The sequence below is a fragment of the Pteronotus mesoamericanus genome, unplaced genomic scaffold, assembly GCF_021234165.1.
Source record: "Pteronotus mesoamericanus isolate MK-2021 breed Mesoamerican mustached bat unplaced genomic scaffold, CSHL_Meso_final contig_657, whole genome shotgun sequence".
NCBI lineage: Eukaryota > Metazoa > Chordata > Mammalia > Chiroptera > Mormoopidae > Pteronotus > Pteronotus mesoamericanus.
Genome location: NW_026555229.1, coordinates 18,525,295 through 18,652,527, shown reverse-complemented (window position 1 = coordinate 18,652,527; position 127,233 = coordinate 18,525,295). Strand labels below are relative to the sequence as shown.

Genomic DNA, 127,233 nt, shown 5'->3' with positions numbered 1-127,233 from the left:
TTTTATTCCAATACTAACTATTGAAATAGGGAAAAGGGAACATTGTGAACTGAACTTCCCCAAAACAAACGGCTGGAGATTTTTTAAAGACTGTTAAAGCATATTGGTCCATGGACTAGGCCACTGAATTTGTGAATTGGCACTTAACTGGGGGAGCAACTAAGTTCTTTTACCTTTATGACAGGCAGTGATACAAGTTAGAGCAAGGTACACACCTAGCTGGGAGGAGACAACTCTCCAGTCCTTAAGATAGTTGCGGATGACAGAATATTTGTATCTCAAAGGGGAGGAGAAAGGATTCATAACTGCAAGCTTTCTTAAGTAACTGCTTTAAGAAAGGGTTCAGGGGACTATATGTCTATCGCCAGGTTTTGGCTGGAACAAGCAGTAAATTCTTTTTGCAGTGTTGACCTTTCCCAGGCAGGCATTTTAAAGAGGACAGGGGTCATTCTAGGCACATGGCCTTAAGCTGCTGGGAGCTATGCTAGAGATTGTCCAAGGAGAGAGTCCTTGTCACTACCATGCACGGATAAGGCAGTATACTGAACAGTGGGGGTACACTGTGTTTACACAGCATGTAAACACGGGACCCTTCCTTCTTGGTTATTGTCTGTCAGAAAGACAGGCACTTAAACCCACAATAACAATAAATTAAAATGTGATTAAAGTTATAGTGTAGAATCTCGCTTCAAGAGAGGGAGGTACAATCCTTCTATGGGGAGAAATAACAAATACTTCAATCAGACTGTCAACAAAGGGCCTACCTAGTCTACAGTGACATAAAAGGCTTCTCTGAAGAAGCAAAATCAAAGTTGATACCTAAAAGACAATTAGTAGAAATTACCTGGAAATGGTTGGGGAGGAAGGCTTGGCGGAAGTGGTAATAGACAGTACTTAGAGATACTCTGAGATGCGAATTTGGGTGTTGAGAGAAACAGAGGTTAGAGAATGACTGGAGCCCAGTGAGCCAGTGGGAGAAAGCTGGGAGCTGAGATGCAAAGAGGCTCTCTCATGGGCGGTCAGACAGGCATGAGCAGAGCAGGAGCACTAGGCCAGATACAGAAGGTCACCAGTGCGAAGAGCCCTGCGTGCCTAACAACAGACAAGTATAGAGTGGGACCTTGCCCCCAGGGTGACCTTTGCTCCCCTAGCATATCGCTGGTGATGCCGTTTGGACCCTCCTCTGACTGTTCCTCCCTTGGCATGTTGCTAGTCATGTGGTAGACCCCTTACAGGAGGAACAAAGGGGCCAGAGAATAGCCTCACAGACTCCCCATACAAGCCCTTGCACAACCACTCCCTTCAACTTTAAACCCTCAAGACAATAAGGTTCTGACCCACAAATAATCTTAGAAACAAAGTCTCCGGTCTGTTGACCACAGAGACAGAGTTTTTGTTTTGTTTACTTTTTTAAATTATATTTTATTGATTATGTTATTACAGTTGTCCTGATTTTTCTCCCTTTGTCCCCCTCGAGCCAGCACCCCACAGTCCATCAGGCAATGCCCCCCATTGTTCATGTCCACAGTTGTGCATTTAAGTTCTTTGGCTACTCCCTTTCCTATACTGTACTTTACATCTCCCTTTCCCATTCTGTACTTTACAGAAAAAAGGTAGTTTATTCTGTAACTACCTGTTTGTACTTCTTAATCCCCTCACCTCTTCATCCATTCTCCAACACCCCTCTCCCATCTCCTTATCTTTAACCCTTGGCTTTTTAATTATGAAGTATCTTGGGATAGGTCTCTTTGCATCCATAATTGGGACACTCTGTGCTTCCTGGACTTTCATGTCTATTTCCTTCACCAAATTAGGGAAATTTTCTTTATTTTTTCAAATAGATTTCCAATTTCTTGCTGTTCTCCTTCTGGCACCTCTATGATGCAAATGTTGGATTGCCTAAAGTTGTCCCCCAAGCTGCTCACACTGTCCTTGTTTTTTTGGACCCTCTTTTCTTCTTGTTGTTCTGGTTGTTTTTGCTTCCTTATGTTTCAAATCATTGATTTGATTCTCGGCTTCATCCACTGTATTGTTGTTCCCCTGTAAATTGTTCTTTATTTCAATTAGTGTATCCTTCATTTCTCACTGGATCTTTTTTATGCTGTTAAGGTCTTCATTAAGTTCCTTGACCATCCTTATAAGCAGTGTTTTGAACGCTGCATCTGATAGATTGCTTATCTCCATTTTGTTTGGTTCTTTTTCTGGAGTTTTGATCTGTTCTTGCATTTGGGCCATGTTTGTCTCCTTGTTTTGGCAGCCTCCGTGTGTTTGTTTCTGTATATTAGATAGAGTTTCTTTGACTCCATGTCTCAGTACTGTAGCCTAATATAGTAGGTGTCTTGTACGGTCCAGTGCACAGCCTCCCTATCACCCAAGCTGGGTACTTGAGGTACGCCCTTTGTGGGTGCTGAGTACACCCTCGTCTTGTAGTTGAGCCTTGGTTGCTACTGGCAGATCAATGGGAGGGATTTACCCAGGCCAGTCAGCTGCAAGGACTGGCTATGACCAATTACCACCAACCTCCACCCTCTGTGGAGAATCAGCTGTCCAGGGGCAGGGTGGTGGTGCTCCAACATGGTCTGTAGTTGTCCACTGGGTGTGCTGGCCCCTGGAATAGCTGGTGGTACATGCCAAGATCAGCCCCCACCTGCGTTTTGCCAGGGGCCACCCTGCCTGAATTATAAAGAAATCTGAGGTGGCTGCTATTTGTGCTGGGCTTGAAGATTTCCAGGGGAAGCCAAGCTGTGAATCTAGGCTGCCAGTTCCTGGCCAGGACCTGGGCCCCACTAAAGCCAGCTGCTGCTTGTTTAAGAGGATTTAGGACGTGTTGAAGCCTAAGCTAAGACCAGCCATTCATATGGAAAAGCAGCTTGGGTGGGCCCATAAGTTGGGTGGGACAGAGTCTCTGGGGATCTCCAAGGCAGGTCAGCGTTAACCAGGTTGATGGAGTCTCAGATAGGGTACCAGCTACTGGCTCTGTAGGAGGAGGGCCCAGAAAAGGGACAATAACCTCTGTTTGTCTTGATGCCAAACACCTCAGCCTCCCCCTGCACGCCACTGGTGCCCCTCAAGCCACCACCCCAGCACCAGAGCTGAGAGGGAGTGAGTCTGAGTAGGTGAATCAATGTGTGGGTTCTTTAAGAGGAACTGCTTGGGGATCCAGCAGTTTCTTCCACCAACTCAATCCCCTCTGGCTTTTGCAGCCAGAGATAGTGAGAACTTACCTTCCTGGCCCTGGAACACTGGGCTGTGGGGCCTGGTGTGAGGCTAGGACTCCTTGCCCCTGAGATGTTCCTCCTGAATTTTTATCCACCACACGCATGTAAAAGCCAATTCCACATCTGCACCCTTCCTACCAGTCTGGATGGATGTGGTTTCTTTAACTCCATAGTTGTCAGGCTTCCATTCAACTTGATTTCTATCGGTTCTGAGCAATGGTTGTTCTAATTTTAGTTGTAATTTTGTTGTAGTTTTATGAAGAGGTGAGCCATGTCTGCCTATGCTGCCATCTTGACCAGAAGTCCACAGCAGATTTTGGTCAAACTAGAGTTAACATCTACACCTCAGCTGTGTTTCAGCTCCAGGTCCAGGAAAGCAGTAAGGCCAGGCAAGGTGATGCCATGGCTGACATCAGGGCCAGGGATGATGATTAACGACCCACTGCCCTGCAGCCAACCAATCCGTAGAGACCATGACCCTGAAAGGACACACCTGGAAACTTGATGAATGTTCCATTGAGATTTTCCTCTAGGACCTCCCCTAAGATCCCCAACTTTAGAGAGTATAAAAACCCTCAGGACTGAGGATCCAGCATGTGTGCATGCTCTCTTCTTCCTTTCTCATTCCTTCCCTCTCTCCCTCTCTTTCCCTGCTTCTGTTTCTCACACCCAAGCATTTCCTCCTCTTCTTCCCCCAGGCACCTATATCCTTGCTTTCTTTCTCCTAAGTTCCAAGGGCCCCTTCCTTTGCTTCTATAACTCATTTCCTGAGCCCACACAGTACAGCTGGTTCACTTTTTGTACCTCTGTGACTTTCTAAATAAACTTTTGCTTGTATTTGAGTCTTGATTATGAACTCTTTCTTAGCCAGAACTCAAGTACCAAGGCTGTTGAAGCAAGGTCCAATCACCAGTAACTTTCTGGTGCCATTTCACTGTTAACAGATGAAGGCTAGGTGATGCAGGGCCTTATAGTTAAAAGGAAAAGGGGATCAAAAAAGGTGTAAAGGAGGGTAGATAAATAATATTTGTTTTACAGAAAGTCCACTCTGACTTCAGTGTAATAAAATAGACAATAAAAGAACAAGCCTGGGAGTAGGACGAACAGTTGGCAGGCTGCTGCAGTGGACCAGCTGAGCATTCATGGTGGCTCAAATTAGAGTGACTGCAGTAGGAATGAGCAGAAGTAGGAGTAATTCTCAGGGAAAGATATTAGATTGAACAGATGTATCTTTATTTCTCTTCCTCCTGAAACTGTTGAAAACACAAATGGGTTTGTTTGGTTTTTTAAGCCTAAGTCCATAAGGATGAGGAGAACGGGAGAGGACGCTACAGCAACAACATTTTGGAAGGCATCAAAAAAATGGACAAGTACTAGGTGGTTTAGAAAACCAGTACTAGGGAAAGCTCAAAGGCAAATTTATTGGCACCATTGAATCACCAAAAGATTTGGGACCTGATAAGCTCAAGCACCTCTGGAAGTGGCAGTGAAGGAGAAGAGTGAGGTCCTATTATTAGGAAGATTGCTTAAAACTGTTTAAGAAGCAGTTAGGTCCCCTCTGCAACTTGAGTAACTAGAATGCGAACCATCCCCCTTCTTGGAAGAAGACTGTAAATTTTCCCTTCCAGAGAGGGCAAAACAAAAGGAAGATTAAGCAAATATGTACATACTGAATAACAAAACAATTTCTCCCACAACCTCAGCCCAATTTCTCTACTCAAAAAAAAAAAAACGTTAAGTTGCCAGGTCTTCAACCTCTAGGCAGGAGGATACTAGAAGAATTTTCTTTGGGTCAAGGGAACTAAAGATACTGAAATCAGGGTTTCCCAATAACACGGCTCAGCCAGATCAACCCATAATTAAGCTCACAACATGCCCCAGAACACACCTTCCACTGGACCAAGTACTTTTTTACCACTTGCTTTGGACCTCTGATCTCGCCTCAGCTCGAAATGAACCCCAAATATTCCTGCTGGGTGGCTTCTGCACTTTTATTTGCACTGCTCCTAAAAAAGCAAACAGTACAAATGCACTTCCTGCAAAAGAGAGCTGCTGCTGCTGCCGCCGCCGCCTCATGTGTTGTACCAACTGCACCAGGGCTGTGTCTGCCAAGGGACTTCAAACAAGTGCAGCTACTGAGCCTGATCCTGGAAAAGCTGTTCCCACATGTAAACAGAGCAACATGTACCACCTATATTTTATGCTATTTTCTAAAATTTTTATATATTGATTTGAGAGAGAGACAAAGAGAGAGAGATTGAGTCATTGCTCTACTCATCTATGCATCCATTGGTTGTCTCCTGTATGTTCCCTGACTGGAAATCAAACCCCCAACCCTAGCATATCATGACAATGCTCCAACCAATTAAGCTATCCAGCCAGGGCCAAACCTACATTTTAAAATTGTTTTCCATTACTCTCACTTTGCTTGACACATTCCTATTTCTATGACATATATGTATGACAATAAACATATAAACAACAGCAAAACCCCACCAAGGCCTATTTATATGCCCTGAGCTCCCAATCACCTTTTTAGTCCCCACACTTTAAGTATGATCGCCACATAGCTGAGATCTTTTAACATGGAGATCAAAACAACACACTCAAAGGCACAGAAAATGGCCCCTTAGAAGAAACAGCATACACAAGAAGGCTAAACATTAAATTATCTATGGATAATAACTTCAGAGGAATAAGAGAATCAGCAACCATGAATAGCATCAGGATACAAGTGAAAAAGAGAAGAGCCCTGGCCAATGTGGTTCAGATGGTTGGAGCACTGTCCTGTAAACCAAAACTTCACAGGTTCGATTCCCAGTCAGGGCATAAGCCTAGGTTTCGGGTTCAGTCTCCAGTAGGGGTGTTTCTCACATTGGTGTTTCTCTCTCTCTCTCTCTCTCTCTCTACCCTCTTATCCTCTCTCTAAAATCAAGGAGCACATCCTCAGGTGAGGATAAAAAAAATTTTTAAAGAGAATAAGTTCAGGAAACAAACAAAAAGTCAATAGCTTTGTTATGATGAGACACCACAGCCAGGGGCCGCCCCACCCCCAACCCACCCCAGCCTGTTCCTGGGTTCTTGCCTCACTCACAAGAGATGAATTCAAGTGAGAGAACACATACAGTGGAAATGAGATAGCTAATTTATTTATGAAATACATACAAACACGAAGTTGCAAGCACTGTGCTAGTCTGAATGCTCCATATAGAGGAAATACAGTTGTTTATAAGTTTGTTAGTAAGTTTGTTAGTAAGTTTGTTTTATACACTTGCGCCAAGTCTACAAGGGGCCACTCAGCTGATCTGTGTGCTGTTGGAGTTCAGTGGTTATATCTTTTGTCAGCTTCTAGGTACCCCTCCTTCTTCCCCTTCTCAACCTTGGGAATAATGTACAGATACAAAGGCTTTCTTTCTCAGTTAGTAAAGGCTCTTTGTCTTAGTGAAATTGTCACAGTGGCTCCCTTTCCCAGCAGAGTCTCAAGGACTCCCCTCCTCCTGCTCTATCCCTGCTTGTGTTCGGAACACCAGGCTCAGTCAATGTGCTGAGTCAATGGGTAAGACAGTCGCCCTCCTCCTCCCTGCCTTAGTTTACTACCTATCCTACCTAACACTTCCTGGATTGAAGAGAGGCCTCACTTTTGAGTGTTGTGCGTCAGTAAGTATTGTATCTCAGCGGTCACGTTGATTAGTTGGAAGTGAATAAAGAGAACGAGATTTATTAAAAACTAAAATAAAATAAAGTCAATAGAAAATAAATGTAAGAAATTTCCCAAAGAGTAAAGCAAAAGACCCACAGGAAAACTTAGGAGACAAACGTAAGAAAATTAGAGTGCTAGACGAGGAAATCCCACATCTGAATATGTTAGAGTTCTGTTAAGAATAGAGACTGAGAAAATGCAGGGGAGGGAACCATCAAAAGGAAAAAAAATTATTCCCAGAAATGAAGGATACAAGTTGAGCCCTGGCCAAGTGGTTCAGTTGGTTGTAGCACAGTCTTGGACACAAAAATGGTTTTGGATTTGATCCCCACAGTCAGGGCACATACCTAGGTTTCAGGTTCAATCTCTGGTCGGGTGTGCATGGGAGGCAACCCATTTGAGATTTTTCTCTCTCTCCGTCTCCCTTCCACTGCCCCCACCCCGCCCCCGCCTTCCTTTCTCTTTAAAATCAATAAACATTTCCTCAGGTGAGGATTAAAAAAAAGAAAAAAGAAAAAAGAATACCCAGCACAGTAGGTGAAGATCCCTAAAGGTTCCAAAAGGATACAAAGAGGTCAAATGGAAAGGAATTCAGCTCCCAAACTATTTACCTCCTAAGAAAGTGTGTGGAGGATAAGTCTTCCTCTGCGGGATACAGAAAACATGTTTTTGTTAAAGAAAAAGAAATGGGCCCATGGTGGAGTCACTTGTCCCCAGAATAGCAAACCAGGACTAGTTGCAGTTTCAGCTCCTTCCAGGAATGAGACCTTAAACCAATCGGTCTGGAATTTCCTGATCAACACCAGTGAAGGGATCTGCCTGCGAACACCCTGCAGCCCTTTTCCAAAAGGTAGGTGACCTTGCCTGAAACAATCCTTTTTCTTTTGCTAATAATTTCCTTGTCCCATCTTCCTGCCTATAGAAACCTTCCATTTTGTACAGCTCCTCAGAGAACCTCTCAATTTACTAAACAGAACACTGCTCAGTGCATGAATTTTCCAATAAAGCCAATTACATCTTCAAATTTACGCAGTTCAATTTTTGTTCTTTAACAGATTTGGTGGCAGCAGTGACATTTGAAGCGAATTTTTGAAGGCATTCGGGGACAACTAGATGGAGCTGTTCATCCCTCTAACAGAACTTCATTTTTTCTTGCCTGGCACCTATCATAGTTGTAAATGAACAATGTTATCTTTAGTGGACCAAAGCATATCCAAGGCTTTGTTCGTCAGGCTACTTGACGTGGAATCTCATTGTCCTGAGGGCTTCATGTTTATGGAGTTGGTCGTGCAAGGGCTTGGATGGAAGTCATAGAAGGCCCTTCCCCAGCCCCTTTGTTCCTCCTCTAAGGGGGGTCTAGCCCCCTCACTCACAGGAGAGAGGAGGAAAGTTCAGGGGAGAGTCCCAACGGCATGACCTGAATATGGTCAGGGGGTCGACACCACGTGACCAGCAATAGGCTCGGGAAGGAAAGCTAGGGCGAGCTCCCAGCCTAGTTCTGCCCTTGCTGGGTACCCGAGGCTTTCCGCCGTGGTGCCCTCGTTTACCTGACCTTTCTTTCCTGCTTCGCTCACGTCTTGCTACCTGCCTACTACACCAGTTCCATCCACAGTTGTTTGAATCCAAGTATGCAAAACCCTGGGATACAGAGGGCTAACTGTATATTTATGGGGGGAGGGGGGGAATCCAAGTAAAAGCGAGCCAAGCAGTTCAAACCCACATTGTTCAAAGGTCAACTGTCATTTGCATATTACTGGCCAGAAAGGTAAAATAGGGGGTTCTGCGTTTAATACCAGGGACTTGGCATGCCTCTCTGCTAAACAAATGAGTGAGAAAGCGGTGGTAAGGCCCTACATTTGCAACTGTTTTCTCAACTCACCCAAACTGCGAAGAGCCAAACGTATTGTATAACCCACGATGCCAATTAATTAGTTCACAGTGAGAAGTACAAATAGAAAGGACAATAGCAGCCCCATTTGCTATTGCGCAACATTTGCTAGCAGGCCTCTGACCTTGTTAAACACGACTGCCATTTTACTCTTCTGAGGTTGTCCCCCGGACGGGAAATGACTGGAAGCAAGAACAGAACCAGCCGCTCCCACAGCCACAGGCAGAGCAAGCGCATCGGAACAAACTGCAGCCTCCGGAGACAATCCCCACAGCCCAGGGGCCTCGCCACAGCGGCCCTCCACCCTTTTTTAACCCAATTATAATTCAATAAAAGCTCAAAGCCGCCACCCCTCAAGGCTGGTGTCCGTCTCCCCGCCATGCCCCTCTCCTTGCCTGGAGAATGAATAAAAACTTTATTCTCGACACTTTCTTTTCTTTGTGAGTTCTTTCGCAGTCCGTGTCACCGACCACCTTAACACAAACTACCCAGCCTTTGCCCTAAGGTGGGCTAGAAACCCGAAGCCAGTTGTTTTTCCTCTCCCCACTTTCTAGGCTCCATTCAGATCATCCTCCCGTTCACATGCCCTGTGTTCAGCTGATGAGACTGGAGTTTTCTCACGCACATTCTAGGCCTCGCAATAACAGGCTGAACTTGGGTGTTTTCCAAATACCTTCATTCTGAGGGCACCCTGACACTCACATTCTGCAGGAACCTCGCCAAAGCTCCTGTTTCCAGCTTCTAGGCAGACGCAGACCAGGGTGTAGTCCCGGTTAGGAGCTTGCCTCTCAGTGGGGGACTAGCGCCTCTACCACACCGCCTGCGGCAGCAAAAGAAACAGGGGCCTTTCAAAGTCCTTCTCTCCTAAATGAAGACCGCTCCCGGCCGGGTAAGACTTCCTCCGGCTGAGGGAAAGTCACTACATAGGGTGTTGGACACGGTGCCAAAGAAAAAAGTTGCTCCTACGAAATAAAGAAAGAGGAGGTGGGCGAGCTCCAAAGGTTGCTGCACCCATTAATTCTGCCCAGAGATGACTCTGAGGTCTCTCTGGGGTTGTGATTTTGGGCTGTCGTGGCCTTCACCTGAGCAGGGCCTCGCTCCAGTAATTAATAAATCGGACTTCGGGAGTGTCCTTCTCCACTGCTGCCCAGTGTCAAAAGTGAAACGCCAACCCCAGCCTCAGACGCCCGGCTCCTCGCGCTACAGCCTCCTCGAGGCCGGCATGCCGGTCCTTTTGCCCGTTTCCAAGATGGCGGCGCGCCACCGCGGCGGCGCGGCCCCGCCCCGCCCCGCCCCCGGGCTAGCCGGCCCGCCCCGCCTCCTCCCCGCAGGGCCGCGCGGCGCGCTCCCGCGCCCCTCCCGCGCGAGCTCCACCCAGGTCGCAAGCAGCGCGGTCGGTGGCGCCTATTTCCCGCCATTGTGCGAAGTGGAGGCTGGGGACCCGTACGCGTAGCCTTCCCGTCGCCTGCAGCTCCTGGGCCGCTGCCGACGCCGCCGCTGCCGTTCCCTGAGGCCGGGCGGCCGGCGCCACGAGTCTCGCCCTGCGTGGGAGGGCGCGGGCGAGGCGCGGCCGAGCCCCCAAGGAGGAGCCGTGGTGCGGGACGGCGGTCGGCGAGATGCCGTGTGGGGAGGATTGGCTCAGCCACCCGCTCGGTATCGTGCAGGGCTTCTTCGGTGAGTGGCGGCGCCGGGGGCGGGTCGGGCGGGCCGCCGAGTTTGCCGAGCCGGGGGCCGGGCCCCACGCGGGCGCTATCCTGGGGGCTCCCGCGGCCCTGACGGCCAGCTGGGCCTGCGCCGCCGGCGCGGAGACAGCCCCCTTCCCGGGTCGGGCCGCAGGTGCCTCCCACCTGCCGGATTCGCGATCCGCAGGCGGCCAAGGTTACGCCGCGAGGAGCGGGCGGCCGGCCGTGATTGACGGCTGCGCGCCCCTGCCTGGCTCCGCCGGGGCCGGAGCGCCGCGTGCCGCAGAACTCGGAGAGGTCCTTGAACCTGCGAGAGGGCCCGCAGCGAAGGGGCGAAGGCGAAGCACTTTGCCTAGGGCAGCCTGCAGGATATTTCAAAACTTCCGGTGCGTCGGGGGAGTGCTGGCTCGCTGGCCGCAGAAGTTGGCTCTTAACTACTATTGCACACATCCTCCGTTTTCGAGATAAGATTTCGTGTAACAGCCTAATTTTTCTGTTAGGGCGGCTTTAAAACCTGCCTGGGTACACACCTCCTGTGCCAGAGCTAGCCAGAAATGTTGAACTACTCACATGAATTCCTACCTAGAAAGCGCTTGCGATGCTGCAGACAAGCTTAGTAAATTTTAGTTGCAGTTGTTAACCGTTAAGGCTACTTCTCTGCTAAGGGTACGGGAAGGAAAATCTAGATTTGTTTACGGTTAACTGGGCATTTTGACACCTCCCCTGCAGTTAGGAGTGGAGGCAACCGCATTCAACGAGAAATCACTGTGTTTGATCCGTAGCACCCGACCTGTCTGCAAGTAACTTAAAACTGTAGAGTGGCCCTAGCTCGTTTAAAGCATTGTGGGATATTAGTGAGAATGCCCAGTAAGAGGCTAAGCAGTCCCCAGAAGCCAAAACTGATGGCGTAAAATGTATGTACTATTTCTTGGAGGGGAGGATTTAGGAACTCTGTCATTTTCCCTATAATTTGAACTAGTTTAGTTACCGGGTTTCCCAGGCTGAAACGAAAGGCAGCAAATTAGAAATTCTGGGTAGGCTTCCCGGTGGTAGCCAGTGAACACTGACAGCCTGATAAAGAAGTGGAAAACTTTGTGTGTGTGTTTAAATTTATTTTATTTTTATGTATTGATTTGAGAGAGACAGGCATTGATTTCTTGTTCCACTTACTGGTTGTTTCTGTGTGTCCTGACTGGGGACTGAACCCACAACCTTAGCTTATTGGAAAGATGCTCTAACCAACTGAGCTACCTGGCTGGGGCATGTGTGTGTATTTTTTTTTTTTTTTTTAACTAGCCAAAAGAAAAAGTCATCATATATTTATCAAAATTGCTTTGAGGAAGAGGCAAATATCCCTCCACTAAATTGATGCGCATAATGAATAGTGGAACCCGTAATTGATGTCCAAAATAATGGCCCTGTGATGTGGAATGAAGGTTAAGTTGCACAGTTGGTTTACCAGGGTGCAGATGCATAGATACTTCATAGGAAAAATCCTTCAAAATTATCAACTTTTGTGCTTAAAGGGTGAAGTTCCAGTTACTGATCTTGAGAAAATTTTATTTATGAGATATACCCCATACCCTAGTCGTGCTGAGTAAATGAGGAGACTTTATATTTGATAGAAATTTGAATGTATTTGTGTAGGGTTTTTTCTTCTAAGTGTATGATCCTAAGAGGCACATCTCATATGGTACAGAAAGGTTATAATTTGGATATAAAATGCTGGCTTTACAATGGGTTGAAATTTTGTGATTTACCCTGGCTGGTGTGGCTCAGTGGATCGAGGGCTGGCCTGTGAACTGAAAGGTCGCTGCGTGGATTTCTGGTCAGGGCACATGCCTGGGTTATGGGCCAGGTTCCGGCCTGGGGGCGTGTGTGAGGCAGCCTATTGATGCTTCTCTCCTACATAGATGTTTCTCTCCCTCTTTTTCTCCCTCCCTTCTCCTCTCTCTAAAAACAAATAAATAAAACCTTTCAAAAAGGAAAATTCTGTGAATTGTTGCGGGGACCTGGACCTTGGTGGTGGTGTTCACCCCCTCCCCAGGGATGTCTTGTTCCCATATAGGTGTGTCTTACAGAGAGGAAACTAGTCATGTCTTGTAGACATGATTTTTAATAGGAGCTGTTCTGAAATGTGGTATATATATTTTTTGTGGTTTTTCCTGTCACTGTGAATATATTGAATACCTTTTTAATAACAGCACTATGGGCATGTTCATGTGAGAAGTATGTTAGGTGTTAAACTTCTAGACTCTTTGGTTTAGTAGGAAATTGTTTTAAATCCGCTTTCCCCCCACCAAATAGAGAAGTAATGCAAGTCTGTTGTGGGTTGTGAGGCCTTTCTTGATTCCACCCCTACCTGGCTCTCAGGCCCCACCTTTACATTATCCCTCCTGTTGAACCTTCTTTCGTGTCTGTGACTTTGAGTCCTGCCTCCAGGCCTTCTGCATCGGCTGTTTCCTTTGCCTGGTCCCCCCTTCCCATCCCACTTCACATTCCTGGCTCAATTTTACTCTTCCTTTGGGAACCTAAGTTAAGTGCCCCTGCTCCATGTTACTCCAGGATCCTATGTGTCCCGGAAATTAGCATGTAAAACACATTATTATTGAAATTATTTGTTTCTTGGGTTCCTTTGCTGAAAATTCTTGGCCTGTATCTGCTTTATTCACAGGTGTATCCTCATTGCCTATAATACTCTTTATGCTTTGAAAGTGCTTGGTAACGTGTGTTGAACAGAGGCATTGGGAAAAACTGGTTAACCAGTCAGAAATGGTATAAATTGGGATGGTTTCTGTGACCGCAAATCTCACACTTAGGACAGTCCTGGGAGACCTTATTATTGATTCAGAATTTGTGATTGTACCTCAAATGAGTTATTTTCACTTAAAATCCTAATTCTTCTTGGCTCAGATAAGAAACTGGGATATTCTATGAGTGGCCACTCCTAACTATATGAGTCATAATTCATCTTTGTTTACCAACCTGTACTTTGAATTTCTATCTGCCGTATTACAGTTCATGTATTGGGTTGGCCAAAAATTTTTTTTAGTTTTTTCCCTAGGATGGCTGTAGTGTTACTTAGTTGTCTTGAACTTCATTTGAAACAATGTTGTTAGATTGTATTATGAGAGCTGTCATATCAGCATGGGTTTAAAAAAAAAAAACCCATCAAAATCAGTGATATTTTTGTGTAGCCATTTTAATATTGAAGACAGAAGATACACAACATTTTTTGTTTTTCATGCTTCATTATTTCAAGAAAGATAAAAGCACAACTGAAATGCTAAGTGAGATTTGTGCAGTGTATGGAGAAGGTGCTGTGACTGATTGAATGTGTCAAAAGTGGTTTGCAAAGTTTCTTGGTATATTGACATTTCAGCCAAATAACTTGTTGCTGTGGGGCTGTCCTATGCGTTGGAAGATGTTTAGCAGCACCCCTGGCCTCTGCCACCCACTGCAAGCCAATGGTGGGAGAGAGCCGACATACTCAAAATATCCAAATCAAGGGGGAGGTTAAGAATAGTATAGGAAGTGGAGAAACCAAGGAACTTACATGTACAACCCACAGACATGAACTAAGCGGGGGGGGGGGGGGTTGCTGGGGGAAAACATATCTATAAACCAATAACGTTACTGGTGAAAATGGAAAATGTGTCTTTTACAGAAAAAACTAAACAAGCATTTTGGCCAACCCAATATAAATTTTTTTTGTAAGCTTGCATAAAATGCCTTTAATGTTTAATGTATACAAAAGATTTTATATACAGGACATTGAGTCCAAGGCTTGAATTAAGATTCAGGAGCCCTTTAGTTCAGCAGATCTCTGTTGGGCCCTGTTATGGGCACAGTGCTAACGAGTCAGGTCCCCGTGGCTGCTCGTTTAGTGACCCACATTAAACGGCTTCTCTTAAGCAAAGGCAAGAATCTTAAATTTTTGGAAAAATAAAACTTCTTTTTCTGTTAATTTTATTTAAAATAAATTTTCTTAATGTGAATTGATTAAAAACTTGAATTAATAACCGCTGTTGATTTCAGGAGTGGAAATGCTTATCAACTCTGATTCTTTTACTATTTTCGGTTTAGATTGTTGGTTGGGTCAAGATCATTATTTTTGGTTACATTTAAGGTGCTTAGGTGTATCTAACAACTAGAGCTAGAGTTTCTCATGCAAAAAAGCAGTGGCGTGTGGAGAAGGGCAGGAAGGCGTGTTTCTTAGTATTTTAAAGAATTTAAAACGGTAAGAAAATAGACCAAAAGTCTGTATGCTTTTTTACCCTAAACCGACAGCTCTGGATGGAATACTATTTTCAGTAATAAAAAGAAATCCAGCGCTGCTGATAAACGCTGCACCATAGACAAACGCGGGAAATGTGCCAAGTGCAAGGAGCCAGATGCAAAAGATTTACACCCATGTTCTTTCTAAGAGTTTTATAGTTTTAGCTCTTACATTTAGGTCTTTGGTCCATTTGGAATTAATTTTTGTACCTGGTATGAGGTAGGGATCCAAACTCATTCTTTTGCACGTTGGTATCCTGTTGTCCCACGGCCATTTGTCTGTTGACTTATTTTTTACATTTACTAGTTTGTTAGAAGAGTATAATGGATATAAACAGCCAAATGAAGAAGCACATAGGGTGAGGTCTGGAAGGGTCCCTCCTTCAGGAGCTTTTGTCCCCTGAGGGAACTGAGGTGTGCTACCCTCCCAGCACGTGGATGCTTTACCAGCTCAGAAGTTCCCCAGAGCACCGTAAGTCTCTTATCCCACTGAATGGCATTGACAGGTTTGTCCCCTGTCCCCCTCTCTCCAAAAGAATAGATCTTTTAAAAATTATTATTTCTATACTCTCAATTCCATTCCACTGGTCTGTATGTTTAACCTTATGCCGGTACCATGTTGTCTTGATTACTGTAGCTTTGTATTAAATTTTGACATCAGGAAGTATGAGTCCACCTTTGTTCCTCTTCAAGATAGTTTTAGTTCTTCAGAGTCCCTTGCATTTCCATATGAACTTAGAATCAGAGTGTCCATTTCAGCAGAAAAGACAGCATGTTGATAGAGATGACGTTGAACCTGTAGTGATTTACAAAGTTCTTTTTATAATCAAGAATAGTTAAGGGTACAGACTGCAGCTTACCCTCCTTCCTACCCTGGGTCGTTGGCTCCCTGGGGAGATCATTTTTAACACTCCCTTCTTTTTACTACAGGGTTATTTTCCGCAATAGTTGTGGATGGAAGCTGTTCACAGTTACATATTTCAAAGTCCATGCATACATCGTTTTCATCACCGCCTCCCACCCCATTTCAGAATCTCGCTGCTGTTTGAGTCCCGCCGCGCCAGGCGCTCCGGTGTCGGTGTGGGGGTCGCGCTCCAGCTTCCGGTCATGTTGTTTTAATTGTAGTTAATTCTTTGAATTGAGAATAACTTCCCAAGTTCTTAAAGGACAAAAATGCTCAATTCTTTACTCAGAAATATTTATAGCTACTTAATAGTTTGAATTTCGGTTTTTGGTTATGGTTTGATAAAATAGCATGTTATGTAAAGAATTATCTAATAAGAGAATTCTAATAAAATGTAAACCTCTGCAAAAGACAAGTGAGGCAATTACCAGATCGGATCAGTGATGCTATTGGCACATTTTCTTGATTCATTCTTTAGTTTTAAAGCAAATAACAGTTTAAAAAGAATACATTTCAGTATTAAAACTAGTATTCGAACTCAGTAAACTCATGTATGAGCTAAAGTTTCTCTCACTTGCACTGTTTTAAACATTAAACACAAAAACTCCCAAGTTGTCTCATAGAAGATAGAACTGAAGTAATGCAGGTTGTTTCTACATCTTTATAATCACTGTGTTGTTTACTTCGAATGTATTGTAGACAGGTAGAACTCCGGATTACCACGGGGGACAGTATCTGTGCCCTAAGCAAGTTTCGACTGTTCTGGGCCACTTAGAGCTTTGCTGTCCAAACAACTGCACGGAGCTGAGTCTGTGTTGGGAGTCAACTGTGTAACTGAGGATGATTCTCTGAAATAATTTATGTGCAGGATGCAATGCTTATTAAAGGATAAGTAGTGAAAATGTGCTAATTGGACATTTCCATATACATTAAAACTCAGAAGTGACAACAATTGTTTAGGATTGAGACCACAAAAGATTTTCCAAGGAAGACTGTTTTATCACTAATATTGTTTAAAATTGCAAGTGCGTGGTGGTGTCGATTAAAGCAGACTGACTTTTAGTTGGCTTTATTATTTTGAAGTCCTCTGCAGGAAATGCATCTCCTTACCTGGAACACCGAGGCACACCGCTCCTTCCGCCTCTGTAAGGAAGCCACTGCTTGGTCCCTTTTTCCGACTTTTGAGTATAAACGTCAAATTAATTAACTTTTTAAATTAAAATTGTGTTATCTGTAAAATGGGTATAAGATTCCATAGGCCAGTCATAAGGATTAAATGACATGCTACATATGAAGTATTTAGCATAGTGCCTGGTATATGTAGCCTTGAGAATTCATAAACATTACGTATATTACTTTGTTATAACTTACAACCATTGGTCTAAAAAAATGTATGTGTGTAACTTCCATTTGAGTCTCTGTTACTTTTCCCTTATCCAGGTTTTGAAGATTTTTTTTTTTGAGCTGTTTTAGATTGACAGCAAAAATGAGTGGAAGATACAAAGACTTCCCATATACCTCCCATCCCTACATATGCATAGCCTCCTCCATTATCAACATCTCCCACCAGAGCAGCGAACCTACATTGACACATTATTATCACCTGAAGTTCGTAGTTTGCATCAGGGTTCATTCTTGGCGTTGTATATCCTGTGACTTTGGACAAATGTATAAAACATGTATCCATCATTGTAAGGGAAGACATAAAATGTAAATACACCTGACAACTGAGCTTCAAAATACGTGAAGTAAAAACCAACAGAACTGAAAGGAAAAATAAACAAATCTGCAATTATATTTAGAGATGTCACTACTCCTCTCTTAGTACTCTACATACTCTAGCGGGTAGAAAATCAGCAAGGATATAGGAGAACTGCACAACGCCAGCAGCCGGGTGGGTCTCTTTGACGCACATGGAGCACTGCACCCAATAACAGCAGGGTACGCCTTCTTTTCAAGCATACAGGGAACACTCAGCAAGATAAACCGCACCCTGGGTCATAAAGCAAATAGTAACAAACCTAAAAGAATTGAAATCCTAAAGTTTGTTCTCTGACCATTATAAAATTAGATTAGAAATGGTAATCGAAAGGTGACAAGAACATAGGGGTGCATATATTCTTTCTGATTGGTGTTTTGGGATTCTTAGGACATATTCCCAGAAGTAAGATCGAGCCAAACAGCAGTTCCGTTTTTAGTTTCTTAAGGAAACTCCATACTGTTTTCCACAGTGGCTGCACCAGTCTGCATTCCCACCAATAGTGCATGAGAGCAGTTCCCTTTTCTTCACATCCTCTCCAGTAACTTACTGTTTGTTGATTTATTGATGGTAGCCATTCAGGCAGGTGTGAGGTGATACCTCATTATAGTTTTAATTTGCATCAGTCTGATGATTAGTGACGATGCCCACTTTTTTCATGTCTGTTGGCCATTTGTATGTTCTCTTTGGAGAAGTGGCTGTTCAAATCCTTGCCCATTAAAAATATATATATATTTATTTATTTAATTTATAGGCAGAGGAGAAAGAGAGGGACAGAAACATCAATGTGTGGTTGCCTCATGAGCCCCCTGCTGAGGACCTGGCCTGCAACTCAGACATGTGCCTTGACTGGGAATCCAACCAACGACCCTTTGGTTCTCAGGCGGGCACTCAGTCCTCTGAGCGGCACCAGCCAGGCCCATTGTTAAGGTTTGTTACAGCAGCACAATGAGGATACATAGCTGGGAAAAGACACGGATGGATCTGGAAGAATCCATGTGCAGGCTTCCTTACGCTCTCTCTCCCATGGGAGGGTTCATAGATTGAAGACTCAGTGTTTGTTAAGATGTCAGTTCTCCTCAAATTAATCCGTAGATTCATCACAACCCTAATGAGAATTTCAGCAGACTTTACATAGAACTTACCAAGTTGGTTCTCAAAATATATGTAGAAATGTTGAGGATTAGAATAAAACAACTTGAAGAACTTAACCACCTGATATTGACTTACTATCAAGCTATAGTGATTAAGACAGTATGCTATTGTTATAAAGATAGACCAGTAGATCAGTGTAATATAGTAAATACAGTGAGTTCATTTTTGACAAAAATGTGAAAGCTATTTAGTGCTAGAAAGTTTTTAAATTAATGCAGGAACAAGTGTAATCTTTTTGGAAAAAGAGATACAGATTACAGACCTAAATATGAAAATGAAAAAACATTGAAGAGTATCTTCATGTCCTTGGGATTGGTAACCATTAAAGAAAAAAACTGATAAATTGGACTTAATCAAAATGAAAAACTCATCAAAAGACACCATTAAAAATATGAAGAGAGCTACAGAATAGGAGAAACCATTTGGCCTACATATGTCTGACAAAAGACTTACATCTAGTCTACACAGAAAATGAGCACCTCGGTTCCCCTAACCCTTAAACTAGAGTGACATTGAGTGCAGGGGTCCTCAAACACGGGTAACCAAGCGTTCACAGGAAGTAGGATAGAGTGGTCTGTGTATATGCTAAGCAGGACTCTTGGTTGCAAATGACCCAGCTTGGTCCTACTTAAACCAGGAAAGACAAATACATGTCTCAGCAACATAATTCATGAGTGGGCTGGTGTGTCAGGCTCAGTGACAGCCAAGTAGTTAAACTGTGCCTGCAGGAATCTGCCTCCTACTCTGTTTTCCTCTGGAAGGGCTTAACTTTCAGACGGATCTTGGTCACCAAGGCCACATGCAGCTTCCTGGTATTTTGTGCTCCAAGAACTTGAATTTCTCTGGTAGTACTTATCTTGTCCTTGCTGTACATCTAGAGCAGTGATTTTCAACCTTTTTCATCTCATGGCACACACAAACTACTAAAATTCTGCAGCACACCAAGAAATACATTTTTTGCCAACCTGAACCACACACACACACACAAAAACATGGTGCAATTTGATTCATTCACACCAGCTATTACTGTGTTGGCTAGAGTCATTTTATTTGACAGTCTAAAGGAAGAAAGGTCAGTGCTCCTGACTAAATAGTGAAGTATTGCATGTATTTAAAAATCTCATAGTCCTCACCCATGTGGCTCAGTTGGTTGGACCCATAGACCAAGAGGTCACCGGTTTGATTCCCAGTCAGGGCACATGCCTGGGTTGTAGATTCGGTCCCCAGTCGGGGCATATACAGGAAAGCAACCAGTCAGTGTTTCTCACATTGATGTTTCTCTCCCTCTCTTTCTCCGTCCCTTCCCCTCTCTCTAAAAAGAAGTAAATAAAATCTTTAGAAAATAAAAATTCTTGCAGCACGCTGGTTGAAAATTGCTGACCTCTAGAGTAAGCCAGCCCTGTGCGCATCAGCATGTTCCAGTTCTGCTGCTTCTGCAGGGCCCCGCTCAACACCGCCTCCACCGGGAGCCCTGTCAGAGACTCTTGGCCTGCGTTAGTGTTTCTTCTTTGCTTTTGGCTGTTACTTTGTCCCCCTAGCTTACCTTCACTTTAAGTTCCTTCAGCTCTCAGTGGCCTTGTAGAACCTGGTAGAGTGCTGGGCACACAGAGGCTTAATAAATAATGGACAGTGTTGTATATTTGATTTTCCTTTTTTTTTTTTTTTTTTTAAGAATTGTCTAAGGCAGTCCTTTATGTCCAGCAGTACCAGATATTTGTAAGCTGGCTCTTACTAAGAATATCATATTCATGCCCTGGCTGGTGTGACTCAGTGGATTGAGCACCGGCCTGCAAACCAAAGGGCTGCTGGTTCAATTCCCAGTCAGGGTATGTGCCTGGGTACAGGCCAGGTCCCCAGTCGGGGGCGAGCTAGAGGCAACCACATATTGATGTTTCTCTCCCTTTCTCCCTCCCTTCCCCTCTATAAATAAATAAAATCTTTTAAAAAAAGAATACCATATTTGTATCCACTGAGTTACTTAAAAGTCACTTAGCGCTTCCCAATCACTCTCTGATGAAGCTTCCTCACCTGTTACGTGGCACATTCACGCCTAGTAGTGTTCCCATGGCATTCATGGCTGCATGCATGTATATCTTTTCTTTAAATATCCATTTTGACTAGAAGAAAAATACCCATTCTTTCTTTAAAAAATCCAGTTCAGTGACCATGTATTGGCGCTCATCCAGTATAGCAGTGGTTCTCTGGAGTTTCTGATTCAGTAGGTGTGGGATGAGCTGACAATTTTTCATTTTTAATTACTCAGGGGATGCTAATGTCGGCAGTCAGGGACTCACATATTAAGGACCGATTTGCTAGTAGATTTAACCTCATTGCGCATCAGAATCACCTAAAGAGTCTCCCCACCACTCCTTTTTTAGAACCAGCCTTTGCTAAATGAAGTAAAAGCATTTGGAATCCCTGCTCAAGCTTGGTATTAGCAGCGTTTTAAATATAAATGGGGGTAGAATTGGCCAGCTATGTGGTGTGGTGGTTCTAGTTCCCAAAAATAGGTATTCCTAAATCTGGTGATAATTCACTCTTTGTCCTTAGCCAGTTCTCCTCATTTTTCAAGCCTTGGTGTCCTCATCTTTAACATGACATTAATTAAAAACACCTTTCTCATCATTTCACAATCTCCAGTGCAAGGATCATCAATGGATGGTAAATCTCTATGTAGGGGGCGAGTTTCACGAAAGTTAATTTCCCACAGATAACATGTGAGTTGTAACTATACAATGAAGAAACAAAACCACTCTGCCTGGGTTCTCACATTCAGCAACATGCATGAGGGGAAGATGGACATCTTGTCTCTGGATGATACCACGACAAGGACAGGGCAGCACTTCCGAGAGCAGTCCGACTGAGAACACGTAACTGAGGTTCATCATAGGGAAACGGCAGACAAACCCAACACAAAGAGCATTCTCTTTTTTTAAGGACCTGTATTCTTACATATGAATGTCATAAAAGATAAACGTGGAGGAACTGGTCCAGATTAAACATACGTGATAGCGGAAAACAGTATGTGATGCTAGGCGGGGTCCTGTACTGAAGGGAGGAGAGTGCAGTAAGGAGAGTATTGGGTCAGGTGACAAATTAGAATATGGATGGTACAACAGATTAAATAAAGAGTATTGTATGAATTTTTAATTTCCTGAGGTCGATAACAGTACTGTGGTCATGTGAGGTTACCTGTTAGGGAACACATTGAAATGCTTAGAGTTAAAAGTATATGATGCGTGTAACTGAATCTCGGATGGATTAGGAAAGCACATATGACAGAGTAAAGAATAAAGCAAACGGAGGAAAGACACAGGTGTTCTTTGTACTAATCAAGCAACTTTTTGGAAAATTTATTCCAAAATAAAAACTTTCAAAGAACCACTTATGCTCCTTATTTCAGAAGAGTTGTAAAGAGAAAAGCGTCTGTGGAGAAATGTTTTCAGAGAGCAGCGTGCTGTGCAGACGAGGGCGGGCTGCCGGGTGGCGCCCTGCCATTCTGCGGGTGTCCTCCACAGGTCGCTGGCTCCTGAGGGCCTGCAGGCGGCGGGCAGTGCCAGCCTCCCTGCCAGGGGACGGCTTCTCGCCTGTGTGTGCAGGGCCCCATGAACTTGTCACTCGCCCGACGATAGTCGATTGTATATTCTAGCTTAACCTCTGAAAAATATATTTGTCTTTCAGCCCAAAATGGAGTTAATCCTGACTGGGAGAAGAAAGTAGTTGAATATTTCAAGGGCAAGCTGAAGGAAAATAATGCTCCTAAATGGGTAAGTCTGTTAGCGCTCTTTGTTGGGGGAGAGGGTTAGGCTGCCCTCCAGTTTCTCTTAGTAGAGTAGTAATCCACATGGAATTTTAAAACATAGGCCTGCATGCATACTGCCTTCTGCCGTCAGTGCCGCAAGTGATATGTATTGGTCTCTTTTGCAACTTAAGGCTTAAATTCAAGCAATGAAATGTTTCTGTATTGATGCCTCTAGGGGGCAGTAACTGACTGACTTTCTAAGAACAAAATCGGTAGTTGTGAAAGCTTTGATTAGTACTCATTTAAAAAGAATTGGCCTGTACAAGTCCTAAAATAAGAGCTCAGCAGAGCCACTGGCTCTCTGCTGCTCAAAAAGTGTTCAGAAGGAAAGGCATTTTGTTTACATGATAGTCAAATAACATTATACAGACTTGGAAAAGCTCACAAGCACTCTTGTCTAGCAGTTAAGTTACGTTGACTGTTGACAGCATTGGCTTCCTAATGGAGCAGGTTTTTGTGCCTGTGCGTTGCCGTTTGGGTCAGGATATAAAGTCTGTATGTGTGCGTGAACTTGATATTACACAGACAGAGTGCCTTATTGATTTGTTCATTTTCCTTTAAGGTACCATCACTGAATGAGGTTCCCCTTCATTATTTGAAACCTAACAGTTTTGTGAAGTTTCGCTGCATGATTCAGGATATGTTCGACCCAGAGTTTTACATGGGAGTTTATGAAACGGTTAACCGAAACACAAAAGCACGTGTAGGTATCACTTTTTACAATGGAACTTTTTGTTTATAATTAATGGTATTAACTTTGTTCTTGTGTAATGCTTGTTTTGAATTAAATGTATTGCTATAATACTGTTATTCTTTGTTTGGGTCGTAGGTTCTTCATTTTGGAAAATACAGAGATATAGCAGAATGTGGGGTATGTATCCTTAAGATCAATAAAATATTTTTAATAAGAGTTTTTTCCTAAGCAGAGAATTTATTACTTTCTTTTGATCTCAGATTCGTCTTGTGTATAAATAAATTCTAAGAAGCCCTGTGAAATGTTTTTGCCTTTATTTTTTTTCTGTTTTATATTTTTGGCTTCTAAAAATCTCTTAGAAGGTAGAATATTATAAATGACAAAATTAATTTATTTCTTTTCCCGAGATCTATGTACTTGGTTAAAAAAAATTACCAGTTACAATAAATTCTGTTTTTTTTAAAGATTTTATTTATTATTTTTAGAGAGGGGGCAAGAGAGGGAGAGAAACATCCATGTGTGGTGGCCTCTCACACAGCCCCCCACCAAGGACCGGGTCTACAACCCAGGCCTGTGCCCTGACTGGGAACCAAACCGGTGACCCTTTGCTTCACAGGCCGGCGTGCAATCCACTGAGCCACCCCAGCCAGGGCGCAATAAATTTTTTAAAAATCAAAGTGGAAGATTAACTGAGGGCCTAACACCTGCTTAATTAAATCTGATCGAGATCTGCCTTTTTTTTCCAGGGAGGGAAAAAAGTTTTAATAAACTTAAGCTTTTTTGATAAAAGGAAGCAGGAGATGCTCTTATGTATCAGTATGGGAGAGGGAAGGAGACAGAATACTGGATATAATTATAGTTGTGAAAGGAATAGTTGTGTGATAGAAACTTACTAGAAAAGCAGTAGAGTAGAACACAGTAGATCTCCATGTTAAAAAACTGCTTTTCTGATCATGAAGAGCATGCATAATTTAATTTCATTCAGAACCTGGTTGACATACCTGGCACAAGTTAAAATTTATTTCTAGTTTAATAGTAAGAAAAGATGATCAGCATGTCGAAATAAATATATTAACCAAAAATGTCTCCCATATTGTGCTCTTGGTGTTTTCATGCAGTCCTGTTGAAACACAGGCGGTTGTTGTCAGTTTGGGGAAGAACTGGATTGAACAGGCAGAGGCTTAGGCGGGGCCTTCACGGAGTCAGCTCCTTTCTGGGTCTAATTCTCTGCTTTGCAGATCCATACTTTGAGTCTAATCAAGTTTTCTGAAGGTTTTTTTAATTCTGAAAGTTTGGACTCCTGCTTACTCAGACCTCAAGAAATTGGTTTGTAAAGCCTAATCTCAGCCCATTCATTCATTCGCAGGGTTCTTTCTCGTTGAATAAAGTGTTCTAGTTCAGTGGCCCCGTCTAGACAGAACAACCCTCATTTGGAAAGATGCCGAAAAGATTTTATTAAACAAAAATATGACTTCCTACAATTATTTAGAGTAATGGGCTCATGAGAGATGAAATTGTTTAAGCTTACACATGATGGCCTTCAGGTCTCCCAGTGTATTTGTACATTCAGAGTGTTTCCATAAGGTAAAATGTTTTCCCAGGTTTGACAAATCACCTTTTAAATGCTTACTGAACCCCTTGTTTAAGGAGCTCTAAGTCTCCCATTAGGCTAATATATGAAGACACTTTCCTAGTACACAGTGCAGTATTGCTGTAGCTCAGTAATCGCAGCATCTGGAAGTAGGAAAGTAAAATAGATATGGCCGTCCATCTGTGACACTGCTAAAGGCAGACACAGTTTGTACTGTGTGGCTAAAGAGTCGGGAGTAAAAGCACCACCCCAGGACAGGGTGGCTTTGGGCCTGGAAGGAAAGAAACAGAAAAGCCCAGCTTATAAACATTATCTCAGGCTCAGACTTGATGTCTCTTGGGTCCTTTTTTTTCCCTACAAAATGGAATGTACATCTTATTTATTTTTAATAGGGTTTTCTGTACTATAAAATTATATGTATTTTATTAAAGCAATTTTTAAATGTTACACCTTGGGTCCTTTTACCTCTTAGTACTTTTTAAGTATATATGAAATAGAGAATATGCTTTTCCTAAGGAATAATAGCTGAGTCTTGGATGTCATCTCAAAGCTACCTCATAATGAGTATTTCATTAAATTTCTTTTTTATAGGCTGATTCTCATACGTTTCCTATGAAAGAGGCAATGGGATTACTGTGTGCATTGTCTTTGAAAAAAATTAGGCATCCTGTTTATTAAAATGGTTTATTTTTGTAACATAGGTGCTATATATTATTGATTTCAGGGACGGTAGTAAATTGATTACTCCATGCGCAATGATTTTATGTCAGTATTCTTTTAAAAAATGATAGTTTGAGTAGCTGCTGGTTAATTCATTTAACTCGATGTGAAACGTTTACTATGGTTTTATATATAACATGAAAATGTGGTTGTTAATTTTTTTAAAATTTTTGTTTTTCTTTACAAGATTTTAAAAAATACTTTTTGTGTACATCACAGCCTCAACAAGAAGTTGATTTAAACTCTCCACGAACCACCACTTTGGAGAGACAGACTTTCTATTGTGTTCCAGTGCCTGGGGAGTCTGTGTGGGTAAAAGAAATATCCTTTATCTGAACTTTTTAATGTATTAAATGGGTCCTGATTGTTTTCTTAATTGAAAAGACCATCATTTAGATTTTAAGTTTGTAAAAACTTAGTCTTTTTATTCCAGTGAACTAGCTGGCGTGGGGGTGGGAGGAACCCTATAAAACAATAAATATTCATCACTGAGAAATGATAAAATCATGGTACATTCCTGTAGTGAAATACTGTTAAAAAGATTAAGGTAGGTTTAAAAATACTGAAAAAGAGTACCATGATAATTACGTAAAAAAAGTTTTAAATTACAAATAATTCTAATTTTCCTAAGGGAAAAACAGTATGTTGGTTCCCTTGAGAGAAGATTGTGGAAACATCTTTGTCTCCTTTTTATTTTCTTATTTAATTTTTTTAGTAATTTTTTTCTTATTTTTATTTTATTATTATGTTTTAGATTTTACTTATTTATTTTTAGAGACAGGGGAAGGGAGAAAGAAAGAGAGGGAGAGAATCATCAGTGTGTGAGAGAGATATCAATCAGTTGTCTCTTGCATGTCCCCAGCTGGAGACCGGGCCCACAACCCAGGCATGTGCCCTGACTGGGAATCAAACCAGCGACCTTTCGGTGTGCAGGCCGGCACTCAACCACTGACCCACACCAGCCAGGACTTAGTAATATTTTTTTAGGCATAGTTTATATACACTGAAATGCATAAATTTTAAGGGTACACCTCAGTGACTTACTCCCCAGAGTGAAGAACTTGTGCCATAATGTTTCCTTCTGCATTTTTCTAGGCACCACTCCCTTCTCTTGCAACCACTGTGCTGATTTTTCACCATAGCTTCGTTTTACTTCCTCTTGAGTGTCATACAAATGGAATAATATAGTATGGAGTCTTGTGTCTGACGTCTTTTGTTCAGCATCATCCCTTTTATTGCTGATGGTATTTATTTTTATTGATTGTCTCCACTTGATGAGCATTTGGGTTGTTTCCAGTTCAGGGCCTGGCATTTTCTTTGTAATAGTTTTGATTCAATTTTTAAAAGTTTTCTGTGCCACCTCTGATAAATTATATCTTTCTAAGAATTATTTAAAATCATTCAACTTCAGTTGAATTTATGTGAAGAACATAAAGCTTTTCATAATATTTTTTTTTAATGTCCAGAGGTTATCTAGCAGTGATCTCTTTTATTTCCAATAATATTAACTAATTTTTCTCTTTTCTTTTTTTTCCTTACCCTCGCCCGAGGATATGCTTATGGATTATAGAGAGAGGGGCAAGGGGAGGGGAGACAGAGAGAGAGGGAGGAAAGCAAATATCCATGTGAAAAGAAAAATTGATTGGTTGCCTGCCGTACAAGGCCCAGCTGGGGACTGAAGCAGCAACCCAGGCATATGCCTTGACCAGGAATCAAACCACAGCCTTTTGGTTTATGAGACAACGTTTCAACCAACTGAGTGACACTGGCCCGGGCTCTTTTGTTCTTGATCAGTGTTACTAGTGGTTTGTCAAAAGAGTCGACTTTTTATTTTAATTTTTTGTTCTCTGTGTCACTTATTTCTGCTCTTGCTAGTTTGGTTTTAATTCTTCAGTTTCTCAAAGTGACTTCTCAGGTCATTAAATTCAAATCTTACTCCTTTTCTAACATTAGCATTTAGGGCTATAAATTTCTCCCCAATCACTGCTTTAGTTGCAGTCCACAAGTTTTATTTGTTTTCACTATCACTCATTTCGATATATTTTCTGATTCCCCTTGTGATCTCTTTGATCCGTGGTCTCTATGGCATTGTACTTCCATCCACACATGTCCCCACCTCCCACCCCGGCGTTCTTTGTGCTGTTCTTGTCATATAGTCACTTGTACTTATTAGAGCGCCCACAGTGTATTTTTACTTTTGCTTTGAACAGTAAGTTGTTTTTCACATAAATTAAGAAATTAGAAAAATACATATATTTGTGAACTATTTACTAATTCCAGCTTTCTTTGTCTCTTATTTTTATCTGGAATAGTTTTACTCAATTTTTTTTAAGTACAGATCTGCTGGTGATGAATTGTCTTAGCTTTGGTTTAACTACAAAATCTCTTTAGTTTACCTTTACTTTTGAAGGATATTTTCATTGGATATAGAATTCTTGATTGGTAGGTATTTTCCCTCTCCAACACTTTAATGGTATTATTCCATTGTCTTCTGGAATATATTCCATTGTCTCTTGATGAAAGGTTAACCATCATATTACCGTTGTTCCTGTGTATGTAACGTCTTTGATTTTCCTCTTGCTGCTTCTCTGTGGTTTTCAGCAGTTTGACTATGATGTTCCTAGGTATGGGTTCTTTGTGTTTATCTTCCTTGGGTGTTTTTGACCTTTTGATCTGTTTGTTGACATTTTCTCAGATTTCAGCCCTTAATTCTTAAGCTATTTTTTTGTCACAGTCTCTTAGCATTGTCTTGTTTTCTGGGACTCCAGTCACATGATTGTTACACTATTTGTTATTTTCCTCCCAGTGACTAAGACTCTGTTCTTATTTTTTTTCATTTCAGATATTTTATTTTTCAGTTGTAGATTTTTCATTTGGTTCTCTTTCATTCCTCTGCTAAGATTCTTTATCTTTGACTCATATCTATCTTTTTTTTTATTGTAAATTTTATCACTTCTTTTTAATGTCTTTGCTAATTCCAATATCTGGATCATATCTGGGTTTGTTTTCTGTTGACAATTTTAGTCCTGGTCATAGGTCATCTTTTCTTGCTTATTCCTATATAATTAATAATATGTTATTGTATGCTGATATAATATTTTAAGTATTGTGTGCTGATACATATTATAAGTATTACAGCAAACATTGTAAGTTTGGTTTTGTCTTCATTTCAAGAATGTTGCATTTTGTTTTACTGGGCAGGTGAGTCAAATGGATCACTTTAACCATATCAGGGCTTAGTTTTGTGATTTGTTGAGGTGGGTTTGGAGAAGCCTCTGCTCTCTGGGACATAGTTCTTACTCAGGCAACGTGCTATTTCTGGTTCTCACCTAAGTGCCCGGGATGTTCAGCAAGGCCTAGTTCTCAGTGTCGTTCAACTTCCAGGACCTCATTTAGCTCCTCCCAACCAGCAGCTGTTATCTGCTAGGTCTCAAGGAATTTTGCCTTGTGTATCCACAGCTTTGTGTTCAGCCAAAGACCCACGTGGAACCTGCACAGGTTTCTGGGTCGTCTTCTGTCTTCTACAGGGAGTACCTCCCCTTCTAGTACCGGTCCACAAATTCCAGTTGCTTCGATAATCCTGATCTGTGCATGGTGTTTTCTCTACGCAGCTGGAGTTGGGCCTTCATTTCTCTCTTGTCGCAGTTTAGAAAATGCTCCCAAGAGAGAGTTGGGGATAAAGTGGAGTTCACCCGGAGAATTACTCCTGATTCAAGGATCATAACCTTGTGCTCCCTGTTGTCCAGGGATTGAAAGGAGCTGCTTCCCATGTCTTCTGTCCACTTCCACCGTTTTTTACAGCAGGGGTAGTGGCATAGGATAAGCTATTAAGTTCTCGTGACCAGAACTGAAGTCCAGCCTTCTTTTAAAAATACATGTTAATTTTAAGCAAATTGCCAATTTAGCAGTCTTTTATTAGTCATATAATTAACATAACTTAGGATATTCCTCAAGTACACGATGGTCTTTTCTTAACCTTTCGTTTAACGCCTACGTTAACGCCAACCAAGCTCGAGTCAGCCCTTCCACATCGTACACTCCCAGCCGTCACAAGAGGAGTTACGAAGACGATGAGGACATGGACCTGCAGCCTCACAAACAGAAAGACCAACATGCAGGTGCCAGGCAGACAGGTGGGTTTCTTTAGGCTTCTGCTCACTCTCTCATGAGACTTGTTTTCAGAGTGCATCGTTGCATAATACAGCTCTAGACTCCGGAGCTGGCAGCGGTCTGACAACCTTGCTTTCACGGTTATTGGAGTCAGACCGTGGGCAGAGTTCTTGCAGCACTGTGGGCAGACCGCACAGGGAGGCCGCCTGTGGTGAGAAGTGGCTGCTCTGCTCTCAGTTTTTAAGGGTCTCCCGTGGTTCACTGAAAAGGGTCTTTTCTCTTTAGGTTCGTTTTTTTTAAAAAAGTTTATTGACTGATCGTAGAACGAGAGGAAGTGGGGGTGAGAGAGAAACATCGATTTGTTGTTCCACTTACTGATGCTCTCCTTGGTTGTTTCTTGCATGTGCCCTGACCGGGGATCAAACCCACATTGTTGGCCTGTGGGAACAATGCTTTAACCAACTGAGCTAACTGGCTAGGGCTTTTTATGTTTATTTTTGTCTCAGCCCTTAAGTAATGTGGAAACATAGTGGTTTTATCCTAAAAAATGATTTATTTATATCTGAAAACATCCTTATTTGCTTTCTTTTGGAATGGTGGCACTTTAATTTTAGTGAGACTGAAAGTATCAGGAAAAACAGGAAATTGTTGTACATTACATTGCCTATTCCTAAACTTTAAAGGAGATAACTGTTAGAAAAGTCACAGTTCTCTTCTGTTTGCATAGGTTTGTAGCGGCTTCTTAAAACACAACTAATTCTGATTAAAACAAGGAGACCAAAAGTTGAAATTTTTTAAGAGCATGAGAGAATTTGAATATATATATCATCATTGATATCTCCAATTGCAGTTTTTATGCACAGTGACTTTTCTTTTTTAGGGCAGGTAGATAAGTTTGTCTTTGTTTCTCCTTTTATGTTCACTCACTCACTTCTCTTTAATACCTTTAATTAGATGTCAGGTTAAAGGGAGAGGATGTAAAACAAATTAGTTAATTGGTTTCTGTAAGACTGGGTTGAGAGGGCACATATAAACCAGTAGTAAGCAAAGAATTACTAATGAATTTCATTTAACCATAAGTCTGATTTATAAGTTCATATGACTGTGTTTCCTTAATGTTAAGACATACTTTAATGTCTTTAAAATTGGAATGTTTTGCATTAAATATATACAAATGTAGTGTTCTTTTTCTCTACCTACCCCAAATGTTTATTGAAATTAATGGTGTATCATAACAATAAATGATTGAGTCCAGGTCTTTGGTAACTCTTTCTTAAGGGGTTGGTGCTCCTTTCTTTTTTTGCCCCTGTTGTTTGAGTGTTATACTGCCAGACTTTTAATTTTTTATTTGAGTACATTATTTATGTAAAGTTTAACTTGTTGGTTTCTGGGCAATCTTTCAGGCTATAAATATTTTTCAACTTTTTCTGAGATAAGTATAGATTCATAAGCAGTTATAAGAAATAATACAAAGACCCTGTACACCCTTGAACCAGTTTCCCCCAGAGGTGACATCTTGTATAATTACAGTAGAATATCATAACCAAGAAATGGACATTGATACAATCCATTGATTTTGTTCAGAATTCACCTGTTGTACATGCACTTGTGTGTGTGTGTGTTTGTGTGTGTGTATTCTGTGCAGTTTCATCACATGTGTAGATTCATGTGCCTGCTACTACAGTCAAGATACAGGACAATTTATTATTTGGATTTCTCACATTGCCCTTTTATAAGCATGCCCACCTCCTGCCTCTGCTCTCCCTCCCCCAAGCCCTTAACCCCTGGTACCCACTTAATCTATTCTCCATCTCTCTAATTTTGCCATTTGAGGGATGTTACATAAATGGAATCTTACAGTATGTAAACTTTGTGGATCGACATTTTTCATTCAGCAAAATTCCCTTGAGATCCATCCAAGTTGTTTCATATGTCAGCAGTTTATCCCTTTCTGAGCTATAATATCCTGTGGTGTGGCAGGCTGTGTATCTATTCTAATTAGTTATCAGCCCTACACTGTGACAGTTTCGGAGTAGAGGCTCTCTTTCAGTCATCTTTGCATCCCCAACCACTAGTATGATTCCTGGTACACAGTAGATGCTAATAAATATTTGGTAAATGAAGTGTTTGTTATATGTTTTTATTCTGCTTACTAAGTAGAAAACTATGTTCTACCAGGACGGCTCTATCGTCAGTAGACCACGTATTCCTTGGATCAGAGATGTCAAAGAAACCATATTAAATATTAACTTTTAAAAGTACTTACACTGGAAATTTGATGAAGGGAATTTGTTGCCATTTTAATGTAGGAGAAACTGATTAAATTTTTCATATCATCATCATCATAATCTTTGTTCTCTTTACAGGTCAAGTAGGACTTTGCTAGTATGTGTGATTTTCTTTAAAAGTTTGTGAGCTCAGAAACATTTATATCAAACTTGAAAGGCTCCTTAGGAAGGTTCTTTATTTCCAAAAGGCCTTAGGAATGGCTAAGGACAATGCTCTCCTTTGAATTTAGGGAGTGTCGGTGGTCTTCAATGGTGTGGCGAGCCAAAACGTCTAGAAACGGAAGCTTCTACTGGACAACAACTGAACTCCCTGAACCTCTCTTCCCCTTTTGACCTGAATTTTCCACTGCCAGGGGAGAAGGGCCCTGCGTGCCTTGTGAAGGTAAACCTTTCACAGACCTGACATCGACATAGGCGTGTTATTTGTCTCAGAAGTTAAAATTGAAAACTCTTAGCACTTGTATTAGTTTCCTATTGCTGCTATAACAAATCACTACAAACTTAGTGGCTTAAAAGAACAAAAGCGTATCCGCTTCTAGGCTTTATGTCAGCGTCTGACATGGTTCTTCCTGGGGGTAAAACCAGTGTCAGTGGGGCTGCATTTCTTTCTGAGGGGGAGAATCTGCTTGTGTTTTGCCTTCTACTGTTTCTAGAAGTGCCCACCTTCCTTGGTTGGTGGACCCTTTCTCCATCTTCATAGTCAGCAAACAGTGTGTCTCTCTGACTGTTTTTTTCATAGTCACATTTCCTTCTGACCATAGGTAGAAAAGATTCTTCAGTTTTAAGGCCTGTGTGATCAGATTAGATCCACCAGATAATCCCTTATCTCAAGGTCCTTAATGTATGCTAGTCACTTTTGCTTATAAAGGGGCATATTCATGGATTTCAGGGATGGGATATAGACATGTTTGGGAGGTCCATTTTCTCTACTTCCTTCTTCTACTATTTCTAACTGTCTAATATCTATTTTCAATATGTACTTCCTTCTCTTTCCAAAATCTATTTCTCATTTGTATTTTAAAATACAAGAAAAAATATTAATAGTTCTCTTATTTTGCTTATCCTGGTTTTTTCATTCTGATAGGTGAATAAGAGATACAGTTTCAGAAGTGATCATTGAAAATTTTCATTTTGATTTGCTGTGGCTTTAACTTTAACGATACTTTGTTTATATAACATGAGGACCAGAATTCCAGTATCTGTCTTGCCATACTTGCTTTGGGTGTCACCTGTAGGAGGAGGCTTTGAAAGATATTAAAGACCATCATGACAGACAGCTTTGAAAGTTTGGGTTTTTTACAGTAAAAAACCTCATGGCCAGTCTAAAGTTTTGTGTTAATCCTCTTAATATTGTGTAGTTTGTGAATAAGTTCAAAGTTAATAATCCTGGGTTTCCCCCCCATCTCTTAGTATGGTTAACAGATTATGAGATAGTACATGTTTCTAGTTTGAGTTGACCAGCATTTGCGGAAAGCCTTGCCTTTGAAGTAGTGTGCTGCATTGAAAACGGGTCCTGCATTTCAGTTGTTAACTTATATGCTAACTAGCAGAATGACTTCATACAAGCACTTTACCTCTCTTGGTCTCAGTTTATGAAATAAAGGAGATCTAAAATTCTACAATATTATTATTATTACTTCAGTACTAATAAATTGTGCTTTTTGGTGTTATTTAATTATAACAACATGTTGTCATGTGGTTTCTTCTTAGGTGTATGAAGACTGGGATTGTTTCAAAGTAAATGATGTTCTTGAGTTATACGGCATACTTTCTGTAGACCCTGTGCTAAGTGTACTGAATAATGAGGAAAAGTGAGTCTTTTTGTTCTTTTTTTGATAACTATTAGCAGGATAGAGGTGAACGGATTTTCTGCATACTGAATAATAGATACCTGATGGCTTTTAAGGAAAAGACCCAGGATTTTGAGACGTCTTGTAACATTTCATGTCCCAAAACAAGAGTCTGTGTTTTGAAATAACCTAACGAGCAGACATACTGTATCCCACTGAGTGCAGTGACAGCGCACTGCGTAAAAATGTGACTCTCCTTTAAGAGCAGAGTGAATACGTTGTTACGTGATCCGCCCAGCCTGAAGTCTGGGAGGTGACCAATGAGGGGCCGTTTTCTCATTTTTAGGAGAGGTGCAGGTAGAGCGGTTCCGGACCTGAATGCTCACTTTTTTCCAGAGATGTGTATTATTTTCACATCCCTACAACTGACGCATCTATGAACTGAAGCTCTGTCCCTCTCCGCAGGGACGCCTGTTCCCTCCTGGATCCAATGGAGTGCACAGACACAGCCGAAGAGCAGAGAGTGCACAGTCCTCCTGCTTCCTTAGTGCCAAGAATTCATGTGGTTTTAGCCCAGAAGTTGCAGCACATCAATCCATTATTGCCAGCTTGCCTTAACAAAGAGGAGAGCAAAACCTGTAAGTGTAAGTGCTGAAGCCTTGTGACCCAGACAGTGTTGTCCCTGGTGTGTTTTGGGAGCTGCAGGTGACATGTGCTCATGGTGGAAACTGAGAGTCAGGTCTTCATTCGTCAGAATAATCACTGTTTCTTGGCCCAGTAATCCTTGAGGTTAATTCTCTTTGTTAAAACGAGGAGCAGGGCGGGCGGAGTGCACAGGCTGTCTTATTTTGAAGATTGGCACCTCTTGCTGACTAATCTTGACAAGTCGTTACTAGTTGTCTACTGACTTGCGGTGCTTTTTGTTTCACAGAGTTATCTTTTTAACCTAAGACCCTTGAGAGGAACTGGTGTGTTTATTCTGAATCTGGTCTCCCTTCCCTCTCCAGTTGTTTCAAGCTTCATGTCCGAATTGTCTCCGGTCAGAGCAGAACTGCTTGGGTTCCTAACCCATGCCCTTTTGGGAGACAGTTTGGCTGCTGAATACCTTATATTACATCTCATCTCTACCGTGTAAGTGCTCTATTCCTGGTGGGGATTAAGGGGGTTGGACTTAGTTGAAAGTGGGAAAGAGCAGGAAGGTTTCTAAGGTTCTCATTATCAAGAGGTGTATTTGTTCAGTGTAACTAGTGTTAGACCAAGTCAAAGACAAAATCCTTTTTTCACCTTTTCTAAGTTTCACATTTAGCATTTTCATTGTCTCTTTAAATGTAAGGGCCACAATAGATAAAGGGCCTGGAGTAAAACAAACTGTTTCATTCTTTTTGCATTTTGAAGTCTGTTTATACATCCAAGGCTCTTTGTCTGACAGTCAACAGGGCCTGTCGTCTGACTTCCACGTGGACGTCTAACTTCCATGTGGATGTGAACTCCTTGCTTTCACATCACTATAGTTATTTCTTTTCTGATTTAAAAAGTAATATGTGCGCCTTCAACAAGTTCCAAGAGCATAAAGAAGAAACTAGAAATCATCTGTAATTTTACCACTTAGAGATCACCTCAGTAAACACGTTTAGGTACAACACGTTCATGCCATTTTTTTTTTGTTTACACTCTGTATATTCCTACATAGATCTCAGCTGTGCTCTAAACACAGACCCACAGCTTGCTCTTACATTTAATATATATGTTAAACAGCCATCATAATTCTTGATGAACTTTTTTTTTTTTTAGTGTTGGCTCAAGTTTATTGGTTAATGTTAGTCACCAGTTAATAAGAAAAATAGTTTTTAAGTTTCATTTTTCCTCTGTGTGTGTGTTCTGTTTTTGAGTCAATCATGCCACCGTCAGGTTATGTGTTCAGAAACAACTATTAATTATTTCTTGATGAACTTTTTAATGGCTGTACAGTATTTCATTATAAACAGTTGTACTATTTCCCTAAATGTTAGATTTTCCTATTCTAAACTACATGGTGGTACTGGTCAGTGTAATCTATTTTTAGTGATACTATGAGGTTAATTTTCCCAAGGTTTTTTGTTTTTTTTTTAAAATGGAAATCACCTGAGTATCTTATTGGTTGAATTTTCTTTTTTCTCTAGGTATACAAGAAGAGACATCCTTCCACTAGGAAAATTTACAGTTAACTTGAGTGGTTGCCCAAGGAATAGTACCTTCACGGAACACTTATATCGAATTATTCAACATCTTGTTCCTGCAGTAAGATCAGTATAAATGTGTATTATAATTCTGAGCACACTTTTAAAATCCATCTAAATGTCTTTCATTCAACCCAAATATTTAACTTTGAGATTTAATGGATTTCTTGACAGGGAAACAGAGTCTGCCAAGCTCTGCAATTTAAAATGCAGTCGCCCCTGAACATTTCACCTTTGTTGCCTTAGCAGAAATTTATGTAAATGTAACAGTGAACCCAATTACAGTTATGCTCTCAAAATTGTACTCTCGCTTGGTGCCAATTTGCTTGTGTGATTTGGTATCCTCTATGTGTGTGTCAGAACACTTGCTTCTTTAGTATCTTGTATAGTTTTTACAACAGATTAAATAACCTGTTTATATGTAGGTGGACCCTGTTCATAGTGATCTCTTATTTTGACGGGCTCTGCTTCCTTTAGCAGTGGTTTGCTTATATCTATGTCATGGCCCTCCCCCTCCTATTTCAATGAAGCCAAAGTACAAAAATCTTTTAAATTTTGCAAATGTACCCTGTCTCTTTCTCAGCACTTATCTCACCCATCCCAGTCTCCACCCCCACCTCAATACTGCTGTTTAGGCCAGACAGCTGGCACGGCAGGGTGGGGTGCACAGCAGGGTGCTGCAGGCATTGGGAGCCGTGGGCTCCGGGAGGTGGGGCCAGGGGGAGCGGGGTCTTTACCAAGTACTGTGCTGTTCAGGCTGGCCGAGGGAGCAGCCTGCAGCCGGGGTGGAGTGCGTTGTGAGACCGACGGCACCTGGCCATGGCTCAGTGTGCTCTCTGCCTTGATTTTTCTTGGAAGAATCTTCAGTAGTCTGTGGTCAATGAATATGATTGAAATTTGGGAGAATGGAGGAAAATTAGGAAACTTTTCTCTCCCCACCTTGAGGAGTAGATAAACATTCTCTGTTTTGTTACCCTGTGGTAGGTTAAAGAAGTTAAGCTTCTGGATATTTGTTTCTGGTTCACTGGTAAAATAAAAATTAATCTTAAAGAATACCAAACAAGACAGTTGAAAATAAAGCAGCTCACAGTCATTGAAATTCTGATTCAGGATACAAATACAATTTTTGCTTAAAAGAGCTCAAGAAACTTTGAGGCGACTCTCTTAGGAATTGATAAGATCTTTCCATAGAAAACAGTGTTTAATCCCAAATAAATGTTTTCTGAAAACAGGAAACTTAGCTCCTTGCTCATTAAAAAATTTCTCTTTGCAGTCTTTTCGTCTACAGATGACTATAGAGAACATGAACCATTTGAAATTCATTCCCCACAAAGACTATACAGCCAATCGCTTGGTCAGTGGGCTTCTCCAGCTACCCAACAACACTTCTCTTGTGATTGATGAAACTCTCCTGGAGCAAGGCCAGCTTGACACTCCAGGTTCGTACATGGATGTTTCCCTTCTGTTTCTAACCTGTTAAAGCCAGATCTGGTATTGGCTTCTTCAAAGAATAGCTGTAAACAAAGACATTTACATTTCAGAAATATTTAACTTAAAGGTTTACTATATGAATTTAATTAAAGCATGTACATGTTATAAATTGTGTACATCAACTGTTTTTGTCATAGTTTTATCAAAATAGAATGACAGAACAAGTTGTGAAACAAGCTTTCTTTGAAGTCTGTAAAAGGAAGAGGTTTTTGCCTTTAGTCTTAAATTACCTCAAAAAAAAGTGTAGAAAAGATTTCATAAAACATGTTTTACCACTCAATGTAAAAATAAAATAATTTTTTCAAAGAATTTGTCGGGGGGTGGGGAGGTTAATAGTGGATCAAGTGGTTTGAACTGATCCCAGTTTATGGAACATTATAAAACTTTAAGAAAGCAGATAGCTTTATCTGTGCTCAAGTGAGAATTAAGACACTATGCTGGTGATAAGTTCAAGAGGAAAATTAAAAACAGTGTAGCCTGGGTACATATATGGCAAAAATGAGTAGCATATCAGTGAAATTCATCTCTGTAAATATAATTTTAGTTTTACCATATTATTTTAGTCCTCTTGAACACACCACATAGAAACTAATCGTACTTAATTCAGAACCTATTTTTTGTGCCTATTTGCATACTAGATGCTAGTTTAGATGTTGGGGGGGGGCATCTTTGCCCCCAAAATACATTTGCCTAGCTTGACAAATACGGTGTGGGAAGCCCATTACCAAATGAACACTTAGCTTAGTGAATTGAACAATGTCTCATTTACTGTTTTAAAAAAGTAGAAACCTCACATCTTATAATCAGTGTCAGCAAAACTGTATTTTTGCTGTGTATGATGCACTCCTCTATGTGATGTGCCCACAGCTCTGTGCGCATTATACATGGGATTATTATGCCCATGGTATGTAATCATTACACCCATGTCTAATGCACACCCTTATTTTTCCCTCAGAAATTTGGGTAAAACAGTGCACATTATACACAGCAAAATATGGTAATTTGTTTAGGTGATTAAAATGAAATAACTAAAAATTTATTTTCTTGCCTTTGCAGGTGTTCATAATGTGACGGCCCTGAGCAACCTTATAACTTGGCAGAAGGTGGATTATGATTTCAGTTACCACCAGATGGAATTCCCCTGCAATATTAATGTTTTGATTACTTCAGAGGGAAGATCACTGCTACCGGTACGATGAGTCATTTTTAAATGGAGAGAGGTTATATGGGAAAGATAGCTATTTTTGTCTTCTCTCTTGGCTACTGCTTATTAGTAAGTTAAACTTGTTTCAAAATTTTAGCTGCTGATTATTAATAAGGGAACTGATTAACTCCCCCATCTAAGCATAGAAAGTAGAAGCTGCCCGTAACTTGCCTGATTAACATCCAGACCTTTGTTCTTGCTGCCTCCATCACATTGTTTTCTTCCAATCTGTGAGAAATATTTTAGAGTTCCTTTTAAAGTGTTCCTAATCCATCTGATAATTATTTTTATGCTTTATGTTGTAAAATGCTATGGTAAAATCACCAGGGGGACTGACGGAGCTTATTGAGGAGAAATACCCTCAGTTGTTTAGAAGGCATTGAGTGTCTCTGTAAAGTGGTGCTCACTTGTAATTCATGAGAAAACTACCTGTGAATGAGGATGAAAGGGCCCATTTGGTTAAGTTTTCTGTGGGAAAGTGTGATTAAGATATAGAATACATATTTCATGATTAAGGAAATACCTAAAATGTTTTAATTAGCTGCTTTTTAGAGACTGGCTACCTTTTTATATGTTTGCTGATACTGTTGAGGAAAGGTAAGTAACCAGGAAAGGCTAATCTTTGTAATTACTGCTGAGGGTAGGTATAGTGTATGCAGTTTAATGTTAAAAAGTGACCTCCCCCCTCAGTGAGAAATAGTACTTTCAGTTCTCTTAAGGGCTGGTAGAGATGATACATCCATCCTCCTGACATTTTGATTAATTGAGGAATTGGAAAATACTGTGTACTGTTTCTCTTTTCAGGCAGACTGCCAGGTCCACTTACAGCCACAGCTGATCCCACCAAACATGGAGGAGTACATGAACAGCCTTCTCTCAGCGGTGCTGCCTTCTGTGCTAAACAAATTCCGCATTTACCTGACCCTTTTGAGATTCCTGGACTATAGCATATCTGATGAAATAACCAAGGTATGTTTGGGGTAAAATAAAGAATTTCCTTGTGTTGAGTTGAAGTAGTTAATCAATTTACATTTATTGTAATTACTGATAAGGTAATTTTGCCATTGTTTTCTATATGTCTTATGACTTTTTTATTCCTCTATTCCTGTTATAGTCTTTTGTTTGAAGTAGATTTTTCTATATAATTTTAATTTCCATGTCTTTTTTAATTTTTTTCTAGTAGTTGCCCTGGGGGCTGCAATTAACCATCTTAGCTATAGCCATCTATTTGGGATTAATGTCAGTTTAATCACAATAGTATACAAAAACTTTGCTCCTTTACAATTTCATTCCTTCTCCCTTCCTTTGTGCTTTATTGTCATACAGATTACGTGTCCATCAACATTTGTAATTGTTGCTTTATACAGTTGTCAAGACATCTGTACTGCTTTTTATATTTACTGATGTACTTCCCTTTACTAGTGATATTTATGTGAATTCAGTTACTTTGCAGTGTTCTTTTTTTTCAGCTTGAAGAACTCTCTTTAGTATATCTTGTAGGGCAGATCAGCTTGTGACAAATTGACTCGTAAGGTTTTGCTTATTTGGACAGGTCTTAATTTCTCCTCCATTGTTGAAGACTAGTTTTTGCTGGACCTAGAATTCTTATTTAAAAGGCTATATATATCTTCATCAAGACTGTCTTCCTAGCTCTGACTGGTGTAGCTCAGTGGGCTGGGGATCATTCTGCAGACTGAAAGGTTGCTAGTTTGATTCCATCAGGGTACATACCTGGCTTGAAGGCCAGGTCCCCTGTTCAGTGGCATGTGAGAGGCAACCAATTGTCGTTTCTCTCCCTCTCTAAAAATAAATAAAATCTTTTTTTTTTTTAAGTCCTCCAACTGTCCTCTGGCCTCTATTGTTTCTGATGAGAGGATTCTTTGTACACAAGTTGTTTTTCTCTTCTTTCAATATTCTATCTTTGGCTTTTGACAATTTAACTCTGATGTGCCTAGGTGTGGATTTCTCTCAAGTTTTCTGACTTGGAGTTGAGTTTTTTTGGGTGAGCAGATAAATGCACATTTTAGGGGAGTTGTAAAGAAATTTGGTAAATTTTGACCATTGTCTCTTTAAAATTCTTTCCACCCCTTTTCCTTTCCTTTCCTCTGCCACTCCCCTGTATGTATGTTGGCACACTTGATGGTGTCCCACAAGTCTTTGAGGCTCTGTACATATTTCCTCATTCTTTTTGCCTTCTATTCCACAGACTGGATAACCAGCTGCCCTGACTGAAAGTTTGCTGACTCTTTCCTCTGCCTGCTCAAATCTGTTGTGAACCTGTCTAGTGAATTTTTAATTTCAGCTGTATTTTTCAACTCAGAATATCTGTTTGCTTTTAAAATAATTCCCATCGATGTTTTCTATTTGGTAAAGCATGATTCTCATGTTTTCTTTTAGGTACTTAGATGTGGCTTCCCATAGTTCTTTGAATATATTTAAAATGGCTGATTTAAAGTCTGTCTATAGTAAGTCCAATATTAGCATTTCTTCAAGGACAGCATTTCTTCTATTGACTTCTCTTTGTCCAATGAATGGGTTGCACATTCTTGTCTCTGTATGTCTCTTAATTTTTGTGTTGAAAAACAGACGTTTTAAATAACGTGTCAACTTTGCTGAGATTGTCCTGCCACCCTAGGGTTTGTTGTATGATGACTTTTCCAAATTAATTCTATAGTTGGTGTTCTTTGTTGAATGTGGGCACTGAAGTCCCTCCTCTTTTAGCTTAGTGGTCAATGATTAGATAGAAATTTAATTTCCTTAGATGCCTGGAAGCAGGATGTTTTCCGATCTAAGCCAAGGGGCCCTGTATCCATGTTGGGGCAAGCCTTTAACACTCTGGCCATGCAGTTTACAACTCTGCCCTAGCCTTCCTTCACTTTCTGCTTGCACCGTCTCAAGGTTATTCAGAGGTGAGCACTAAGGTCTGCTCAGATCTGAGCATGCACGTGACCTTCTGAATTCCTAGCAATTTATCTCTCTCTCTGTCACGTACATGTGGACATCTCATACCCTATTTATCCTTTTAAGGCAGCCGAGATAGTAAGTGCTTCTGATTGTGGGGGGTAGAGGCTGTTCACACTGGGCAAGCTCCAAGGCAGGTTAAAGACTACCTTGCAAATGGGTTCTTCCAGGGAACCACCAGACAGTTAAATAATGATACTTCTCATCTCCACTACCCTCCTTGGTGATGGCTCTCCATTTTCAGGGCTGCTTGGGACGTGTGGGTTGGGGAATAGGTCAAGTTAAAATTCCTCAAAGCTCAATGTTCTTATTGCCTTTCTTGAATAAATGCTCCTCAGATTGCTGCAAGCATCTGTTTAATTTCCACAGTTTCAAAGAAGCTGATTTTGATCATTTTTACTAGTATTCTTATCCCCGTTAATGGTGAAGAGAATTTTCAGAGGTTTTTACTCCACCATTTTTACTTATATCATTCTTCCCTGTGTTTAAAGGCATCATGTTTGCTATGCACACTGCTGACAATCTGTTTGCCTGGTCTTCTCAGATGAATCTGAGTTTTATTTTGCTTGGAATTCCTTCATCAGTAGCATAATTTATATGTATCAAGTTTGGTAATTCTTTCATCTATGTCATCTCATCTAAGAAGCAGGGCTGACTTCCTCAGCTTTACACCAGTTAAGGGACCATGTTACTTCCCTTTTCCCTGTTAAATGCAAATGTCATTTCCTCCTAAGGAATGGTTTTAAAGTTCATTTACTCTTTTAATAAAGGCAGTTGAAGATGACTTTGTGGAAATGCGCAAGAACGATCCTCAGAGCATCACTGCTGATGATCTCCACCAGCTGCTCATTGTAGCTCGGTGAGTGGCACCTGTCTGTACATAGTCGGTTAAAGTAAGGTGTGAATAGAGCCCCTGATTTACTCAGAAATAACTGAGGTAGGCTTCTAAGAATAGAAAGGAACTTTTTCCTTTTAAAAACACCTTGTGAAGTGGCTCGTTGAAGTGGCCTTGTGTTTGGCCAGTGATTGCTTTTGGGGGACCACCAGGCATGCTGCTTGTTCTTTACGCTTCTAAAAGTGAGTCACCCTCCACATTTGCCTTAAAAGATTCCTTTGTAGAAGTCTGACTTTGCTTTTGACTTCTTTGTGCCCCTACTAGAGATCTTGTCTCCTCAACCAGTATTCCTATAGGTCTTAAAAATGAAAAACAAGGTACCATTATTATCCTAGGTCTAGATTTAAGTTGTCTCTCTCTTCAATGCAGGTTTCTGTCTCTCAGTGCTGGTCAGACAACACTGTCAAGAGAACGATGGCTAAGAGCAAAGCAGCTAGAGTCTTTGAGAAGAACCAGGCTTCAACAACAGAAATATGTGAATGGAAATGAACTTTAAGCATCTGATACCTATGAAAGAGTAATGGGCAAATTGTAGCCACATTATTGTACAATTCAAATATCATTTATACCACATTGTTTTTGTAGATAATTTGTATCAAAAACCAATGACTTTTCCTGAAATCAAGCCTGGTGACATCTGAAGTTTATATCATATTCAGTAAGGGCTTTTACCTTGCTGATTTTATGGAGCTTTTGGAGTTTGTTTTATAATTATATAAATTAGTAACAATGTACAAAAAATGTATTTGATATTAAAAGTTTAATATTGATAAGATAATGTTGTTGATTATACCATTTCCTTAGCTTCAGCTAAGTCATAGGCCAGACTCTGTTAAAATGCTAGCATCAACTTCATTTGAAGAAAATCGTAGCAATTCCAAAGTCAGGAATTGTTCACTTAAGATTTTTACGTCTTTCTAGTTAACAGTGGATCTGAATGTGTTTAGTGGCCAAGTGTTTGGGAAATGATACTGCAGAATTTCACATGATTTCCCAAACATCTGATCACAGAACCTTTTTTCTATTAACAGTTGTTAACCTGCAAAACTAGTCTTTACTGTGGCAGTGGTTCCCATACTTTTGGAGTTCACAGACCAGTAATGTTTCTCCAAATTTTGAGATGGACAAGGTTGCCAATTTATTTTGCCAAGTTACCTGAGAGAAATCACTGTACTATCATCATTACTTTTTTCATAAGAGGAATATCTCAGAATGAGATACTCCTTTAAATGGAATAAATGTAGCTTTTTGAAAAAATACTCCATTGTCCTTACTTTTCTCATTTCACCCCAGTGCATTTGGGAACCACTGTATTATGGGACTCATTTAAGCAAATTCTGCCCTATGAAGTTGTTTTGCCAAAATATAAAGAGAGCAAAACAGTTAACTTTTTAAAAACGCCTTCTTTAGAAAAAAGGTTTTAAATTCTTTTCCTAATGTCATTTAGTTGCTTTCATGATTGTATTAGATTTTGAACTTTATTGGATCAACTAACATTATCTGCTAGTCCAGAATGCCCTGATAAAACTGTAACTAGGGTTTTCCTCCAGACCAACTACAGTTTTAGTATGTTTTTAAATGAACAAAAAATATCATTCTTGGCTAATTAAAAGCAAATTAACCGAATATAGTGTAATTATGGCATCTAGAATGTTTGGAAAGGTTAGAACATTACTTAAGCAATCAGTGGTTGTACATAAAGATTAATTTCAGTCAGTCAGTAACTTACTTACCTAGTTGGAACATTAAGAGTTAAACAATTACTTCAATTCCACCCCCTGCCTCCCCTCAGGCCTAAACTGATATTGCTAACCAAGGAAACAGGGTCACCTTTGAAAATCAAGGAATTTATTATGCCTAACAAACTGAAGTGAAAATTACTGGTTTCACTTTTCCTAACTCAAATCTATTTTTATAAACTAATGTATATAATCGTTTATATTTAGTATTCTGGACTGGTTTTCATTTTTATAACTAGTAGACATCTCCTCAAACTCTTAGAAATGAAACGTCAATGGATTTGTGGGAATAAACTTCAACAGAGTAGATTAGTTACCGTGTGTTTATTGTACCAATGTAAATTGTAATTTACCAGAGAAGTGCTTGGTCTTGCAGAAAAGTTCCCTTGAAAGGCAAAAACCTTCTTTCAAAGAAATAAAACTCATCCCATGAGATCTGTGTGAAAGAGATCCTGCTGCCTCTTGGTAGAAAACCATAAGCAGAGATGATCAGCATGGTGTCCTCGGACTCAAGTCCCATTTGAGGGGGTAGGATGAGAGGGAACTCCGGGCTTCAGAAATCCTTTTCTCCCTTGCTGCACATGTGGACATTAAACTTGTTGATCTAACATGTTACTCTATTTCAGTCATCAGGAAACTGAACAGACATTACCCTAACTGGAATTAAACACTGCCTTCTTTAGTTTTAAAAAATCTCTTTAGAACTAATTCCTGTGGAACTTAAGACACATTTTATCACGACTTGGCTTATATTTCCTCGTGGTGTGAGACAGTTAATTTTCAAGAAAAGTTGGTAAAGAACAAGATAAAACATTCATTTTCAGTGTTTGGATTTTAAAATTTCATGGTTTGTGACCCATTTCATCATTTTTAAAGTCATGAAAACACTTAAAAAGACTAAAATATTTGGAAAGGCTGAGAGCAAGTGTTTAGTTACAGAAAACTTATGAAGTCTTTGATTCAAAAATCAAACCCTTAAAATGTTATTTATTCAAGGAATTCTCATACATTGTCACTTTAAATTACAATGGTACTTTATTTTTAAATAGTCATAAGATTTGACACTACACACTCACACACACACACACACACACACACACACACACACACAGAGATACCACTAATAAATAACAAAAGTGGAAATACTTATCAAAGTTACAACAGACATAATGTTTAGCTGAGAATCACTTCAACAGAGTAAGGCTCTAAAGATACCAGACAAACCAATGCTTGTTTGGAATAAAGTGTGCAACTTTCTTAATGTATGGGCTTATAGAAGAGGCCCTGTTTCCATGTGGTCAGCTTTATGGTCATAAAACCAATTTTAGCACAACAGTGGTCAGACTAAGTTTCAATAATTGTAACAGTCCACACAAGATGTTAAGGAATGACCCCTACAGAAAATTAAAACTTGAAGACTTCTTTTAAGAATTACCAATATCCAGTAAATGTACATTCTTACCTGACAACAGCAAAATTAATAGGTGCTGGTATTCACATCTGATGTCTCAGGTTTTGACTGACACGTCTTAATGCTCCTAGACTTTGGGGTGTACAAGGTGGCAGAAAATTTAAAATGTTTAGATGGGGAAAATTATGATTAAATGGATAGACATTTCTTGACTATATGCCAATAACCTTCAATTTTCATAGGGAATGGTTAAGCCATCAAAATGAAACCAAGTTTTCTTTAAATTTTCAAATGCTTCTCCTTATTAGTAACACTTTTAACGTCACTAAAAACTAAATGTATTTACCTTGTAGAGGTTAATACACAGAAATGAACTAAGAAAAACAATTTATTAAAAATGCTAATCCCCTAAATGTACCCTTGGCCATCCTTTACATGTCTGCTTCACACACTGAACCCTCCCACCCTACCCATTCACCCACTCCAAAAAAGGTTCAGGTTACTATGTCCCAAAGTAACCTATTTCTGAATTACCTTCAAAGAGACAAACTGCTCTTTATAAGGTACTCAGGCCTACACATTGTAGGATGGTGCACTTCTGTTGTCCTGGCTCTCAGATTTGGAAATCTTTGAAAACCTTTACCAATAAAGAGAATTTATGATCCCTAGATTCAAAGTCAGTAAAGGTTAAGAGCCTAATATGTGAAACCTTTTTTTTCAAGGGGCATGGAGGGATTAAGTAAAAGCCACAGGATTATTGGTGGCTAAAAACTAAATTTGAATTATTCGTGTCTGGCATTGTGTAAACATATTTTTAAGTTCATTCTGCTGGACTTCATGAACCATTTCGGGTTCTGCAGGGCTCCTCTGAACCCTTGCCACTGCAAAGTTTATCCCCTGTGTCAACCCGGCTTGGGTGATATTAGCAACCTGGACCATGGAACTCCGAATCTTTGCAAAGGGAGACACTGCTCTGCTGCTGCTGCTCTCTGAAGGAGAAGGGGTTACGTGAAGCCCTGTCTCAAGTTCAAGCATGCTGGATCCAGAGCCGGGGGTCTTTTGAGATACTGAATGCGCTGGTTCAACAGACAAAAACTGTGGGCCTGTTGCAGAAAAGGACACATCTAATTGAGATGGTCGAGAAGGTATCTGTTCCGTTGATTCAGATCGGGTTTCTTCATTAGAAACTTGATTGGTTGGTTGATTTCCTTCCTCACTAGCGTGCTGAGAAACGGATCTGGTTGCTGATAGCTGGGTCATTTTGTTTTGTGCATCTTGTACAAATCTGTGGCAGTAAATATCCACAGGCTTGGCAAAGCCAGTCAATGTGTGTATATAATCAGCAGAAGGACTTTTTTTCAAAGGAGACTCATAGCCTTTTCCAAGCTCACTTCCATGAGCAGCAACAGTAATCTCTGACGGAGCATGAATGCTGACATCAGTGCTGCTAATAGATTGGGATCGACTGCCTAATCGAGGTGCTGAAGCAATAATGCCACAACTAGGAAGAACATAGTCTATTGGCCCTATGTTCTCTAAAGAATTAGCTAGCTGCCTGTCTTCATCTGACTTGGAATTTGTAAGGAATTCGTCAGAGTGGTAGGAGTCATTATCTGAAGACATTTCCCCTTCAGACTCTGCCTGGCCTTTATTATCCATCACACTTGTGTTTTCCATGGTTTCAAGACTACTATCTGATTTCCAAAGATTTACTTTTAAGTTTGGTTTTAGAAAATTAACTTTCATTTCAGGTTTTGCAAAATTTCCTAGCCTTCGTAGATTGCCAATATTTACATTGGATTTGGTCTGTTTCACTTTTTGATTTAGAGATGAAAATTTGCTCATTAAAAAATTTTTTCCCTGGGCCAGAGAGCCTTGGTTTTGAGATCTGATGCCAATGATGTCTTCATGAGGTTTACTGCTCTTCCTACAAATGAGGAGAGAAAAAAGTTAATTCCCCATGGAATTCAACATACTATTTCTAATTATTAAAGCAAGTGAAAACTTATTTAAATTGGCCCCAATTTCTTGGAAACAGTGTATTCCTAATTCATAAACTCAGATAACCCCTTGGAGTTGATGCTAGGACAGAATTGTGCAACAGAAATACGTGAACTGTAGATGGAACTCAAAATTTTCTAGCAGCCACATTAAAAACATGAAGTGAATTTTAATAGTATTTTAATTAACCCAATATGTACAAAATATTGTCATTCCAGCATATAATCAATATTAAAAGATAATGAGGTGTATCTTTTCGTACTATGTCTTTGAAACAGTCAATGGGTAGTATTTTACAAGAAGGCAGCAGAAGCCTCTGTAAATGACATTGGTGAGTTCCCAGGCACTGAGTGGGAACAGGTGGCCTGCCTGGGTGACTTTAACCCCAAGTCAAGAAAGCAGGCCAGGGACATCTCCTACATGCGCTCTGTCCTATCTTCCTCAAGCGGGCCATCAGGTGCAAGAAAAAGCCACGCTGTGGAAACACTACTACATCTGCTGGATCTTAATCCCATTCAGTGAAGCTCTTTCTAGTAACTGGGTTATGTCAAGTTCCTTTGGTCTTCAGAGTTGATCACTGTTTGCTATTGCATATTTTCTTCAACTGTATTCTCCTAGGCATTCAGAGATGAGGATGGAAGAAGGGAGGGAAGCCTCCCAGCAGTTTCCTCAGCCCACGTTTTTGTACGTTTTGAGAATAAATTTTTCTTAAAAAAATAAAAACAAAAAAACCCCACACCCAAAATTCAAACTAATCACATTTCAAAGGCTCCACATCCGCAATCTAAACAACTGGCCTAGGCAACACCAACTATAAATGGGAATCTAGAGCACTGTAACTAAAGCTGTCTACACATATTCCAAAATGACTGAATTCAAGTAGAGGTGGGAGGAGGAAGAATTTCATTTGCTGATGTTTCCGGTGGATTATCTGAATTTATTTTAAAAGATTTGGGATGCTTAATATAACTAAGGGGTTTCTTCTTTGGTATCCCTCATAACAACTATAAATAAAAAGAATTGTGTTATTAGCCACATGTGTCTTGAATGTTTGACTCTTGGTCATGCAGGATCACTGGTCATGAGACTACATGAAAATTATAACATTAAAAACTACAGAAACAATTAACAAAAAAAATTAGTGTTTAAAACATATTGGCTATTTTCTCTACAAGGTTATTTAAATTTGAGTGCTCTGCCTTGAGTATATTTTAAGAGTAAAAGCATATCACTTATGGCCTTAATTTTAACAAAAAGTTTTTGATCCACAGAAATTTGGTTCTTCCCTCTCTAAATACCAAGTCATTACCATGTGATCCCCCAACCTGTGTGAATACTTTTAAAGAATTAAGACTTCGGATAAAAATGTCTTTATCCTTGAGAGAAAATCAAGGTAGCCTACTCACCTCTCAAGTTTTTTCTCGATAATAGGTACATCTAATCCCATGGCTTGTTTGGTGATCTGCAGCATTTCTGCAATGCACTGTAGGGTATCTGAAACCCAAATAAAACTGCTTGCCACTTTCTCCAAAAACATATTAAAAAAATATGTTCTACCTCAGCAGTTCTACCTCAGAACCCTAAATGAAATCTGTGATCTTACAGTTAAATACAAATTTATTTGCTTCAATTTATAGAAAACTGCTACTTATTCATTACTCCCCCAATGAATTCAGTAATCTAAAACCAATTTTAACAGAAGAGTAAATAAAGAGCAAAGGAACCAAATCAATTGCAGTTGAAGTGCTGGAGGCTGAGGTAACAGCTCTGAGCAAATCAGACATGGGCCCCAACTACTATCCATGCAAGGCATACGTGGTGGGGAAAGCCCAGCATCCATATGGCCACACACACATAATTCCCATTATAGATTCCCTTTCCCCAAACTACATCATCAATTCAAATAACCTCCCTGCATTGATGAGAGCAAAGTTGCTATTTCAAGGTCTCAAATCACAAAGCTATTTCTATGGATTATTTAGCTGGCAATGGCATGTACTGCCCCCAAATTCCATTTGGGCTTATAAGAGTAGCTAATGTTATCACTCATTAATTTCATCTCTCTTCATTACCTTTCCCATCCTCTTCTGGATTTCGCATTACAGCTCTCAATGTATGGAAATAGCCACTTGCTTCTTTGTATCTATAGTGTAGCCGCATGCAGGAGAACTTTGGCTTGCCAAAAAGAGTGGGTTCAGGACCTGAAGACCCAAATGAATATGTGTAAATTTTTCATATCACATTTACTTTCTCCTAAATCTTCAAAAGACCAACACATTCATTAATTAGGTATTTAGCACATTTTTCTTCATAATCTAAAAGCACACAAAATACAAACTTATCGTGACAATTTGGCTTGATGAGACTATAAATCAAAACTCTTATTCAGTCTCAAATATTTAAACTTTCTTGATCCCTGGGTTAATCTTCACAAGTAATAAAAAAATTAGTTATTACATTTTATCTATCACTAATCTCTAAAGAATAAAAAGGAATAGAAGAAATAGTCCTAAAAAATAGACTACTTGGGAACATCCCTTTCTGGATCTAACAAGATGCTATCCTAGTTGCATAAATAATTTGACCTACTCTTGGAACAAACAGTATTTGCTTTCTATGACTTGGTTAGTATCTTAAAATTTACCTATTTCTATTTTTTCCAGGTCTTCTAGACTTAGTCGTTGATACTGGTTTACTTTATCAACTTCATCATCATAACTAGATAAAGGAAAAGGGATTAAAAAGAGAATTAAAATCAAAAGCACATTTGTCTTGTCAACTGAGGTATAAGATTAGTAACTACTATGCAGTTAAAATCTTCCATAGTGCAATACCTACAGTTAAACAAATATTTTGAAAACTAGATGAAACCAGATTAACATATACACAGTTAATAGCTCAAGGAAAATCAGTTTATAGATCTTACATGAAAAGAAATCAATTCACAGGAAAAATTATTGTTTTATAAAAATTTTTATTAAAAAAACAAATAAACTTTAACCTAAAAGAAAGGCAAAAAAAAATACAGAAATACATATACTGAAGCTATGTATTTATGAATAATACAGCAGATGAATCACATCCTAATCAAGAAAGAAAAAATCCATGTGATCAATGCCAATAGGCACCTGGGCCAGTGACTAAAATAATGAGAGTCATACAAGGCCAAAAAGAAAGTAATCAGGGAAAGGCAAGGCTATGAAGAAGTACTTGTTTTTTTGCTAGTGGTGTTCTCTGGCCAGAAACCACAAAAGTGATATCATTCATTATTGTAACCAAGTGAGGTAATCAAAATGATAACCTATGATAACCTTGTAACCAAGGAGAAGTGCATGTGTACTCGTATGTGCACACACAATTACACTCACAAAATTATCTGCACAAGGACAGCTGTCTGTATCATTCACAATAGCAAAAAAAAAATTTTTAATACCTCACAATGGGGAAACATTTAACTACGGCACAGTAATAAAAACAATGATATATGGTCGTTAACAATAAAAAATTATGTGGAACACATCAAAACTCAGGAGATACATAGAAAATAATACTAAATGCTAAGAGAATATTACATAAACACACTTATAACATTTTCAAATTAATAAAAGGAAATCTGAGTGATGTAACCGTTATGTAAGGTAAAGGGGTTTAATGACATTTCTTAAAATATGTAACAAATCCAGATTCTTAATTTCCTAAAATGGAAATTTACTCAGATTTAAAAACAAAATTAAGAGCTTTAAATCAATGAGCAACTTACTAGGCAACGTAGTAGGCAGAGTTAGAAAGCAGTAACAGCACATCCACATCTCTGTGAGTAGCATCAATGAGGCTAAACAGACATGACACAAGCAATTAAGTATCTTTATTTTCCATCTACATTTTGCCAAGCTTATTTTTATTGGAGAGCCATTTACACAAAAGATTGGGGCGGGGGAAGGAGGGAGAAGTCAAATAATCAATGTGTCCTACTTCTGAAATTAAATGTGTATATTCTATCCATTTGGAAATTTTAAAAAAAGAAAAAGGAATCCAGCTTGGGGAGAGTGGAAGAAAGGACTGGAGCTGAAGAGAGGTCCCTTCTCACAGAGGTAGCCAAGGAGGAGGGAGGAAATGGAAATGCAGGGGAAATGGATAATTGGGAGGAGGGGAGATTGGACTGTGGTAAAGGGAGGAATTGGAATGAAAAATGTGAAGCTGAGAAAGAAGAAATAGTCTAGATTATCTCACATGACCTAGCCTTTGAAATGACACTGCACATTAAGGATATTTTTACACTTGTGTAGAATGCTTCCTTTGAAAGAACTTTTTTACATAAATATAATGTATGTGCAAAAATGGAACCAAGCCCAAGCTACTTTGCATTTTCCTTATTATAGATTAATTTACTTGGCTTTTAAAAAATAGCAAATATTTCCTTATTCTACATCCTTTTTTGCCATATTTACCTCCACTCTAAAATCAAATATCAAAATAAAGGTTAAACCCTAGATGAGCGTTGATAAACCAGTAAACCAAAAACTACAGTAAAACATGTATCTTTTTAAGATCACAAATAAGAAAACAGTCAACATATAAAATCTAAAAATAATCAACTGATTAACACAGAGAGAATCTGAACTCAAATAGAATTTTTAATCTAATATTCACCTAATACTAACAACAGCCTTTCCAAACAAAAGGTGGAAATTAATCTGCATTCTTATATGTCTCCAAATTCCATTATATGAGTGGACAATTCTGTCTCAGAATTCCATACCTATTTGCCATGACTTATCAAAATGCTACTGAAAAACAAATGGAAACAGTACGGGAAAAATCATTTGTGATTGAATTTGAGTCACGTATTTAATCTGCGTCAGAATGAGGTCATTGTTTAACCAGTACTGCAGAGAAAATTTTACCAAAAGCTTAAATCGTAGTATTTTACGTCAGCGGCACCTTGTTGCAGTGTAACTCTAGTAGTCTTAATCTAAAATAACAAATTCTCAGTTTTCATCTAATGAAATATACCCAAAAATACAACGAATGAGGTAAGATGCGAGGACCCGATAATACACCAATCAATCCAAAATATGAGCACCAATTAATCAATCAGTGGAGGAAAAAAACTTCATACATTTAATGATTCCAGTAGCTTCACCAAAAATACATAATAGCACTGTAGAATGTAATTTAGTTTTGCGCTTTGATACTTACATGCACTCTGAAAATTGTTGCTTCAGTCGAGCCATAAAAATTACTACGTCACAACACTTATTTTAATATGAAAAATATTCTATTAGTGTCACCTAATCCTAGTTTCCTAATTTGACATTAATATTTACATCAGTCAGATGTGATCCTCAGTCCAAAAACATCATGTCCTTTTAAAAAAAAAAACACTTGGCACAGCACATAACAGGCAGTCGAGAAAAATGTCAGCCCTCCCCCACCCTCATTTTACTTAAGTTTTAGCAGCAGTGAATACTGAATTTCCCTCCCCATCCACCCTGCCATAAACAAACAAAAAAGACTCCCCTCCCGACAAGAAAAGAAAAAAAAACCCCGTCAGATACTGCCACCCCGCCCCCCCACGCCTGCAGCTCTAAAAGCTGCTTTATTCGTTTTTGTTTTCCCACCAATCGGTCAGACCCTCCTTCCACACCACGAAGACAAAAACGGACAGGACCACATGCAGCCCAACCACTGCGACAATGGTCGCATAAAAGCCACTGTCGTCAGGGGACATTAACAGGAGACTTTGGAAAAGGAGTAATTTACAAGAAAAATATAACCCCACAGGAACTTTAACCATAAGTCCTGCAAAAAGGAGAAAAATCTTGAAAGTTGTCGCCAGGCTGCCGCCTTCAGGCTTAGGCTCGGTGGCTTTGCCCGCAGCATTGGCGGACCGCTGAGAGGTCGGCGGAGGCCTGTGGGAGCGCGGCATCTCGTCAGTCCGTCTGTCTGTCCGCTCGTCCGTCAACGACTCAAAGCTCCCTCGGAGGCGCCAACAGCCGACCTCACGCCTGCAGCAACCGCGGCGACTGCGGCAGTTGCGGCAACTGCGGCAACTGCAGAGGTGCCGCGCCAGGCCACGCCCAGAACTGCGTCCCTTTTGCCCGCCCACTTCCGCCGCGGCACGAGCCCAGTGCGCATGTGCGGCTGGTCCTGCCCAGCGGGACCCTCAGGATCACAGACCCCAGTCCTACACAGGAGGGGCGCCAAGGTGGTAGCAATTTCTGCACAACCCCCCGACCCTGCGAGAGTTCACTGGCGCCTTTGTGAAGGATCTCCCCACTGCTCGAAGGGACCCTGGCAGGCGGGCTGCGTCACCAAGATCGAGCATCTCTACCCTGCACGGTCACATGCCTAAGCGTTGCCGCCTCGCCGCTCCACTAAAAGCGGGTGAGAAGTGGTCATTGACTCTCCGTGTAGAAGATGCCTTGGACAAAATAAAGAGAGGCCTTTGTGGAGATGCTGAGGGGCACTTGAACAGGACACTGGTCCCCTCCCATTTCAGATTCCTCCTCTCGCCAGCGGTTCCCCGCCAGGCGCTTGCTAGTTGACTGTCATTAAAGTCAGAGCTTTTCCCGCAGCAACTGGTGGCGCAAGCAAAAGGGCGCAAAGAGGCTGCAGAGGTCTGATCTGTTCACGCCAGAGTCCGTCTACAGGGAAATAGCCGAGCTGTGCTCCGTGTTTGAAGGGAAAAATGGCCGGGGGCCGGGGGCTGGCGGCTGAGGGGCGGCGCGCGGAGCAGAAGCCAAGCACCCGGCAGAGCCGTGCTGGACAGTTCCAGCTGGAGGGCTAGGAGGCTAAGAGAAAAGTAACGGCAGCCGTTCCTGCTGCCCGGCGTAGGGCTAGTGTAAACTGCTTGCCATAACTTTCTGCCAAATATTTAAACAGGGTCGTGGCTACAGTGGGGCTAGGGAGGCAGTGGTCTCTGGTGCATTATTTAAGGGGGTGCAAAAGAAATCAACCGTTTTTAAAAAGATAGGATCTGACCCGACACTTATAAAACCCTGTCTCACTTGTTTCACCCTAATCCCAACTGTGGTCCCTGTAAAACTTAATTTACAAAAATATGGCCCAACTCAACAACGAAAAAACACAAAACCCAATTTTTTAAATGGGAAAAGGCTCTAATAGAAATTTTTCTAAGGAAGATAAACAAATGCCAAAAAGCACAAGGAAAATCCTCAATATCATTTATCACTAGGAAAATGTAATCAAAACTGCAATGAGATACCACTTCACACTCATGAGAATAATTTAAAAAGGGAAAATAAACGTTCGTGAGGACAGAGAAAAATTGAAACCCTCATGTATTGCTAGTGGGAAAGTAAAATGGTACAGCCACTGTAGAAAATAGTTGAGTGGCTTCTCAAAAGTTAAATGTAGAATTATTCATGACCAAGCAATTTCCACTCCTAGGTATATACCCAAAAGAAAAACAAGTGCTCAAATAAAAACTTGTTCACTGCATCACTAGTTACAATAGAGGTGAAAACAACCCATATGCCCAAGCAGCTTATGCCTCAACCAGTGTCAGGCACAATCCCTTCTGGGGTGGTCAGCCTTAGAGAAGATCCTTCCAATACCAGAGTGGAGAGTCTCCAACCTGAGCTGTATGTACCTGTCACTGAGGGGCAGACCACAGACAAATTTAAGTCTGAGGCCTCCCTGATCTCCATGCATCATTCCCTCTAATAATCCTGTTGTCCTGCCCATCTCTCCTTGGGCCCAAGTCAGTGTCTGTACTGAAGACTTGGCACAGAGAGCCATTCTCCATCAGGCATGGGCCTTCATGTTAGCACCAACATGACAGGGAAGATAGCACCTTGGCCGATGAGGCCTGGGCTGATGGGACAATCTGCAGAATCTGTGACACTGATGCTACAGGCCTATTTCCTCATCAATGACTGCAAGGAATAAGATGAGGATGAAGACGGTGGTGGTGAATGTGCTTTGGCAAGTAAAATAGGCAGTGAAATGCTCACAATCAAATGTAGCAATAGATCACTCAAGAATGAATTAGAAAACAAAAACATCTTGCAGTGACATCTGAAGAAGAGAGGCAGGGACTCTTAAAAATAAATTGGAAATTAGAAGCTTAGCCAGAGGCCCACAACTGAAGAATTAGAGCAAAGACATATGCTAAAACAAAGAATTAAGAAATAGGACAAGTAAAAAAGGAACTAAATGGCAAACTCGGCAGAAAGCTCAGGCTGAGACTCACAGCAGCAGAGCTATATGCGTGAGGAGTCTTGGTAGTATTTTCTTAAGGGAATGAGTTTCCTCTAGAAGGTGCTTGATTTTTGTTTTAAGATTTTATTTATTTATTCTTAGAGAGAGAGGAAGGAGAGAGAAAGAGGGAGAGAAACATCGATGTAAGAGACATTGATCAGTTGCCTCTCGCATATGCCCCAACTGGGGACCAAACCCACAACCCAGGCATGTGCCCTGATGGGGAACTGAATGCACAATCTTTTGCTTTGTGGGACGACGCCATGGCAGCTGAGCCACACCTGTCAAGGTAGATCTTGGTGTTTAATGAGCACGTAGAGGTCACTCATTCCTCAGTATGACCAGCAGATACACAAAAGCTCTGGGCCAAGTTAAGACCTACATACACACAAGGCAACAATAAGTATAGAACTAAATGAACTCAAAAGCACAGAAATGGAAGAAAGCAGGAATTTCATTATTCATTATGAAATGTGGAAAGAGACATTAGTAATCTCTGTGCGTAGCACCACTGACTGAAAACCTGATAATGCACTGCAATTTGAAAACTTAACTTGCGGTGAAGGAAGAGTGGGCTTTGCTTTTCTGAAATGTGCTCATCACTTGTACAGCCCAAATGGAGCCAACTAGCAAAGGAAAGATGTAGTGACACTTCCTGTCTAGCATGTGCTATGGATGTTATTCTTCATCAGGAGCTTTAACCATAGATGATCAGAAGACAATCAGTGGCTCCCTGTTATCAGAAAGCAAAATTTTATAGTGTATGACTAAGAAAAATGAGGAGGGCAATTGCTGGGGACTAGAGCGGGGTAGAAGTCAAAATATCAAAGAGAGAGAGACTGAAATGTTTCATCAAGCTAATGAAAATGAGAAAACTGAAGCACAACTGTATTTCTGCAGTAGGCATTTGGCAGCTGAGAATTATTATGAGATTTAAGAATGTAACTACCCAACAAGGATTTCTTAAAGACCTTATCCTAGAAGACTAGTCTGTTTCAGCATTATTTTCATATACTTCAGTACCATTAATTTATGTTGGGCCAGTGAAACTGGTTGTCAGAAAGAAGACTGTTTTCATTTGTCTTTTTATCAGATGCAAGAGACTTCAACTGACTTTTAACAAGTGTATGTACCCAAATTTTGTTGTAAACTTTAAATAACATAGCTACATGCACTTTGCGTTTCTTTCTACTCCTAACACAGGATATCAACTTTACACAAGAATTATAGACCTGGAAATGAAATCAGATGTAATGTGACCTTACAAAATAGCAGTCAGCTTTAGAAATGAACCATTTCGGTCTTTTCCTATTTCACTTATCTCCAAAACAAAAATAAAAATACTTGATCTAAGGAAGATGACATTGACAATCACACCACCTTTAAAAAATTGAAGTGCAAAGTTAAAATGCTAGCAAAATGCAAGCATGATTTCTGCAGTTATTTCTTAATGGGAATTAAAAGTATTGCCCCCCTCCTTTTTTGGTGCTGTATTAAGTTGGTCTGCTATTTGGAGAAAAAAACAAAACCAAGGTACAAGAATCAAAAAAATTTTTACCAAATGACTTACAAGAGCATAGAAATTATGCTAAATAGTGTGTGAGAAAAACCTCATCTCTTATTTTAAGAGTCAGCAAATTGCATACATACATATAGTAGACTACCAAAATTAAATAATTCATGAAATTATAAAGTCATGGAAAGTTTCCCTATGAACTTACAGTCAATAATTTAAAAACTCAGTTTAATATATGTAAATAATACTTTGCAGGTAATTGTTCTTTCTAGCTTGTTTTATGCCCCTTTTATTAAAAATACAATAAATGCACCACTGGCCACTGCGGCTCAGTTGGTTCGGCATTGTACTACAAAGTGAAGGGTTGCCAGTTTGATTCCCAGTCAGGGCGCATGCCTAGGCTGCGGATTCATCTCAGTTGGGGCATGTATTAGAGGCAACCAGTCGATGTTTCTCTCTCACGTAGATGTTCCTCTCCCTCTCTTTCTCCCTTCCCCTCTCTCTAAAAATAAATAAATAAAAATCTTTTAAAAATACAGTAAATGTAAAATAAGACAAAATCTCAATAGAGCCTTTTATTCTCAGATCTTGGTCTAGAATTATCTGAAATGTTTCTAGTTAATAATAATGAAGATTATAATTGGATGGTTTTGTTTAAAAAAAAATAATTAAGTGTTAGGTGGCCTATGTATTTTAAGAAAGGCCAGGACAACTTTACAACCAATCAAAGTAACTAGCATCATTGCATCTCTTGCTGCACTGAGTTATGTGCATCAACAAAAACCTGGATCTGAGAGGGGAAAACCCTTGCAGCCAGCTGCAAACCATAGTTTTACAATTTTTTTTAATATCAAATATTACGTTAAAATATTTCTCATTACTGAGTATTTTGGTGCCCCCTTAATTATGACCGAAGGCAAGTGCCTCAGTCAGCTTGCCTGAGCACTAGCCCTGTATTTGAAAACTGCCATGCACCACACATCCGTGCCCACAGCTTTATGGACAAGTTCTAGCATTAATTTTGAAAACTTAGCAATATCAAAAATTCAAGCACATTACCAGGATACCACTCTAACTTACCTGGGGTCACAGTCAATGAGGGCCCAGCCCCCATGGAACTTTTCATTATCAGGCAGCAGTAACTTCATGTAACTTTGTAAGAGTTGGCTAATCAGTTCCTGGTGACTTCTCTGATTTTCCTTATGCAAAGCTTCATGCTCTTTCTCCTTGTTAAATATGGAATAAAGATCTTCTGTCACTGGAATGCCTTGCATGAGGTCTAGAATATAAAGTGTTAATATCTAGCATCATCTTAGTTTACTAATTTATAAAAAACAAGAGAATTAAGACCTAAAGCCATTAAACTCTTATAAGAAAATATAAGTGAAAATCTTTGAGATCTTGCATTAGACATGTTTCTTTACATAGGATACTAAAATCACAAACAACAAAAGAAAAAGTGAACATCAAATGAAAAACTGAACATCATTAAAATTAAAAAGTGTTATGTTTCAAAAGGAAATAATGGTAGAGAAAAGACAACTCACAGAATGGGAAAGAATATTTACAAGTCACATATCTGATAAGAGACTTGTACCCAGAATATAAAGAATTCCTATAACTCAATAAAAAGACAAATGAGCCCATTTGAAAATGGACAAAGGATCTGAATAGACAAGCTAACTTCTTCCTAGCATGGCATGTGGCTCAAACTGTAACAAATCATTAAAACCCCATTTCCTGTAGTTGTTTGGGACAATGAGGCTGGAGGAGGCTTCTGAGATCTGCCACCACTGGCCCTACAAGGAGAAGCAATAGCCCAGACTGCTACTGGCCTCTCTGTCTCAACCTGGAAGAGATCCAGTTTGAGGATTAGGATGAAGCTGATGCTATGGATGGTAGAACAGAGACAGGGACAGAACCTGAGTCCTCAAGGATATAACTGACTCACTAAATCAACCAAGAAAAGGAAGGTGTCTTATTTTTCCTGTAATAAACTGCTAAAATCCAGTTTTTCAGTCAGCACATACCCTGTCTATGGCAAATGAACCAAGCTTCTTTACATCAGACTTCCCAAATTACTAAATGGCCTACCCACTGTTTCATGTATGATAAGTATCAGGTTAAAAAATAGAACTTAAAAAATATTTTCAGCCACAATAGGATAAGGCGTTACATTTGGTTCTAGTCCAGAACATTCAGTCATAGTTCAGAATTAATCCTAAAAGGTAATATTTTAATGACAATTAAATTTAAATCAAGCCACTGGGCAATCTACCCTCCATTTGCTCTTCTAAAAAACAATCAAGATTTTTTTTTAGAATCAGGATAATCTCTAAATCAGATATCCTAATATCCTGTTAAATCACACCAGTGGGAAGAAAGGACAGTCTATTTGTCCACAGCAAGAACACAGGATAAATGTCATGGATTGAAAGAAAACCAACTTGTTGCATCTCTCAGAATTGAGTAATGGAAAAACAAAAAGAACATGGAGATTTCAGTTGATGAGATTTAAGGTCCCTTATTCCTCACTCCAGGAGTCTCAACCCTGCCTTCTGTTCCATGAATAGCACACTGACAAATCTGTATGAAAATTGATGGGTTCTTGTGTTGCTCTAGCCTAAAACATACACCAAATCCTAATCTTCTAACATTTTGAATTAGATTCATTGAGTAAGATGATTAAAATAGAAGCATCAGTATATTATAAAACATATTAACTATGTTAATAAAATTGGTTTCTGTAAAATAGTCACAGAAGTAATAAGAAATTTTAAAGAAAGAAAGGCTTTTTACATTCCTTACCTATGACAGCTTGCCTATAAGCGTCCTTAAATCGATTCAGGTAATACCTATTTGCTGAGTTAACACCATCTTTCATAACTCCTGCTAACTTCCTTTCTCCAGTCCTTGTAAAGTCACCCTGTCAAGGAAAAAGTCATTTTGACAATTTATTTAAACACAAGAATGTTCCCAAAGTCAACATGGGTTTTTAATTTAAGACTAGAATTCTTTAGGCTTTTATAATTTCTAAACAATGTAGTTAAATTAAAATATCTACTAGTATTTGACTCTGACCCAAAGCATGTCAAATAATTAAACATGCTATCTATAGTAACAAGTCTTCAGCTAGGTAATGCTTTAAGGCAAAGCCGTTCTTTGCAATATACAGAATTTTGAGAATTTACAGGTCAAAATATTTTTCACAATAAAGGTGTCAGGGCAAGTCCTTAGAGAGGCAGTGACTTAAACTTAAGGCAAAGAAAGCACAGTCCCTTTTTTCCCCATGCCAACCTGGCTATTTCTACCCAAGGCAATCTCAGAAACAGACCTTGTCCTAAAACTGAAAATTTTGGAAGAAGATATTGCCAATTAATTAGTCATTCACAGGAAATAATAATTAAATACATATCTATTACAAAAGAGAGAGACATGAATACTGAGTCCAAAGGCATTTAATATCAAAGAAAAAAATTTTTTTTTCCAGCTTTGAGGTATAATTGACAAGTAGCACTGTGTAAATTCAAGGTGTACCACGTGAGCACTTGATATATGTATATATACTGTGAACTGATTAAGATTAGTTAATATATCTGTCACCTCACATAATTCCTGTGTGTGTGTGTGTGGCGAGAACATTTAAGATCTCCTCTCAGCAAGTTTCAATTATATGATACATTATTGTTAACGATTATGAACATGCTGTACATTAGATCCCCAAAATTTATTCAGTTTGCACCTTTTGAATGTCTCCCAATTTCCTCCAAACCCTGGTAACCATCAATTAATTCTGTTTCTAGAAGTCTGACTTTTTCAGACTCCACACCTAAGTGAGACCATACAGTATTTGTCTTTCTCTGTCTGGCTTATTTCACTTAAACATAATGCCCTCAAGGTCAATCCATGTTGTTCCAAATGTCAGGATTCCCTTTTTCCTCATGGCTGAGCAATGTTCCATTACACACACACACACACACACACACATATTTTCTTTAGCCATTCATCCATCACTGAACACATAGATTGTTTCTGTGTCTTCACCATTGTGAATGCTGCTACAATAAACATGGGAGTGCAGATATCTCTTCTAAATAATGATTTCATTTCCTTCAGATATACAGTGGTATCTTGGTACTCTTCATTAATTCATTTTGATGAGTGGCAAACAAGTGATGATGAAGCATTTTCTCTTCTGGGGTGGTGTAATACTCATACAAGTTCTAGTAAGTGTGATGAGTGGTGAGCAAATGCTGAGTGCTGAAACATTTTTTTCTCGTCAAAATGCAACAAGTACCAGGTTTGATGAGTTCTGATGCCAATGTGTACTGAGGTATGACTGTATACTCATCAATGGGATTGCTGGGTCATATGGTAGGTCTGTTTTTAATTTTTTGAGCATACTGTTTTCCATAATGGCTATGCAAATTTACATTCCCACCAACAACATATTAGGTTGGCCAAAAAGTTCATCGTTTTTTCCCCAAACAATGGCTCCAGTAGCACTTAGTTGTCTTTAACCTCATTCAAAACAATTTTGTTGGATTGTATTATGACACCTGTCACATCAATGTGCATTTAAAAAAAACATCAAAATTAGTAAATTTTTGTGAGGCCATTTTAATTTTGAAGATGGAAGAAAATATGCAACATTTTCAGCATATCATGCTTTATTATTCCAAGAAAAATAAAAACACAACTGAAATGCAAAAAAAAAAAATTTTGTACAGTGTGTGGAGGTGCTAAATATGACTGAGTAAACGTGTTAAAAAGGGTTTGTGAACTTTCATGCTAGAGACTTAAATTTGAAGTTGATAGCAATCAAATTGAGACATTGAGAACAATCAACATTACACCATGTGGGAAATACACAAATATTCATTGGTGAAAATGAAAACTGTGTCTTTTATTTTACAGAAAAAACCACACAGACTTTTTGGCCGACCCAATACAAAGGCTACTTTTTCTCCAATCCTTTGTCAACACTTCTCTCTTATCTTTTGATAATAGCCATTCTTACAGGTAGGAAGTGACATCTCATTGTGATCTCGCTTTGCATTTCCCTGATGATTACTGATGTTGAGCAAATGCTGAGTGCTGAAACATTTTTTCTGCATGTACCTTTTGGCCATTTGTATATTTTCTTTGGAAAAATGTCTGTTTAGGTCCTTAATTTTAACCAAAAATTGTTTTGCTTCTGAGTTGTATGAGTTCCTTACATATTGTAGATATACATATTAACTCCTCATCAGATATATGGTTTGCAAATACTTCCTCCCCTTTCTATTCCATAGGTCGTCTTTTCATTTTTGTTTTGTTTGTTTGTTTTTGCCGTGCTGAAACTTTTCTTGTCTGATGTAGTCCTTACCCATTTACTTTCTTTTACTTTTCTTGCTTATGTTTTTGAAATCACATCCCAAAAATCATTGCAAAGACCAATGTCATGGAGCATTTTCTCTATGTTTCATTGTAGGAACAAACTGTAAAGTTTCAGGTCGTACATTTAAGTCTTTAATCCATTTTGAGTTAATTTTTTTATAAGACAGGGGTACAATTTAATTTTCTTGCATGTGAATATCCCATTTTGAATAGTTCTATTCAAAACAAAGTCGCTCATTGTTTTGGGAAGAACAGGGGAAAATAGGAAGGGTGGAGCACAGGGGTCATGCCATTTTTGGCCAAAAACTGCTAAACACTCAGCGCTAAGTAGGCAGGTGCACTAGTAAGTCACCCATCATGAAATGGACAAATGCACTGAAAATCTTCAAAAAAAAAAATTCACTGAAGCCAAAAGCAGCCTCTCACAACGCCAGCTAGTTACGCTGATACAGATGGGTTTCTAGAACACTCACTTAGCAGGGGAAGCCTGAACTGGAAGAAGCCTGCCCTCCAGAATATAATTCTGGTTTTTTGGGGGGGGTCTCCTCTTGTATGCGTGGGTTTATTTCTAAGCTCTTGGTTTGATTCCAGGTTGGTCTATGTGTCTGTTTTAAGCAAGTGCCGTACTATTTTGATTATTATAGCTTTGCAGTATGGTTTGGAATCAGGGAGTGTTATGCCTCTAGCTTTGTTCTTCTTTCTCAGAATTTCTTTGACCACTAGGGGTTTCATGTGTCCATACAAACATTAGGATTGATTTTTGCTATTTCTTTGAAAAATGCCACTACAACTTTAGTAGGGATTGCACTGAATCTAGAGATGGCTGTGGGCAGTATAAACATTTTAACAATATTAATTTTTCTGATCCACGAACACAAAATACCTTTACATTTATTTGTGTCTTCTTAATTTCTTTCATCAGTGTCTTATGGTTTTCAGTGTACAGATCTTTCACTTTCTTGGTTAACTTTATTCCTAAGTATTTTACTGTTTTTGATGTTATTGTAAATGGGATTATTTTCTTTTTTATCAGATAGTTTGTTGTTAGTATATAGAAGCACCATTGATTTTTGTATGTTAATTTTGTATTCTGCAACTTTACTGAACTCATTTATTAGTTCTATCAGTTTTCTAGTGAAGTATCTTTTACGCTTTTTCTATGTATAACATCATGCTATCTATAAACAAATTTCCTTTTCCTGACTGTTCTGGCTAGAACTTCCAGTACTAACTATGATGAACAGGAGTGATGAGAATGGGCACCCTGGTTTTGTTCCTGATCTTAAAGGAAAAGCTTTTAACTTTTCATTATTGAGTATGATGTTAGCTGTCAGTTTGCCATATATGGTCTTTATTATGTTAAGATATGTTCCTTCTATATCCAATTTTTTAGAGTTTTTTATGATAAAAATACGTTGAATTTTGTCATATGCTTTTTCTGCATCAAGACTATGATATGATTTTTATCTACATTCTATTAGTGCAGATGTCACATTTATTGATTTGCATATGCTGAACCATCCTTACATCCCAGAGATGAATCCCACTTGATTATAATATATAATCCTAGTAAATTTGGTTTGTTGGAATTTTTTGAGAATTTTTACATCAATATTCATCAAGGATATTGGCCTATAGTTTTATTTCCTTATATTGTTCTGGTCTGACTTTGGTATCAGGGCCTCATAAAATGAGTTTGGGAGTGTTCCATCCTCTTCTGTTTTTTTGGAAGAATTTGAGAAACACTGGCATTAGTTTTTTAAATGCTTGGTAGAATTCACTAGTGAAACCATCTGGTCCTGGGCTTTTCTCTGTTGAGAGGTTTTTGCTTAAGGAGTCAATCTTTTTACGCACTGGTTCTGCTCAGATTTTCTGTTTCTTCATGATTCAGTCTTGGTAAGTAGTATTGTTTCCAGGAATTTATCTGTTTCTTCTAAATTGTCCAATTTGTTGGCATATAATTGCCAACAAAGTCTCATGATCCTGTGTATTTCTGTGCTATCAGGTGTAATGTCTCTTTCATTTATAATTTTGAGTCCTTTTTTCCTTAGTTAGCCTACCTAAAGGTTTGTCAATTTTGGGGTTTTTTTTCAAAAAAGTCAACTTTAGCTCTGTTCATCTCATCTTTGTTTTACTAGTCTCTATTTCATATTTCTGCTCTAATCTTTATTATTTCTTTCCTTCTGCTAACTTTGGGCTTAGTTTCTTCTTTTCTAGTTATTTGAGGTGTTCGGTTGTCTGAGTTTTTTCCTAATATAGGCATTTATATCTAAACACTTTCTGCTTAGAACTGCTTTTGCTTCATGCTCTAAGTTTTGGTATGTTGTACTTCCATTTTCTTTTGTTTTGAGATATTTTTATTTTTTATTTTTTAAAAGATTTTATTTATTTTTAGAGAGAGGGGAAAGAAGGGAGAAAGGGAGAGAAACATTAATGTGTGAGAGAAACATCAATCAGTTGCCTCTCACAGGCCCCCAACTGGGGACCTGGCCCTCAACCCAGGTGTGTCCTCTGACCAGGAATTGAACTGGCAACCTTTCAGTCTGCAAACTGGCGCTTAATCCACTGAGCCACACCAGCCAGGGCTGTTTCAAAATATTTTTAATTTCCCTTTTGATTTCTTCTTTTATCTTTTATTTCCACATATTTATGAATTTTCCAACTTTCCTTCTGTTACTGAGTTCTAATTTCACACCACTGTTGCCAAAAAAACAAAAACAAAACAAAACAAAAAAACTCTCTGATATAATTTTCCTTCTTCTTGAACTTGTTGAGATTTGTTTTGTGGCCTAATATAGATCTATCCTGGAAAATGCGCCACATGCACTTCTGAAGAACATGTATTCTCCTGTTGAGAGAGAGGTTAAGTGACTTGCCCAAGGTAACAGAACTAGTAAGAAGCAGGACTGGAGTACAAATTTGGGAGGCAAATTGTCGTACTAAGGACCAAACCCCATCAACAGACATGTTTTGTTTTGTCTATATTAGGTTTTAAAAAACAAAACAAATATTTCACATACAATTCCAGATTTCCAAACTCCCTTTAAAAACTAGAAGATCCAGCAACATTGGGCCTACATCCCCATAAGGAATTAGCAGAAGAGCACCCTCCTGAGACAGCATGTGTCCTTCCGTAGGTCCACACAACCCCATCTCTCCCTTTAATCTAGTGGGTGACCTGCTTGAGTCACATCACCTGGCCCCAGGAAAAATATGAATGTGTGACCCTCTGCCTTAGCCAAACATTCCAGAACAAAGCCAATGACCACCTGTAGCTCACATACCTTTCTCTTAAAAACAGAGGTGGTTTTAAACCACATTCTGTGTCTCACAGAATGATCCACAAATGCTTGTTGCAGGTATTTACCTTCAGAGCAGCGGTCCCAGCATACTGTCTGCTGATGGAGTCACCATTGTTGGCCCACATTATCTGATAGATCCGACTGCATTTCACCGGTAGTGGCTGCTCTGGGGGCATCACACCTAATTTTTTCAGCTAAAATTAACAAATTGGTGGGTTAATTACATACAAACCAGGACACCATAGCATAAAATGTATACTGCAGCAAAAGAAATTATGTTCATACACAATGTTTCTCTCCCTCTTTCACCCTCCCTTCTCCTCTCTCTAAAAATAAATTTTTTTTAAAAAAGCACACTGAAACAGCAATATTAATAGAGTGCTAATTGCCCAACAAATATTACCTCTGTGCTAGGGCTAGGGTTCCAAGAGATTTTTAAAATAATTATCTCATTTATTCCTCATAACAACCCTATGCAATCAATATGCTCATTACTCCATTTTATTTTATTTTTTTTAGAAAACTGTTTTTTTAATCCTTACCCAAGGATATGTTTATTGATTTTTTTTTAGAGAGAGAGGAAGGGAGGGAGAGAGCAAGAAACATGGATCAGTTGCCTTCCATACATGCCCACACCAGGGACTGAACCCATAACCCAGGTACGTGCCCTGACCAGTTATCAAACCCACAACTTTTTGGTGTACAGGATGACACTCTAACCATCTGAGCCACCCTGCCAGGCTACTTATTACTTCATTTTAAAGATGAGGAGAGAGAAGTTTGGAGAGGTTAAGTTCTTTGCATGGGGTCAACACCTAGTATGTGGAAGAGCCAGGGCTTGGACTCAATAGCCTGACTGCTTCAGTGAGACATTAGAAGGAATAGATTCATATCCTCAAAGGATAGTCACTAGGTTCTACCCAAAAAAACCACAAACCCCTGGAAACCATGCTAGGAACTTCCACCTTGGGAATTGGTTACTCAGGTGTTGGAGGGCCAAAAGCTCTAAAAGCAGCCATGGGTGATAGAAGTAATGGCTACAGGAAGCAGCTGCCACCAACTGGGGCATAAAGGCAAGGTACTGGTTCTGTGGTGCCAAAGGAACCAACAGCCCCAGTGATGGCACTGCTGACAGGAATCTAACACAGGTAAAGATGCTTGCCTCTTCTTCCTCCTTTAGCCTCATGACCTGCTTTTAAAGCTTGCTATTGGCAGGTACTGATCCATAGCCAGCCAGCCAAGCGGAAATGAAATGCGCAAACTCCCAGCTCCAAATACAGAAGGGAGGGTTCAGAGATGAGGAAAAAAGGTGGAAGTCAATATAGTACCACCCAATAAATTTTAAAAGGTTGGGACATTTTTTAAATAAGTACTTAGGAAAATGCCACTTGATTCAAGTTATTTATAGTAGAGGTTGTGCTTTCCAGGTTTTAATGTAACAAGGTTGTTTGTATGCCATAAATGTCCTAAAGAACAAAGATTTTAGTTACTTGTTCACACTTGGAAAAAACTAGAAATGAATATTTACAATCCAACAGACTCCAAATTACCTGCTGTTCCATGACCACTCGTGCTATGGCAGCTTGGACCACATTGGTGCGATCCAGGCAGTCCATGCAATTAATTCGAAAAATCCCTTCTTGTTTACATATTACTCCAGCTTGATCAACCCTTTTCAAAAATAGTATGGGATTATTTCAAAATATGTTTTTCAAAAACCACAGTTCCTTAAAGCATCACAACAAGAACAGTAGCACTGGTTATCAGTTTGCTTGGAATACCATTATGTGGCAGGCATTATTGAGCTCTTTGTAGACACTGTTAAACTACACAGTAACTTGACAAGAAAGATAGTACTATCCCCATTTTTAAAACCTCAACAAAAGTGCAAAAAGAGTCACTTGCCTCAAGTCATACAACTACTAAGTAGAGCTGACACAACCCTCAGTTATGCTTTTCTGCACATTCAAAGCCAGAAGGCACTTTAAAACACCATCCTGTTCCTCCTCTCAAATCCAAGCATAAATACATCTAAACTAGCTTGAACAGGTTCATTCACTTTACCACCCAGTGAGGAGCCGTGCAGCATGTCTTGCTCATCTAATTTCTCTGGCCACTACCCATGGCATAGAATCTAATAGGAAGTTCTCTTCTGTCCTTTAAGCCAATTTCTTCTTCCTGTATCTCCTTCCTGTAGTCTGAGAAACATGGTCCTTCTCTGATAATTTTGAATGCCTGAAAACTGAAACCTAGTTCCTCTAAGCCTTCCTTTCATGTTAGGGATGGCAAGAAAGAGGAGAAAGAAAATTAAGACTATGAAGCATTAGAAAGAATTAAAGAATAGTCATAGGGAAATTTACTCCACTTTGCCCAACCAGACTTCTCTTCCCTTTTCTAAGCTAACAATGCCTAATGACTAACATTCTCTTAAAAAGGAGAATAGGAATTGGGAAGCAATACAAGAAAAAAAAAATGCTTTCTCAGCTTGCTACTATTATTTTAATGCTTACTGGTACTAAACAAATACACATGATTTCACAGACCAAGAGTTTGTGAAACTGACTTCTTACGAAATAAGAAATACATACCAACACCACTTCATGTCAAGAATAATGTCATAAATGGCATCTGTCAGTGTTTGAACATTCTCAAATTTCATTCCACGGCTAAAATACAAGCCAAAAGAAAGAAAACATATTTAATAATAGTTTTTTTTAACTTCAGATATTATATTTAAGGTAGCTTGAAAAGTGAAATTATTACTATAAGTACATGAGGTTAACACTATTATAAATTATATAGGCAATTGTATAAATATTTACTGCACATCTGCATTGTGGAAGAAAATATACTTAAGAATATACTGAAACAAAGATATCAGAAGCTTCTCCCCCCACCAGTTTTTCAATAGTTAGGTAAATGAGCCCACATTAGAGCCAGGACCATGACACAAGACCTTACTTTCAGAATATGCACAAGTTAAAGTTATCATCAAAGTGGTTCACTAGCTGTTGATTTTCTAGAACAAATTCTACTGAGGTTTATCCATCGGGAAAGAAATGTTACCAACAGAGCATAAAAATGAGCCAGCAGGGTGATTTTTATTAAGTAGGGGACTCTGTTTTTTCTGCCAGGCTCAGGCTCAAGCAGAAAAGTAAAGCTCCGGAAATTCTTTAATTGAATGATAAAAGGAAAAATGGAACTCTAAGTCTCCAAGTTATTTTGGAACAGAAAGAGTATAAATATTTCAGGAATAATTAAGTTAAAACTTTAGCCAAAATAAAATCCATATGAAAATTAAAACAAAGTAAACAAATGATACTCCTTCCCTTTCCAACAATGAGAAGAAATTTTTCTTCCCAATAAAGAGAAACGTAGGTTCCTGTGACAGCATCTACCACAGCCATTGGAACTGATCAAAACTCATCTCAGGAAGCCATCTTACCAGTGCTCGTGGAAGTCAAATGAAACATAAGTAAGGTGTGAGTTGTTAAAGAGCAACACCTGCTTTAGGTAAGCGTCCCCAATAATTTTCTCTCTTCCTGCCTGGTCTACCAAGTTAATAATAACCTATGAGAGTAAGGGGAGAAAATTCAGTTTAATCAGATGTTAGAATCATAAGGTCATTTATTTGGAATTATGTGTTAGAAATATTTTATAGCTATGCTTAGAAATCAAAACACTCTAGCATCTATTTTTTCCTATAAAATTAGTTTTTTGTTTGTTGCATCTAGGTTTATGAGAACTGCTTACATCAATGGCATTAATAGCTTTTTATACATTATACATCTGCAATAACCAACTAGAATACATAATGAAAACAAAGTCCTTTGTAACAGCAAATCTTTAAAATATCTAGAATACTTTTAAAGGAAATATATAAGAACTACATATTGGACACTATATAACTTTGCTGATATACATAAAACAAATCCTGAATAAACAAAGAGACATTACCATGGAGCTAGGTGGCAATAACATAAAGATGTCAGGTCTCCCCAGATTAATCTATATACTGAACAATCCCAATTAAAATTCAATCAGGACCTTTCTATGGACTTGACAAGTTAATTCTAAAGTTCATCTGGAACAGTAAATATGTAGGAAAAAATAGAAAGCTAATAATAATAAAGGAGGACTTTGTCCCACTGAAGGATGAAACCCACTCTAAATCTATAGCAATTAAAACTGTGCTACCAGGGCAGAAGAGAGTGAATCAACAGAACAAGAGACAGGTGGCCTAGGAACAGATCTATGTGCATTAAGAAATCTAAAAGATAATAACAATATGCTCCTCGAAAAAACATAGGCTATTCTATAACTGGTATTGAGATAATTATCTACATAGGGAGGAAAAACTTACTTCAGCTCCCTACATCTCATTATACACAAATAAATTCTAAATGGATTAAGGATCGAAATATTTTTTTCTTCAAGTTATCAAAAAAATCTAGAACAAAATTTGGGATGATGTTTCCATAACTGTAAGATGGAACATGACTTTCTAAGTATAACATAAAGACAGAAAACATAAAAAGATAAAAAGATGTGACAATATAAAAATTTAAAACCTCTGTATAACAAATGACAATATAAGCAAAGATTAAAAAAGAAAAACAAACAAAAAGAACTACCTAGGGAAATATACCTGTAACATAAAAACCAGCTAAATAAATTCAATAATAAAAAAATGGGTAGAAGATACAGAGGATATTCACAAGAGACAATATACAAATAGGCAATAAACATGAGAGTACAACTTTGTTAGTACTCAAATACAATTTTTAAAACAGAAAACTAGTTTCACCTATATACAGGTAAACACTGAATGCTAAATATAGATAGCATTTGTTAGTACTCAAAGAAATACAATTTTTAAAACAGAAAACTAGTTTCACCTATATGCAGGCAAACACTGAATGCTAAATATAGATAGCATTAGTGAATATACGGAAAACAGGCACTGGCTCCCACTTTGCTGAGTAGGGAAACTGGTGTGACCTCATGAGGAGCAACAAAGTGACAGGCATCAACTTTATACACACCGACTATTTGACACATCCATTTCACTTCTAGAAGTTATTCTATAAAGCATACAGAATATATAAAAGGTGTCTTCTGGAGAATTTTTATAAGAGCAAAAAACTATGTCCTAGAAGTCCACCAATGGAGAAATCGTTTAACAGTTATGAGATACTACGTGAAAACAGGTGCAGAACAGTGTATGTCGGATAGGCCTCCTTTGACTTAAATTTTGAATGTGTATAAGTGCATGTGTCAAGATGTGTTCTGCTGCAAATGACAAATTACTGACTCAAATCCCAGAACAAAAAGTCAGGGGGTTGCATGTTCCAAACTTGCTTAATTCAGTGGTTACTGATGCCAGTTCTTTCCATCTTTTCATTCTGCCATCCCCAACATATTGGTCAATCCTCGGGCTGGTTCACTTATGGGCCTTATGTAACTACAGCACATCAAATCCAGACACAGCAACCTCAGAAGGACTATTGGTTCCTGTGCCTCTTTTTAGTAGAGCAGGAGGTCTTTCCCAGAAGGCTCCCAGTAGACCTCCCCTCACATCCAACCTCACAGTCAATGAATAGACACAGGCCCATGCAGTGCCACCCCGAATGAGTCAGACCCATCATGGGCCCACCTCCCAGAGAACAATTATCCAGGGATGAAGGTGGATAAGCAGACATTGTGGGGGATGCTGTGAGAAACGAGGAAGTCTGATCAACATACATTCCTATAAAACTGATGTGTACAAACAGGTCTTGAGAGTCTACAGGGAGCAGGAAAGAGGGTGGTGAGGAATTAATTTCTTCTGCTTCCTTTACATACCTCAGTGTTGCTTCAACTTTTATGATTATGTGTCACATGTAAATTGTGGTTTATTCTCTGTAATGCTACTTATAATTACACATATTGCAAATACATGAATTTATTCACATTGTAAAAACTGAAACGTGGATAAAGGTTGAATCCTTCTAACCACAACCCAGTCCCACAGTCTTCCCTGGAGGTAACTCCTGTTAACAGTTTGATGTGTACCCTTTCAGTCCACATAAATGCATTTCTATATAAATGAGCACGTCATATATATGTGAGAACACATATATGGAAGAGAAGTACATATATGTAAATGACAGGATTCTATTGTGTGGGATTTTTTAAGAAGTAACATACCATATGCTATTACACAATTTTCTTTTCTCACTCCATGATGGATGTGATTTTAAGATCTTTCCATGTTATTAGCATGTAAATAGATCTTATCATGGTTATGCATTAGTATTTAACACTTCAATGTGCTGTACTTTATCCACTGACCTCCTGATGAACAATTAGGTTGTTTTTATACTCCAATGAATGTTTCTTATGCATGCCTCCTCGTTTGAACACATATTTCTCTCAGGGAGATTTAAAAATTTTTATATTAGAGTTCCATTGTCCCACATCCTTGACAAGACTTGCTATTTCCCATCTTTATTTTAGCCATTCTGGTGTGTATATGGTGGTTTTAGTTTGCATTTCCCTGATGATTAATTAAGTGGAGCACCTGTTCTATGTTTAATGGCCTTTTGGATATCATTTTTTACGAAGAGTCTGTTCTTTTGTCCAGTTTTCTTTTGGACTGCATATCTTCTTTAATGGATATATAGGAGTTTTTTATATAGTCTAGATAGTATACTCCCACTTTGAGAATTGCATTTCCCTTCTCTTAATGGTGCCTTTTAATAATCAAAAGTTATTTTAGTAAAGTCAAATTTATCAATTTTTCATTCTAATTGGTGCTTTTAAAGCCTTATTTCATTTTAATAAAGGTTTAATAAAAATTTATAACATAATAGTATTTAATATTTATGACAAAGTTTCAAGAAATAAAAATCTAATAAAAATTCTTTATAGTGTTTTTCAGTCTTGGAATTTGTTTTTTATTTCCCTCCTGGAACATTATTTGGGACTGCACAAAATTTATATATTAATTTTAGAAGAACTGAAATCTATCCAACATTAATTCTTTCCTTCTACGAACATGGTATTTTCTTCCCATTTATTCAAATTTGTGTGTTCGTCAGTAATTCCCTTCATCCCCCACCATATCTTTCTTGTATGTTTATTGGATTTTAGGTTATTTCTTCCTATTTTATTTTTGTTGCTGTTAGAAAAATGTACGCCATGGCATTACACATTCTAACTGGTCGTTTCTAACAGATAAAAGTTATGGATTGTTGTAGCTCAATCTTATATCTGAAATCTGGTCAACTTACTGAACTTATATTTCATCTAATTTTGGTTTAAATGATCACATGCCTACATGAGTACATGAATATATGAGAAAAGTGGACAGAGAAAAAAGATACTGAAAGATACATATCAAATTGTTATCTCCAGGAGGCAGAACAACATGAGTGGTACTGAAAGATGCCTTTTATTTCTTACTCTAGATACTTCTTAAATCATCCTAATTGACAGACTAATCTCTTACCTAGAAGTGGTCTAAAGTTGCTGACAATGATATTTTTTTTAAAACATCAAGAATACTCTTAGCTTATATGTGCTCTTTAACTTCATGACAAATGCCATGTTGTTTAATTATGAATAGTACATTGTTATTTTCATTAAATTTAAAGAAACAGATACACAACCACTTTTAAATATGAAGAAATATTTACTACTACAGATTAAAGCCCACCTGTTTTTTGTAAATTTTCAGTTGTTCTTCGAAGTGGGCACAGAAATAGGGAACAGTTTCCTTTTCACCTACAAAGAAGTGATACAAAATCTATTTTTCCTTCCCATGTTTAAGGCAAAAATTAGTGTCTATTCCATCTTTACTCTAGCTTTTAAATAATTTATTGACAGCCCAAATGTAACTAAGATTTTCTAAAACTAGTATTTTAAAATGAAATGCTAGGCCAAAGATCTCTAATTTCTCTTTTTTTTGCAATGAGACTAAATCATAACATAAAGTACAAATTCTAAGATTATATTATTTGTATAGCCAGCTTACTTGTCAGAAAAAGTTTCATGTGGTTTATAATAAAAAAATAAAACTTCCTCTAATTCAAGGATATTAAAATTGAAGCTTTACCAAATTCCCAGGAATATAAATTAAATTTTTAGAGAAAAATATTCTGTAAATAATTTTAAAAATTAACCTCATTCAGCAATCTAATTAGATTGACATGACTTAGCTATTCCAGTGTGAGAGTTAAAATACTGAAGGAAATTAAATGCTCAGTAATTAAAACAACAACAATAACAAACATTTTACAGTGAGTCATTTGAGTAAAGACATCGTATTTTGTAGATGTCATCTTAAGATATTTCCTGATTCTCTAATAGTGGCTTCTTTTGCTCCTTTCTAAAATTAAACATCCAATGAAGTATTTTTCAAAGAAACAGTAATTTAAAATTTGAAATAAGCTGTTTTGCTCTATTGTTGGGGAATTTTTTATTGTTAAATTGTCAACAACCATTATTATTCTTGTGTTTATATCACTTTCTACTAAATTTCACTATATGAGTTATTGTTTTGAATGAAGTACCTGGCAAAGCAAATCCAAATCTATAAAGTATCTAATATTTTTAAAAATATTCTGTCTGAAATCATCATCTGCAAACCAAATAATTGACATGCTTACTCTTGTCTAGCCGAGGTCTTGGATTATATCGATACCCAACCTGGCTCCAAAAGACAGGCACAGAGCCTCGTGTTTGAATAAATGACAAGGTATGATTATGAACATGAATTAGCTGTTCAGTCTCCACATAATTTGCAACATTTCCATTTTTATCCACGCCTCTTCGTTTATAGCGCATTCCTAAAAAAAAAACAAAACAAATTAAAACAGAGAACAGCAATGTTTTTAAAAAATTTAGTCTGGCTAGATTATGCTCCTTAACCAAATCTCTCTCTCTCAGGATAGCCTTGGGGATCTAACATGCAATTGCCAGGTAGAACAGTATCAATTTACCCCAAATCATAATTTAGGCATCGCCGTTTTTTACAGTTGAAACTAAGATAGCCTCTGTGCACTGAAAGAGAAGGGTTTTCCCAGAGGTGCTAGCACTCAGGAAGGATTTATTACTGTGATGCAGCCATATTTTAGAAGAATATCCCAAGTGACTTTCTTCTCTTCTCTCTAAATAAATCTCCTTTCTTTCTCCTTTTGTTAACTCTCCCCCATTCGCCTCTCTCCAATAATTTGTCCCCAATCACATCACAGAGTCACTGAGCACTTTGAAACCAACTGTATTTCCAAATTCATATTGTCATCAGCATTTCAACACCCCCACAGATTTTCCATTCTTGCCTGGATTTGATTTGCACACTATTACAACCCCCTCCACTCACCTGCTCTGTGCCGACTGCGACGTGAAATGAGAGCCACTAGAAATCGTGGGTGAATGTCATCTACACAAGTGGACTCCTGAGGTGGGGTCTCTGGGCTGCTTTTCTCATCGTCAGATGATTCACTATAATTAACAATAAGTTCTTCAATCTGCACAAAACCTTGGATAATGGGGATAATCCAGAAGTCTACATCTGGTGTCTGGAAACAATAGGAACATTATGTTGTTTCTATGCTGTACAGCACTGCTACTTTCTTAAACCCAAACAGTAGCCAGAACATATTTATCAGTTTATAAGAAGCAGAAACCTTCCATTCTTTAATCATATTCTCTGCTTAATGAAGAACACAAAGGAATGGAGGGAAAAAGGAGGTGGAGCTGAGAACCTTTCCTTTTTTTATAAGGATCATTCGAGAAAGCTGCCTGAGAGGGACCAGAGCATAGGAGTCAGACAGCTGGAGTACAGATTCAAGCTCCACCACTTACTAACTCACCCCGGTGAATCACTGCACCTCATCAATGCCTGGATGTTCTGCTTTGAAAAACAGAAAAAACTACCCTATAATGTGGTTGCTGTGAAGATTAAATGAGTAAAGTGTAAAAAGTGTTTGGCATAGTCCCTGCTTATAGTAACTATTTAACAAATGTAGAGATGATGATTATTCCTGTTGGTATAGAAAAACGAAACTTAAAGACTGATTTCTAATTTCCAATTGCCTTATGCCTTTATTAAAATACAACCAACTCTGCTTACTTTATTATGAAACACAGAGGTCTACTCTATTTTCCAGTACAGGAAAAAAAAACTTGCTTTGCCAAGTGAAAAGTAGTAAATAAACCCCCCAAAATTCCTTTTAAGAAATATATTATTTTAAAATGTCATCTAACATAATTAGGAGAGTATTAATTAAAGTTAGAGATTTCCTCTTCTATGTCCTTCAGACTAAGAATACTCTTATCTCAACTGACTGCAAACAGGGACAGTAAAGAATAAAAAGCTCTTCAGAGAGTTGTTCTTACTGTCTCTTTCTCCCCTGTTGCCACAGTGCTATCTAGCCTTAGTCTCGGCATCAACTTCCAATCCACCTCTCCCTCCATAATCACACATGCCAGGCCCTAGCTCACAGTTTTGTCTTACGGAGCCTGCAGATAGGATCTTAGAAAGGTTGTTGAAAATAGTGAAGGGTCTACCTGCTTTCATTATTCTTATCACCATTCCCATTATTTGTATTTTTTTCTTCTAGCCATAAATGCAAAGAAATGTATGTTGCCAAATGCCACCTTTATTGCAAGTCATCAGTTTTAAATCGTAATGCAAAAAACTCTGCAAAACATAGAACTCAGTATGTTGGCAAACAGGACAAATATTCATTATGGACACCCTTCTTGCTAATCCCTTGTCACAGAGCTTTGGTGGTCACAGCTTCAGCATCATAAAGAGAGGTGAGTACATTTTCATGCCTCATTCTTGATAGAGACATGATAGGTATATAGTGGTAGGTGCCACTGGATAATCAAAATCATTACACTAATCCTTACCAAGGATGACAAATAGAAGAAAAAAGGTTTGACACTTTTGAAAGATTAAGAAAAAAATAATATATGACCCTAATCAACTATTTGCACACTTTGTGTCTAAAACAATAACTGGCACATAGCAGGCCTTCCACAAATACTTGTTGATTGATTGAATAAATGAATCAACTGTCCTTGGACAGTCATAATTCTCCAATATATGTGACAGAGTAAAGGAAGAAAGTAATTCAAATCAGAAGGAAGCTCATGCAATGGCCTAATCATATTCCCTGCCTTTTCTGATTCAAACACTGGCAGTACTGCAATGTCCTTGGAGACTTGTCTACTACAGTTCCCAGATGAAGAAACAGTAAAGTTAAATGACTTGGTGTTATTCAAGGACAACTGGGCTTCAACGTTTCCAATGGTTAAACAAAATACTTCTAATATAGGAACTCTGAGAACATTAGTTCCCCAGCCTTAAATTGCTACTATCCTATGGGAACGTGCTAAAAAGATAGGCCTGTGGCTATGCAGTGGAATTGTGAACTACCTTAAAATACCAAATGCCTTGGTTTTCCCTAGCTAAACGATTCCCATTCGATAGGGGAAAACATCACAGTGAAATTTTAAAATTTATTTTAATACAATTTAAAAATATTTGCTTAACTATAACTTTAGAATATTTTAGAAACAACTACTCACACCAATCTCAGTAAGATCTTGTATCATATATTTATTCCAAAAAAATCGGTCATCAACCTGGAAAAGGTAGAGAATGAACAGTTCAGAAACCTGTTGTTTCAGTTTTCCTATAAAGCGAAATGAGCCTATAACCATCGTAAGAAGTACCTTCTGCCAGAGGGGCCGAGGGTCCCTCTCCCCAGTGCTTTGCCTCTGCACTGAATTGGTCAGGTCGTAGGTCAAGCTATAATAAAAGGATTCCGAGTCCATAAACATCTTCAGCAACTCTTCAAGTAGTCTTCTTTCCAACTTCTCCTTTTCTTTACTTTCCTTTACCTGTAGAAAGCAAATTTACTTTCACTGCAGGAATTAAATGAAAAGCAGTCTGTGGATAAAACACAGCTTCCTAGGGACATGCAGAGACAGTGCTGGAATATGACAAATAGTTTGAAAATAAGTTTACTGGCAAGAAAATTACCACTCAATTTAAAATAATCAAAAATAAATTCCAAACTCATATCAATTAAACTCTTACTTTCTTTTTATTAGGAGCAGACACATTGGATTTAATATGCGTAAAGGTCTTCAGTAGAAACTTTGAGTCATCAGGAGACGGCATAATCTTCTCTGGTTTGTTAAGTCCAAAATGATGCTTCTTACAGAGCTAAATAATTAGGGAGAGAGAGAGAATTCATTATTATTAATATCTGCTTGTTCAGTGTTCAAGCATGTGCATAAGGGGATGCTGTTACTCATGTACTATGGTTAAAAGTAAAACTTAAGAGTTATAAAAATGACCAAGTACACACCTGATACTGGGAAATACAGTTATGCTTTCAATGATTAGAAAGCTACAGTACAGAATAAACAATACAGGACAGAATATACTTAGGATTTAGGGGTGAAAAATTCAGGTTAGGATCATAATTAGTTAATGTAATTGAAGAATAAAATGCTCCAGTTAAGGTTAATTAATGCTTTAAAAATTGGTATCTAAAATTTAATATATTGCAAAATGCATATTTTTCCATGCATCCAGGCCATTATTTGACCTGAGTTAAATATTCATTCATGTTAGTTAATTGAGTGTTCTGATCTAGAAGTTGTCAATAGTTTGTTCTACAGAGAATCTTAAAAGCTGGGCATTTCAACCACTTCCTCTCCTCCTATCCTTACCCACTAACAAAATCAACAAAAAAAACACATACTCTTTGAGTTCAGAGATTAAATATGAAGAAATAGTAAGTAGAGACTGCAGGAAATGTGCCAGCCAACTGGCAAAGGTGAGGAAGAGGATGGGGGTGTGTTAAGACCAGAGTAGGGCAAGAAGTTCTAAAAACAACTACTTGGCTAACGTCAAGTGTTTTGTATATAATTTCACATGGCTCAACATACAAAGCAAATATTCAAAAAAGTACATAAGAATTCTATTAACTAGATGCAGACTAATTTCATGTTTTTAACATGCTAGTTTTATCCTACACCAAGTGGTAGACTCCTATTATGAGCTAATAGTTATTAATGCTTACTTACAAAATAACTGTTACTAGATACACAGGATGAAAAAAAGCATAATGAGAACAAAAGCTAGTTCAAGCTTTGATTATAGTTTTTTAAAGAGGGGGACCATCCCTGTTGTACCAAATTTGGAATACAGTTTATTTGTCAATTATACCTCAATAAAGCTGGAAGAAAAATTGAAAGTGGAGACTAATAACTGGACCAAGTTTTCAGATGTAAAGGAATCATATGGATTTTATGCCTTTTCAAAATTAAAGCTATCAAGCTCTATTCACATGAGTTTCACAACATGATTACAACTTTACACTGTTCCTGCCTACCATTAAAGACAAGGGAACCACCCTGGCTGGCATGGCTTGATGGGTTGAGCATCCAAAGGTCACCATTTTGGTTAGATTCCCAATCAGAGCACATGTCTGGGTTGCAGACGTGCCCCCCTGAGGTAGAAACATACCTGACATATTTAGGAACAGCTGGGAGGCCAATGTGGATGGAATGGAGTAAATAAGCAAGTGGAGGAGACGCGTAGGGGATGAAGGCTGTGGATGGAAGATGGGGCTCTGGTTTTGGACATGTTGAGTTTGAGATGTTTGGTGGAAATCCAAGTAGAAATGTTGGGGGCTGTGAGGCTAGAATTTTGGGAGAGAGCTGGGCTGGAAATATGCATTTAGGAGGGAAGGATTGAAATATAGGTGGTATTTTAATCCATGAGACTGGATGAAATTACTGAGTGTTAATGCAGATTAGAAAAGGGGGTTAACAACTGGACCTTGGGTTTCTGAGACATTAAAAAGTCAAAAGTTTGGAAAGGAACCAGAAAAAGAGATAAAGAAAGCAACCAGGGGAAGCCAAGTGAAGACAGTGTTTCAAAGAGAATGAGGGAGTGATGAACTGTCAAAGCTATTGAGAGGTTAAGATAAGGACCAAGAATCCACTATTGGGTTTAGGCAAGTGTCGGTCACTGGTCACATTGGAGATAGCAGTTTAAGTAGAGTGGTATGGGGCCAAAGCCAAACTGGAGTGGGCTACAGGAAGAAAATGGGAGAGGAGTCGGAGGCAGAGAGGCGTACAAAGAAACTGGACACTCGTCGTCAGAGGAGGAGACTTCCAGGGAAGGCGTTAGAGGGGAGAGAGATCAGTATGTTTGCAGTTGACGGGAATAACCCAGCAGAAAAGAGGGAGGTGTAGAGAATTGTTGAAGTAACGTCCGTCCACATAGTTCTTCTGTCCTTCACCATCAACTCAAGATCTTGTTAGTTTTGCTTGTTAGGAGGGAAGCTAAGTTAGCTCGGTGTTGGCAGTTGGACTATGAATCTTTTTGACATCATGTTTAGTTCCCTCGTCTTTTTATTTTATTGTTTCTTTTTAGAGAGAGGAGAAGGGAGGGAGAGAGGGAGAGGGGGAGAAACATCCATAGGAGAGAAACATTAATCGGTTGCCTCTCACACAACCAATTTGTGGTCTAAATGTTCTCTCTGCCCAGATATCGTACCACAGTCTCCACCCCCAGACACCCCCTCCACCCCCTCCATCCCACCATCCTTACTGTGCTTTTATTTACCATACCATTTATTACCTTCCGACACATGACAGAACATAATTATTATATTGATGTTCCTTGTCTGATCCCCCACTATGATGTAAGCTCCATAATTGCAGCACTTTTTGTTCTGTTGACTCATATCTCTAGTGTCTTAGCAGTAACGGGTATAAGAGGTCTCACTAAGTGGTAAATGAATGAATGGGCTTTGGTGCTACAAACCTAAGTGGTAATCCCCAGATTCACACATGGGACATATACTGGTAAGTAGTCCTGGGAAAATTATCACCCCCCTTCTTCTGTGAACATACTACCTACACACACACACACACACACACCCTTCCTTAGTGTAGAGTCAGTGGAGCAGCACAGAAGCGGTTTTAAAAAAGATGCTTTCCCCATTAGTCCCCTACTGCTGCCACTGCTACTTGTGGCACAGAGCGATGTTGGTGAGCAATTTTTAACAGAATGTCAATAATTATCTAGTTATATTAATAACACTTTCTTTAAAAAAATCTGAAAACATGCCCCAAATCTAGTTATACATTGTTGCAATCTTAATATACAAAACAGGGTATTATGTATTGAGACACGGTTATCCTTAAGAACACTCAAGGCAGCAAATCTCCCCCTAAAAATGTGCCAAAGATGATTCTAAAGATTTGGCTATTCTACAATAGTCTCGTAGCAGCACCCCTAGTCCACACCCACATGTTCCTCACCCTGAAAAGGATGAGAGTGGTTTTATTCTTCAAGGGTAATTTCCTGCTGTTTGCCCTCTAGGACTAAGACCTCCTTTTGTGATTTACCTCCTTTTCTCTTTCCAACCTCTCTCTCAGCTCCTTCCCTACCACCTTTTAACATTGTTCAAGTTTACCAGAATCTTTTTAAAACCCATTCCATGGAATGACCTAGATGATTCGGGAGGGTGCAAACAATAAAAGACTGCAGTCTTATTGGGGTAGGTCAGAAGGAAGGCCCAAGGAAGCTGCTCAGGCAGAGTAAAACAAGGAACTCCTCAGTCTGAAAAGGCTAAACCTTTTCTCTAAGAATGATCACTCCCTGCCGTTTCTTCCTCTGGTCCCCAAGACACCAATCTCTCTGGGTTCTTCTCCACATTGGACAGTTCCTTCCCAGTCTCCTTTGCTGGCAACTCTTTTCATTGCTAGAGAGGCCAGTGGCTCCCAATGTTTTATCTTTAGTTCTCTTCCTGTTCTTCAAGCTCTGTCTAGAAGATTTCACCCTCTTTTCTCATTTTAACTAATTCAGATGAATTTCAGATGTCTAATTCCAATCTTTTGCTCTGCACTCAAGACCCAAATATGTAACATCTCCCTGCTATTGACACACCAGTCCCTCAAGTTCGGCATCTCTAAAACTGATCAACATCTGTTTCTCAAATTTTGTTGCTTCTCTGGTTCCACCTATCTCAGACAACAACTATACTACCCATGGGATGACTTAAGCAAGAGAGCTAGAAGTCATCTTCCATTATTCTTCCTAAAGTCTCTCCTAGCAAACCCAACCATGGAATGCTGATTGCTGTTGTGTTAATCCAGATCCTTACCTTTTACCCAGATTTGTACTTCTGAAAGAAGTGCTACTGGCTTAACAGACAGGAGAATTCTGTCATCGACTTAGTGTGGATGACCTAACAGCCTCCTTTCATGAGCTGGGGAGCCCCACCCTAGCACCAGACTTCAAGAACTGAGCGTGGCTTCAGGCCTCCATCCTGCACGTAGCTCTTTTACTCTGTAGGGGGCAAATCTCTACCTACCACTGCCTGCTTCTGGATCCAGAGCCCAGGAGGCCTATGGCCTCAGTTCAAACTACTGTTCTGTTCATGGTCCATGAGGATACTACTTCTCTCCAGACCTAGCGATGTCTCCTTTGTTTTTGTTTTTCTTTTTCTTTTTTTAATCTATCCTCTTCCTGGGCTTGGAACAGAGTTGATATATGCCCAGTACTCCCCACTTCCTTCCTTGTCACAACTCCAAAATCTAAAATATTCTCAAATCTGAAAGTTTATTTTTAAAGTTTGCTACAACTTATTTACAATATGCCAAAATGTACCCTAAACTGATATGAAGCTATTGATATCATCATATGCCTCCCTTAGTGTGAATATTCATATGATTCTTTAAGAAATATTAGTGTGTTATATTGTGGAGTAATACCTCAGACTCACCGGGCATAAATAAAATACATGGAATAACCTCCTCAATAACCATCCCCCCCAAAAACCTGAATTCCAAAACAAATATGGCCCCAAAGGTTTTAGGTAAGTATTATGATCTGTATAGCAAAGCACAAACTCACTTCACCATCTTCTCCAGAGGTCCATCTCTACCTTTTAAAAGTGATTTTTCTAAATAGAAATTTAAAATTACTTTGAACATAAACATTTTCAATTAATATTTTAGAATCTATACAGTTACCGCTAGAAAAGAAAGTGTAGACTGCTATCTTTTTTTAAAAGGTTAAATTAAGTCCTACCACAAAAATATAGACAGAGATCACTTATTGGGATCCTTTCCAGTCCTAAAGTGCTTTGTTTAGACAGAGTTCTTGGGATTAAAACACACCATGTTGACAGTGGGATCACCTTCCCTTTTCCAGAGGCCCAGCCAATTCTGTGCAGTACATGCTTAGGCCCTTATCACATTGATACACATGATCCCAGAAGGAAAACCACCACTGCCAGCACCACAGCGCTCCCCTAGTTTTCTATTATTCTAGCAACTTACATTTCACTATCAAGATTAAGAGCCGATGTGGCTGCTGCCATTTAAGGAAATAAAAATAAATGATTTTACTTTAAAAGTTGGTATCTATGTCCATCTGGAGCTAAAATTTTAAACAGATGTCTAACGGGAAACTAAATATGGAAAATGATGCAGTTATCTATTAAGACAATGAGATACAGCAAATACGATATGCAGACATGAAACATAAGCCTATAAAACTTTAAAGGATGTTTCCCCCCCAAAAAAAAAGAACATCTATGTCCTCATTTATTTGAACCCCACATATTCTTCATATCCTTGTATAGATCTTTTTTTTTTTTAATGACACACTGTTTTGAAAAAGTGTGGCAGCTCCTCAAAAGGTTAAACATAGAGTTACCATATTACCCAGCAATTCCATCCCTAGGTACATACCCAAGAGAAAAGAAAAGAAGCAGCCACCAAAAATGTGTACACTGATGTTCACAGCAGACCCCGCCTCCCCCGCCACCACCTCAACCAAAGCAGCTCTGCATGTATGCACCTCCTACTCTGGGTTTCATAGATTGTGAAACAAAGGCTGCATTACTCAAATGAAGTTTGAAAACCACAAGACTAAATTACTTTAAACATATTATCCATCTCTAAAACTGTATGATTCTGGTCTATTTAACCAAATCTTCATAATTACTATTATATTTATATCAAGTTTCCATAAAATCTCCTGAGATAGCACCTTACCTCTAGCTCCAGATCCTGAGGTTCCATTTCAGAAAGTGATAGCACAGCAATTTTGGTAACTTTACAGACTTCATGGTCTCCTGGAAGTTTGCCCACCAGTGCTTTCTGCCGAATTAAAATAAGCCACCATGGAAGATCTGAAAGACAAGAGTCATTATATTGTCTAGTATCTATAAAGTGCTATTGCCCTGGGAAGCTGAAGGTGAACAATCCAACAACAAAAAATGTGCAGTAGATATAACCCTTTAAAGTAAAGCATACAACAAAATATAAAAATGGCCCTTAAATATGTGAAAAGATGTTCAGCCTTACTCATGATTACAGTAATACTGTTCTCGCCTGCCAGACTGGGGTAGATAAAGTATGACAGCACATTGGCTGGCAAGACACGGGCAAACAGGCACTCGCACACAGTGCTGGTGGGACTACGCAGATACAACTTTTCTGGAGGGGAATTTACTGATACCCAACAATAAAACATGTGGTCTTAGCTCTTAACCTAGCAATCCCACTTTTATGAATTTACCCTGAAGATACACAAAAACACACAAGTATGTATGCTCAAGCCTATTCATTGCAGCAGTTTGTAATTGCAAAACACTAGAAACACCTTGAATGTTCAGACAAAGGACACTGGTTGAATCAACTAAGGTACATACACCCAATGGAGAACTAGGCAGCTGTGAAAAAGAATTAAAAGTGTTCTATGACTGGTAAGGAGTGACTCCTAGATATATTATAAAATTAAAGTACAAAAGACTATCTATAGAGTATGCTATCCTTTACATAAGAAATAATATATTAGAAAATACTCATATATCTGCTCATTTGTACAAAAAACAAGAGGCAAAGTAAGTCAGAAATTAATGAGATTGGTCACCTACAGGGTATAGGCAGAAATGGAATGGAAAAAGGGAGAAATGGGAATAATAAAAGAGATTGGAAAGTAAAAGTAACGGTCCTCTTTTGTTAGAACCGTGGTAATGTTTCAAGTCTCTACAAAAATAAATAGTTCAAATACACCAGAATGTGAGGGAAACCCAAAACAAAATGCAAACAGTAACCCAACTTAGCTACAAATGGAAAATGTAACCATACTATAGGAGATAGGGAGGAAAAAAACTAATCTAAATAACTTAAGAAAAGAGTATTTTGTAAGTATAAAGACAATAACAATTGAGCATAATATTGCATTTTTGTTAGTGAATTTGTTTTTCAGAAGGGTATGGATTAACAGTCCCAAAACTACTTTATGTGTACACTAGGACTAAATGAATTAGTAAATACATTGAGGAAAGGGGAGATAAAGGAAGATGGTAAAAACAAATGTAATAAATCTTTAAATTTTTTTAATTGATTTCAGAGAGAGAGGAAGGGGAAGGAGGAAGGGTAGAAAGTGAAAGAGGGAGGGAGGGAGAGAAGGAGGGGAGGAGAGAAAGAGAGAGGGAGACATCACTTTGTTCCACTTATTTATTCATTCACTGGTCGATTCTTGTATGTGCCCTGGCTGGGGATCAAACCTACAACCTTGGAGTGTTACTGCAGGTAGCAGCTAGACATTAGCAGCCAGAGGGAAAATAAAGCAGGGCCCCTGCCATTACAATCTAACAAAGAACCTAAAACAGGAGGTTGGAAACAAAAGAAAGTCATGTCTCAGCAATTAATTCAGCAGTCCTGAGCCTGGTCAGATAAAATTGCCAGGTGTTCTGAACATCACAGCAGGGGTAGTGCAGAAGGAGGCGAGTCCTTGAGATTCTGTGCTGGGAAAGGAGCCTCTGTGACAATTTCACTAAGACAAAGAGCCTTTACTAACTAAGAAAGAAAGCCTTTGTAGCTGTACATTATTCCCAAGGTTTAGAAGCGGGAGAAGAAGGGGAACCTAAAAACTGACTAAAGTATATAACCCCTGAACCCCAATAGTCAGTGTACTTAGATTAGCTAAGTACCCACTTATAACCTTGGCTCAAGTGTATAGAACAAACTTACTAACAACTTTATTTCTCCATATATGGGGCATTCAGACTAGCCAGGTGCCTGCTTGCAGCTTTGTGCATGTGTTTCATAAATAAACTTGCTATCTCATTTCCACTGTACATGTTTGTTTCTTGCTTGAATTTGTGTCTTGCGAGATCAAGACAAAAACCAAGGAACAAGCTGCGGGGATGGGGGCGCACTGTTCTCTCAGTTCTCCGTTCTCTCCCCCGTAACAAGAGTATCAGGATGATGCTCTAACCAAATGAGTTACCCAGCCAGGGCAAGAAATCTTTAATAAGTATAAGAGAGAAAGAAGAAAATACCCAGAGGCCCAATAGTTATCTTTCAAATTCAAGCTTTTACTTCGCATATACAATTTTTAATTAAATGAGAAATAGTCTATGAAAGGTCACAAACAAAAACAACTTTTCAGTTTATAAGGTTATATACACTTAAAAAAATATTGTACTACCTTATTAACACCAAAAATAAAAATAATTAAAATAGTGCTCTGGGAATTTCTTATTGTAGAAAAATAACAAAGTATTTCAATTCCCCCTATGTTTTCCTCCAAATATTAATTAACTTTCACTTGAGGAATAGTATTTTGAAGACTTGCTTTAGGCATTTCATAAAATGCAAGAGTTTGGAAGTGTTTCATAATTCTTTATAAAGTAGGGTGGAAATCTGCTCCAAAGTTTCAAGGCTTTTCCAGACCATTTCATTATTCATTATCATTAAACATTAACTGAGGACCAACCATATACTGGGAATCAAGGTTACCAAGCGCCTCATACACAAGAAACCTAACACATAATAAATAAAGCACACAAAACATAATATACTGTTGAATGTCAATACATTTCATTAAATAAAACAATGGCCTTACCACAGGTCTCTTAACCTCACAAAAGAAATATCTATTTTACACTGAACAATTTAAGTGTTGGCAGCTGACTGGACAAGCCAACATTAGGAAGCCCTCTTCCAAGTTTAAGCCTTCTTGCTGCAGTTTATTACTTTGGATTCATTTTATATTAACATCATAAACTGTAATCTTAATAAATTAGAGCTATGACAAATACAATGTGAATAATCAAATGTAATAAATGCCTTTCCAATAAACCATCTAATGATATAATACCAAAATATTAAAATACTAACTTTCGAACAGAAGTTGTATCCCATATATAAGCTTACTTGGGAAACCAAAAGGCATTCCTTCCCCACAAAAACACTGGCATTGCCAATATTGAAATTCAACCGTTCTTTTGGAAACTTTCCAGTCTCTCTGTATCTCTTTATAAACATTCATGTTATGACCAAAGGTAAAAATAAAGAGAGAAAGTGGGTCTGCTAATAACTCATCTGTTCACCTCCTTTAGCTTGCTCATTACTGCAGACTATATTCCTGATGACAAAGAACGTCCTTTACCTTTCCTAGGTCCACTTCTCCTGGAGCCCGCAAATGGTGAAGTACAGAGCACCTGCTGTTTTAACACTCAAAGCCGGCTGCGAATGGAGGAGCCAGCACAGAATTTATAATTACATCCACATGCCAATAAATACTACACCAGGTGGATACTATACACTCCAAAGTCATTTGTAACATGATATTCAAATGTAAATATTTAAATTCTTGAAGGGCTCCTGCAGATTATGCCTCAATGAGCCATAGAGGCGTCTGAACTTGGACCCGTATGTCAGAGGATGGAGACATGTTGGTGAAGAAAAAGAATTAGGAAAGGGGATTATAATCGGTTCACTTTTCCTTTCTTCTGTGTCAAGCTGACAATAAAAATACTTATGTTTCTAAGAGAGACTAATAATTGGGATATCTCAAGATAAATTATGTTCCAACTTGAAGGATAGCATTTTTTGTCCTTGCAAATCTTGAGTAGAAATTTAAATTCAGCCCAATGTGTGCATAAAACCTACTTATTGTTATCTGTTGCATAAGCTATGAATTGGCCATTTGGTACATTTAAATGAGTATGAGCATGAGTCTATGAAGTAAGTTTATGCAAACTTAAGCATGAATTTAAATTTCTACTAAAGATGTGAATTCATAGTATGTTTAATATAATTTTTAGTTTATATTCAAAGCCATTTCTATTTTTTTAAACTACATTGAGGGAAATGTGGGGTTTTCTTTCCCTAATGGAAATAGAGCACTATACATCTCTGAATATATTTCAGGGAATATTATACATCAGTAAAGTGGAATTACAAGTACCACTATAATATAACCACCCAGCACTGTTATTTTGACTGTTAGGTATATGGTAGCTAAAAGTACATCACATAGGGCATCTAATACTCTCGGTGACTCAAGAGCTAATTATTAATTTGTTTATCTTCCAAACATAGTAGCTACTCAACTTTTCTTGATTGGTTGCTCTGTAGCTCATGAAAGTTTCCTAAGTCTGGGTTTATAGCAAATTGACAATGAATCATAAGGGGAGCATCTAGGATAAGAGGCACTTTTAACAGGCTCCATTTGAAATGATCAAATAGTGGTATGAGAAACATATTCAACTTAGCCTATGACACTTAGGGAGAATTTAAATCCCTAATAATGACCTGCCATAAAATTAAATAACCTTACACTCTATAAAAAGATAAAGTCTTTTATATCAATAATAGTCTTAGAAAACTAGAAAAGTCTAACTTATAAAGTATCATTAGGCAAAGTGAATTTTTATGTAAAAGTATATTTTTTAGACAACTATAGCTTATCTTCTTAAAATGCTGTTTTCTTATGTTTATTGAAAACATTAATATATTACATACCTCTACCTATTAAGTATAATTAAGTATATTTTATATACTTAATAGTATAATTATAAGTTATACTATTAAGTATAATTTATAATTCATGATACAGGTTTATAATCATGTAGGTAAATTACTGCTTTGAGAGGTGACGTAGTATGCTTCAACTGGCCTCTCCAGAAGAGGATCCAAGCCCACAAACTGTAACAAATCCAATAACCAAGTCAATGAAATCAATAACCTTCATTTTCTGCTCTGAATGGCTGACACTGGCCATCTCTAAATAAGTGAGAACTTACTATAATTATCAAGAATTTCCTTTCTTAAACACAATTAGGCCTGATAATAATATGATTGTGATCATATCAAAATGTTCAATAAGATAAAAAGTTTAAAAAATATACAAAGGAGGAAATAAATGTAGAAAGCATCTTTACAGATGGCCCATACATACACTCTTACCATAACAACTTCTTTTTCCCAAGCTAAAAACCTTTAATATCACTGCCATAGGAATCACTGAGGAAAACAACTGGAGTTTAAGAACAAATGGGTTTATAACTAGAAAATGGAATCATAGTGGAATAGCAGAAGAGTCAAGCTCAAGCTGGCTTGTCCCTAAAGTGTCTCTCTGCCTGAAAATATAAAACCCGCCAGTTCAAGATACGCTCAGAAAAAAGCAGCATACTTGTCTGATGACCCTTAGGGGAACCCAGAATTGTGGGTCACATTCAGGTATCTAGTTCAAGCACTGCCCCTCTGAAGGAGGTGGGACCATCCGCACTAAGGAGCTCAAGTTAGGGACAAGAGAATGACAGAAAAATCTGAAGCATACAGTGATGGAACATGTTAAGGAGAGCAAAGAGAGAAGGTAGGGGCCATTCCGCATAGAGGTACTGGGGATGGAGCAAAAGAAAGAGAAGGGAGGCAAAAAGAGCAATGAGAAGATGCCAAAGAAAGGAACCTCTCACACGACTTTCTTGCCCAAAGCCATTAATAGAATAGGTCCACTAAATTACAGTTAAATGATCTTTTAAGGGTTAACCAGGAACCTAGTCACCAATGAAAATCTTACCTCCAAAACAAACATGAATAACAAAATGAATATGAAATGACTGTAACTGAATTACATGTTTTGTTTTTTCTTTGGTTTTTTTTTTGTTTCCTTTTTCTTTCTTTTTTAAAATTACATTTTAGGTCATTCCTATTTTGGTAGACATGTTATGTTACGAATAATGCTATTTCTTTAGAATACGCCCCTCAAAGTAATTTTAGTACATTTAAAAAAATTGCCTACCAGTTACCAAAAGATAGATGTATTTAATTATTTTAACTAAGATAAAATCAGAAATAATGAAAACAGGCTACAACAAAGGCTATTTTCTGACTTAAATGTTTTTAATAGGTTCATATATCATATGTCATAATGACTTTATATACCATAAAATTCACCTGTTGGAAATATATATGCAACTCAATGGTTTTAGGAGATTTAAAACCAGGTGAACATTATCATAATCCTTACTAGTTTTTAATAATGTGAGTTGTCAGTAGACAATAAAACAATCTATTCCTCTCACAATGCAATTGTACACAGACAATGAAACTTGTATTTAAATAGAAACAATATATAAATTGTAACTGAACAACAGTAAAAGGAAAAAAATCAGAAAAGCCAAAAAAAAAAAAAGGAAGCACTACGTAAAGGCATGAACCAAGAACCACATCTCTAGCAGAGGCTGCAAGCTCTGTAGGGGCCCTTCCAGGCTCCTCTTCCCTTTTCTCCAGTGCCCTTGAGGAGTGGTTTGTTTTTTTTAATTGTTGTTCAAGTACAGTTGTCTCCATTTTCCCGCCACCATTTTCCCCCTGAGGAGTGGGCTTTTCTAATGGTTTTTTAGGAAAGTATAAAGCAATGTTAGTGACGCTCCATTATTTATCACTGAAATATATAAAATATTTCATGTCCTTAGTGTCATAGTAAGAAAGTTTCCATAGTCAGCAATAGACTAAAATTACACACTTAAAACTCTATGCATAAAACATTTTACCATTTTAATGACTGAGACATCTTTACCACTTCAAAAGTGGAAAAACAGCAGATGGCGAGTCCTATTTTAATGAATGAGAGCTATTTGAGTGAACTGTGTCTGTGGCTGTGTTCAATACTATGTGTTGTGATTCCCTTAATTTCTAAATCAAGAGCCTCTACTGCCAAATTAATCAAGATTCCTGACAATTTTTTCTTCAAATTATTTCTGAATATATCATGGAATGTATACTTTTGTTTTTTATCTTCAGATATTTCTTACCCCAACAGGGCTTATCCTTGTTTCAATCTTCAAAACAGATTTCAATTGAAATAGCTTTTGAGATCCACCTAAAGTCCCCAGCCTAAAGCAATCTCTTCCTGGAAAGCTGCGTGAAGATATAGCTGTCTCCCCAACATTACACAGGAAACAGAGAGGAAGCACATCAATGAGCTGGCCCTTTTGCACCTGGCCCTTTTGCACCGCTACCTACTCTGCTCGGACCCATGTCTCCTCTCACTCCCTGCCCCTCACCCTGGCCACGTCCAGAGGATCTTACTTTTTTGGGCCTCAGCTTCCAGACATCACTTCCTCAGGGATGCCTTCCATGCAAGACCACCAGCCCCACAAGCCAGGCCCCTCTGTCATGGGCCTTACAACAACCCACAGTTTTCTTCAGCACCTTAAGTATAATTATAGAACTGGGTAGCCAGTGTTTATGCCTTAGATTCAAGTCCATGCTCCTGGAAGCTTTGAGTTTTGTTTACCCTGCAGCCCCGAGCACTGAATGAGGGCTTTGGTTCACAGTAGGCACTCCATAAATAACTTGTTAAATAAATATTTGCTGCATATTTTTGAATAGCCTCTGAACAGGGAGAGACAGCAGTGTGCAAAACAAACACAAACGAAAACAAAAAATAAATGTGTAACTAAAATTGTGATAAGAATTTGGCCCTCATTCTCACTTCCTCCTGGACACCACAGGAATGAAAAAATGTTGATTTCTCATCAAGTTTTAATTTTCTTTCATCTAGCAAGCACATTACATGTCCCTTCTACTTTCTGTCCCTTATATTAATAAATCCTAACTGGTCAAACCAAAGTCAGACACTTTCAAGTTGTCAGAGATAGACTATGTTAAACCCTGGCTGAAAGTCTACCTGCCTGCAAATGTCTGGGGAAGATGCCTTCTAAACCGAAGAAAGGTTAACAGTTTTAAACAGGCATTTTCTAGGCACCAGGGTTAACTGGACAATTGTTTTGCAGAGCTTGCTGAAAGGAAGGGCAATTCTTAGCAAAGAATAGCATACCAAATAACACTTGAAATTCTTTCACCACACATTTTTTTAAAAGGGCATGTGGATTATGAAATATGACCTTCACAAATGCTACTAACATTTTGCTACTAAGAACATTACTTTGTACAACCTCCACCATGTAGTCTTTTAGAGACATATTAAAATCACTATAGCTTCAGCAAATATTAACATTACTGGAAAAAAACAGTGCAAGTTTAAAATTTCTTCAAAACTGTATAGCTAGAACTTAAGCTATTCTCTAATAGACTATCTGACACCTCGAAGTTACCTTTAAAACTAAGGAAAAAAATGTCAGCCCACATCCACTGAATGCTTACTGTTATCAGGAACCATACTAAATACTTTATGTGAGTCTTATTAAGTCTTACAATAACTGTATCAAGGAGGTGTTATCATCTTTGTCTTACAGTCAGCAACAGAGGTTTGGATGAAGTAACCTGACCCAAGGCAACTATGTGATCTTCAGGGCTTGAAGTAGCCAGCGACCTTCCCCCTCTTCTTCCCTCAAGACACATCCCTTTCTCTTTCTCTCTCTCTCTCTCTCTCTCTCAAAAGCTCCAAGGGCCCTTCTTTTGCTTCTGTAACTTATTTCCTGAGCCCATGCAGCCCAGCTGGCTCACTTGTTCTACCTCTGTGACCTTCTAAATAAAATTTTGCTTGTATTTGAAGAAGCAAAGAAGAAAAAAAAAAAAAAGGAGGTCTCTAAAGAGGTAATTAAATTTAAATGAGATCATCAGGGTAGTCTCTAATCTTATATGACCGGTGTTCTTTTAAGAGGAAATTTGAACACAGACACAGAGAAAGAGAAGAAAGTGTCATGTGAAGACATAGGGAGAAGACAGCCATCTACAAGCCAAGGAGAGGCCTCAGAAGAAACCAACCCTGATGACACCTTGATCTCAGACTTCAAGCCTCCAGAATCGTGAGAAAATTTCTGTTGTTCAAGCCACCCAGTTAGCAGAACTTTGCTATGGCAGTCTGAACAAACTAATACAGTTTCTAAGTCATGCCTGCTTACATTTCCAGAGCTCAGAGTTCAGTGACAGTCACGAACAGCAGCATGGCTCACCCACGCCGTTTTAAGACTGTCAATGACATCTGTTCAAATAAATTTATGTTCCCATCTCATCAGGCAAGAACAAAAAATCATGCATTAATATGTAGAGAGTAAGTAGGAGGGTGAAAAAGTTTAAGTACATATGTTTTATTCCCCTCATCCTCTACCCTCAGGAGGTAAGATGCTCCCACGGGAAAACATGCCTGCAGCGATTATCTCGGTTCCAGGGCACAGCAGCAGCACACCACCCACAGGCCAGGCTGACGATGTGGCCAGAGCAAGGAACTTAATGGGGCGCAGGGAAGGGAGGAGGCATCCCCAGGACAGAGACTGAAGAAAGAGAAGGCAAGAAGAGTAAGATGAATGCTCAGAGAGCGAGGAGTCGGGGGTGGAATGACACACACAGGGTGGGGCTGCAATTCTCTCTGTGGGTGAAGAGCAGCATGGGGCCCAGAAAAATTTCCCTTTGTTTCTTCCCCACTCCTTTTGTTAACAGGCAAACCTTAAAGTGATGTGACAAAACGAAAAAAAAAAAAAAAAGATTAGGAAAGTGAAAAACTGAAACACTTCTCTATCCCTCTTTCCTTTTTAAAATGTTTTCTTTTTCCAGTTCACTCTATTCTCCACCTCTCCCTCTTCCAAAATATCCTATATAATAAAGACCCCCACTGCCTACCAACCACTTGTTTTTGTTTTTCATCCAAAGAAAGGCAAGTGGTGCGAGAAGGGGAAGTACACGTAAACGGGGGCTGACCACAGGAGATGGCCGTACCTCACCACCTCCTGATGGCCATATTCTCACAGGACCATAAACTCACCAACTGGTAACATACGTGTGCATTGCTTGTAGGAGGTAACTTCTGGGTTGTCAGCCAAGTCCAGACCCTTCTGCTCTCACCGCCCCTCCTGCCTAGAGAAGTGTACCTCTCGAAAACGTCTGAACTTTGTGACCAGGGAAGGCCCTTGGCCCAGTGGGCCAAAAGGAGTCTCTGTCCTAAGGGCCTGAACTAGGCTCACTGCTCAATCCTTGATAGCTAGCTAATCAGTCTCCACTGACTGTAGACTGGTTGGTTTAAGGGCTAAAGTTGGTTTGAGGGCCATATAAGAGCAAAAATGTTGTCCTGCACACACCGAAACAGAAAGCCAAAACAAGAAAGGACAGGAAAGGTACAGGGAGAAGTGGTGGTCAGAAACCACCTGGTCCATAAAAAGTAACCTCAGGTTCTACACAATGTCCACTTTGTGGTTGTAGTTCACTTCTTGGTTTTAGTTCCCTAGGTTCCTTATAAAATGTTTGTTTTTTGTTTTTTGTTTTGTTTTGTTTTGTTTTTTTTGTTTTGCATAAGCTGACAGGTTTGTATTTGCAACCAAAAGAGTCCTGATAGAATAGTGATTTATAACTCATTAAGCACCTTCAGGTATACTATCTCATTGGACACTGAGAATACATTAGGAAAAAAAGAGGACAGTTATTTTTGCTCTTGTTTTACTGGTTACAAAGTAGAAGCTAGGGACATTGTGGCCCCAATGAACCAGCTGTCCCTTGTGACATCCCCTGCCACAGTGACTCTGGGCTTGGCTATATGTGATATATCCCATGTACATATATCCCATGGTTACACAATATATGGCCAATGGGATATTAGCAAACTCTGACACACGCAGATGCTTCATAGGCCATTGCACATTGGGACTTGTCTTCTAGCCACCACCCTTAAAGGACAGGTACCCAGGACAGAGAAAACCCATGTGAGATAACATGACATGGAAGGAGATGCCACATGAAGGAAAACTGAGACACTCAGCTAAAGGCTGCCACAGTAACAACCCCAGCCAGCAGAATACAAGAGCAGAAGTGCCTCTTGGTCAATGCACAGATTCACAAGACATTATAAACTATTGTTTTAAGGCATTAACTTTTGGGTGGCTTGTTACACAGCAATAGATAAATAAAAAGGATGTTAAGTAACATTCCTTATATCTCAAAGTTAATAAAATAAAGCTTGAATCCACGTCTTTTGATTGATTTCAGTGATCTATTCACTGCTCCAAGAAGTGACTCAAATTGAAGAAAAATAACTCAAAAGTTTCATACACTTCATTTAAACAATAGAAAATGAATTTTAGTTCGGAACATTCAGCTGTGAAATTATCTTGTCAGCATATAAATGAATTAAAAATATATGTATGTAAATGTGGATAGGTAGGAGAGTTAACGAAAATACTTATCATGGTTACACAATGTCTAAATGCTTTTCTCCACTGTATTGAAAGGATTTTAAAAACTACCAAAGGCAGAATATACAACAATGTTGAAACAGTATTATTTCTAACAGCAAAAAAAAAAAAAAAAAAAGGAGGAGGAAGAGAAGGAGAAGAAAAGGGAAAGGAAAGGGAAAAGGAAAGGAAAGAAAGCAATTACCCAGTGATTGGAAAAAGGACAAACTATGATATATTCATACCATATGGTAAACAAGGAACTAAAGTTTCATACATCAACATGGAGAAATCTAAAAAATATAAATTTGAGCAGGGGAAAAAAGTGAAAAAAAACACAAGCAACTTAATATCATTTGTAAAAAAAATCCCCAAAATACAATCCTTAGCAACATATTGTTTAGGGATACATATATAATAAAAGAAATAATGAAAATCAAGGACGTAAATACAAAAGTTAAAATGAAAGGTTCTCTTGAAAGGAAGAAAACAAGATATACTTGGAGAAGGATCTACTGGGGACCCCAAAGACATCGGTCATGTTTCATTTCTTACGCTGGGTGGTAGATACATGTGTTTGTTTTACAATAACTTATACCATATATCGGTGATAAACAGCATTTGTATCTAAAATATATTTCATAATAAAAACAGATTTTAAGAAACCACCAAAAAAATCTCACAAAGGAAAATTAGGTTGTCTCCAGCAATATGTGCTTTACAATACCCAGAAATCAGCTTAGCTCCCAAATGCTCAATAATTTTATTTCACAATAAAAAGGGGCACATTTTTTACTCCCAATTATACAGAAATAACGGTAAAGCCTCCAATAGCTCATAACTCATATAGATATTTAAATTTAACACTTAAACTATTTCATTTAGTCTTTTTCAGGACTTTTTGGGACCCCGCCTATATAATATCTATTTTTTCACAAACAAAATTACCTCTAAACCCAAGGCACAGGTGCCTTTCCTCCCAAGAGAGGGCCTTGTTCAGGGGTGTCCAACCTGCAGACCACAGGCCACACGCGGCCCAGGATGGCTATGAATGTGTCCCAACACAAAATCATAAATTTACGTAAAACATTATGAGATTTTTTGTTTTTGTTTTTGTTAGTGTTTGGGTATTTAATGTGTGGCCCAAAACAACTCTTCTTCTTCCAGTGTGGCCCAGGGACGCCAAAAGGTTGGACAACCCTGGACCTTCCATCAGTTTGCCTGACTGGATAGGGCTCCTAGAAAGGGCTGCACTCCATACTGAGACCCATACTGTTCCCTTCCCAGAGTTGATTATATCTGGAATAGACAGCTGACCCAAAGCCAATAGTCATAGTCCACCACCTGCCTACCCCTCCAGCCTTATTCCCACTATCCTTTCCCCTGAAATCAGTGCACTGGGATAGCTCTCCATCACAGCACCTTTCACCATTAGCAAATAATTATCTATTTATTTCAGTGATTATTCACTGACATCTGTCTTCTCTCCCAAAGTGTAAGATCCATGAGGGTAGGTATGGGGCGGTTTTTGCTCACTATTGTGTTCTACCAACTAGCACAATTCCTGAAACACAGTAGGCATTTGATTTCTTTTTTTTTAAAGAGGAAGAAAGGGTTGTAATATTATGCCTCCCTTTCTCTAAAGTTTTATTTTTATTTCATGAAACTTATATGGAAATATACCCACTTTGGAGAGACCCATAATTAAGGCAAAGGAATCAAACCCTAATAGAATTTACATGTATCTACAAAGAAGAAAACATCACAGAATGCCACACTAAATTTGACAAGTTTAAGAAGTTTACAGAAACTTACCTGAATGGAGCTGAATTTTTCCAATAACACCTTCTACCAAACCCAAACAAATGGGGTTCCAGGCAAGAAGCAGATCAGTAGCTAAAATAAAATAAGAAACAGACATGACAAAATATTCATCAGAAAACAAAATGTTATCTTAAAAGCAGTATATTAAAAAATGATCGATGTTCAGAAGGAGCAGTTATGAACACCCAGAACTGAATACATTACTAGCAAGCAATTTTTGGAAAAGCACTAAACCCAAGGCCTGAAAAAGGCTTCTGTCATAAGGACAGTTACGGGGAGAGAACTGACATTCTGAAACTCTGCTCAGAATGGAGGCAGTACTCTGGCGCCCTGCAGTGGAGGAGAGAGGCTGGTGCACTACAAAGCAGCAAAGAGAGCAGTTGTCTGCAGTCCTCTAGCCAGAGCCAGTCCCAAATCCAAAGACCAGATGGGTGAAACCCCACTGAGATGAGATGTCCACTTACTAGATCACAGTCTGGAAAATACCCTTTCCCAAAGAAGCTTACACCAAGCAAAGGAATCCAGAAAGTCAGTGCTCTTTTATGGGACTTCTTCTAGGACAAAATATTAATAGGAACAGCTTCCATTTATTGAGTGCTTACTGGGTGCCAGGCATCCCAATCAGGGTTCCTCACCTCAGCCACAGAACAATGATTTGGGTGACTGTTTTCTCAGTTCTCCCAGAAATGGCAAATAACTCGATGCCATTCTAGACACATAGGAGAGAAGTTAATTCGCTACACACAATGGATGCCTGAGGACATTACGACTTCTTCTCTTGTGGAATCCAGGTTACAAGAGGTCGTTACATACATGGGGATAAATGTTACATTAATGGTAGTTCAATAACTGGAAAAGATTAGCAAGAATGAAAACATTTCTCTTGGAAGAAAATTAAAACTAAAATTTAAATAGTAATAATTGAAATATATTTTGGTGAAATTTATAATCAACCAGTACCTAAGAGGTAATTACAGACTTTAAACTAAGTCCGTCTCCAAATTCTTTTGAGTTTTGTCTGTTGTATCTTGAGTATCTTTGTTATTAATAATATATTTGATGGGATGCAAAAAAAAAAAGCTGACTTTTCTGCTTTTATCACAAGAATTAAAGTAAAATAAGGAATTAATTTTTTAGGAGGCTCTTACAGACATTATCATTTCTAATCCTGACATATCTGTGAGTTAAGTATTAGGAGTCCCATTTCCCAGATGAGAGAATGGAGCCTTAGAAAAGTCACATGGCCATATCATACAACAGATCAAGGGCAGAGCTGCAATTCAAAGCCAGAATCTGTATGACTCATGGCCTGTGCTCTTAACCATCCTGCTACAGTGCCTCCCTCAAAACCTATACGTAGAACTAATTAATAAGACAATATTTACATTTTAAATAACATGCATTCTTATTATAAAAGTAATATTGTATAAAGTTAGAGAAAATATTTTATCACTCCCACCATGCTACCCAGAGATAACTTACTATTTTACTATATTTCAGGTCATATGTTTGTGTGTGTACCCAAACTGCAATACTGCACATATGGCAACATACACTATGTTTTTTTCTTACAACACTTCATGAATATTTTATCATGTCTTTAAAACAATCTTCAAAATTATAACTTCACGGCTGCATAATTTTCCACTTAAGGAAGCACTTCCCCACTCTTGGGCATTTAAGTAATTCTCAGTTTTTCTCCCATTGTAAAAAAACTGATAGCCCTGGCCAGGTGGCTCTGTTGGTTGCATCATCATCCCATAAACCAAAAGGTCGTGTTTTTAATACCTGTCAGGGCACATACCTAGGTTGTGGGTTCGATCCCCTGTCAGGGCCCATATGGGAGGCAACTGATCAATGTTTATCACATCAATGCTTCTTTCTCCTCCTCCTCCCTACCCTTCCTCTCTCTCTAAAATCAATAAATATATCCTTTGGTGAGGATTAAAAAAAATACTGTGATAAATGATGAATATGATGCAAATATTTTTTATTTTATTGATTATGCTATTACAGTTGTCCTGATTTTTCCCACTTTGCCCCCCTCTCCACCTAGCACCCTACTCCCTCAGGCAATCCCCCCACCATTGTTCATGTCCATGGGTCATGTGTATAAGTTCTTTGGCTACTCCATTTCCTATACTGTACTTTACATCCCCATGGCTATTCCATAACTACCTATTTGTACTTCTCAATCCCCTCACCTCTTCATCCATTCCCCCACAACCCCCTCCCATTTAGAAACCTTCAAAACACTCTCCATATCCATGATTCTGTCTCTGTTCTTCTTGTTTGCATAGTTTGTTTTTTAGATTCAAATGTTGATAGATTTGTATTCATTGCCATTTTATTATTCATAGTTTTGATCTTCTTTTTCTTAAATAAGTCCTTTTAACATTTCAAATAATAATGGTTTGGTGATGATGAACTCCTTTAGTTTTTTCTTGTCTGGAAAGCTCTTTACCTGCCCTTTGATTCTAAATGATATCTTTTATCTTTTTTTATCTTTTTACAGACTTAGTTTACTCTCCAAATTCTTTTGAGTTTTGTCTGTTGTATCTTGAGTATCTTTGTTACTAGTAATATATTTGATGGGATGCAAAAGAAAAAAAAGCTGACTTCTCTGCTTTTATTGCAGTTTGAATTGGCTTTTATCTTTTGCTGGGTAGAGCAATCTTGGCTGTAGATCCCTGCTTTTCGTTATTTTGAATATGTCTTGCCAATCCCTTCTAGCCCTCAAAGTTTGTTTAGAGGAATCAGCTGACAGTCTTATGGGAGCTCCCTTGTAGGTAACTAATGGCTTTTCTGTTGTTGCTTTTAAGATTCTCTCTTTATCTTTAACCTTTGGCATTTTAATTATGGTGTGTCTTGGTGTGGGCCTCTTCGCACCCATCTTGTTTGGGACTCTTTGTGCTTCCTGGATTTGAATATCTATTTCCTTCACCAAATTAGGGAAGTTTTCTTTCATTATTTTTTCAAATAGATTTCCTTGCTCTTTTTTTTTTTTTTTGCTCTTTCTCTTCTCCTTCTGGAACCCTATGATATAAATGCTGGAACACTTGAAGTTGTCCCAGAGGCTGCTTATACTATCCTCTTTCTTTTGGATGTTTTTATTCTTGTTGCTCTGATTGGTTGTTTTTTACTTCTTTATGTTCCATATAATTGATTTGATCCTCTGCTTCATCTACTCTTCTGCTGTTTCCTGGTAAATTGTTATTTCAATTAGCATATCCTTCGTTTCTGACTGGATCTTATTTATGCTGTTGAGGTCCTCCCTAAGATCCTTGAGCAACCTTATGACCAGTGTTTTGAACTCTGCATCTGATAGACGACTTATCGCCATTTCATTTAGCTCTTTTTCTGGAGTTTTTATCTGTTCTTTCATTTGGGTATATTGCTTTGTCTGCTCATTTTGGCAGCCTCCTTGTATTTGCTTCTATGTATTAGGTAGAGCTTCTTTGACTCCATGTTTCAGTAGTGTGGTCTAATATAATGGGTGTCCTGTAGGGTCCAGTGGCACAGCTTCCCCTATCACCCAAGCTGGGTACTTGAGGTCTGTTCTCTGTGTGGTCCTTGTAATTGAGCCTTGGTGGCTGTTGGCAAATCAAAAGGAGGTATTTATCCAGGCCAGTCAGCTGCAAGGACTGGCTGTGACCACTTACCACCAACCTCCACCATCTGTGGATGATCAGCTGTGCAGGGGCAGAGTGGTGGTACTCTGACATGGTCTGTAGCTCTCTACTGGGTGCACTGGCGCTCGGATTTCCTGGGGGGTGGAGGCCAAGATCAGCCCCCACCTGTGTTTTGCCTGGGGCCACCCTTCCTGAACTATAAAGCAATCTGAGATGGCTGCTACTTGTGCTGGGCTTGGAGATTCTCAGGTGAAACCAAACTGTGAAACTAGGCTGGCTGCTGCCAGTGCCAGGCATGGGGCTCACTGAGGCCAGCTGTTGCTTATTTGAGAGGATTTAGTTAGTTTTGCAACATGAGCCAAGACCAGTCATTCATAAGGAAAAACAGCTCAGGTGGGCCTGTAAGTTGGGTGGGGTAGGGTCTCTGAGGACCTCCAAGGCGGGTCAAACAGCGTTAACCAGGTTGGTAGAGTCTCAGATATGGCACCAGCTTGCCGGCTCTGTCAATGGAGGGTTTAGAAAAGGGACAATGTCCTCTACTTACCTTGATGCCAGACATTTCAGTTTCTCCCTATATACCACTGGTGCCTTTCAAGCTGCTAACCTGGTGCTAGAGCTCAGAGGGAGTGAGTCTGAGTAAGCGAGTTCATGAGTGGGTTCTTTAAGAGGAACTGCTTGGGGCTTTGGCAGTTTCTCCCACCAACTCAATCCCCACTTCTTTTTGCAGCCAGAAGTTATGGGGACTTATCCTCCTGGCACTAGAACCTTGGGCTGGGGGGCCTGGTGTGGGGCTGGGACCCCTTGTTCCTGAGACCCTCCCAAATTTTTATCCACCACACGCAGGTGAGGGACCACCCTGTTCCACGTCTGTGCCCCTCCTACAAGTCTGGATGGATATGGTTTCTTTAATTCCGTAGTTGTCAGACTTCCACTCCACCTCTGACGGTTCTGAATGATGGTGTTCTATATTTTAGTCGTAATTTTTATGTTTGTGCAAAGAGGCGAGCCATGTCTGACTGTGCCGCCATCTTGATCAGAAGTCTACGCAAATTTTTTATTTGCCTCCCTAATTACTAGCTTTAGGACAGATTCCTACAAATAAAATTAGTAGGTGAAAAGAAAACAAATTAAAGCTTTCAAATATTACCAAATTGTTTTCTACAAAGGATAAACCGAGTTAGATTTCTGCCAGAAACACATGAAAATATTTGTTTTAATGTAATCTTGCTTTTATTTAGAATCTTATTTAATTTTGCCAATTTGATGGCATCCATCACCTAGCATGATATTCATTTTCTTTTCATTGCTGGTGACATTAAACATTTAATTATGAAATTGACTGCTATGTTTCTTCAATTAAGATTGTGTTGTTCAGATTTTCTAACAATTTTTCTTTATATTCTTATTGTCTTATGAGTTCTTTCTATAAGGTCATCAACTCTTTGACATTTGAAAATATTTTCAGTTTTTAATTTTTATATAAATGTATTATCTATTCATTATCTTTATGCTTAAAGGTTATTCCTTACCCAATATCAATTAAGTATTTGTTTTCTCTATTAATTTTTTAAAGTATCACTAACTCCACTGGAATTCATGTTGGTATACAGACAAAAAAATACCCTGATTTCTTTTCACATAGTGAGTCAGAATCCCTGTATCAGGTAGACCAAGTACCCACATCTGCCAACACAGGTACAAAGGAAAGCACTCCAGCTACCTATAACCCTACATCCTGACTTCAGATGAACAGATAACAGTTGTAGGACTCTGCCCCTTGGGTACCAAATGAGCTCTAGGAATATGGAAGATGAAGAAAAAGTTAAAGTAGGCAGGGACAGTTGCACAAAAGAAGTGGAACTTCAAGCATAATGAAAGCAGCAATAAAAAGAATACAGAGGAAACAAAGTGCAAGCTTTGTTCTAGAATTTGTCAAGTACTTGCCAGGAATCAGGTACTCTTATCAGGCTAAGAAGATATAAAAATAAAGGAGCAAACAGTCTAGAACAGAAGACCAAAAGGGTAGAGTGGAGACTTGAATCAATAAGACTGGAAAAAGTCAAAGTAAACAATTATGGGAAGACTTAAATAAAAGACTAATGAGCCCGTGCTTCCTGGGGACCAAGGCAGGAAGATAATGGCACGTAAAACAAGATGCAGCCAACAATTAGCTGATAGCATTGAAGAGACATGGAGACTGTGAATAGGAAAAGGAGCTAGAAGGTTATTCCAAGAGTCTTGCTTGAAAGGACATAGAGCTACCTAGTTTGGGGAGTGGAGTGGGCAGTAAGTAGGTGAAGAATGCAAAAAAGATGAACATAAAACACCTCAAAAGGAAGCTGTATAAAGGACAGGAAGAGAGTAAATCAAAGATGACACTGAAACATCTAGTCTCTCCTGAGTAGGAGAAAATGAGGACAGGGACTAGAAGAATAAGAGAACATAGAAAGGACAGAGTATACAGTAGCAGGGAGAAAAGGTGGGGGAAAACTTCCTAACACAGGACCCTTTTGCATCTTTGGCATTTTGAATCATGTGAATATATCAGTCATTCAAAAAAAAAAAAATTTTAGCTTAAGAAAACTAGAGAAAACAAAACGATAATCAAGTTTTGTGGAATAAAAACTAAAAATAATAGTCACTGATAACCTTTGAGGTTCAGAAAAAGAACCAGTTAAACTCATTAAGACTGAACTCACAGTGGGATACTCAAGGAGAAATGTCCAGATGTAAGAACCAGAGATATTAAAGGAGGAAAAAAAAAAAAACAACAGAAGATGACATTAGAAGTACAGGTGTAAAAGTTAACCTTTGAAAAGGAAGGATATCACTGTTTTCTAACTCTGGAAGCAAAGATGAAAGGCTAAATATAGAAATGGAGGAGAGAAGCAGATGAACATATTGGATGGCCTTGACTCAGTAAAAATAGGAGTCAAAGACATCTTTGCTTTAGCAGAGGGAAGGACAGGGAGGAACAGAGCAGCAGCAGAGGCTTGGTGTGGTGAAGGGAATCCAGAAAGTCAATTTGTAAATGTTCTATGTGTGCTTCAAAAGGATATGTATTTTTAACTTAGTGTTTTCAAGGAAAAAAAAGAAAAAAAAAACCAAAAATTGCACCATGTAAGGGTAAATATTTCATGAAACTTTTGTTTCTGGTACATACATATTTGTTCACCAGGTCATGATTATAAAAGTATTTCTTATTATGGACTTCAAACATTTGAACACACTCTTTAACTCTAGGGCTAGGGTTCATTTATATCAACTTTGTTGATTGTTTTGTTCAACTCCTCTATGCATTTGCTAACTTTTTTGACTGCTTAACCTAGTATGTTTTGACAGTGGGCTTTTTTTTTTTAATCTCATGCTTTGTGTTTTTTTCATTTTTCCTTCTTAATTTTTGCTTTATATTTTTGAAACTATATTGTTAGGCATATATAAATTAAGGATTATTATGTCTTCCTGGTAAAATGCTCTGTATATCGGGATGCAATAACTGCCTGCATTTCAAATAATGTTCTTTGCCCTGAAGAGTCTAGCTTGTCTACCACTAATATTGTGAAGGAAATACATTAGGTATAAAAAGGGGTAAATATGAACATTGCTAATCCAATCGTATTACTTCCCCTACTCCCCGCAGCTTTAGAAACACAGTCCAAGTTCCTTGGAAAGGCTTGTAAGGCCCTGCAGGGGCTGGTCCTGTCTGCCCTCCTCCTGCCTCCCCACCCCCAGCACCCTGGTCTCCCTTCAGTCATCCAGAAGTATGCATAGGCTGGGCATGGAATGCTGCTCTCCACCCACTTCTGCCTGCTCTTCATTCCAGACTCAGAACAAGGGTCACTGGTGTTCCCTGACACATTCCCCCCTCCACCCATCTAGCAGATTGGATCAGGATCTCTTTTGTGACTCCTCTGAACCTTGCTCATATTTCCAGCATAGCACCTTATTTTGGTTTAATGCACCTAATTGACTTGCCTGTCTCCCTGAGCAGAAAGCTCATCAAGAACAGGAAGCTGATTAAGACCTAGTCTCATTTAGCTTCACGTCCCCAGTGCATGACACAGCAGGCTCCAAAATGCTAAGTGGACAAATGAGTGTATGATACAGAATGGAGAGGCAAGTCAGATAATTTGCTGTGAATCATGTTAGAAGGGTTTACTCTTTAAAGTGGTAAGGTCAAAGTCATCCGGTCTATCTCAGCTAAAGACGTCAGGGCTGGCAGATGTAAAGTGACTGCCCAATACTACACAGCTTGTCAAAATAAAAACACCATTTCCCACTCTCAGCCCAGGGCTCTCTAACATGCATCTAACACCACAAGTTTCCTTACCAAATGTTCTCAGGTGTAATACTCTCATTTTATTTTTGTATGGGAGTTTCAGTTCACCACCATCATTCCAGCTACACAAGCAGGACCTGGGCGACATCCAAAATGCGTTTCTTTTTTTTTCCTTTTATTTTCTTTTTTATTCTTGTTTATTCTATTACAGTTATCCCAATTTCCCCTATTTGCCCTCCTCCATCCAGCAAAATGCCTTCCTTGTTCACTAAGTCGTATTAATTTTAACTCCTCAATAGCTGATGAATGTTTCACTTCTCTCCATCCCACTGCCACTATCCTTGCCGAGGGTCGAGACCTCCTCCCCGGGGATCATTACAAAAGCTCTTGTCAGCCTGTTATCTAGCAGGCTGCTTAACACATAACAGGCACTCAAATATGGATTGAATGCAAGGGGGACTCCAGACAATTTGGTTCTGCGGGATCCTAAGGTAAAAGGCAGGGAACTGCAAGAACGAGGCTGAAAAGCTACACAGGGTCTAACTCAAGAGGACAACAGACAGTGAATTCAGGAGCTGTTTCCTCCAGACATGGCAGATTCACATCTGAGATTGAACATCAGGGCCTGTGAGTAGAGGATGGACATGAGAGGGCAGGCCTTACGCCAGAGATCCAGATAAGCATGTGTACGAGGGCAGCCCGGAGCCGACTCCGGAACTGGAAGCCTGAACGGAGTCTAGAGGTATGGGGCATGATGTGGGCACAGCCTGAGTATGGTGGCCCAGGTAAAAAGTCCTAGCCCTACTACAGTCTCCGAAGTCCTCTCAGCTTGTTCCCTCTTGTGTAAATGGGAATTTCATCTAATTTATAGGGTTTTTATTAAGATTAAATGAGAGAATTATGTGTAAGTGCCCAGCACAATGTCCAGGACATAAATGTTCAATAACTTTTAGCTCAAGTTGGGAAATGTATTCACATGTAAAATTTCAGATTCCTACCACTCAGTAAATCTCTTCATAGATTTTTATTTCAAGGATATACATATGACTTAAAAAAAAAAAAAATTCAATGTTTTTGACATTAAATCTTATGATAAGGCCATAATTCCTTAAAGCCTCCTCAGAGTAATGTTTTATGAAAATCTCAATATCTAGATATGCCCCTAAAATTGTTTCCTCATAATATGAAACCTAGATCTGCAACTCTGATGCAGCTCAAAACTAGACATCCGGTCTCAGTCCCAGCAACCCAGTTCAGATCCAAATGGCAAATCAAGCATGACTGCCAGCTTCCTCCCGTCCTGTAAATCCCTGATGGTGTGGGGCAGGGAGCAGGGGGAGGAGTGGGGAAGAGGGTGGGTGGCGGGAGAATATCTAGAAGGAGTAGAGGCCAAATGGAGATAAAATTATGCTTGGGAAAAAGACATGGATATTGGTAGATTTTAGTTATGTATGTGAAAATAAGTACTGGGTTTTAAGTCTTGAGAAATCATAGCAGAATATAAATAGAATGTGTATCTTTCAATCAGCAACAGAAAGGCACCTGGCAAAAATTCAAAATATCCAATGGAAGACAGGAAAAGATAGGGGAAAAACAAATACATCAGAAAAAGCACAATAAATGGAAAACAAGAATAAAATGTAGAAATAACTACGAACATATTAAATACAAAGTTTCAACTCACCAATTAAAAGACAAACTTTATGTCTCAGCCCCTCTATCAGTTTATTTAATTCTATGCCTATTTTGTTTACCACTGTATACCTGATTGCTTAGTAGGTATTCATTTAATAATTATCAAACCAAATGAATAAATAAATGAGTAAAAGTAAGCATAAAAGAGCAAATCAAAAATTGGATTTCTCCTACCAACTGCTTATTTTCACTGACTTTTAATAGGACTAACATCTTAAATTGTTTATCATTTTTAAAGGAAGCCCTAAAACACCAGTCTTTGCTATACAAGGACTTTTAATAAAGGCATTTATCTTTCAAAAAATACAATAAATGATGAGCATGTGATTTCTCAAAATGAAAGACTTACCTAGAAATTCAGAGTAACAGTCTCTAGCTTGTGCCCATGGTTTCTCACACCAATATAGGGATAAGAGACACACAAGACAATAAAGGAAGCCCTGAAGTAGGCAATGTAACTGGACAAGAAAAGAGGCTCAATGTGTCTTTATGATCTGCTGTGACTTTGCTGCCTGGTACAGTGCCTGGCACACAACAGACAGACACTTCAAAATGTGTGTATGTGTGTCTATGTTTTAATCTGTTACTCTTCATTAAGGAAATAGAAAAAGTTGGCATGAGTAGTCAGTATAAAGGCGGTGTATAAGTAATATTAGTCTAAGCATACGTCTTAAATATACCCAGTAACAGACACTCTGTCACCAATATTAATGGCTACTCCGGAGGCAGAAGGCATTGGAATGGCAAAGAAAATGGACAGTGGGCTCACACTAGCTTTCCACAAAGAACAGCCATGTAATTCATCTGCTCCAACAAGCATACTGCTTTCTAATCCTTCCTTCAAAAAGTATATTCCAATGTAACATACAAATTCAAAAGAGAAACGTTTGAAGTTTGCAAATAGGTTTTGAAATTTAGCATTATCAAAATTATCTAGTAAAAGAGCAGATATTGCTTATAAATTACAAAAGTATAGCATTTTACAGACTGCCAATTTTTAATTAGTGAAATAATTAAAGCAATATACACCAAAAGACATAAGTATTTTGTAATAAGCGCAATTGTTTGACCCATTAGGTCAACATTTTCAGATTCACTTGGCAGTACATGGCTTCTATTTTCACATGCCCTTCTCTTCCTGGTACACAGAAAGTGATTAAATACTGTGTGCCTGCAGATAGTGTGAGTCACTCATTCCAAGAGCACAGACACTCCCTCAGCCCAAGAACAACTCTGGGTCTTTCACTGCCTCTGAAGTTTATGGGCAGTTTCACTTGTCTTAAAAAATAAAAAGGGGTGGCGGTGGTGCCAGGGTACACATAAATAATCAGACCCAAGTCTCATTTCCTGCTGAAGACAATGGATATTGTTGGTCTGAAAAGACATTCACTAAAGTCAAACAGATAAGGAAAAGGATTCTAAAATGAGGAACTGAAAGTTCCAATAGTTAGCTCATCCATGCTTCAGCTCTCAGGATTTAATTGGGCAGGGAAACAGATAAAGCAATAATCTGATTTAGGAGCCATCTTAAAAATGTAAAATTTGATACATCTAAAAAATGTAAAATCAAAGCAAATGCCCTGGCTGGTGTGTCTCAGTGGACTGACCGCTGGCCTGCAAAACAAAGGGTGACGAGCTCAATTCCTGGGCCTTGGGCCTGGGTTGCAGGCCAGGTCCCGGGGTTGGCAGTGTGTGGGAGGCAACTGATGGATGTTTCTCTCCCTCTCTCCTTCCCTTCCCCTCTCTCTAAAAATAAATAAGATCTTTAAAAAAAGAATATCTATAGACTTTTCTATTAAAAGAAGCACCTGATTACAATGCAGCAAAGAGGTCACAAAGTTTTGATCATGATCATTTAGGATATTAGAAATTGATTTTTAGCTGTAGCTGGTGTGGCTCAGTGGACTGAGCGCCGGCCTGCAAAGCAAAGGGTCACTGGTTCGAGTCCCAGTGTAGGCACATGTATGGGTTGCATGCCAGGTCCTCAGCAGGGGGCACATGAAATGCAACCACACATTGATATTTTTCTCCCTCTTTCTCCCTCCCTTCTCCTCTCAAAAAAAAGAAATCGGTTTTTAAACTCTCTACAGAGGAAGTTGTTGATTTTCTATCTGAAACAAAGTCTCAATAGCCACATTTTAAGAAAGATCAAACAGCACTCAAAAAAGAACAGAGGACAGCTAAAGAGATTTTCAAGAAAGGTCAAATAATGTTATTAGGTCTTGGGAAAACCTAATGGATACATACAAAATTATGAGAGGTGGGGAGATTATAGTACATTCATAATAAAAAGGCAGGAGATACATGTTTAAAAGATATGGTTCGAGGATAAATGAAGGGAAGTACAGCTTAAGTCACAACTTTCCAAATGCATTATCTAAAGAGGCTGAAAATATAACCAGTTCAAACAAGGATTAGATAAACTTTCAGATAATAAATTCAAAATGCATCACCCAAGAAACATAGCAATGACTCTCACATTCTGCTCTCGCAAAAATTGTCCTTTGATATAATTTTCAGAAATAGGATTCTGAGAGCCAAATCAGAGCACAACTGAGCTAACAATTGGTGTTTTCCTTCCCTCATTTTAGAGCACTTACACTGAGATACATAAAATTAGTACTTCCATCATTAAATAAGTGCAACCTTTCTCCCAGCTGGTGCTTAAATAATTTCCTAGCTTTCCCTGAAAAGTTTGTTCAAAACGAACTTACTTTCTTCCATCTAGGATTGTTTGTGTAGTCTTTCTGCCACCATCAGTCCTCACCAACAAAAAGTTGTGCCTTCAAATCCACCATCAGGTCAAATGAAGAACTGCTACTGGATCAAGCAAAGACTACCAAGAATGGAAGACCTGCACTATTTCAGTCTGGCCAGCTGAGCACTATTCATCTTCCAGAGACTTTTCCTTTGTTTTGTTTTTTTTGAGCACCCAATTAGAATGAAGGCATTGAACATAAAAAGTTATTTCTGGCAAGACATAAAAAAAAAAATGTCTACAAGTGCACAGAGTCTATTTCTTCCATGGTTTTCCACTCAGAGAGAGAAACGATCAGACTACTTACAGCTGGAAGAAACTTCATAGAATAGCATTAAAAGGCACCTTTCTTCCCATTTTCTTTATTAGGAAAAAGCTGGTTTTTACCATCTTGGAGGGAAAAAAACAAAAAACAAAACACTGAGACCTCAAACTTCAAGACCCAGCTCAACTCTCCCACAGAACTCTGTCTTGAAGCCCTGTCACAGTACTTGTTACTCTAGAATCTTGTGTTTGTCTCCCCCCTGCTGGACTGCATCCTTGGCCAGCGTAGACAGTGTTTTAACCATCTTTTCACTTTGGCACAATGCCCAGCAGACAGGCCTTTAATAAATGTTTGCTGAAAGAATAAATAAATGACTACACAGAAATTCAGCTTTAATATATTTGGAAGGAGAAAGAAATAGAATATTAAATTAATTAGAAGGCAGGGAGGTAGGGCTGCTCCTTGGAGAAAAGGGAAATTTTGAAAGGTGCAAAGGGTAATAAATGCAATAGCTACTAGAGAAGGAGAGACAAATCCTGGAAGTCAAGAAGCACAACTGCCCAGAAGGGAGACTGGTAAACTATGACTCTGCTAAACTCAGGTCTGCCCATCACAGCTATTCCCTGGAGGGGCAAATTTTACCTGCCATTAAAGCAATGTGTAATGACACTGTGAAGCATTATTATTATATATGCAAACTACTCAAAGTAAAAGCATCAATTTCCTAACATTTCAATTAGATGTTATGACTGCTTCAAATTGTATATATTGACCACTGCAGAAACTGTGGAATTTGAGTTCAGTGTAAGGGGTGTCCAACCTGCAGCCTGTGGGCCACAGCCACATGCAGCCCAGGATGGCCATGACTGCGGCCCAACACAAAATTGTAAATTTACTTAAAACATTATGAGATTTTCTTTGTGATTACATGTCGCGATGTATTTAATGTGTGGCCCAAGACAACTCTTCTTCTAGTGTGGCGCAAAGATACCAAAAGATTGGACACCACCGGAAGCTGATTCAGAGTATGATTTATAAAGAAAGTGAATATACTTTTAAATATCCCACTTTCAAGTGGAAGAAATGCAAGGTTAAACTTGAAAGAACTTGAAATTAAAATGAAGTTAAAAGAAAAAACACCAAGGAACACTGACCTAAAATCAACCTGTATTTCATTCAGCCAGCCTTACCAATGAAAGCAGGCAGGAGTAGATAATTTTTCTGAATGAGCAGTTCCTTTAAGGGTCTCACAGCAACCAGAAAATGAGTCATTCTAACAGAGCATGAGATTTAATTAAGATACTACCAGTATGTGTTGTGATAGTACTACAATACTAAATGTTCAGTGTTTATCTTTTAAAATACTACTTACACATAATTATTAAGATTATCAACAGCAACTGATATTTTTTAAAATTTCTCTATTTTGTTACACATAATCTAATTCAAATGTTCTTTTCAGTTCAATTATGGTCAGTTGACATGTAGTGATTATGACTTAACCAGGTAACAAGTAATTATTTGTTACAGGTTCTATGACATCGTTGTTACTTCTCAGACTTGTGTTTGCAATGCTAGATTTTAAAAGGTGATATTTTAAAACATATTTGAATAGGAATAGAACTTAACAAAAAGGTACAGAGAGATAGTAATACAGCTTATAAAGATCTAACATTTAAATCCCCATAAAACCACACCAAGGTCAGACTATGGCTCTGATAATTCACTAAACCAATAAACAGCACAGTCAAATTAGCTTGATTTTTCCAATAGTCTAGTATTTATCTGCAAATACAGTAGTTCATCTTGTCATAAATTACAAGGACCAAAATCATCGACTTTTTGCATAAGGACCGGTTCAAGAAAAATAAAAATGTCTCTGGGTCCCATTTATTTTCATTCAAAAAGAGAACAAATTTGCCCTGGCTGGTGTGACTCAGTGGACTGAGTTCCAGCCTGTGAACCAAAATGTCACTGGTTCAATTCCCAGTCAGGGCACATGCCTGGGTTGCAGGCCAGGTCCCCAGTTGAGGATATGTGAGAGGCAGCCGATCAATGTGTCTTTTGCACATCAATGTTTCTCTCCCTCTCCTTCTCCCATCCTTCCCTTCTGTCTAAAAATAAATAAGTAAAATCTTTTTCTTAAAAAAAAAAGAAAGATTAAAAGAGAAAACAAGTTTATTGAATCCCAGACTTACAAGTTAGACCCCCACCTTACTGAATAAAATGAGAAATTAGCATGATTTTTTTTTAGTTAGCAAGAGAGGCAGAATTCTAGCCTTCTGTTCTTATATTCTCCATTTAATCTCCCCAGCAATCTCTCTGCTGCTCAAAGAGGTTGTCCAGGGACTAGCATTTCTTCAATTCATTCAACACAATTTTTACAGAAGACCTGCTGCGGGCCAGGTGCTAGGGGTATGGTGATGAATCTACATCTTCTCTGGATGAATTAGGCTGGGCAGGTAGGACAAGGGGTAGCCGTTCTGCTAGGCATCTTGGAGCAGCACCAGGGCAGCCAGGTTCCTGAAAGACCAAGCTCTCAGGGCTGGTTTCTGGCCATACCCTGGTCAGATCACAGTATTGAGGAACCAGTGATTCTACAAAAGTCCCTCCCCTATTTGAAGGAGTTGCCCTAAAGACTTCTCAGCCATTCTCTCTCTGCTTTATGTGCTCTGAAAAGATCCCTGTGAAATTGGATCTAGGACTCTTGCAAAGCTAGACTGAGAAAGGCTTCAGGTTGCTCATCACAGGCTGAAATAGTTCCCATCCAGTACATATCAATGTTTCTGCACAAAGATCTACCCTATATCTATTCCCTTCCCAAACTGCAGATGTTCTAAAAACTTAAGAAGAGAAACCTGATAAACTGACTGTAACTGGAAAAACAACTAGTCAATCTATTACATAACAACATTCCCTGTAACTATATAAACTAATTTTGCAAGAAGTCAGGGGTAGATGTTGGGTCAAAGAACCAACAAGTAGTCCTATTATCAACCCTTTCCTTCTATGTAGATCCTCCCTCAGTGTTTGTGCTTTAACATATGAGAGGTTATTATTCTCTATATAGGCTACACTATAATGATTATAATAGCTAAAGATACATTTCAGTAGTATCCATAAAAATTTAAATCCCATTATTTCATAGTCAAAGAGGTAGAAAAGTTTATAAAACATTTTTGTCAATATTGAGGGAAATCTGGCTTTGTAGTCACACACTGAATTGAAGCACATCTCTCATCCTCTTCCTCTGCAAACCTGAACAAATTACCTCTCTGTGCCTCAGTCTCCTCACCTGTAAAATAAGGATAACAATAAAAACTCTTCTGAGGTTTGTGGGGATGAAATAGAGTGTCTGGTTCAGAAAAATGCTCAATAAATAGAAGTTGTTATTAACTACTATGAATCTCATTTAACAATGTAGACAACAAAATATATTCAAAAACTTCCCTCAATCTATAAAACCTGATTCCAAAAATTGTCATCTGCCCTCTTAGAAAGACTCTGTCTGTCTGTCTTTCTAGCCCAAGAAGGAAGAAAAAACTTTGGAAAAAGGAGGGAAAATAAATGTATAAAAATAAATGTTCATAAAAATAAACATACAGATATGTTCAACTGCTAGCTTATTAGAAATACAAAATACAGGGTAAAAAAGTAATTCAGGATATAAAAACTGGTAAGCTATTTTAAAGAAACTGAAGGGTAAAGACACTAGAAAAAACCTGGTTATTCAACGACGACAAGAACAAAGATTTTTACAATATACTTAATAATTAATTTTTAAATGAAAAATGTCCTATGATATTTTGACATGATAATTGGCGATTCTTCAGCAAACTTTTTTTTTAAGTTCAGAATCTTTTTTTTAATTAAATACCAAATGACACAAACCTCTAAATACACTGAATACAGTTTCATAAAATATGATCCTGAAAAGAGATAAAAAGTTTCTATGTGGATTTCAATTCCACAACTATAATTTCTCATTCAGAAAAAGTTAACTTCATATGACATACTAAAAATAATTTTATTCTCAAAAAATAACTCTAAGAAGAACAGAAACACTTTTTTATGTTTCTGTGAACTCTAATTGATAGCTAGTATCCCCTCAAAAAAAAATATACTGGTATTTATCATTCAAAGTATCATCTCTCTCTCTCTCTCTCTCTCCCTAGTTTATAGGTTCATGAATGTTATGTGTGTGTCATGTTATACCATCTTTTCTTGGTCACTCAGTCTCCAAATAGTATGAAACAACAGGCAGCAGTAAAGTATATGACACAATCATGTCAGACAAAGAGACAAGGACTAGTAGAAACAGTTTTAAAACGGAAGAGATAAGACTGTATTATCCTTTCCCAGCAGAAGACTTTATTATATTCCTTTTAAAGTCTTTAAATTATTATATAATCCTTACTCTCAGATAGTAAAACTCCACTCTCAGGAAATTATTAAGTGTTTACACAATGTTTTGTCATTTTCCCTGGTAGAAAATAAAACCACCTAGATATTTTTCTCTAGTGGTGACCTTGCAATAGACACAAGCATCCACCGAAAAGTAATGTTATAGACTATTCCCTATGCTTAAAAAAATAAAAACATCATAAAAAAAGATACTCAACTGTTTAACTACAAGAAAAAATATGAAAGAAAAATAAAATGTTAAAGAATAAGGAATACAAAGACTTTTAATTTATTTTTGGTTTTTTATTGATTTTAGAGAAAGAGGGAGGGAGGAGGGGGGAGAGGGGAAGAGAGAGAGGAGAAGTAGGGGGAGATATCAATGGAAGAGAGAAAGAGAAACATCGACTGGTTGCCTCCTGTAAGCACCCCAGACTGGGAATCAAATCCACAATCCAGGGATGCGCCCTGACAGGGAATCAAACCAGCGGTGACCTTTCAGTTTGCAGGACACCCAACCAACGGAGCCACACAGGTCAGGGCCAAAGATTTTTTTTTTTTAAAGGCGATGCTTAATCAGATAGGAAAAAAAAATACACAAGTGGAAATGCCCCTTTTCTCACATTTATTTCCTCACCCAGCTGGACGGAGATTTTCCACCCCAATTAGAAGATATTCAAAACAGGGCTTAAAATGAGTAATAAACATAACACAACATCCTATTTTTATGGCTATGATATAATGAGAGAACACTTGGACGTAAATTTAATTCAGCTCAACTCAACCAAAAATGACTTTTGTGTCCAAAGTACTCCAGAGCCCTGAGATACCAAGATGAGTCAAGTACAGTCCTTGTCTTGGGAAATGCACTGTCCCCTGAGGAAAAAGTATGGAAACTATTATTATACAATTCAGTAAGAGTTATAATCAAAGTGTGTACTAAGTGTATAAAACACCTGGATACACAATAATGTGTTTATTATGACCATAATTCTGCCCCAGGAATGCGGGCTAGGGTGAGCACAGGATAGGCGTTACAGCTGAGCTGGGTCTTACAACATAAACTGGGCAGGAAAAGAGGCTGAGAGTAGCAAGCATTCCAGGATAAAGAAATGGTCACTTTAACTTTAAATATCAATGCTGATTCTTTTGATGTCCTAAGAAAAAGGAAAGTCCTGATTCAAGTTGTTCGATAACCATAAACATAAAAACCACAATGCCCACAGGCTTTTTTGGTCTTGTAATACTGCCCTCTGGAAAAGATAAGAACTTGGTCAGGAATCTATTTAGTTGAATAGCCAATTGGAAGTAGAAAGATATTAAATGCTTTCGTTAGAAATAAGAGTAAAACTGGCCATAAAAGCAGAGGGAAAAGGTCCAATAAAATAAAGAGAATTTTAAATGATTCTATAGAAAAAGATGTGAAAAGCACTTATCCAATTAAAATACCATTATTAATAGCCATTCTTTAAAAAGAACCTTAAGTGCTGGATAGGACAAACTATTTGGGTAAGTGCACGGGATTCTTTATTCACTGGCTACACGGGAACACCTAAAGAGCAAAACAGGTTATTACTTCTGAAATACAATGGCCTCCTTCTTCCTGTAGATTTTCGGTCTACTTCAGTCTGTGGTTAGCTACATCCTAAGAATTGAGCTAAGTGTAACTGCAAAGGCTACAGCCATTTTATGGAGGAAAAAAAGTTTTTAATTTGCCTTAGGATGTGGACTTTGGATAGATAAACAGTAACTCAAACCGCATAGCTTAATCCCATATCCAGGCCCAGGTTCGTTACCCTATGGCTATTCCTTATCCACAAAAGCCTTAAACCTGTGGCTTCTCTGAGCTTCTTTAGCTCAGAAACAGGGGTCTAAGTATCCTTCCACAGAAAGGTACATCCCAGAAGGGCTGACTGACTTCACTTGAGAGGAGTAATTTATCCCCAAGCAGCCATTAGGATAGGAGGGCCTCCCAAGTATAAGAACTGAACAAACCAAACAGAATGACAACTGATTCACTTAAAACCTCTCCTATTCAGAGGACTCTTGTGATGGTACCTTGTTCCGTGCAGCTCCACCCGCTTCATTCACGTCTGTCAACCTTAGGGGCTAAGAGAAGAAGAGCGAGGGCCTAGCAATGGAGACAGCGCAGTCCACCCTACTGAACGTGCCCCAACTCACTGCCCAAATACACAGGTGGCTCCCTAGAGGTTTCCGGAGTGTTCTTCAAGAAACACATCAATGTCGACGCCTGTCCTCCAAGACGTACACCGAACAAATTGGCACTGTTTTAAACAACGTTTTCCTTACGGATAGTGACTAAAACGCCCACCCTCCTGTTACAGTGGAGGAAACGAGGCACAGGAAAGGCTTCTGTCCCGTGAGTTGGAGGGCGCCTCGATCTCCATCCAGCTGTACAGAGTTACGCTACGGAGCGGGCTCTTTGGCGGCTGGGGGAGTTGGGCAACCTACCTTTCTGCAGGCTAAACTCGAGGCTTACCCAGACTGGGGTGGGGGGGGAGAGGAGGAGGGGATGGGAGGGGAGGGGAGGGGGAGGGGAGGGGAGGAGGGAGAGGGGAGGGAGGGGAGGGGAGGGAAGGGGAGGGGGAGGGGAGAGGGAGGGGAGGGGAGGGGAGAGGGAGGGGAGGGGAGGGGAGGGGGGGGAGGGGAGGGGAGGGAGGGAGGGGAGGGGGAGGGGTAGAGGGAGGGGAGGGAGGGGAGGGGAGGGGAGGGGAGGGGAGGGGAGGGGAGGAGGGAGGGAGGGGAGGGAGGGAGGGGAGGGAAGGGGAGGGGGAGGGGGAGAGCCAGGCAAAGGGTCCAATCGGGAAACACAGAGAAGAGAATGAGTGGAGACTGGCTAGAAGTAGCCAATCTAGGACGACTTCGGTCCCAAGATCGAGAACCTTATCGGGGTGCAGTAGCTTCTCCTTCATTTTGAAAAGAGGAAACAGTACATGCATAATAGCAAGAAAATACCCCCCGGAGTCTAGGGAAAAAAACAGGTTCTCCTTCCCAGCAAACCAAAGAGCCGGCCAGCGTGGGAAAGTGTTCGGGGGCCGCTCGCCCCTCTCGGCGACCTCGGCGGCTCCCCCGTCACACCTGTCTGGCCAGGGGAAAGGGGGCGCCTCAGGAAGGTTATCGCGGGGCCTCGGAACACTGCATGAAGGCCCAGATCCTTGGAGCCCATCCTGCAAAGGTAACTGCTGTGCTGGGAAAAGCTCCTCTGGACCTGTTACACTTCTCAATCCCTACCGCGTAACCCCTTTGTCGAGATGACATCCGAGTACACTGGAAATGCTCTATTTCTTTCACGAACTCTCTTCTCTCGCCTCTAAAGGGAAAGATGTCTGCGGAGATGAGGAAGGAGGGCTGATGACCCCGGAGGCGAAGGTGCCTCCAGCCCCCTGGCCTGTCAGCTCTCAGGCCGGGCTGCGGTTTAACCCGCCGCCGTGAACTAGTTTTCCCGACGCGCACTGGCCGTCGCTGACTCCGGCCCCTCAGGACAGCTTCCCTGACCCCAGACATGGACCCGCAACCCATTCCGTATCGCCCGATATTGAATCACACAGAAATATTAAAAGTTGGCCATCACAGACCAGTTTCATTGATACTACAACCAAAGGAAAGGGGCTTTAAAATCGGGCGCCTATGGGGTAACCAGAATGAATCACGCCTTCGAAAAGGGACCTGAAACAGGTGTTAACAGAGCGAGGCTCCGACAGCACGCTCCGCCGAACTGGGTCACCTCTGGCCTGGGGGCGGGATTCGAACCCAGAACCTGTGGCCAAGGACGCGTCAGAGGCCACTCAGGTGGAAGAGGCCTTTCAGGCCGGGGGTACCTCGCTCGAACTTTCGGCGGGAGCCGGCGGGACCCCGACTGCTGGTAGCTCGGGCCCGCCCTCCCACGGATGCCGAGCCGAGCTAGGCGCGGAGGCGTCTCCGAGGGACTGGGGTCGCCGGCCCTTTGTCCCCGCCGAGGGGCAGGGGCGAGGCGAGCGTTTCTTCCGTCAGGAAATTGACAGCTTGCGCGCGCTCGCTCGTGCCCTGCGCGCCCGCCAGGGCCGCAGGCGGCGCCCTCCGCGGTCGCGGGCTGAGGGGCCCGGCCGCGCCCCCTCCTCGCCCCCCGCCCCGCCCCGCCCCGCCAGGCCCAGGGTGACCCCGCGCCGCCAGCCTCACCGGGTCGGAGCTGGAGGCCGCCATCGTGGCGGCTGCACCACAGCGCGCGCTCGCCCTGCTGCAGGATGTAGTGGTCCTTGGCTTGGAAGAGCTCCATGCCGGCCCGGGGAGCTGAGGGAGGCGGCGGCCCCCGGGCCCGGGCGGCGGCGGCCCGCGGGGAGCAGGCGAAGCGTCCTCGTCCGCCGGGGCCGCCAGAGCCCGCGCCCCCGGGAGGGGCAGCTGAGGGAGCGCCCAGGCGGCCGGACCCGCGGAGAACGCGCCCCGGAGGCGGTGGCCAGCAGCAACGGGCAGCAGCAGTGGTCTGAAAGGCCTCTCCCCCGACTCCTCACGTCGTCCGGCTCCGCCTGGCTCCTCCCCCGGCTCCTCCCCTCACCTGGCCCCGCCCCCGGCTCCTCCTGGTGTCTGGCTTCTCAGCACCGCGGCTCTTTCTCCTCTCTGTTCCCGTCTGCCCTTTCCGGCCGCCTGCGTCTCCTCCTGCGTCTCCCGGGTTTCTTCCCCCGGTCCCTCCCCGCAGGCTCCTCTTCCTCCCACATCAGCCTCCCCAGGCCCTCGGGACGGCTTGCCCGCCTGTGGCAACGCGGGCAGAACCCGGTCCCGGCTGAGTGTAGCCGGCTTCCTTGCTTGTGGCCTTTGGATCAGAGGCCCACTCATGGGGCCTCCGTTCCCATACCAGCAGGTTATTCGTTTCTTTCACCAGCCCCGAGAAAAGCCAGGCCGACTTCCTAATCCAGCTCGAAACCCACTCCTTGCCAGAGCCACCAGCTTCCCGCAAGACCCGGCGAGCCCTGGGGCTGGGGTGGGCCTGGGGGGTGCCTGGCGACGGGGGCTGTCCAGCCTGGCTCTCTGCCGGAACTGGGCTGTCTTATTTTGGTATTTCCTCTTAGAACCTTGGGGCCATTGACAACAGTAGGCAATCAATAAGTGCACATGTAACAGTAGAAAATAATAGTACTATTAGTAACGCAGGGAGGAAGGAGCAAAGTTTAGAAGTTAGTGTGTCCCAAATTGAGCAGGATGGATCTGAGAAGACTTCATAAAATAAGTCAATTAATGAAGTGGAAGGATCTAGTCTGATAAGGGCAAGAAAGCTGGAGAACCTCTTTTGGAAGGAAGAAGCCCTGCGTATCCTCGAGCTGTCTCGGGCTAGCGGGCTTCGTGAACAGAATTGCGCTAGTCAGGCCCCAGTTCCAGGCCCAGTTCCAGGTGTACTCTACCTGGATGATTTCAGGAAGGTCTTTTGGTCTCAGGTGGTGGTTGAATGAAATGATCTTTCATTACACTGCCAGTTTTATAAATCAGTGAGTCTACGCCTCTCTCCTGCCTTTTCTAATGACTTAGAGCAGCGATTTTTAACCTTTTTCATCGCACGGCACACATAAGCTAATTACGAAAATTCGGTGGCACACCAAAAAATATACTTTTTGCTGATGTGACCAAAAAAGTGTAATTTTGATTCATTCACATCAGATGGCTATTGTTATGTTACCTGTTGTCATTTTTTCATTTGACAGTTTAAGGGAAAAGAGGTTGGTGCCCCTGACTAAAATAGTCACATATTGAATGTTTTAAAAATTCTGGTGGCACACCGGTTCAAAATCTGAAAACTGGGTAGGCACAATGATGCTGTGTATGTGTGTATCTCTCCCCACACCCCCCCCCAACCTTTCTAAAATAAATTTAAAACAAAACAAAACAAAACACTGCTCTAGAAGAGAAGAAAAAAAGACAAAGTAGGAACAAAAGAAGGAAGGTAATACTTTTTACCTCCTGCTTTGATCACACTGAAAGTACCCAGATGCAGGAAGCAGTTCCACATTACTAATTATTCCAGCCCACACTGATTTCTTTGTTGAATTTCCGTAACATAGAAAGTCCCATGATGACAAAATGTTCTGGAATCTCTGATAAGTACCATGCCTCCTCTGCCGCCCAGACACCTCAACATAAAGGCCTAGGGGAATGATTACTATATCAGATCATTTATGATACGACCTGGACACAAGAAATAATAGAAATAAAGTGATAAGGAGTTTCAGTGGAACCATCAGTTTCAGATCCATGAGTGAATTCAACCATATATTGACTTTCCTTAGCAAAAATGAATACATAATGAGAAAGTCCTATGAAGACAGAACGTTCTACAAATTACTTCATTATTTTTTAGTGAATCACATTGACAGATGTGAAGAAAACAATGCTATTGTAACTTTTAAAGCAATTGCTTAGTTGACTGAAACTTTTCCTGATGTTTTAAATCAGTGGATCCAACCCTAGCTACCTTTTAGAATCACTGCGGGCTGGGGGGGTTTTCAAACTTACCAATGTTTGGATCTCAGACTAAATAAACCAGAATTTAATTGTGGTGGGCTCTGGAATCAGTTTTGTTTTTTTGTTTCGAATCTCCCCAGAGAATTCTAATGTGCGTCTGAGGTAAGCACTACTATTTTAAATGAAATTAATTGCAAAAATTTGCCTGATGGCAGTTTAGCAGAAAAGAGCAATCAACCCTTAACTAATACCATTTTGGGGCGTTCATTACCTGTAAATCCACAGTTAACAAGCGGAGTCCTTACAGAATAAAACCTGAAGGAAAGATGTTCCTGGAATCTGACCTAGTTGCATACTGTTCTTTCCCTCTTACTCTAAATACATGTATGACTTTGGGGTAGGTAGAGCCCTGGCCTGGCTAAGCAGAATGATTGAAATATTCTGCCCTTGGCAGGTATGTCCCCAGTCGACTGCCTCGGCTGGCTTGCCTGTCAGGTGTTCCTGAGGTTCTCTACTCCCTGGCTGGCCTCCCCATCCACATCACTCCCTTCCAGCTTCCTAATTCTCAGCCATCCCGCCCTTGAATGGCATCGTCCAGATTATAGTGCAAGGTCTGTGGTGCTGTTCTGTTTTTTAAATATGAAAACCATCATACATATTACATGTCTTCTTTTATATGCATGGTATATTTCTACTAATTTAAGTATACTCAACTAGCGTGTTAGGTTCTGTGTGATCTCAGCCAAGTCACAAAATCTTAGTCTCAGCTTGCTTATTTATTAAAATAGATGATCACTAGGGTTTTCCCAGCCCTGCAATCAAAGAATGTGAGAAAGTGAGTCTATGTAGTTAAACCTACACAAATAATGACGCCAAATGACTCAACTTTGATTATCCATTTGGGCTTCAATGTCAGGTTTATTATTTGTCTCTGAGATTTGGGGGTTCTGATTATACTCTAGTATCCTCTGGTGCAATTTGACTTTTGACATCATCTCCTGTCACACCTGACCACAGTCTTGTGTGTTGTCTATAAGAACTTTCTTCAGTCTTGTTTGTATATGATAAAGCTCCAAAACAAGAGATTTAAAAAACAACAACAAAAAAATACAGTCTGCTTTCCAGGGGGCTGCCAATTTCTTAGGTCAGCAGTCAGGGTACTTAAAGGCCCAAGACACTCACAAGCCAAATTTTTACATTTGACCAACCATCAGCCAATTTCTCATGGATTTGTCTGCCAGTAAACTTGTGCTGCCTCCTCCTATAACTTCATCAGGGACAACCAGAAATTGAAATTACCCCTTTGGAGCACTAAGACGTATATACAATTATATAAACATAGAACAGAAAGGGGAAAGTCCCTCAGGGGAGCATTACGTTGGTCTAAAACAGAAAGACTACTTTGTTTAATGAAGAAGACCATCTCTCCTTCATTTTTATACTTTGGGGGTTAAAAAGTACTGGCTTTTCATTGTAGGGACTGATAAAATTGTCAAGGACCCAAGTTACTGTTTAAACCAGTGATAATAACTCTTTGGTGTATGTATGAGAGAGAGAGAGAAAAAGGAAGTGTGTTTCCCGCATCTAAACTCCTTCCAAAGGAAAGGTAATTAGCCTTTACAGTGATAATTTCATATTTGTGTAAAGCCAGATTTTCCAGTTCCTTCCTGTTATGCCCTTTTCAATTAAAAAAAAAACAGTTAAAAAATTAGATAGTTCTAAAGTACAGCATAGGGAATATAGTCAATAATATTGTAATAACTATGTATGGTGCCAGGTGGTACTGGAATATTGAGGGAAACACTTTGTATGTATGTGGTTGTCTAACCACTATGCTGTACACCTGTAACTAATAGAAAATAATAGTGAATGTGAACTGTAATTGGAAAATAAAATTTTAAAAAAGGTATGTTAAAAATAAAAAAATAGTTCTAAATAAGCTAATTTGAAAAAAATGTCCAAGGTATACCATTAAATAGAAAAAATCCAAGTTGCAGAATAGTATTTTAAAGTATCCCATTTGCATTTTTAAAGGGGGAAGATGGGATAGAGATTATGTTTTATTCAGAACATTCTGAAACAGAGCCTAACTAGATGGGGGTACCTCTGAGGAATGCAAATGGAGGGGAGATGTGGCAATGGGAGGCAATCAGGAATGCAGGGAGAATAGAAACTTTTCCTTGTCACTTTAAAAATAATTTTGAGAGAGAGAGAAACTGATTTGTTGTTCCACTTATTTATGCATTCTTTGGCTGATTCTTGTATGTGCCCTGACCAGGGATCAAACCTACAACCTTGATGTATCTGTACAATGCTCTGACCAACTGAGCCACCCAGCCAGGGGTTATAACCATGTGCTTTTAATGCTTTAAATTTTTTTTAAGAGGCATGGGTTAGTGTGGTCTTTGTCAGCTTCCACCATGGAGTACTGTGGCCAGGGCCAAAAAGTGCAGAAGGTGATGATGCAGCCCCTCAACCTCATCTTCAGGTACTTGCAGAACAGATCTCGGATTCAGTTGTGGCTTTAGGAGCAAGTGACCATGCGGATAGAGGGCTGTATCATTGGCATTGATGAGTATGTGAACGGTATTCGATGATGCAAAAGAGATTCATTCTAAAGGAAAGTCAAGAAAACAACTGGGTCAGAAATATTACTCTGCTCCAAAGTGTCCCTAACTAGAAATGGCTAGAAAAGTGAGAAATTGTTGAGAAGGCATCACAGTTCCTAAATATTTATTCATATTGCTCTAATCATCCTTATGTTATTACCAGATGACAATAAATGCTGTGGGGTTGTTTTTATTTTTTTAAAAAATATTAATCTTGCACATGTGTGTATGTGTGTGTGTAAACTCATTCTTCCACCACAACCAAAAAAATATGTTTAGGTAACTTATTACCTGAAGACCTAGAACCTTTCGCCTTGACAAGCCAGGAGTCCCAGACCTAGCTGTTTTTATTCTTTATGCACTGTTTACTATTTTTGAGATTTCCTAATACATTTTTTAAAAAATTATATTTTATTGTTTATGCTATTACAATTGTCTGGATTTTTTCCCCCTTTGCCCACCTCTACCCAAACCCCCTCAGCTCCCTCAGGCAATCTCCACACCATTGTCCATGTCCATGGGTCATGCATATATGTTCTTTGGTTACTCTATTCCCTGTGCTGTACTTTCCATCCCCATGGCTACTTTGTAACCACCAATTTGTACTTCCTAATTCCTTCACGGTTTTTGCCTGTACCCCTAACCTCCCTCCCATCTGGCAACCATCAAAACATGTATCCCTGTATCTGATTCTGTTTCTGTTCTGTTTATTTTGTTTTTTAGAAACAATTGTTGATAGATATGTATTTATTGCCATACTATTGTTCATATTTTTATTTTCTTATTCTTCTTAATTCTTGAAGACCCTTTAACATTTCATATAATATTGGTTAAGTGGTGATGAACTCCTTTAGCTTTTTCTTGTCTGAGAAGACCTTTATGTGCCCTGTGATTCTAAATGATAACTTTGCTGGGCAGAGTAGTCTTGGTTGTACGTTCTTGCTTTTCATCTCTGAATATTTCTTGCCAGTCCCTTCTAGCCTTCAAAGTTTCTTTTGAGAAATCAGCTGACAGTCATATGGGAGCTCCCTTGTAGGTAACTAACCGGTTTTCTCTTGATGCTCTTAGGATTCTCATTTTAACCTTTGGCATTTTAATTATGATGCGTCTTGGAGTGGGTCTCTTCACATCCATTTTGCTTGCGAATCTCTACCCTTCCTGGATTTGTATGTCTATTTCCTTCACCAAGTTAAGGAAGTTTTCTATCATTAGTTTTTCAAATAGGTTTTCAATTTCTTGCTCTCTCTCTTCTCCTTCCAACAGTCCCATGATGGGAATATTGGTAAGCTTGAAATTATCCCAGAGGCTCCTTACACTGTCCTTATAATTTTGAATCCTTTTTTCTTCTTGTTGTTCTAATTCATTGTTTTTTATTTCTTTATATTCCAAATTGCTGATTTGATTCTTGGTTTCATCCACTCTACTATAAATTGTTCTTTATTTCAATTAGTATATCCTTCATTTCTGACTGTATCTTTTTTATACTGTTGAGGTCCTCACTAAGTTCCTTGAGCATTTTTATAACCAGTGTTAGAACTGTGCTCCTAGTAGATTGCTTATGTCCATTTTGTTTAGTTCTTTTTGTGGAGTTTTGTTCTGTTCTTTCATTTGGACCATGTTTCTTTGTCTCCTCATTTTGGCAGCCTCCCTGTGTTTGTTCCTATGTATTAGGTAGAGCTACTACATTTATCAGGCATGATAGAGTGACCTAAAGTAGTAGGTGCCCTGTAGGGTCCAGTGGCACAGCCTCCCCTATTACCTAAGCTGGGTACTCAAGGTGCACCCACCATGTGGGCTGTGTACCTCCTCCTGTTTTAGTTGAACCTTGATTACTGTTGGCATGTCCAAGGTCAGCCACATCCAGTGTTCTGTCCAGGGTCACAGAGCATAAGCTACAAAGCATTCTGTAGATGGCTGCTACTTGTGCTGCTCTTGGAGGTGCCCAGATGAGGCCAAGCTTTGAACTGAGGCCAAGCTATGAACCGAGGCCAAGCTGTGAACTAAGGCCAGCTGCTGCTAATGCTAGGGTGGGGCAACTTAGTGAGAAGTATAGGGCTTGCTGAAGCCAGATGCTGCTTGTTTGAGAGAATTTAAGAAAGTCTGAAGCATGAGCCAAGACAAGCCATTTGTATGGAAAAGCCACTGGAAACAGCTTGGGTGGGCCCAGAAGGTGGGTGAGGCCAGGCTGCAAGGAATCACCAGGGTGAGGCAAACAGGGATGATCAGGCTGATGGAGTCTCAGATATGGCACCTGCCTGCCTCCTCTGTGGCTCTGTTGGGGAAGGGCTCAGAAAAGACACCACGGCCTCTGCCAGCACTTCTGTCTGGGAGAAACCTGCCCCACAGCTCTCACCCTGATGACGGACAATTTACTTCCTCCCTGTATGTTTCTGATGCCTTCCAATCTGTTGCCCCAGTGCCGGAGCTCAGAGGGAGGGAGTCTGATTAAGTCTGTGTGTGAGCCATTTAAGAGGAACTGCCTCAGATGCCAGCTGTTTCTGTCTTTTATAATCTCAATCCCCACTGGTTTTTGCAGCCAGAAGTTATGGGGACTTACCTTCCTGGCACTGGAACCCCGGGCTGGGGAGCCTGGTGTGGGGCTGGGGCCCCTGACTCCTCAGATATCCCTCCCAATTTTTATCCACCACATGTGGGAGTGGGACCAGCCTGTTCCACACATTTGCCCCCTCCTACCAGTCTCAATGTGGTTTCTTCTTTAATTCCATAGTTGTAGGATTTCCATTTAGTTTGATTGCTGATGTTTCTGAATAATGGTTGTTCTATAGTTTAGTTGTAATTTTGATGTGGTTGTGCAAGGAGGTGAGCCATTTTTACCTATGCTGCCATCTTGACTCAAAGTCCTAACACCTTAAATGCTGTTGAAGAGGCATAGTTCAGTATATAAGCCATCCTTCTGCACTGTGTACTCTTGTAAATGGAGTACAAGGGACAGAGCTCTTTGGGGTTTTTTTAGCACTTTTTCTAAACCACAAGGGTGGCTGTGGCCTGTTCTTCCTCTCTACCCATTGTAATTCTCAGGCTGATGACCCTCTGGGGTCTGTACCATCACAAATCAATAACAATGGCCAAAATACTTCCTGTGAAGATAATCACATTAGAGATTTTTCAAGGATTTTTCAAAGCTTTGTTCTGCACCAGAAAACAACAGACACAGAATTACTCCTGTAGAAACAGGGTATTTACATCCTTGGAAAAATCCTATTTTAAACCCATTGTTTCTTTTCATGATTAAAGAAAAGTAAGGAAGGGGACATAGAAGGAATAAATGGTAATGAGGAAAAAATACAATAAAATAAATTTTAAAAAATAAAAATAAAGAAAGAAAAATAATATCTCAGCGTTTCACCACTTTGTAAAGTCAGCCCTTAGCTTCAAGGGGAAAATAGAGTTTAGGTTTTCCTAACACTGCTCCATCCTTTCTCTCGATTTTACAGAAATTCTTTAGTGAACCGGACGCAGCACAGTGAAGGGTATGTGTTGGGGAAGGGCATTCGGATGAGCAAAGAGGGTAAGGGAACAGAGATGGGGCAGTGAAGAATGGACTGTAATTTGCAATCTTCAGGATGGGGTTTTGAATGCGGCTCACAGTGGGCAACCAGAGACCAGGTGCAAAAGTGGCAAACGTATTTCAAAAATTTGGCCCTCGCTCTAATTTTAGAAGAAGAGTGCTGTTGCTGCCGCTCGAATATGGTGAGATACTAAAATTTAAATCATTTCTCATGGTTTTTCTCATTGCTGTTCTATGATTTAATCAAGTAGGGGTCCTAGGTTATAGGGGTGATGCTTATAAAGCTACAACCCAAAGGGTTCAGTCTAGGGCAACAATGAAATTTTAAAAAGATCCATTCCATACACTTAAAAATAGTTTGAGAAAATGACCGTCCTTTGTGCGTATTTCCCCAATACTATCAAGCCCTCTGTAAATT

At 39.4% G+C, this 127,233-nt stretch overlaps 2 protein-coding genes and 1 pseudogene across 6 annotated transcripts; 2 read left to right on the top strand and 1 right to left on the bottom strand.

Annotated features, from left to right (window-relative positions):
* The first annotated feature begins 10,141 nt into the window (after positions 1 to 10,141).
* MCMBP (minichromosome maintenance complex binding protein) lies at positions 10,142 to 43,603 on the top strand. Of its 2 annotated transcripts, none has more exons than XM_054581612.1 (16): positions 10,142 to 10,480; positions 22,266 to 22,351; positions 22,949 to 23,089; positions 23,216 to 23,257; positions 25,611 to 25,712; positions 29,380 to 29,524; positions 32,020 to 32,171; positions 33,500 to 33,600; positions 34,045 to 34,217; positions 34,587 to 34,710; positions 35,739 to 35,856; positions 37,069 to 37,234; positions 38,343 to 38,476; positions 39,295 to 39,459; positions 42,222 to 42,310; positions 42,716 to 43,603. In XM_054581612.1, exons 1-16 carry the CDS (start codon positions 10,423 to 10,425, stop codon positions 42,840 to 42,842), a joined length of 1,923 nt encoding a protein of 640 aa, XP_054437587.1. In that variant the 5' UTR covers positions 10,142 to 10,422; the 3' UTR covers positions 42,843 to 43,603. The 2 variants fall into 2 exon arrangements, with proteins under 2 accessions (XP_054437587.1, XP_054437586.1); XM_054581611.1 differs by having other exon boundaries at positions 34,045 to 34,223.
* Positions 43,604 to 44,339: 736 nt separating this feature from the next.
* Positions 44,340 to 118,706, bottom strand: INPP5F (inositol polyphosphate-5-phosphatase F). Of its 4 annotated transcripts, XM_054581608.1 has the most exons (20): positions 118,410 to 118,706; positions 97,195 to 97,275; positions 84,011 to 84,147; positions 78,018 to 78,146; positions 77,651 to 77,818; positions 77,504 to 77,560; positions 75,285 to 75,483; positions 74,572 to 74,751; positions 73,620 to 73,687; positions 69,366 to 69,490; positions 68,509 to 68,586; positions 67,471 to 67,591; positions 65,986 to 66,114; positions 60,048 to 60,165; positions 58,320 to 58,518; positions 51,258 to 51,329; positions 50,142 to 50,215; positions 49,570 to 49,698; positions 48,904 to 48,991; positions 44,340 to 47,423 (listed from the first exon to the last, which is right to left on the bottom strand). In XM_054581608.1, exons 1-20 carry the CDS (start codon positions 118,504 to 118,506, stop codon positions 46,268 to 46,270), a joined length of 3,405 nt encoding a protein of 1,134 aa, XP_054437583.1. In that variant the 5' UTR covers positions 118,507 to 118,706; the 3' UTR covers positions 44,340 to 46,267. The 4 variants fall into 4 exon arrangements, 3 of the variants coding, with proteins under 3 accessions (XP_054437583.1, XP_054437584.1, XP_054437585.1); XM_054581609.1 differs by lacking the exon at positions 51,258 to 51,329; XR_008529793.1 differs by lacking the exons at positions 44,340 to 47,423; positions 48,904 to 48,991; positions 49,570 to 49,698; ... (5 more) ...; positions 67,471 to 67,591; positions 73,620 to 73,687 and having other exon boundaries at positions 68,567 to 68,586.
* Positions 118,707 to 123,097: 4,391 nt separating this feature from the next.
* On the top strand, positions 123,098 to 123,357 carry LOC129077337 (small nuclear ribonucleoprotein E-like; annotated as a pseudogene).
* Positions 123,358 to 127,233: the final 3,876 nt, after the last annotated feature.

Bases quoted from the DNA above. Each gene is read 5' to 3' on its own strand.
- MCMBP (XM_054581611.1), top strand. From the start codon at position 10,423: ATGCCGTGTGGGGAGGATTGGCTCAGCCACCCGCTCGGTATCGTGCAG. The intron at 10,481-22,265 runs GTGAGTGGCGGC...TTTGTCTTTCAG, and splicing joins TATCGTGCAGGGCTTCTTCG to CCCAAAATGGAGTTAATCCT. The intron at 25,713-29,379 runs ATATCCTTTATC...CTTTCGTTTAAC, and splicing joins AGTCTGTGTGGGTAAAAGAA to GCCTACGTTAACGCCAACCA.
- INPP5F (XM_054581608.1), bottom strand. From the start codon at position 118,506: ATGGAGCTCTTCCAAGCCAAGGACCACTACATCCTGCAGCAGGGCGAG. The intron at 77,819-78,017 runs GTAAGAGTTTAA...TGCTTTCTACAG, and splicing joins CTGCTCCTAATAAAAAGAAA to GTAAAGGAAAGTAAAGAAAA. The intron at 48,992-49,569 runs GTAATGAAGAGA...TTTGGGTTTCAG, and splicing joins TCCAGAAGAGGATGGGAAAG to ATACCCTACAGTGCATTGCA.